We start from the raw sequence: 119,031 nt of genomic DNA on the forward strand, positions 1-119,031 counted from the left end.
CACACTCTTGTGTCTTTGCCAATAAATCTCTTGTGAGGTTTGTTACCTTTCCCCTCAGAGCTGCAACACTTGCATTGTGGAAACCTTTCCCCTCAGTGCTGCAACTCTTAACACCTACAAGTTAAGAGCTGTTTGCTTGCTACAGAAATAAATGTGAAAATTACAGGGTTGTTCCTGCGCTATTTTGAAGATGACAAAACTGAGGCTTAAAGACAGTTGCTTAACCAGCCCAGGGACAAAAGGTGGATTAATGGGTCCACAAGTTTCTCTATACAACCTGTATGTTCTTTACAGCCTCTAAAATAGCTGACTCACACTCACAGGAAGATTTTCCCATATATGCCATGAAAGCTTTTTTCCTGTCAATAAACACACACTTATGTTTTTTCTAATGTCCTTTCCATATTTTCTAAGGATGCCATGGTAATTTACGGTGTGGAAGTTATTTATATGGTGCCTTCCTGGGTTTCTTTGTTTTCCCTAGTTACAGAGAACTCTGTGATGATTGTCTTTGGGTATATGTATTTATCCAGCATTTCTTTGAACACTAATCTATTTCCTCGAGATAAATTCTTGGAAGTTTGCAACTTTGTGTATTATGTGACCACCTGTAAGATGACACTGAGTTGACTGCTGGAGTGGGATGCTTCAGAATCCTCGGAGTCCCACCTCTAGAGCTTGGGCAAATGACTTTGTTTAAAGGCCTTCAATGATTATGTGGTTCCCAAGATTGAGGCCCAGATTCAAGACCCTGTCCAGTCTTGGGTGGAATAAAGTGTGACGGTCTATCCCTGAGTGTTGGGGTACTATGATTCTACCAGGGCTAGGGTGAGGGAGAGGCAACTGGAAAAATGACGTAATGTGCTCACAACGTAAAGAGGGTTGTGGTAGGTAGCGCCGGGAAGCAGTGCATTAACCCTTCTATTCCCGGACTGTCGACGAAGTTGCTCCTGGAGCTGACCCAACGGGAAAGTAGTGGCTCCTTTAAACCAAAGGAAGGCTGGGTCGAGGACTAGGCGGCTACTTTCTGCTAGTGCTTGGAGACCGCGAGGGGCGGAGTCCCTCTATGCAAATCTGAGCTGCTGATCGATGACGCGCCATCACCCCACGAGCCGCTTCACGCGCCGATTGGCTAAGCGGGGCCTGGTCCCATTGACAACAAACATGGAGGCGCGGAGGGTAGGGGCGGGGCCGCAGTGGGCGCGGCCCGGGGCGGGGGAATCCTGCCCCGCCCCTTCCGTGGAGTCGGGGCGCAGCTCAAACATGGCGGCGGCTGGCACGGGCCGGTGAGGCGGTACCAGGTGGGGGCTGTCGGGTGTCATGGGCGGTGGCGGCGGCACCGCCTCCGCGACTCCCTGAGCCGGATCTCACGGGGGACTCTGCGTAAAGCTGGGCGATGGACGAGAGCAGCGAGCTGGGCGGTCTGGAGACCATGGACACCCTCACGGAGCTGGGCGACGAGCTGACTCTGGGGGACATCGATGGTGAGTGGCGCCTGGGTGGGAGTGCGGGGGGGGGGCGCGCGGGGAGGAAGGGGTTACGGCGGCGCTCACGGGTGCGCGTGCGCCCACCCCGCGACCGCCCTGGCTTACGCGGGAAGGAACCTGAGGGCCGGGCTGCCCCGGCGGTTCCCAGTTCTTCCTGCTTCAAAGTCTGAGCCCGGGCCATGGCGCAGGGCTCCCGGAGGCTGAGGAGTCCTGGGCGCCGCGGGGCCTGAAGCGGGGCTGGGGGCGTCGGGAGTGCTGCCAGAAGAGGAAGCCAGGCGGCCGCCTCCCTCGCGCGCCCACACGCGCGCTCTGGCTTGTCCAGTGCTGCGTCGCACCTGTCACTCCCTGCCTGGCCGCTGGAGCGGCTTCGGGATTTCCCGGACTGGCTCCTAGGCTCGGCTCCCCACGCCCCTGCTCTTTTTGCGATTGACTGACAGCCGGGTCTCCAGGCGCTCTGGAAAACTTTGGGCAACAGCTGCTAAAGCAAGTTACTGATGGAGCGGGCAGAGACGGCAGAGTGCGGAGGCCTTGGCTGGAGACCAGGGCGCTCCTGCTGTCGCACCGCAAAGGGAATTGAGCAGCAAGAATTTTGAGTTGTGGCCCATCGGGTACAGACTAGGGAGCGGGTGGCCTTTGTTTCAGCAGCCTTTACAGCGAAGTGGACGGACTGGTAGGAGCCCAGGGATCCTCTCTTGCAATTCTCCCACTTTTCAGCCACGGGAACGAAGGTTTGGAGAGGGTCCCAGACTTGCCTGCGGTCATCATGCTGGTTAACAAAGACCAGTTCTTTCTGTTCCTGAGCCAATATCAGTTTCTTTCCACTCCACCTTTGAGAGTGTGAAGTCCAATGAATAGACTAGTAATTTAGTGATTCTCAGTAGTTGGGCTCTTGATATTCCCAACCCCGAATACTTTGCGTTATTTCATTTATTCCTTGAACAATCTTGTGAAGTAGGTTTCTCTCTCTCTCTCTCTCTCTCTCTCTCTCTCTCTCTCTCTCTCTCTCTTACAAGAGTGTTGTCTAAGGTCACTTTAGTGAGTCCAGGACTCCTAACCAATGACTCAGTTTATGGGAGTGTTATTACATCTAGAATCTACAACATTGCAGGCAAATATGATGGCTGCATCCTCATTTTGCAGATGAAGAAGCCCATAGAAGTTTCTCTCCTGTAGGAAAAAAAAAGTGTTTGCCCCTTTCCTGTTTTGTTTTTTATATCACCACCCCCTCCCTCTTGGTTTGCTCTTTTTATTCTGGTCATCCAGGCAGTGTGACAAGACCTTGTAATCGAAGTGCCACTTTTAACCACAGATTCTTCCACTGTGTATTGCTAAACACAAGGGTGGGTTAACAAATGGGAGGGGCTAGTTCTTGGAACACAAGAGTAGCTAATGTGTTTTGAGCACTCAGGTGCAAAATACAGTGTTAAGCACTCACACACATTCTCTAATAGCCCTCTCAGGTAAAGATGACCATTACACTGGTCATCTCCCCTCCCAGGTGCTGAGACTGAAGTCCAGGACTGTTCATTATCTTACCAAGTGCTCCACAGTCAGTAAGAAGTAGGTATAGAACAGCTTATTATCAGGGACACAAGAAGAAATTCATGTGTTTTTTTTTTAACATATGTTTTATAATGACTTTTGTTTGTCTTAATTTTCAGTATGTTAAATTACATAGTGGTTGATACTATCTTTATAGATTCTTAAATCTACGTATAAATAAAATGTATCCTTGGTCAGTAGTTTTATGGGCCTCTATGCCAAGTTTGGGAAATGTTTTCCTTGCTTCAAGAGCAATAATTCAAGTGCTGGCTTTGGGATCTCATTTGTAAGGAGCTTTGGAAGATAGGAAAGATGGTGTTTTATGGCCACATAGGGTTGAGGTGAGAGCTACAGTGCTGAGGATACAGTAGCTCAAGTTTGCATAGGGCAGTAAGTGAAAGGGTTGAGGAAGCTGGGTGAAGGCTCCTTTACCAGAAAGATCTCACTAAGGAGGCAGCCATTGACCCTTAAAAGACAAGAAGAACCAGTTGGACAGACTAAAGGCCATCGGTCTAGAGACAGAAGTGTCCCTTGAAACAAGTCTATTTGCCATAGCATATTACTATGACCAGGAAAAGGACCTTTCCTTTTCTTCCCACATTTCTCTGCACCTAGAACAGCACTTGGGACAGTGAGAGTGTTCACTGTGGCACTAAGGAATGCCTGTATGAATACCTGGGACAGGGTACTAAATGATTAGGTATACTTTGCAGGATTGGATTAGGTCAGGGTGACAAGCCCATGTGCTTCTAGGATGAGGAAGAAGAGAGGTTATACGGATGTATTTACTTTTGTATAATTTGGGGTAATTTACAATCTAGAGATCTTATGCCTGCCTCAAGGAGGTCCTTTTTGGAACTGTGAGTCTAAGACCAATAGTGTCTCCTCTCTCATAGCTTTAAGTTTTTGTTTCATTTGAGTAAAACTAATGGTCAGTGAGCTGGGAATATAGCTCTGTGGTTGGGTGCTTGCCTGGGATATGCAAAGCCCTGGTGCAGTGCCCAGCACTGCAGAGACAAACGTGAGTGAACAGAGTGGCACACAGTTACAGTCTCATACTCCAGAGGCTGTGGCATAAGGGTTGTCTCAAGTCCCAAGACCGGCCTGAGCAATTAAGGGAAACCCTCATCTCAAAATAAAAAGTAGAAAGAAGGCTGGAGGTCTAGCTCAACAATAGCTATTGCTTACCAGACATGTGGTGCTTGGTTCAATCCCCAATACTGTTGAACAAGTAGAATAAATAATTTTAGCAGTATACTACATAATGAAATGGGCCTATTTTTTATAGAGACTGAGATAACCTAGTTTAAATTAGGTAGCCTTTTTGAAGAATATCAGTGTCATTCTCTTTGATACTGATAAGCATATGAAAGAATAATAACCAAGCTACCTTAGAAATAAAAGGCTGCTAGAGATTTTTTTTGTAATTAATATTATGTATAAGAACATAGTGAATAAAAAAAAGAAAGAAAGAAAAGAAAATAGTGAATGAGATCCAGGAGGTGAGTGGAACTAAGTTGTGCTCTAGATACAGGTTTTTTTGTTTTGTGTGAGCGTGTGTGGAATTTTAAGAAGGTAACTGTTAAGCCTTTCAAAGCAGAGAGAGAACTCTTATCGTGGGTTAAGAAATTTTTAACTCTGTTGGTAAGAAACTTCTAGGTTTAGTAAGGGTGTGAACTCTGTGAAGGGTTGGCCCTGAAGACAGTACATAGGTGGAATTGTGAGATTCCATTGAGGCCTTGAGCACAGCTTTGAGGAAGCTGAGAAGGTAGCTATACTAGGAAACTGGATGGGGATGGTAAAATGTAGTCTTCAGTGGGCTTAAGTGGGGAATAGTCACAGAGTAGGAAATGGGAAATATATTCAAAGGTCACAAACTGGCAATGAAGAATGAGATGCAAGAAGATAATTGGAATAGTCAAAGGAGAAGTGTAATAACAAGAAGATATGAGCTTCGAGAAGAGCAGTCAGTGCAGGATGGACACCATGCTGCAGAGGGCAGCAATGATGGTAAGGCCATAAAAGGAGCCAGGAACTGGGGCAGAGCTGTCAAGTGGAAAGGGAGGGACCCAAAGCCAGATAGCCCAAACAGGAGTCAGAAATGAATGGCAACTGTTCTCTCCAGAGAAGGCTGAAGAACTGGAAACTGCACCTAGGGCAACTACTCTATCACTAAACTATATTCCCAGGCCCATTTCTATGTTTTATTTTGAAACAGGCTCACTCAGTTGCTCAGGCTGACCTGTCTCAGCCTGCAGAATAACTGGGGTTGCAGACCTGTTGCTCCAAGCCCAGCTTTAATTTCCTGTCTTTTTGGTTTTTCGAGACAGGGTTTCTCTGTATTGTTTTTGAGGTTTCTGTAGACCAGGCTGGCCACAAACTCACAGAAATCCACCTGCCTCTGCCTCCCAAGTGCTGGGATCAAAGATGTGTGCCATCCACCGCCCAGCTTATTTTTCTGTCTTTTTGAGTTGTTTGTCCTAAACATTTCATGAAAGAGCCTGTGGTTTCTTTCACTTAGCACATGTTCAGTTTCATTCTTGTTGTAGTATAGTGTTTCAGTACAGCTCATTTTGCTGACTCCCTTGTCAACTGCCAGACCTTTGGGTTCTTTCTCCATTTTGGCTATTAGGAGAGAAGCAACTGAGAATGTGGTTTTCTGTGGACATGTGTGTTCATTTCTGTGGCATAGACTATCAGTATTGTTGTTTGTATATCCACTCACTTAGTTTCCCTGGTCAGTTCTTTTGTTTTTTGGAGCCCTCCCTATTTTGCCCATCTCCTGGGTAAGTCAGCCACCCTTATTCAACCTACAGAGTGATATTGAAGTTCCTGTTCTCTAGTTCTTGGTTTTGTGGTGTTGCTGTTGTTTTCTTCTTTGTTTTTATGCAACACACCCTACTTCTAGAAGCTAATTTGTTGTTGCTTGAATATTGAATTTAATGTAGCCCAGAATGGTCTTGAATTGTATAGCTAAGGTTTGAACTCTGATCTGCTCACTTCTGACTTTGGACCCCTCCCTTTTCATCTGACTGCTCTACAGAAGGTTAATCCAAAGTTCAGGAACCACAGGCATGTCTTGGAGGTAAATTTTTGAGGACTGGCCTGTTTAAACATACATAATCAGATCTCACTCCAACTTAATAGTTTGGTTGGGTTTGGAGTTTTAGGCAGGATTTTATTTTATCTTATTTTTAAATACAAGGTCTTACTGTGCAGCTCTGGGGAGTGCTGGCATTAAGGGTATGTACCACAACTCCCAGCTAAATAGAACATGTTTTGACACTTGGTCTTGCTCCGTAGTCCAGGCTAGGCTTGTGATATTCTTGCCTAGGCCATCAGAGTGCTGGGGTAGCAAATGTATTGTGAAACCTGGTGTGATAGGTAGGACAGAGTTTGTATCAGGATTTTGAAGAGGTTTCTTGTGTTTGAGCTTCTAGTAGTTGAGAATTTTGATCCCAGTGTGTAGCATAAGCTGGCCTAGAACTCACATCCTCCTGCCTTTACTTCCCCTTTATTGAGTGATAGTATTAAAGACATATGCTGCTATCCCCATTTTGCCATTTAGATGTGCAAATTCAGAGCTTTGTGCCCACCAGGCTTCACTAAGCTACAACCCAGCCCCACCATTTTGATCCTTTGTAGTTTTCTTCGTAAAGCTCTTGAAATCTTTGTCCACGGCTTGTTTATTTTCTATACACTTTTAAGTGCTTGGTTTTATCTAGTTATATTTTCTGGGGCTTCTCAGACTACCAGACCAGTGTCCTCTTGAGTGTGTCCTTTCTCTGTTTGACCTTACCCTTGTTAAATATTTTCTGTGTTCACACCCCAGACTTTTGGTCTAATAATGTTCTTGAGCATTGCCTGTCTCTCATTGAAATCTTAAAAAAATTTTTTTTTGAATTTTTTTTAGAGTTCTCATACTTAGCTCAAGATTGTGCTACTGCTTAAAAAGTATGTTTTTGCTTCTATCTCAGGTAGGCCTTAAGTTGGTACTTAAAAAGGAAACTTAAGCAACTTTCTATCAGTTAGAATTTTCTGGGGCTGGGTGTCTAGTTCAGGGGCTCATTCCTCAGCACTACCTAAAGCCACATGTGGTGGGTGGTCTTCTGCTTCCCAGCACTTGGGAGGTGGTGCAGAAGCAGCAGCAGTTGAGGCTAGCTAGGCTACAGAAGATCCTGTCTCAACCAGAAGCAACAACAGAGTAGTCGAGTATCAGATTGTCTGTATCCATTTGCTGTTTCTGTTGGTTTGTTTTTGATGTTTTGGGGCACAGTTTCTCTGTGGAGCCTTGGCTGTCCTAGAGGTCACTCAGTAGACCAGGCAGGTCACAGAGATCTGCCTGCCTCTGAAGTCGTGCACTACCATATCTGGCTAGCCAGAACTTTTTAAAAATACACGCACATACATATTTGTTTTTGTTTTTTTCAAGACAGGGTTTCTTCATGAAACAGCCTTGACTGTCCTGGAACTCTCTCTGAAGAGATCTGCCCACCTCTGCCTCCTGAGTGCTGGACTTCATATTTTCACATACAGATTGCCATATGTTGCAATAGTTGCAGTATAATGGATATATAGTTGAGTCTAATCCAGCCAAATAGACAACTTGTATGTCTTTGCCTCTGTTGAACATTTTCATCATTTGTAATCTCATTAGCAAAGTGCTGTTGCTGTGAACGCTTAGGGAAAGTCACTTTGGATGTGACACGTGGGTGTGTTTCCCAGAGGAGTCTTCAGGTAGAAGCTGGAGTCCACATTGCCAGCTGCAGCTTTTTCACTTTTCAGATTTTTCCATTGCTACAAATTACTATGGTGACTATTTTATTTATCTGGGGTAGGGTGGCATTTATATGGATCAAAATTTTAAACACGTATAAAAACAGAACGTGGAAAGTCTTGTGGTCTACTAATTTTCCTAAATTGCACATCCTTAAAAGTATCACATTTGGGCTGGAGAGTTGGTCTGGTAGTAAAAGCATTGTCTGTTCTTCCTGAGGACCAATGTTCAGTTCCCAGCACCCATGGCTAACAACAATATGTAACTCCAGTTCTAAGAGATCCTCTGAGGTTACTGCACATACATGGTAGACATATGTGAGGACTAGTCATCTATATGAATACAAATAACTCTCTAAAAAATTTTTTTTTAAGTTTTTTTTATCTCCTGCTAAGCTTGTTAGAAAGACAAGCAAAGACAGATGATATGACTGGAGGACCTGAATTCAATCCATAGAACCTCAGGATGAAAGGAGAGAACTGACTCCTGCAAGTTATCCCCTGACCTCCACATTGTGGGCTCCCTGGAACATGCGCACGCACACACACACTCACACACACTAAAAGGAAAATTAAAAAACAGGTATGGTAGCACTCCAGCAGGTCTCTGAGTTCAAGACCAACCTGACCACTTTTACCAGAATGTTCACATAATTTAGGAAATGTCCTTTTGCATTTTTTTCTCATACTTTTAAGGGGAAAAACAAACAAAAAAACAAAACAAAAAAAAAAAAAAAAAAAAACCTCTCTTAAAGGACTAGAGCAGTGGTTCTCAACCTGTGTGTCATGGCCTTTTTTTTGGGGGGGGGTCGAATGACCCTTTCACAGGGGCTGCCTAATACCATACATTACGATTCATAACAGCAGCAAAATTATAGTAATGAAGTAGCATTGAAAGTAATTTTGTGGCCATGTGGTGATGAATCAGGCCTCTTAATCCCAACATTTAGGAAGCAGAGTGAATTCCAGGACAGCCTCCAAAAGCTACAGAGAAACATCTCAATACCCCCCTAAATAATAATAATAATAATGTTATGGTTGGGGGTCATCACAACATGAGGAACTGTTTTAAAGGGTCACGGCATTAGGACGGTTGAGAAGCACTGGGTTTGAGAGTTGGTTCAGCAGTTAAGGACTGTACTGTTCTTACAGAGGACCTGAGTTTGGTTCTTAGTATCCATATCAGGCAGTCCTCAAGTACTGGTAAGTTCAGCTCTGGGAGTTTAGGGGTGACTGGTGCCCTCTTCTAGCTGCTGAGGGAACCTGCTGTATTTACATGCATATATTCATATACAGAATATATATGTATATATATACATATATATTATATTACATACATATAGATATATACAATTAAAGTTTAAAAATGTTTTATTTTGACCAGCCTTGAAATTGGGTTTGCTAGTGCACACCTTTAATCTTAGCACTTGGGAGCCAGAAGCAGGTGGGTCTCTGAGTTCATGGTCAGCCTGGTATCCATATGGGTTCCAGGCCATCCAGGGCTTTCATAGTGAGATTCTGTCTAAAACATAATTGGCTTTGGTAGTTTTTCTGAGCTAGTTAGGGGCAGTCTTGCTCTTTATTTCTTGGGCAGGGTTGGACTGCAACTTGTGATAGATGCTTTCCATGGTTTTGTGTGTGTGTGTGTGTGTGCGTGCACATGTGCACTTGCGCACATGAGTACATATACACATATAAATTACATATAATTGTTTAAAAGATTTCATTTGTTTACTTAGTTGGAGGGGGGATATATATCTTGGGTGTGGGGGGGGGTCAGAGGAGTTGGTTTTCTTCTTCTACATTTGGTTCTCTAGTTCAACAATGTAGGTTCCAAGGTTATCAAACTGAGTTCTTCAGGCTTGGTAACAAGTGCCTTTATCCACTAAGCCATCTTGCTGACCCAGGACCATTTATTTGTTCTTGATTGTAGATATTGACATTGATGTTCTCCAGGTAAATGTGATTTGTTTTATTCCTTACTAGTTATTAGCTGTCTGCCTTAGTTTGGTTTCTGTTGCTGTGATAAAACCCCATAACCAAAAGCAACTTGAAGAGGAAAGGGTTTATTTTGCTTACACACCTGGATCACAGTCAATCACTGAGGGAAGTCAGGGCAGGAATTTAAGGCAGGGATTTGAGGCAGGAACTGAAGTGGAGGTCGTGGAGGAGTACTGCTTACTGGCTTGTTCCCTGTGGTTTGCCTAGTCTGCTTTATTGTACAGTCCAGGCCTCCCTGCCCAGGGTGGTGGCACTCACAGTGGACTGAGTTGTCCCTCATTAATTATTATTATAACCAATGACACTAATCAAGAAAATGCCCACAGATTTGTGTACAGGTAGCCTGACGGAGACATGTTTTTCACGTGAGGTTCCTTTTGCCCAGATGACTATAACTTGTGTCAAGTTGACAAAAACCAACAGCAAATTAACCAGCACACTGTCACTGTAGTCAGGTCAACTTTTTGATCTTTATATTTTAAAATCACATGAAGGCAGCAGCCACCATGTGTTCAGCAATTCATCTATTCAAACCTTTTCCTATCATCCATTTTTCACTGCACCCTGGAGTGTGACACTGTCAGAGGTAAACAGAATGCCTGATACCATGGCATGACTGTGTTGGCCCTGAGTTCTAGGCACCTATTCACTCTTCAAACTATGTTGTCTTCTAATATAGTTTTGTTTTTAATCTTTTCTGTAGTTCTCCAGTAACTTGGGATCTGAGGCCCATGTCACCCTACTAGAAATTGGTGTATTGGCAGCCTTAATCCAACCATGTCCAGTTCTAAAAGCTGTGTACTTTTCCTCTGGTCCTTGCCACATTCCTGTGTGATGTAAGCAGGCTTCTGGGTGGCAGAAGTCGTGTGATGGAATTCAAAATTAGAGAGATGCTAGATTCTGTAAAGTCTCACCTTCAGTGGACATGTGCTTAATCCGTGGGCACTGAAAGGGACTTCCTCTGGTCCCCTGGCTCTTATGTGCATTTCTTTTATGTGTTGGGCGGGGGTTGGGATATCTGTGTCTTGGATACTTGAAGATGAGGTGAATTAAAAGCACATAGTTGGAGGGGCAGGAACTGATATTCTTTTAAAGAAATTGAATGAACTTCAATTTTATTGACTCTAGAACCAAGGGCATTTTTTTAGACCTTTTTTTTTTTCCTTTTGAAAGGGCTTTTGTAAGTATAGTATAGTAGGTGGGACACAGGAACAGAGTGTAGTATGAAGCCTTTTTTCCTCCACAAGACTCATGGGTTAAACTTTTTGACTTGGTGGAATTTTTTAGAGGATAGCTGAATAGCCTAGGCCTCAGGGTCAAGCTCTCTGGGGGAACTCCTGCATAGAAGCTAACCTCAGAGTGCTGAAGGCATAGACAGGAAGACTGCTCTTTCTGCATCTCTCTAGCCTTGGGGGTTATCAGTGATCCTCACAATCTTACTCTCTCATCTGGCCTGGGAACAGGTCTGTTGGGTTCAGGGTCTGATTTGGAATGGTGATGAAATTCTGAGCAGCTGAACCAGATGTGGAGCTACCTTGTTAAACCCTCTGCCTAGCCCTGGCTCTTGCCATCCCACAGCTGCAGGGGAAATAAGCTGTTTTCTAAGTGCTAACATTCCTGTGAAGCCTTACACTTTACAAAAGTCCTCCTGATACCTTTTGTCTGTTTAACAGTGCTGTGAGATTGACCCTTGACTTTTATCCCCATTTTTCATGGGCATTCATAAAGGCTTTGCAAAAGAGAAAGATGATGATTTATCCAGGATTTTCTATGCTGAGCAGAGTGTACCAATTATCCTCTTCCCTGCCCTGTGTGTATGAGGTGGGAAATGTCCTGTTATAGGAAGTCTGCTTGTCTAGGACCCTTTTCTCTAGTCAGAAATTGCAGTGAATGAATACCATATATTCACAGCCCAGTGCTAGAGGGTTTTTGAAATTAATGAAAGGACTTAGGGAAGTCTTCAGAGGAATATTGTTGCCTGGGCTAAGCTGACTTAGGGAAGTCTTCAGAGGAATATTGTTGCCTGGGCTAAGCTGTGAAGGGTGGGTGAGCAGATCCATTCTTAATAACCATTAACCTCCTCAAATAGTTTTGATCAGGTTTTTCTTTGTTTCAGTGTATTCTTTACCTGGCTAGCTTGAACAAAAAATTATTTGGGAATTTATTTGGGGAGGGGTAGGTAGTATGTGTCTTGACCAGAGAAGCTTTAGAAAGCTGGGCTTGGGAAATAGGTTTGAACCCAGAAAAGCTCAGCAGCACCAGAGTCCAGCCAGAGCTAAACTAAACAGCAGGCCTGCTTAGGGACACCCTCCCCCGCCCCCATCTTAATGATCTGTTGTCTACTTTCCTGGGTCATTCCCTAGTAGGAGCATGCCTTAATCAGAGCTGGCTGTTAGGTGCCTTGTCAAGACTTGTCAAGATGGCCATTGTCTAAAGGAAGATCCAGGTGTTCGTGGACTTGATGGGCAAATGAAACAAAAATGGCAACTGTCCTTTATGCAGAATTCTACTCTATGATGATGACATTAGGCCTTTTACATTTTATCTGTAGACAACTCCATCCATCCCTCTTTGTTCTATGATTATTAGCAGCTTGCCCTTCGTTTCCTGGTTCTGTTGTTCTCTTGTTGGTCCCCCCTCCCCAAACTGGTTCCTTTTTCTTGAATATTCCTTCATCCCTTTAACTAATAAAACCCTTTTTATCTTTCAATCTCCCAGAATTGATTGGTCCTTTACTCTCTGACAGCCTTTTTGTTGTTGTTGTTCTCTGATGTTGAATTTTGTGGAAGTGGTTAGGTTTCTGTCCTCATTGAGATTTTCTTGAACAAGCTGGGCAAGCATTCTACCACTAATACCACTAAGCTATAACCCTAGTGTGCTCCCCTCCCCCTCTTTTAGACACTGTCTCACTGAAGCAGACTGGCATCAAATTCACAAGCCTCTTGTTTGAGTCTCCCAAATGCTAGGGATTAAACACAGGGCCTTGCCAGGCAAGCACATCACTGAGCTACACCCCCAGAGCATCTCTGAGATTTAAGGGTGAGACCAGTATTTTTCTTTGTCTTGTTTCTTCTTTTCTCTTTTCTTTAAATCTTTTCTTTCTTATTTCATGGCTTCTAAGATAATAAGGTTTCTCTGTGTGTCCTAGGCTGGTCTTTAGTTATCATCCTGTCTTAGCCCGAGTGTTGAGATTATAGTTGTGAGGCACCATGCACAGCTCAGTACATTTGTCCTTGCTCTATACAGGGTGTCACATAAGGCATTTACATAAGATCCTCCAGGCTATCAACACATAGTAAATATCATAGACAAGTACTAAGTGGATGTTTATATATAATTTAATAACCTACTTTGCATGTATTATTGGCCTTAGTTTTAGGGAGATTTGAGAGTGTGATAGTGAATAGTTTTAGTGTCTTACAGTTTTTCTTAATAGTTTGAGTATTAATAAGGGTTGAGGTCCTTTACCTTGTGGACTCTGCCCCAAAGAAGTGGTTTGCAACTGACTTTTTGACAGCAAGCCATGTCATTTTGAAACACGAGGCCCTCTTAGAGCACAGAATCGTGTAGGATCATTTCCTTGAGCATCTGTTGTTTCAAGAGCATTAAAGAGAGCCATCTAACACCAGGGAGGGGACAGATAATGAGCTAGGAAAGACAGGAAAGACCTGAGATGATGACATGTCCTTTTCTTCCCGAGCTTGGGTGTTCACTCTGCTCACTCATCAATGAGGCACTGAGTGAGGCACTGTCCATCTACTACCAGACTTGGTTTGGATCACACCAAACCATGTAATAATGGACCCAGAGCAGTTGTGCAGGGATTGAACTTGATTTTAAGTCCCAGCTCCACTACCTGCTGGTTGTGTGACAGTGGCCAGGTTATTTAGACTCTGTGCCTTGTTTTCTCATCTGAGAAGTGGGTGATGACAGCACCTGTCTCAAAGGAAATCCATGTGAAGTGTTCAGTGGGGTGCTGTCATATGCTGCTTTTGTTACTACTCTTACCAACCCAGAGCCATTTCTTTTGAATTGTCACACTCGGAGTGCAGACACGTCAAAGAAATTAGTGGAACATCATGAGGACAGCCCTTGAAACATGGGGTGCCAAGAGTCTGGTGTCTCCTAATAGCCTTAGAACTAGAGTGCCTGCATAGGGTTCTTGCATGGGGTAGGAACTCCCATGAAACATTCTAGAATCCAGCTACAGTGAGGTGGGGCAGTCCTGGTGAAGGGGTTCTTCAGGAAAACTAGTGTATATGTTTATGGGGATAACTTCTGCAGTAGAGTACTTGGGGGAAAAGCAAGACTTCCCCAGGAAAGGCTCCCACCCCCATCTTTCTCTCTTCTCATTTATATACCTGATTTTATGCGTAAAACTCTTCTTTAGACTTGTACTTGTTTTCTTAGACACAGTCAACTCCACATTCAAGCCCTTGAGAGCCAGGCAGTACGGAAAATGCCTCACTCGTCAGTACTTGAAAGAGGTACCTTGTGGGGTGATGTTGAAGATTATATAACAGTGTGTGAAAAGTGCCTAACAAGGCTTTACAAGCAAAACAACAGTGGCAATGCAAATGAAGTTGGTTTCCAGTATTAAAAAACAAGCATGTTTATACTTGTCTGATAAACTTATACAAACTCATGTTAAGTGAAATGTAACATCTTTTCAGGCAACTGACCCCTTTTTACAATCCCTATGCTTTGTGCCCAGCCCTAACAGATGTTTACATAGGCTTTCACCACCAGAATCTGCCTCTTGGAGGCATTTATTTTGCAGCTGACATGTAATAGGATTTCAGTTAATGTTTATTCCATTTGTGTCTGTCTTGGTTTGTTGTCTATTAAAGCAGAAAGGACTACAGAGAGAATGCTTTGGAAGGAACAGCTTGTCAAAGCAGATCTCCTCTATAGAGCAGGAATTTGGATAGGAAAGTATACCTGTAAGAAAATTACAAATAAGCAGGCAGAAATATCTCTTCCTATGTCCCTCATGAGTCAGTTAAACACATGCTTACCTAAGGTTGGTGTTCTTCCAGTTAGCATGGTGCGGGTAGTGCTTTTATGATGCTGAAGATGAATCCCAGGGTTTACTGAACTTCATCCCTAGATCTCTTCCATTGACATTTAAATCAATATCGAAAGCAGTGTATGGATTATTTCCTAAGTGCCTTCTAACACACCTTTATTTTGCCTTTATTATCACTTGGGTCTGTATTGCATCTTTCTCCCAAGTTGTGACTCATATAAATGCAAAATATAAGACATATTTGGGAACCAGGTGTGGTAGCACACACCTTTAATCCCAGCACTTGGGAGGAAGAGGCAGGACAGCCTGGTCTACAGAGTGAGTTCCAGGACAGCTAGGGCTACACAGAGAAACCGTGTCTCGAAAAACCTCTTTACTCACTGGGCCATCTTATTAGCAGATATTATATTTTATGTGTGTGATTATTTTGCCTGCATGTAAGTGTACTACATGTATGTGTATGCACCATGTACACATCTGGTAGGTACCCACAGAAGCCATAAGAGGGCATTGAATCCCCTGAGACTGAAGTTGTAGGTTATGAGCCATCATGTAGTACTAAGAGTCAAACCTAGCAAACACCCTTTGGAAACATCCTTTGTATATTGTTTGTTACAGAGTCTTGCCGTGTATCCTAGGCTGTTTTGGAACTCTTGCCTCAGCCTCCTGAGTGTTGGAATTATAAGCATATGTTATCATACCTGGCTTGTAGGTCTTTTGTTTGTCATCATTGCTGGGGTAGAACCTGGAACCTCTCTCTGTTAGCCATCTGCTAGACCAGCAGCTATGTCCCCAGTCTAAATTTTTCTAGAAGAAATCTTGTGTGTTCAAGAGCTAGCAGGTAGCTTGATGTAAGGAGAGTCCTTGATGGAAGCCAGCAAGTAGTTTTGAAATAGAATGGTGAGGTAGAGCTTAGAGGAATAATGAAGGTTATCTCAAGCAGAAATCAGGACACCCAGTCTTACCCTGAGAATGATTGTCTAACCCCAAGCATGTGCAGAAAGGGAAGTGGGTATTTTTCCTGGGTAGATGAGAAACTAGTGAGTACAAAGTGAAATCTTTAAGAATTGGAGAGAGTGGGGCTGGAGAGATGGCTCAGAAGTTAAGAGTACTTACTGCTCTGTAGAGGACCTGAGTTCCTGCACCCACATGGCAGCTCACAACCATTTGTAACTAGTTCCAGGGAATCTGATACCTTCTTCTGACACCAGGACACCAGGCATACCTGTGCAGGAAAAAGAGCCAACCCTTGGCTGTTTTTGTGGAGGACCTGGGTCTGGTTCCCAGCACTGACATGGCACACATAGTTCTTAGCTAAAATTCCAGGAGACCCAGCACCCATTCTTCTCCTTGGTAGGCACCAGGCACACCTGCAGTTCACAGGCATACATTCATTGAAAACAAACACTCAAGCACATAAAATAAAAAATAATTTAAAACTTGTAAATATGATTTGAAAGATGGTTCTACCAATCAGATTCTCAAAGCTGGTTGCTATTGGACAGGAGACTGTTTGAACTCAAAGCAAGGTGAGGTGCCTTCCAAAAACACATAACAATTTCAGGGTGAACTTGTGGCAAAGTAGAAACCATTGAAAGTGGTGTTAAAAATAACTCTTCCAGGTGAGATGATTAGAGCTGACTCAGGTCTTGTGCTGTGGGGACTGGAGAAGCCTGGACTTCTTTTTTCCCCTGCAGAGCTGCAGAGGTACCTGGGAAAGAAGGGAGAGTAGAGAGTAACCAGGAGACCATATTAAGAATTGTTCTAGATTTCTTGTGTGCCTTCTTTTTCTCCTAGGAGAGAGAGAGAAAAGAGAGGGAGGGAGTGTGTGTGTGTGTGTTTTGTGCACATGAATGTACTGTTCTGTGCAAGCTGAAGTAGGGCCATGCATGTATTCCTTCCTGTATTGACCTCTTACTAAACTGGAAGCCAGCTGTGTGGGCCAGGCTGGAAGCCAATGAACTCTGAGATCCCTCTGTCTCTACTTCCTAACTCTAGGGTTATAAGCACACACAGCCATACCTAGATTTTATATGAGTGCTAGGGATTTGAACTCTGGTCTCTGGTCCTTATGCTCAGAGTGAGCACTCTTACACACTGAAGCAGGCCTTTTTTCTTAATTTTTAAAAATTTTAGTGTAATATATTTGTAAAGGAATCCATGATTTTAGCATGTTATGAACTCAAACATTTGAGAACCCTGTTTCCCCCCACCCAATTTCCTTTTGTGGTTTCTTTGCCAATTAAAAAGAATTCCAAATCCAAGACATTTAGCTGGGTACTATAGTGCAGGACTTTAATCTCAGTATTCACGAGACAGAAGCAAGTGGATGTCTGTGAGCTTGAGACCAGCCAGGGCTACCTGGTAGAACCCTTAATCCAACCCATTATGACAAGGACGACCTTAGTTTAACCTTGAACTCCCTCTGCCCCTTTTCAGGTACAAGATTGCAGGTATGTACTACCTGCTTTTCATGTTTTTTAAATCTTGTGACCCTGATTCCTTTTCCCCATAAACCCTATGTTTATAAAGCTATCTTCTTCAAGATTTATTAATATCATTTGTGTGTGTCACATTTGTGTGGGTGCACATGAAGGCCAGAAGAAGGTGTCAGATCATCTGGGGTGCAAGCTGGAGTCACAGGTAGTTGTGAGTTGTTTAGCATAGGTGCTGGGAATCAAACTCAGGTTGTAAGAGTAGCAAGTGATCTTAACTGCTGAGCCATCTCTAGACCCCAGTTTTTGTTGTTGTTGTTTTGTTTTGTTTTATTGTGTGTCTGTGTGTGATTTATTGCATGTCTCTGTGTGAGATTTGTCAGGGAAGCGGGATCATGCCTCTGTATGTGTGTGTGTGTGTGTGTGTGTGTGTGTGTGTGTGTGTGTATGTGTGTGTGTGTGTGTAAATCAGAGGACAACTCTTGGGGCTTGGTTCTTTCCTAGCTTTAAATGGGTTTCAGAAATCAAACTCCAATCTCAGGCTTGCATTTTTGGGTGGAAAGTAACTTTACCTGATGAGCCATCTTGCCAGCCCTTGTTAGTAATGCTGGAGATTTTCTAAATCTAGTACAATAGAACTCCTTTTTGTTGTTTTGCTTTTGTTTATTTTTTGAGACAGGGTTTCTCTGTGTAGTCCTGGCTGTCCTGGAACTCACTCTGTAGACCAAGCTGGCCTCGAACTCAGAGATCCGCCTGCCTCTGCTTCCCCAGTGCTGGGATTATTAAAGACACGAGCCACCACCACCTGGTCTATTTTCTAAATTGTCTATAATGAATACATTCCTTTTGTGATTTAAAACATTGTCTAGGGATGGCAAGATATCTCAGTAGGTAAAGGCATTTGTCACCAAAGCTGATGATGACCTGAATTTCATCACTAGAGCCTACATGATGGGAGAAGAGAAGTGACTCCTAAAGATCACCCTGGTATTTGTAACTGTCCCTTCCCCCCAGGCAAATAAATATAATTTAAAAATAATTAATAAAAATAATGTTACCCTAATACAACATTCATAATAAATATAAAATTATGAATAACATTGTATGAAAGTCTCAAAGAATTAATAAAATATGTATGAAAAAATGATTGGTGGGGTTGGAGAGCTTGCAGAGGACCCATGTCTAGTTCCCAGCATCCACATGCCAACTAATAACCATCTGTAATTCTAGGGGGACCCAATACCCTCTTCTGTCCTCTGTGAGTACTGCATGCACATGGTGCACAGAGTCAGGTAAAATACAATGGAAATAAATAAGTGACCTCTGCTGTATGTGGCCACTCACACTGTAATGTCAGGTCTGAGGAGGGTAAGAGATATGTGAGCCAAGTCATGTGGTAAATTGTGTAGTAAGACCCTGTCTTGACACTTTCTCCTACCCCACCCCCACAAGAAACAAAGAATAATGACCTCTGTAAATCAGCCCTTCCCTCACTTCCCAGAGATAGATAGTAAATACCTAAAGGATTAAGACATTGTTACCCCATCTTGGAGCTTTGGATTTATTCCTGATTAAAATGAATCAGGGACCTAGAGTGATGACTGAGTGGTTGAGGGCCCTAGCTGCCCTTCCAGAGGACCCAGGTTCAGTTCCCAGCCACCCACACACATGGCAGCTCACAACCATCTGTGACTCCAGTTCAGGGCATCTGGCACCCTCTTGTGGCTTCCTTGGGCATGATGCTTACATTTGCTGTACAGACATACACACAGGCCAAACACCTATATGCATAAAATAAAATAATAAAAATTTTATCTGATCATATTTCAAGCTATTTTATGTGCACTAGATGCTGTATGGCTAAGCCAGCCAAGATAATTTATGTTGCCTCTAGGTCATAAGCTCCATAGAGTGAATGTGAACTTGTGACTTTTTGAAGCAAGAAACTACTTGAAATGCACGGGTGCTAAACAGTGTCTCAAGTTTGTTTCTTTGCTTTTAAAGAGACAGAACCCAGATGTAGTTTCTTGGTGCCCCAAGCAACTTGCCTCTAAATTTTAGAGGCAGCTAAAGCTAGGAATGTGGTATAGAAGGAAGTGAGGCAAGCTTAGGTTTGCCGGTCCATTCCTAGGAAGCCTTTTTGCCCCTGTGTTGGTGTGAACACACACTCCATTTTCAAAGCTTCATAAAGCCTTTTTCCCAGGTCTCATGGCTCTCTGTGGAAATGATAGCCTGTGTAATTGCCTGACACAAAGCATGGAGCAGGGAACAGTAAGAGGCATTATGGTGCTCCCACACAGTGGAGCGTGGAGCTAAAGAGCATGACTGTTCGTGGAGCCTATACCTTAGCCCACTGGGATACCCTCTTGGTGTCTCTGCATGGCACTCCTTCCCACACATGTTCATCTTTCCTTACTATTTGATTAGGGCTTGCTGCCCAACTGTCTGGAGATGGTCTCACTGGAGCTTTCATGTGAAAGTTAAAGGGATTTTACTTTAAGAAAAAAAAAAAATCAGGCATTTCAATTCTATCTTCCTATACACTCTTAACCTGCCTTGTCAACTAAAACTTTATGACCTTTTCACACCAGCCTATATGCCCCCCAAGCAAAGGATTTTGGAGAACACTTGTTGAAAAACCCAGTGGGCCCAGATGCCTGTATAGTGGATGCTCAAAGGATGCCACTAATGCAGGGCTTCATAAGGACCTGCCCCTTGCAAGCATTATGCATAAATTACCTTATTAGTCTTCAGAGCAAAAAATCGACTGTGTCTTTCCCAGTCTTCTGTGATGAGGAAACTTTTCTGGCTGCCTTCCTGAGACCCACATAGCACCAAAGCCCATGCCCCTATATTAGATTGTTCTTTTATGTTGGCTTTATGGGAATTGTGAAAGACTCAACATTGTTAGGTTTCTCTATGATTTTCATAAAGTTTTCTATAATAACATGTTATGCTTGGAATGTATGAACATTATTAGATTTGTATTTGGTTCATATTTTATTCTGGGGTTAAGGGTGGCTCTTGGTTATATTGTGTATAAGGAATTGGCCTTAGTTGACAGAGTTGCAATATCTGTGACATCTGCCCCCTTCTCCACCCACATACAACAGTCTAGTGATGGCAGAGGAGAGTTTCTAAGTACTCAACACTCTGTGGGAATTTAGCTTGGCGAAAGTTATGCCCATGGTTAAACTGCCTGCTCTCTTACAGTGTTGCAGTTGAAATGCTAAGCTCTAGTTACTCAATTTGAACCACACTAGGAATCTCCAGGAACAAGCTGCTTGCTCCACATATGACTCAGACATTTCTCCCAAGGCACCTCCCTCCTTTAAAGACTTGGAAAGGACTTGCTGGTAGGGATTTGGGGGAATGAGTGGAGATGGTGCTTTTCTGTTTGGTTGACTGGTTTTGACTTTTTTTTATTCTTATTTTCATTATTGTTTTGTGTGTGGGTACACACTCCATGGCACATGTGTGGAGATCACATGGAAAGACCTGATCTTTCCAACATGTGGATTCTGGGGATCAAAGTCATGCCAGCAGGATGGGGGGGGGGCAAGTATCTTTTCCCACTGAATCATCTTGCCAGGAATGGTGGGTGTTTTGATTGTGATGGTTTGTTTGGTGTCCAAGTCAGAGCACCAGTGGCCAAGAGAATTGGAAAGGGGTTCCTGACCACTTGAAAATCACTACAGTGACCCTAATAATCTCTGATTTCATGGGTACATGTAAGTTATTAGAGAAGGAAAGAAATGAACAGTGAAGTAGAGATCTGAAAGTACTAGAACAAAATGGAAGTTTCAGGCATTTATTGAAGAGCAAGAAGCAGTCATGAGGAACAGATGGGTCATGGAGTAAGTGGAGTTTTTGTAAGCCTTTGCAGGTTGAGACTTGGAGGGCTAGGGATTCAAGATTCAAGGATCGTAGTCATTTGAAGTATGATCTAGAAAGGGGGACATGGATTCCAAGTGCACATGTCTCCTTGGCCCCACAGTCCTCTTTCCCAAAGGGGAAAGGACACAGCCAGAAGTTCAGAAGGGCCTTGAAAAGCATGGAATCTGGTGCAGGGTCAACTGCTGTGCCTTGACCTTCAGGCATGGCTCTGTGATGCCATACATAAATGAAATGGTATGACAGAAAAATGGATCTGAACTTGGCTGTGTCGTGACAGTCCATGTTACCATGTTCTAGTTATTTCCAGGGCTTTCTTTACATAGGATCTTTTCGTCTTTTTGTTCATTCTTCCTCTAGAAATTCCTGGTGATTTCATTGATGAATGTAATGTAGGCTGGCCTCAAACTCATGAGTTGAGCCTTCTGCCTCTGCCTCCTGAGTGTAAGAATTACAAGCACACACCACCAGGCCTTGTGCTCCTGAGGCTACCAGTGATGCCCAGACATGTGCCTTGGTTGAAGCAGATGACCAGAGCTCGTCTATTGAGGATGAAAGAGGTTGAGAAGAAGGAGAGTTCTGGTACCTGGAGGTTGCTTCATGGCCAAGGCTACTGTACCCCAAAGTGTTATGACAGTGATAACAGTGTAGACCCATGCTGATCAATTTCTGCTTCACTCATAGAAAAGTCATTGGAGAGATGGAAATGTGGCTTACACCTGTAATCTCAGCATTTTGGGGGCAGAAGCAGGATTGATGCAAGTTCTAGACCAGCCAAGGCTGTGTAGAAAGATCTTATCTTAGAAAAGACACTGATTTTCTTTTTTGTTTTTTGTTTTTCCAGACAGGATTTCTCTGTGTAGTCCTGGCTATCCTAGAACTCACTCTGTAGTGTATACCAGACTGACCTCAAACTCAGAGATCCGTCTGCCTCTGCCTCCCAAATGCTGGGATTAAAAGCATGCACCACCACAGCCTGGCATTAGATGTTCATTCCCTATATTTTCTTGTTTTGTGTTATGTTGCTTATGGTACCAGGAATGGAGCCCAGAGCTTTGTGCATTTATATAATTGCTGAGTGCCACCCCCAACTTGAATGTATCAACTTCTTAATCAAGTTTAAAAGTTGGTGTTTGGGGAGCTGAGTACGGAGCCCAGTGTTAGAACACATGCCTCACATGTGCCAGGCTCTGAGTTCAGTTTCCCAGCACCTCAAAAGAAATCACTGAGTAATACTCTGAATCACATTAAAAAGAAATTGGCTTTCAGTTCAGCTGGTAGTCAAGGGCTCTAGGCAATAGGATTACTCTACTCTGCCCACAAATTACATACAAATCCATAGGGCCATTTGAAAAAAAAAAAAAAAAAGTACAAAATAAAGCCTACTGTGGTGGCACCTGCCTGTGATCCCAGAGCTTGCTGGGGATGGGGGTGGGGTGGGGGGGGATTACCAGACCACCTGAGTCTATATGGCAAGATCCTGTCTCAAAAGACAGAACCAAAAAAGTTTATATTTAGGGTAGCAATAAAATTACTCCTTTTCTTTTGTTCACAGAAATGCTACAGTTCGTCAGCAATCAAGTGGGAGAGTTCCCTGATTTGTTTTCAGAGCAGCTATGTAGCTCGTTCCCTAGTGGCGGTGGCGGTGGTGGTGGCGGTGGCAGCGGCAGTGGCAGCAGCAGCGGCAGCGGCAGCTGCAGAGGCAATGCAGCCACAGACCCTGGAATACAGCGTCCATTCAGCCAGGTCTCGTTACCTACCTTCTCCCCCTCAGCTGCCTCCCCTCAGGCCCCAGCCCTGCAGGTCAAAGTCTCTCCTACTCCACCGAGGGCAACCCCTGTTCTCCAGCCCAGACCCCAGCCCCAGCCCCAGCCCCAACCCCAGCCTTCAGCTCAGCTTCAGCAACAGACGGTAATGATCACCCCGACATTCAGCACTGCTCCACAGACGAGGATCATCCAGCAGCCTTTGATATACCAGAATGCAGCAACCAGCTTCCAAGGTGACTCAGAAGTCAGTGCAGGGTGTATGTGCAATGTGTAAACACTGCAGATCTTATCTGGCTGGGCATGGTGGAGTATTTCTGTATGATCCTGCCTGGACATGTTTCTGGTCATTGACAGAATGGTACGGGAACATGTCTCCTTCCTCAGAGACCTTAATGTCTATTTAGACCTACTTCAGAGTCCAGCAGGTGTAGTAGATGAGGGCTATTGATGACCAAGTGGAGTCCTGAATGAAAGTAGGTCTGAAACTTAACGTAGTTAGCCATCAGATCTAGGCATCATCCATGGATGAGAACTGTTCCCTCAGTAGATAACTCCTAAACAAACACTGTAGAGATAAATACCATTTTTAAAACAGATGCTCCATTACTAAATATCAGCCCTCAGGGTGGGCATTCAGTATATGTTGAGTGAATGAATGACTGAAGCACTTGTTCTGTCTGGGATGTGCTATATCCAGTGACAATGGGGGGCTCTGGGTAGGCTCAGTATTGCTCCCAGTTTAAAGACAAATGTAGTTTTCTGGTGGGTTTTGAGACTTTGGGGGAGGCAGTATAAAACAGAAAGCTGAGACTGTAATCCCAAAGCAGATTTTCCATCTAGAAAGGATGGGAAGCAACGAGACTCTAGGGGGTTGTTGGTTCTCAACGGCTATTAACTCCATTGCAGGTGCAGCTATTGCCAAGTAGCTTCCCTTACTTTCATTCCAGCACCCAGAGTAATAAAACAGTTTGTACTCATTCTATCAGATATTGATGCAGCCCTTACGGGATATTCCTATTCTCTAAACCAGCTTGTAAATGGCTGTGCACATCTTCTTCAGCAGCAGGTGGGAAGTCGAAGTCATTATGAGACACTCCATCCTCAAGTTATGCTGTAGCTGCAGTGACATTGTACATTCCTTATCCATGTAACTTTTTTCTCCTCTTCCCCAAAGTCCTGCAGCCTCAAGTCCAAAGCCTGGTGACATCCTCACAGGTACAGCCAGTCACGATCCAGCAGCAGGTGCAAACTGTACAGGCCCAGCGGGTGTTGACACAAACAGCCAATGGCACACTGCAGACCCTTGCCCCAGCCACAGTGCAGACAGTTGCTGCACCCCAGGTGCAGCAGGTCCCGGTAGGTGGCTTGAAAAGGATTTAAGGAGGAACGGGGGGGGGGGGGGTCCTGAGCTATTCCTTGGTAGAAACTGGCATGCTAAGATGGGTCATTGAGAGTATACACAGAGCAGCTGGGAGGTCTAAGAAGGGAACCTGGAAAGGATACACCTGTGAGTGCCATTCATCGATCTGACTGAGCCTCAACTGTAGATATACTCTGGCATCCTTAGAAAAGACTGGTATAGTGGCTATATTGTGTTGACACATATGATGGGTATAAAACTGGAAAGAGGGCTAGTGAGTTGGCTCAGTGAATATAGGCACTTATTGTCAAGCCTAAAAACCTGAGTTCAATCTCCAGGACCCACATTGTAGAAGGAAGAACCAACTCTTACAAGTTGCCCTGACTTCTGCACCTGAGTTGTGGCATGCACTTCACCCCCAACCCTCTGTATACATGTGAGACTAGTATATCTCAGATAACTTTCTTTAATTTTGTTTTCCCTATTTTGCGGTGGATACTAAGTGTGTATGGTGGTGGTGGTGTGTATGTGGGTAAATGTACATTATTTTAGTAATTAAAAAAACAAACCTGTTTTAGGGGTCTAAGGAAATGAGTTAGTAGGTAAGATTGCTTGCCTTGTAAACATTAAGACCTGTGTTTAATTTTTGTTTGTTTATTTGGTTTGAGACAAATGCTCTCTTTGTAGCTCTGGCTGTCCTAGAACTCACCTCAAACTCACAGAGATCCACCTACTTCTACCTCCTGAGTGCTGGGATTAAAAGCATGTACCTTCATCCATCAGGACCTGTGTTCGAATCCCCAGTACCCATGTAAAAAGCTGGGCATGGGTGCTTGTGCCTGTAAACCCAGCTTTGGGAAGGGGAGAGAGAGGCTCTCCTGAGAGCTCGCTGGCCTGCCAGGCCACTGAAAAGGTGCTAGCCAAAATGGAAGCTCCTAGTTCACTAAGATCTCACAAAGCAATAAGGCAGAGAGCTGTGTCATGCTCCGGCCTTCATATATTCTCAGATAGATGTGTGTATCTGCATATATATGTCTATTCACAATACAGCATAGGAACTATGTTTTCTTACTAACAAATGAACCTTCTTATTACATTTTAAAATACTTATTTTGTGTATGTGTGTGTGTATGTGGGTGGGTAGGTGCACACGTGGGGGTGATAGAACAACTTGTGGGAATTGGTTCTCTCCTTCCACTTTGTGAGTCTTGGGGATCATAATCAACAAGCTTGGTGACAGGCACCTTAACCGTGGAGCCACCTCAATGACCTCAAATAAAACAAATAAAACCTAGGTTTATCACTTTTACTTTTTGCCCATGTTCCTGACTCTCAGCCATCCATTGTGAGCCATCCTTGCTCTGTTCCTGCCACACAGTAGCATTGCTGGCCTGAAAGCCTGAAGCCTTAAAACTCTGTTTAGCTGTCCCTTTCTTCCTCTTCAACATGGGATGCAAGCACAAAATAACTAACTTTGGGAATTGTCTGTAGGGAATTTCTTTTTTGTTTGTTTTCAGTTTTGTAAAATTATGTTTTATTCTTTTGTGATGAGTCTATGTAACAAGAAACAAATGAAAAAATATGAAAAGTAATGCTACCTTTTGTCCTCCTCCTCCTAGGTCCTGGTTCAGCCTCAGATCATTAAGACAGATTCCCTTGTTTTGACCACACTGAAAACAGATGGCAGCCCTGTTATGGCTGCCGTCCAGAACCCAGCCCTCACTGCCCTCACCACCCCACTCCAGACGGCTGCCCTTCAAGTACCAGTAAGAGTTGCATTCTCCTTCTACTGCACTTCAGAATTGTTCAAGCCTACTGCTAAGTAGACGATGGGAGCTTTTATAGAATATGTTCGTCAGATTGTAAATATCACTCCCCTTTTAGTTTTGCTTTTTCCCTTGAAGAAATGTTGCTGGAGTGTATTATATTAAATCTTGGGATTTTATAAGGGGGTGGAAAAGAACACCAGATAATCCTGCGGCTGGGTAGCAGCTCCACATAGAACCATCATCTTCTAGGTACTATTGTTGCCATGGAGGTATAACTTCTAAGGAATTCTAGGATCACCAGACAGGGAAAGATGTCAAGACAAGGAAAGAATGCATCATCCTGCAGTTATGGAGCCCTAGCCACTTTAAGTAAAAGATTACTTAAGTTTTGGAAGCATTAGCTTTATTCATAAAAACCAAGAATTAGGATTAGAGATGTAACCAGTTGATAGAATACTTGGCTACCATGCATGAGGCTCTGGGTTCATTTCCCAGCAATACATAAAGAGGGTATAAGGGGATATGTGTTCATATGTAAAACTATCAAACTTCTGAAAATGATTATTTGTTATGGGTAAATTATTCTGTTTATTTTTATTTATTTTTTTATATAGGATCTCCCAATATAGCCCAGGCTGGCCTCAAACTCAAAATCTTCCTGCCTGAGCCTCTGAGGGCTGGAGTTAAAGGCATGTGCCACCTTGCACGACTGGCCTTTTTTTGGAGACAGAATGTCACTATGTAACCTTGGATGGTTTGGAACTAACAGATCTGCCTGCCTGTGCCTCCCAAGTACTGGGATTAAAGGCGTGACCAATCACTACTACCACCCAGTGAATTATTTCTAATTCTAATGAAGTAGAGCATAGAGCAGGTTTCTCTCTCTCTCTCTCTCTCTCTCTCTTTGGTCATTTGGATATTGAAGAAAATAAAATAAAATAATAAACATGGGGACAGGGAAGAGTAAAAATGGGGGATTGGAGTCTCTGGATGATCTGATTAGTTAAGAAAACAGCTCTGAATGAAAGTATGAAGTTTACCTTTGTAATCTCTGATGGTTGAACTATAGAAAGAAATGTAGGAATTAGTTTACTTGCCATTTGAGAAGAGAAAAATGCACCATACACTCAGAGGAAGTTTTCTCTTGGTCCAGTTAGTGTAGTTCATACATATATGTTCAGGGGTAGCTGATAGTTTGACAGCAAACCATACAGATTTTTTCTAGCACCCCCAAATCAGAAGTTAAGGCTGAACTAATCTTTTTGTGACTCTGAGAGGTAGATAGGAGCTGATAAGCTCTTGAGGTTTTGGGGGAGGTGGCTTCATTAGTTCAGGAGGTGTGAGACCACACAGAGCACTCCTGGCTGACACCCCATATGCAGGAGCAAGCCACTTTGTGTTGTGAGGTTACTTTATTTAAACTAACAAAGGATAACTCTGCCCTTGTTCCAGACCCTGGTGGGCAGCAATGGAACCATTTTGACCACAATGCCTGTGATGATGGGACAAGAGAAAGTTCCTATTAAGCAAGTACCTGGGGGTGTAAAACAGCTAGAGCCCCCCAAAGAAGGAGAGAGGCGGACAACACATAACATCATTGAAAAGCGATATCGATCCTCTATCAATGACAAAATCATAGAGTTGAAGGACTTGGTCATGGGAACAGATGCCAAGGTAAGTGCAAAGAAGAATGTAGATTCATGCCTTAGTGTCTCCTCTGTCTTTGTCATGGGAATTAAAGAAGATGCAGGCTTAAAGCTGAATGGACATAAAAGTGAGTTAGAGATACATTTTTATTGAAGTATCTTGGTGTTGGATGGGGTTATAAAATATTGCCCAGATATGATGGCATATATTTATAATCCTGGCCCTCAATAGATACTGCAGGAGGATTACAAGTTCTAGGCCAATTAGGGCTAAAAGTCAGTTCCATGAATGAATGAATGAATGAACGAATGAATGAATGAATGAATGAATGAATGAGGACTGGAGAGATGGCTCAGCAGTAAGAGCAAGTACTGCTTGTCCAGAGAACTTGTGATCTGTTCCCAGTCCTGTGCCATTGCTGGGAACAGGCTATAACCTTAGTTCTGGGGATCCAGCACCCTCTTCTGTTCTCTTCAAGCATGGGCGCACATGAAAGTATAAATTATCATCTAACATGAATGAAATGTTGACAGTTGATGATTTGGTGACTTCCTGATACCTTTGACTCCTTCAGCCTGTTGTGACTGTCTGTGACACCTAGGGTAAGAGGTGCTCTACTATGACAGACATTCCAGTGTTAGGGAGCGATACCACTTCTTATCTGGTGGCTAGGTATAGGATGGTGTACCTTGGAGCAACTAAGAACATTTTTTTTTAAGAAAATTCATTTAATTATAAAATGTTTACTTGTGCTGAAATCATTAAAATCATTGGACAGTACTTTAAAAATGAATAAGATTAATTTTAAATACAAATTAATGTTAAAGCCATAGACTCATTTAGAGTACTGCTATTGAGTTAATTTTAAAATACTAGATAAATTTTAAGTAGTTTCACTGAAAATAAATGATAATTATTTGGGGGTATAAATAATAATGTATAGCATATAGCAAACCAGCATTACATAGTACTTCTGAAATACAGTGAGTTTTTTGTTGTTGTTGTTTTCTTATTGTTTACAATTTTAAGAGTTGATCCTCCACATTCAAGTGATAACAGTTATAACCAGGTTTACCAGCCATTTTAATTTTATTTATTATTTTTGTTTTGGTTTGATTTTTAGTTTTTCAAGACAGGGTTGCTCTGTGTAGCTTTCACTGTCCTGGAACTCTCTTTGTAGACAAGTCTGGCATTGAACTCAAAGATTTATCTCTCTCTACCTCTTGAGTCTAAGAACACTCTTGACATATTTTTAGTAGTATTCCCTTTTAGGGGAGAAGAGAGAGTGGAGATTGAGTCTTTGACCAAGAGCAAAGGAGAGGAAATTAATTTTTCATACATATCTACTTTTTTTTTTTAAATGAATTTTTCTCCTGGGAAATGGGAGGGATTGTTTGTTTAACAACAACTTTATTTTAAAAGAAAGTTCATTGTCTGTTTATACATGCTAAGCAAGTACTCGAAACTACATTTCCAGCACAATACTGGTTTTACTCGTTTGTTATTACTAGCCTGGATCTAATTAGCCCTAGCTGACCTGGAACTTTCTATGTAAACTAGACTGGATTCAAACTCAGAGAGGTTCACCTACCTCTGCCTGAATGCTTGAATTAAAGGCATGTATCACTACACCCAGCCTCCAAAGCTATTTTTTGTTGCCATTTGTTTTCCTTAAAGTTTTTCATTGTTGTTTTTTTGTTTGATTGGTTGGATTTTTTGTTTGTTTGGATGTCCTGGAACTCACTCTGTAGACCAGACTGGTCTCGAATTCTGAGATCTTCTTGCCTCTGCCTCCCAAATGCTGGAATTAAAGGCATGCACCACCACCACCCAGCCTTAAAGTCTTTTTGTTTGTTTTGATTTTTTGAGACAGGGTTCCTCTGTGTAGCTTTGGAACCTGTCCTGAACTTGCTTTGTAGACCAGGCTGGTCCTGAACTCGCATAGATCCGCCTGCCTCTGCCTCTGCCTCTGCTCCCTAGTGCTGGGACTAACGGAGTGCGCCACACCACCGCCCAGCTTAAAGTTTGCTTTTATGTTAGAACTATTATAAGGATTATTATAGCCCTTGTTTATTGTATGTCAATACTACCAGTCTATGGTTTACATGCTATCATTATTCACATGTTAAGGATTAAGGAGAGGTTTAGGATTTAGCTCATGATAGAACTAGAATATTTGGGTTCAATCCCTAGTGCTATCTCACCTCATCCCCCACCCCTCAAAAAAAAAAAAAGAAAGAAAAAGAGGTTCTGAGTTAGGGTGAATTTTGTCTCAGCCAGCATTTGAACCAGTGTTTGACACCTTACAGCTGTGCTCCTCACTCATGAACTCTAGGGCCCTGCTCTCTTTGCTCCAGCATACACTGCCTTAACTGTTTCATCTTTCTTCCTTCCCAGATGCACAAGTCTGGTGTACTGAGGAAAGCCATTGATTACATCAAATATTTGCAGCAGGTCAATCACAAGCTCCGTCAGGAGAACATGGTGCTGAAGCTGGCAAATCAGAAAAACAGTAAGTCTGCCTGCTGAGAAAGGCCCAACAAACCTCATAGCTGTTTGGAGAAGTCCTGTGATGGACACAGGGAGGCCTCAGATGTCTATGAGTCCCTGTCCCTGTGAGATTTTGTAAAAAATGGATAGTTTTCTAAAGGAGAGTTTTCTTTGCAGAACTCTTGAAGGGCATTGACTTAGGCAGTCTGGTAGACAGTGATGTGGACTTGAAGATTGAAGACTTTAATCAGAATGTCCTTTTGATGTCTCCCCCGGCCTCTGACTCGGGGTCCCAGGCAGGCTTCTCCCCCTATTCCATTGACTCTGAGCCAGGAAGTCCTCTGCTGGATGATGCAAAGGTATGAGCTTTTGACATTTCTCACCCTCAGAATCTCTTGTTTTCCCTAAGGCAGTAGTGGCCACAGAGAGTGACTGAACCAGTGTTTAACACAATGTGGGGTGGAGAGGACCAGGAATTCTGTGATGTTAGCTGCATTTGAAGGGGTGAAAGTTGCTAAGTGTGGTGGTGCGTGTCTGTAAACCCAGTGGGAGGGTGGCTGAGGCAGGAAGATCTTGAGATGGCACCAAGACCATCTCAAAAGGAAAGAAAAAAAAAAAAAAAAAAAAAAACAATCCAAGAAGGAACAAGCTGCCTCTGGATGGGGACACCGAAAGACCCTCAGCTTTAACACGTCCTCATAGAAAGGCCCCTCAGCGAGGAATGAGTACCAACACAGAGCAGCTGTCAGGCAGTGGGCTCTGGGAGTTGCTGATGTGCTCTGTTAATTCCTCTACCAATAATGGGCCTGGCAAGACCTTTTTCTGAGGCTGCTCTGCTAGTTTCAAGCAAGGCTGTCTCTGGTTGCTCTTTCTGGAAACAACTCCAATTTGCAATCTAACAGATAACATTCCACCAACCCAGGGCTCTTAAATGGTCCCTGAACAAGAAAAGCCCATGGCAATTGAAGTTTTATTGGAGTTAGTTAGATGAGGCCCTAAGCTTAATGACTTTCTAGGAACCTTTGGAGTCAGTGGATCCTATACTGCATCTTGACATTGGCATTTCTCACTCCAAAAGCATATGGTTTCATTCTAGTGTATAAGCATTTTTTTTTTTTTTTTTTTTTAAAGATATGGTCTCACTATGCAGTTCTAGTTAGTTGCCTGGAGCTCTCTATGTAGACCAGGCTGCCCATCATACAGCAAACATTCTTTTGAAACGTTTTTTTGTCAATATGATTTTGATTGATAGTGGTGGTTGATATACAGTTTGGAATGTGTGTATCAGGGCTTGGGGGAAATCTTGGCTCCGGTCCCTTTCCTTATCCCTTTTCAGTTCCCTAGGGCCTCTGCTTCCAGTTCTGTCTACAAAATAAGAGACACAAAAAGTGCATTCTAGTTTCAATAGCAAACGTGACTTCCGCATTCTCTCCCCTTGTCTGAGTTTTTCTCACTACTGAGGTGCTGTTCCTGGTGTGAGGTACTAAAACCTTGGAACCCATGAACAGAAGCAAGCCTCCCTTTTAAAAAGTCACACTCCAGAGTTTGCTTCAGAGCATAGTTTCTGTCCTTATTGAGGTGTGGTATAAACACAATGAAATAGCCAGTAGGATGGTTCAGCAGTGTAGTGCTAGGCATGCAACCTTGAGCACCTAAGATCCAGAACCCACATTACAAAGCCAGATAGAGTGGGTCAAATTTGTAACCCCATCTACAGATTAACTTGTTTTTTAACCATTCTTGCTCATGTACACAGCACAGTGGCAAAAATAACAAGAGACTGTCTCAGAAAACAAAGTTTGGTTTCTCTGTAGTCATGGGAGTGTTCCTTGGTCTCCACATCTCTACCCCAGCATGCTCTCTGTTGTTGTTCAGGTCCATTTTGTAAGAAAGTTGGCCTGGCACTCAGGAGGCAGGACTATGAATTCAAGAAAGAGTATTCCAGTGTCTGAGCAATAGTTTTAGAAGCACAAACTTCTTAAGTCCCTCCTGGTTTTTTTCTTCTCTGACTTAATGGTCTTGAATTTAAACTCCAGTCTGTTTCTTGGTGTATGTATAGAAACAGTGTCTTAGTTACTTTTCTGTTGCTATAACAAAACACCATGACCAAGGCAACTTAAAAAAATAAAAGAAGGTATTTTAATTGGACTTATGAATTCAAAGGGTTAGAGTTCATGATGGCAGAACAAAGAAAGGCATGGTAACAGGAACAGCTGAGAACTCACATCTGGATCTACAAGCAGGAGGCAGAGAGAGCACACTGGGTATGGCATGAGCATTTTGAAATCTTAAGCCCACTCCAAGTGACATATTTCTCCAGCAAGATTTTACCTCCTACTCCTCCTCAGCAGCCACCAACTGGGTACCAAATATCAAATGCCTTCAACTTCTGGGGGATATCACATCAAACCACCCCCACAGAGTTCTGTAAAAACACAAACAGTAATCACACTAACCTTGAGTTACTGTTTTGAAGGTCAAAGATGAACCAGACTCTCCTCCTGTGGCACTGGGCATGGTGGACCGATCTCGAATTTTGCTGTGTGTCCTCACCTTCTTGGGCCTCTCCTTTAACCCCTTGACTTCTTTGCTGCAATGGGGAGGGGCCCACGACACTGACCAACACCCATATTCAGGCTCTGGCCGCAGTGTGCTGTCTCTGGAGTCAGGTAGGTGGGTCCCCTAACATTGCCTGGGTTGGGTGGACTGCTGTGGCAACAGGACCTGTGCAAAACTGCATGGTGTGTCTACCTAGTCCAAACTCAGTATGGGCCTCCCACCTGCTTGCTTCTGACAGGGCCTAGCCTAAGGTATGTATAATAAGACAAACTTGAGTTTAGTTGGGACAAGCAAAGCAAATCTGGAAACTGCTTTGTTACAGTTACCATGTAGGGAGGGGATGGGGAGATGGGGGAAGTGTCTGTTTGAGGGACTATGTGGTATTATGTCAGATATGAGATTTATATCCTAATGTCCTTTAGCTGAGGTTTTTGTGGCACCCAGCTCCATGGTGCCAGGGGAATATAAAGATTCCTGTTTAGGCTATAGAATTGTCTACCGTCTCCTCTGAAATAATATAAAGATTCCTATTTAGGCTATAGAATTGTCTACTGTTTCCTCTGAAATGATGCAGACAGCTCTTTGATCTCACACTCCTGAAGTCCGACAGGTGCCTTGCTGTTCCTCAAGGCCCTGTAGTCTCAGCTGAGATGCCCCTCTTTAGGTTCTGGGGGCTGGTTTGACTGGATGATGCCAACTCTCCTCCTGTGGCTGGTAAATGGTGTGATTGTCTTGAGCGTCTTTGTGAAGCTATTGGTCCATGGGGAGCCAGTGATCCGCCCACACTCACGCTCCTCAGTCACCTTCTGGAGACACCGGAAGCAGGCGGACCTAGACCTTGCCAGAGTGAGTTCTGCCATCCACCTTTGTTTACCTTCCTCTATGCTCAAACAAGAACTCAGTGAGTGTTGTTGAATCCCCAGTGTGTATGAAGTCCTGTGGCAGTTGCTGGAGTGATGGGGAAGACAGGGAGGGACCTGTACCTGTAACAGGTCCAGGGCAGTGGTGGGCAGTGCATCTGTGCCTACATCATGCTGTGGTCACTAGATGATCTTTGTCTGTGAGTCTTGGGGTATAAGAAAGACAGGCAGGCAGCCAGGCAGGCATGGTAGGACCTTTCAAGCTGATAGTGTCATGAGTGATACACTAGTCACTTTTTCCTTGTTGTAACCAAGTACCTAACAAGCAATTTAAGGAAGTTTATTTGAGCTCATAGTTTCAGTCCCTCCTGGGAAGGTCTGGTGGTCATGGAGCAGGAGCTTGTGGCATGGTGTCTTGACATCACAGCAGATCAGGAAGCAGAGAGCTCATACTGGAACTACAAGTAGAGATCACTTGCAAGATCTGCTACTAACAGCCCGCTTCTGTCAGCTAGGCCTTAGTCCTGAAGGTTCCACAACCGTCTGAAGCATTACCACCTGCTGAGGACCAAGGGCTGGAATACATAAGCTGGGTGGGTGGGTGGGGTGTTCACATTTCCACTATGACAAGTAGACAGAGGATATGTGTATCTGAAGTGTCAAAGATGTGGCAGTGAGGGCTGGGGGTATAGTGGTCTGCATTTGCAGAGTTTTGACTTGTAACTGAATTAGGTCTTTTTTTTTTTTTTTAAGATTTGTTTTTATTTATGTTTGTTTGTCTGTGTGAAGGTATATGCACATGAGTGCAGATGCCCACAGAAGCTGGAATAAAAGACATCAGATTGCTGCCTGGAGCTGGAGTTAAAGGTGGTTCTGAGCCTCCTGGCATGGGTGCTGGGAACCAATCTGTGATCCTCTGAAAGAGCATCAAGTGCTCTGAACTAACTCTGCGCAATCTCTTCAGCCCTCTGACTTAGGTTTTTATTTCCAGTTTGCTGGCGAATCAGGCTTTAGCTGAAGGTTTTTATTTAGAATCATTAGAAGGAGAGGTTATGGGGAAGGCTCTGTGGCACCTTATGGCACTGAAGGAGTTAAACACATGCACTTTGGGAGTCTTGTGACTCAGAATGGTCCTGAACAACAGTAAACCCTGTGCCTGCTCTCACTTCAGCAGGCTGACACACCTGAATCTCAGCACACCGTAATCTGCACCCACAGCCCTAAAACACAGATGTGATGGGGGCACTGTTCACCCGAGTGTCGTAGAGGCAGGGTTAAGGGTGTTTGATGATGCCATTCTGCTGGCCGTGTGGAGAATAGGTTGGGGAAAGAAAACAGGAAAGGTACAGAAATAATTTAGGAGGTTCTCAGAATAGGCAGAATAAGAGATAAGAGCCTGGAATTTAACACTTTAAAAGGGTAGAAGTGAATAAATATTTTGAGATACAAAGTAAATAATAATGGTGTTAACTCAAAGGAGGAAGAGGCTGGAAGGTATCAAGGGCTCTTTTTAGGCTGTTGCTTGGATACACTCTTTGTATGTGAGCAGTGACCAGGAGGCAGGACACGGGGCAGAAACAAGTCAGCGCCTGAGCGGAAAACTGCATTCTTGCTAGGAGAGGATGTTTAGGGAGAGTTACATTGGTTGAGGCAAAGGAGCAAAACAAAAGACATCCTGGAAAACAGCAAGCCTTCTAGGGAAAGAGCTTTTCATTGCATTTGATAACTTTCCCCAGTTACCAGTATCAGCAGAGTGCCAAAGACTCCATTAGACCCTCATCTTGGCAGAGATCCCAAACTGAGGTAGTTTAGCAATTTAGCTATGAGTTGGCCTTAAAGCTGTGGTTCTTGGGCTTCTATAGGCCACAGGATCACAGGCCACCACAATTCCAGAGCTATGATTGAGCTTGTCTGAGGTGGGGCTCAACAAATTCCAGAACCTAAGCATGTACTTTGTCTAAAAACTAGTTTCTACCTTATTTATAAAAGCTGCCATGACAGCTGTGCAGTGGTGGCACACACCTTTGGTCCCAGCGCTCAGGAGGCAGGTGGATTTCTGTGAGTTTGAGGCCAGCCTGGTTTACAGAATGAGTTTCAGGACAGTCAGGGCTACACAGAGAAACCCTGTCTCAAAAAAGAAAACAAGAAGCTGGAGAAATGGCTCAGTTGGTTAGGAACACTGTCTGCTCTTCCAGAGGATTCAGGTTCAATTCCCAACACCCACATGGCAGCTCACAACTGTCTATAACTGCAGTCCCAGAGGATCCAACACTCTCAGAGAGACATATGTGCAGGCAAAACACCACTGCACATAATATAAAAATAAATTATTTAAAAAGAAAACAAAACAAGAAGTTGCTGGAAACTAGTAGCATTTGCTCAAAGATAAAACAAAATATAATTTAGCAAAAAGGCCGGGGAGTTCTTCAGAATATCTGTGATGAGTCTTTGTGGGGTTACAGGTGGCTTCTTTATATGTTTTTGTGGTTTTCCAAAGTTTTTTAGATTTTCTTTTATAGAAGTTGTGTTTTATTCTGATAACAAACATGCTTTATTCTGATAACAAGGTGGGTAAAATAGAAGTGTTTTAAAACAAAAAGACCATGGCAAGGCCAATGACCATATTATTAACACTTGCTGCTTTATAGGGCGATTTTGCGGCTGCTGCTGCCAATCTACAAACGTGCTTATCAGTTTTGGGCCGGGCACTGCCCACCTCTCGCCTGGACTTGGCCTGTAGCCTCTCCTGGAATATGATCCGGTACAGTCTACAGAAACTGCGCCTGGTACGCTGGATACTCAAAAAAGTCTTCCAGCGCTGGCGGGCCACCCCAGCCACTGCAGCTGGCTTTGAGGATGAAGCTAAGAGCAGTGCAAGGGATGCAGCCCTGGCCTATCACAGGCTTCACCAGCTGCATATCACAGGTGAGAACATAGCTGCTGCCTGGCTTGCTGCACAGTGCCCCACACATCTTCACCTTGACAGACGGAAGCCACTTTTACATGGCTTTAGTGCAGCCATCAGCCTGCATTATCTACAGCTGTAGTTTACCTTTTTTTCTTCTTTCTTTTTTACTTCCTTCCTTTTCTAATTTATTGATTTTATGTGTGTAGTTGTGCACCACATGTGGGCAATGCCTTGTGGAGGCCAGAAGAGGGCATTAGAGCCCCTGGAACTGGAGGTACAGATGGGTGTGAGCTGCCATGTGGGTGCTGGGAATTGAACCCAGGTCCTCTGGAAGAACAGCCAGTGGTCTTAATCACTGAGCTCCCTCTCTAGTCCTGAGTTTACTGTTTCTAAGATGGATATCATTCACAGTGTCCAAGGAGGCTCAGAAGTTCAAGATCATCCTGGGCCATCCTGAGCTACATGAGACCCTATCTCTAAAAAAAAAAGAAAAGAAAAAAGAAAAGAAAAAAGAAAAAGAAAATGAGGGGCCAGCAAAGTGGCTCAATTGGTAAAGTTACTTGCCACCAAGTAACGTCCTGAATTAAGCCCTAGTGACTCCCATGACAAGAGAAAACTAGTCCCAAGTTGTGCTCTTCTATAGCCCGGATAATGGACCCGGGCCTTCAGAGGAGAGTGAGAATCAAGAGAATCTAGAATATTTCACCAAAGGAGAGATGGAGCAGTGTTGTCAAAACAGGCACTGTGGAGCTGGGCATGGTGGCACTTTCTTTATCCCAGTACTTGGGAGGCAGAGGCAGGTGGGTCTTTGGGAGTTAAGAAGCCAGTCTGGTATACATAAGGTCAGCCCAGGTCAGCCAGGGGCACATGGTGATCGCTAAAAACAACAAACAAAAAAGACACTGCCTAAGAGGGACAGCAGTCAAAGGTCAGGGGAAAATGAAGAGGTGTGTCAGGTAAGAGGGACAAGGTGAGGACAGAGATGGTTAGAGAAGGGAAGTTTGCTGCTTATGTATCCACTAGCAGTAGATGAAGTCTCAGATACCTGTAGGATGTGGTCCTAAGGTATGGAACATTGCTTGTGGGTTTGAAGGGGAACAGGTCTAGTCATCTAGGATGGAGGAGAGACCAGGAGATGAGATGGTGGGGTCAACTTTAACAGGAAGTCCCTATCTGCAAATCTCTCCTGCTGGTTTGTTTTTTTCCTGTCCCTCACAGTGCCCTCAGAAAAGACTCCACATCCTGGGCTCTGATCAGGAGACTAAGCTGCTAGGGTCTAGAGTTCCAGCTAGAACACTTCACCAATAATCTCTACATTCACTGAACAGTCTTGACCCAGTGCCTATGGGGCTCTCTAGGAGTAGGGGTGCCAACAGTATGGTTTTTATGTTGTGCTCTGTCCTCTCTCTGAAGGAAAAAAAACCTTAGAGCTTCGTGGGGAAAACAGATACCTACACTCACACAGAATGACCTCAGGGACTAAGAGCTCCCCATGCTGGTAACAAAAAGGCAGCTAGATAAAAAGAACCCTTAGCTAAGAGGACCTGGTTGCTGCCATCATGGCCCTGACGTGAGGAGATTGCTAGTCCTTTGTCACCTCCCAGCTTCTGTTTGTGGACCAAAGCAGGAAACTAACTATGAAAGCTTCAGGACAGCATGATGGGTCCTTGGGTCTGTGCCAGGGGCACTTGGCCCACTGATCTCATACTGCAAGCCTTCTACCTACTAATCCAATGTGTGTAACTAACTGGCAGCATCGTTCATATGGGAGGAGGATGAAGAAAATAAAATCTACTTGGTTTTTGTGTTGTGTTTTCATTTTCTCCCTTCAAATATTTGGAAACCCAGACCTTTGTCAACAGAATGATGCCATGCTATTGACACTGCCTTGGAAAATGTTGCACCACACACATCTGAGTTTTGTCTAGTGACCAGCAATCCTAACACCCTCACTGTCACAGAACCAGAGCCATGTAAGTCCCCGTCAGTTTCAGAGATAGATGAGCACATAGCTAGTAACTTGCAGAGCCTGCATCCCATCCAGACCTTCCTGATCATAAAGGTTACTCCTTTCCTCTGCACCTCATGTATTAATTTGTTACTGTGCTTATCACTGTGGCAGAGATGAGAGGAGTCCTTTACTCTGGCTCACAGTTTGGAGAAAGGAGCTTTCAACCACAGGTAGGAAGCTGAGTCAGACTGCATCTGGAGGTGTGCTTTAGCCCTGGAAGCCTCTCCCCCCCCCTCCATAGCCTCCACCTCATAAAGGTTCCACAGCCTCCCTTAATAGTGCCACCAGGTGGGGACCAAATGTTGAAACACCTGAGCCTGTAGGTGACAGTTGACTATAAAGCCAAGCATTGTTGATGATTGTGCTAGAGGGGCGAAGAGACTTTTAGTTGGGAGACTGTGTCAACATTAGTGTCTGTTTCTCCTGTCCTAGGGAAGCTTCCTGCAGGATCTACCTGTTCAGACATCCACATGGCTCTGTGTGCTGTGAACCTTGCTGAGTGTGCAGAGGAGAAAATCCCACCAAGCACACTTATTGAGATTCATCTGACAGCTGCCATGGGGCTCAAGACCCGATGTGGAGGCAAGCTGGGCTTCTTGGCTGTGAGTACCCTTCAATTCCTGTATTAATTACTTTCCCCATCACTGTGTGGTAAAGTACCTGGAACAACTTGAAGAAGGGATTTATTTTGGAAAGAGTATGGTCTACCATGGCAGGGAGGAGGAATCGAAGTTAATCAGCCTACAACCCTCAGAGTTACCTCTGTATCCCAAAACAATGCCACCAGCTGGGAACTTAAGTATTCAGATAGCCTGTGGGCGATACTTCACATTCAAACTACGTTTCCACGAGCACTTTCCCAGCCTGAACTAACAGGCAATGTGTGCCCCACCGCTTGGGCATTGGATTTCACTTGCTCTTCCACAAATACTTAGAGCAGTGGAGGAAATACAGAAAGATGCCCCCTTGCTGGGGTTTCCGGACATAAAGCCTTACAGGGACATTCTGGTGCGTTGAAGCAAACATATGGGCTAGGCATTTGTATGTGGGATTCGGGTTTGACTTCGCTTTTAGAATCTTATTACACCTCTGGTCTCTTTTAATTCACCCAAAAGCTGTTTTTGGGGGTATCTTGTATTGGTCTCAGGGCTATAGGTCCAGAAATAAAAGCAAAGAGCTCATATAGATGCAAAGTGGGGACTAAAGTTAGAGGTGTGTCCTGTTTGCCTGGCAAGGTGCCAGCTTAGGTTGTTCACAGCTGGCTGACTCCCAATCCTTGTTATCAGCTAGTCCCTAGCATCTGCTGACCTCAGGCTTTCTCTTTCTCGAGCAGAGGCAGACATAATTTACTCAGTGCCCCAGTTTGCATAGATAACTGAACACATTAGACATGTTGAAAATGGAATTATCTTATCTCAGCTTGTTGCCAGTTGATAATGGAGGTAATATGCTGAGAACAGACCAAGTCCTTGCTATGTGGTAACACAGATCTATTGCATCAAGTGGATCATTGTAGTCTCCAGGAGAGAGAACTCAAGAATACTCTCCACTCTGTCTTTATAAGTGAGATATCCATTGGCTGATTTATTCAGCAGATTCTACCTAACTTTTGTTCTGGACCAGACACTCCTAGAGGAGATAGTACATGTATGCATGAGATCTTGTAGGAGACCCCAGATTGTTCAGGCTTTCAGAAAAACACATGAGTTAGTGCTCACACAGGATCATCTTGTCACCCTGAAGCCCCACTTAGCTTCAGTTGTCATTATTGCTAAAATATAGCTACCTTTTAAAAACACTCAGGCTGCTTGAGTCATGCACATCTATGGCAACTGAGGATTAGGAAAACAGCTCCTTTATAATTGTCTCTAAAAGGTGGGGAATGTGGCATGCTTTGTTGAACTAGTCCAAGGCTAGTCTGGGCAACATAGCAAACCCTCAAAACAAGAAAAAAAGAAAACCACCCTGCCTGTGACTTCTTCTGGAAATCCTATCAGCCTAATCCATAGTCAGCAGTTCAGTATATGGTTCTCAGAAATTTCCTGCACACTTACTTGACATTATAATCCACTGTGTGAGGCTGATTCTACCATAAACCTGGTTTACCTCTTGTTCTTTTAACTTAGTAAGCAGCCTTGGGCATCTCATTCTGCAGAGGTAGTTGGCACTGCTGAAGGATATTTGTAGCTCCTGTGTTTACTGTTGCAAGCTGCTACAGGGAGGAAATTAATTTTTTTTCTATTGTCACTTACCTCTGTGAGCTTCCTCTTACTAAATCACTAGTGGCATCTCTAGTGGCGGTGGGTGCTCTTGGAGCCAAGGGTATAAACACCTGAAACTTTAATGCTGTTGCCCAATTTGCATAGTCAATAAGGTAGGGGAGGAGACAGATGGGTGGCTATTATGACTACCCTTTTCTGTTCGCTCCCTTTTGGAGCAGCTGGATTAAGAGATGCAGGCAGTGGTTAAAGCCTTTAATCCCAGCACTCAGGAGGCAGAGGCAGGCAGATCTCTGAGTTTGAGGCCAGCCTGAGATACAGGCTCCAATGCTACACAGAGAAACCCTGTCTTGAAAAACCAGAGAGAGAAAAAGAGAGAGAGTAGACACTTTGATTTTGGTGAGTTAGATTTAGTTAGCCAGGTGTTAGGAGCAAACAGAAGGCTCACCTCTGAAAATAGTTTAGATTAGAAGTTTCCACGATTTCGGTTTGTGGAACTGTCTAACATTTTTATAGTTAGTAGACAATGGGAGTTTGTTTGTTCAGTTGTTAGTAGTTCCAGGGCCCTGAAAAATACTAATGTCTTAACAGCTTTGAGGGGTCGAATCATGTGCAACTGAAAGAAGAGCTGCTGTGTTTATTTATTTATGGTTTTTTGAGACAGGTTTTTAAGATTTATTTTATGTGTCGGGTGTTTTGTCTCCATATATGTCTGTGCACCATGTACATCCTGTGAGCCACCATGTGGGTCCTTTGAAAGAACATCCAGCGCTCGTAACTACTGAGTCATCTCACCAGTTCCTTGCCTCGGGTCTTTTTTTGTTTTTGTTGTGTGTTTTGTTTTGTTTTTGACACTGAGTCCTTCCACCTACCCCTGGTAGCCCTGGAACACACTACATAGATGAGGCTGACCTCAAACTCACAGAAATCTGACTGCCTCTGCCTCCTGAGTGCTGGGAGTAAAGATGTGAGCCACCATACTCAGCTTGCCTCCACCTCTTTAGTATGGCTGTTATAGACGTGCACTGCCATGTCTTTGATTCAGATTAGACCCATTTTCTGTTCCATACAATATTCACATGCTAATTGCTTTTTAAAACAAGACAAACAAAACCAATAGTTTCCTAAAGCTTGTCTTTGTAAAAAGTATGATGTCATTTAAAGGAAGAGTTAGTAGTGTAGTATAGTTTTTCCAATGCCAAGTACCTTGATCTATTATTTTACATGGTGTCCACATGATATTGAATATTCATATTTTCATCAAAATTTTCAGATATCACTTGGCTCCCTGAGCACTCGATGTGGCACTCGGGGTGCTTGGCACACAATTTGTGAACTATAATTGGTGGGGGTGGGAGGGCACTGGATGGATTGGGCCTGGTCCAGTAATATTGGACAGCTCTAAGCATCCTGGGGCTCCTACCTGGCTTCTCACATCAGGCAATTAGGTGAGTTATAGGAGAGGCTTCTATGCTCCAGCTTGGGAGAGATCTGATGTCTATGAAATTTAGAGGAAAAGTTTTTTGTTGTTGTTGTTTTTTTTTTTTTTTTAAACTGGGAACAGTATAATTGGCCTATAAAACCAAGAAAATTAAAAACAATAACAATTATTTTAACAGTGTCCCTTATAGAAGTCAAGTTGTACTGTCTCCTGGATTTATATTTCTTATTAGTTCAAACCACTAAACTCAGGTCTCCCCCAGAGACTTGTTACTAGCTGATGCTTCTTAAAGATTCAGTCAGTTCACAACTGCCTGTAACTCCAGTTTGGGAACTCTGACACCATCTTCTGGCCTCTGTGGGTACTGCACTCATGTGCACAAACACAAATAAAATCTTTAAAAATTCTTAATGTCAGGCCAGGGATGGTGGTGCATGTCTTTAATCCCAGGACTCAGGAGGCAGAGGCAGATGGATCTCTGAGAGGTCAAGGCCACCTAGAGCTACAAAGTGAGATTCTGTCAAAAAAAAAAAAAAAGTTACTATGTACAGCATGATTTCTATGTTTTTTAAATTCATCTTAAAAAATTATTTTAACTTAATAGTTTCCTAAATGACTTTTGTAGATTCTTCTTGCCATGGCCTTCAGACTCAGAGGCCTAAGAGTCCTCTTTATTTTTCCTTGGGACAACCACCATACCTGCTGACCAGCCTTATGCCCTAGAGAGAGTTGCTCAATTGTTAGAAGGTTCTGGGGTATAAGAGGCCCCAGAGTTACACGCATGTGCGCGCGCACACGCGCGCGCACACACACACACACACACACACACACACACTCAGAGCCTCTGTTCCCACAGTTGTAGTTCAGCTTCATTGAATACTTTGAAGGTCACAAAAGGTCATGGGGTTCTGCTCTATTTGCTCTCGCAATACCTTGTTGTCAAAGTGGACATAAATAAGAAATTGTGTCATTGCCCCTCTGAATTTAAATGAAATGCTGTCCTAGTCCCATAAGCTACTATGAAAATGCCAGTAATTGTCTGTAGATCAGTTTGGCCAGGCAGCTGTCCCCATGTTCCCCTTCAAAGTCTCCCCATTGCATCCTTGAGTGGCTATGCTTTGACTGTGCTATTTCTGACTCTGGCATTCAAGTTTTTTGAAGCTGTTACATTAGCTGATTGCTGCTTAAAGTCTATTAAAGGTCAGAACTATCAGCCTACCAGACCATGGATGCCCTCATTGTGCCGAAGCTGGAAAGGGTTGTTCGCAGACCAGCAGCCCCTGTGGTAGATGCCCTGAGCTCCGTGTATGCTTCTTCCTCCCCTGTCCACCTCTGCTCAGCTCCCTGTTCAGACTGAGTAGTTTTATAGATCAGAAGCAGCTATGTTCTGGGAACCTGTCATCAGGGATCCATGGCCAAGGCACATGCAGCAGGGTTCCTGCTACATCCTGTCCTGCTAAGCCTGCCTAAGCCTTCCAGAGTTTATTTCCTTTTCACCTGCTAGTGTTCAACAGGTATTCTTAGGAAGGGGCCCCAGAAGTCCATAACTTTATCTGTGACCCTGAGAGTGCCTAGACAAGCAGCCCCCTCATTCCTGGGACTTCAGGTAATTTAAACTGCATATCTTTTAGAGTATTTTTAGGCAAACTGTTGTCTGACTAATTTTTCAGCTCTTACTGGAGTGTCAAGAGTTTGTGCACACCCAGTCCAGCTTTCAGTACCACACCAGGCAGCAGGAAGGTTGCCCAGGACCATGGCATGTTTGTGTGTCCATGTATGACCCTGAAAGGAAGCCTCTACAGAAAGTCTCATGCCTTCCTTGCATGAGCCCCAGCCTGAGAGGAAAGACCAGAAATGGACTTCTTTTCCCTTGGGCAAACTTAAAATGGTGATGGATATAAATGACACACCCTGCATGACTCCCTGGAAGCAATGTAAACATTTTTCTATGTGTATGTGCAATACATGTGTTCACTTAACACCAGAAGAGTTGTTGGAACTCCTGAAACTAAAGGTATAGGTGGTTGTGAGCCACTGGGTATGGGTGCTGGGAACCAGAACAGCAAGTACTCTTAGCTGCTGAGCTGTTCCTTCAACCTCTTTTTAAATTAACATATAAAGGATTAGGTTTCCTTATGGCATTTTCAAACAGAATGGGTTGATTCCCTTCCCTTCCTCCTCCCCCAGCCCATACCTGCCACGTGTGGTAGCCTCCTTTCAGTTTTCATGTGTTCTAGAGTTCTCATGCTTTCCTCAACACAGTTTCCACGGTCTCTTGTCTAGTTTCATGCTACCCCCCAACTAGTTTATGAACAAGAATATGGGATTTACCTTTCTGTGGTGGGATCGATTCCGGGGATTCATGAAGGGCCTGTCAGCTGCCGATCCCTTTCCCCAGCATCTCTTTCTGATGGCTCCACATTATCTATAGCTTTCATCTGCTACCTTGGTGTTACTCCTGGTCCTTTTCTTTCACAGAGCTACTTCCTTAATCGTGCCCAGAGTCTGTGTGGCCCAGAGCATAGTGCTGTCCCTGACTCCTTGCGCTGGCTCTGCCACCCCTTGGGCCAGAAGTTTTTCATGGAACGAAGCTGGTCAATCAAGTCAGCAGCCAAGGAGAGTCTGTACTGCGCCCAGAGGAACCCAGGTGAGGGTGCTGTCCCCACTGCTCAGAGCTGGTGACAGGCTAGGTACAAGGGTGACAAGGGACCCAGGTGTCTCCACCTTGGTCAGCATATTTATTTATTTATTTATTTATTTATTTTCTGATTGAGTCTCATAAAAGTTAAGTAACCTTCTTGAGGTCAAGCCTGGTCAGAGCCTGTCTGTAACGTAGCTCAGTTCACAGCTATGCTGTGTCGGGCAGTCTGTGGTCACTACATAAGGGCCATACATGGTAAGCTGTGGTTAAGTACCATTAGTCCCTGTTCTGGACACTCAAGAAATGTAGACGGTGTGGGTTTGCTGCCCCTGGCCTCTGGGCCTTCTGGTCCCACTGGGAAAGCAGATAGACATATATGGGACAGTTGGGAACAATAGGCGGCAGGCAGTCATCATTGCTCAGAATGGTGACAGGGACAGAGCTCCAGGCATCAGAGGGAGAGGCAGGCTTTCTGTCCCTGGCATTTGATAGTGATTGAAGTTGATTGGTCCAGTCTTAGAGGGCAAGATAGGCTCACACAGGGAACCTTGAGTGTGTCCCTCTGTGGTTTCTCCACTGAGTGGAGAGTCTGTAGAATGGATGTCAGACACGGGGGTGGGAGTGGGGTGGGGGGAGGTGTGGGGGGGTAATCTTGTTTTTTTAGTAACTATTATGCAGTATTGAGATTATGTTTGACACCAAAAATTAAAGAATTAAAAAAAAAAAATGAAAGGGGAAGAGACCTCAGTCTTCTGGCAGCTTTGTCCACAGGGTAGACCCGCATACACACACACACACACACACACACACACACACTCTCTCTCTCTCTCTCTCTCTCTCTCTCTCTCTCTCTCTCTCTCTCTCTCACACACACACACACACACACACACACACACACACACACACACATATACACACACAGAGAGACAGACAGACCTGTGCTCCCCAGGCTGAGTTTTGTCATAGAGAAGATCCGGAAACATACCTCCTCCTCTTGACCAAATCAGGGCAGGGAATAAAAGGAGCTGGTGATATTATATGGGTAAAGGGACTTGCCAGCCATTACAAGCTTTGCAGGGCCCCTTATTCAGTCAGCTTAGTCACAGCATGGCTGACCATGGATTCTACAATAGAGGGAAATAGGGTTCTATATCGCCAGGAGTGCTACAGAGCCATCCTTTCCTTCTTGGCTAGCAGTTCTCACAAAGACAAGAGGTCTCTTAAGATGTGGTAGTGTTCGCCTTTTTATTTTTTTATCTCCTGATATGGCCTACAGCCATTACCTTACAGCTCCCACTTGGAATTCCCAAGCCCTGTGCCAAAAGATGTCAGTATAGAGAAGCCCCTGTATGTGGCACACACACCTAGGGGACAAAGGCTTGCACTACTTTGGGGCAGTTTCACAGGGTAATTCTTTTTCTTCCTTCTTTCCTCTTTTCAAACATATTTATTTTGTGTGTTTGGTAGAGGCATGTGCCACAGCACATATGAAATCAGAACAATTTGTAGTAGCCAGTTCTCTCCTACCGTGTGGGTTACAGGTCATCAAGCTAATTGGTGTGCACCTTTGCCCACCGAGCCTTCTTACCAGCCCTTGAAGGGTAATTCTGGGTTTGGTTTAGGAGGATTTGATCCCTGTGACATACACAACTGTTTCTAAGGCTTTTTCTATGCCTTTTTCACCCTTAAAATGACTCTGGCTTATTTGGGGGTTTTGGTTTTTTTTTGTTGTTGTTGTTGTTTGCTCTTACTATACAAAGACCTCACAGGTGCTAAGCGTGTATTCTCTTACTGAGATAACCTTCAAGTTACAAGGAAGTGTTCACAAGTAAGACCCATGTAACCTTTCTTTCTCTTCCAGCTGACCCCATTGCCCAGGTCCACCAGGCATTCTGCAAAAACCTGCTGGAAAGAGCTATAGAGTCCTTGGTAAAACCTCAGTCCAAGAAGAAGGCCGGCGACCAGGAAGATGAGAACTGGTAGATTCCCCAGTCTCCTCAGGCAGCATTCCTAGACCAAAACAGCCAGGGAATGGAAGTTGGGGTTATTTCTCAAAATCAGAGCTCTGACTTAGGTCCCACAATATTCCCTTTTTTACCTTTTACATCCCTTCACCAACTGGGGCAGTTGTCAGAGCAGGTTAGAAATTGGATGAATCTGCTTTGCTTTTGGGGACATTGCAGTTGAGAGAGATGGGAGTGAGATATGGAGAGCTCACCTGGCAGACCCATCTGGCCTAGGGTGCTTGAAAACCCAGCTCTGCAGTTAGTGTGCTTCAGACTAAGACCCAATAAACAGAAGGCTATCAAAATCACTCATACAAGGCCTAAGGAAAGAAAGAGGGAGAGGCAGTTCTACCTAGGCAGTAGGCAATTTCTGGAAGAATGTGACATTAGAATCTAGTCTGAAGGAAAGAGTCAAGGGTGTCCACTGAGGAAAGAAAAGACAACTATTGGCCCTTGGGGTAGACTTCCCCGGTAGAGGGGAGATTATCGTTGCTGTCCCAGAGACACCTGACAAAGTTGGCCTGTCAAGCATGTATATGGTGTGTGTGGGCAAAACTTGGTGAGCTTGGGATGGTGAGGGAAGTCAAAGGACAGTTCAGCTTAGCACTGGGTCTCTAAGCAGCCAAGTTTAGAGGGTTAAATATATACATGAGTATGTAAGACCATATCTAAGTATGGTCTTTCTTTATGTTATACACATGGGACCCTTTCTTTTCTTTTTAGTGAATTTTCCAGTGCCCTAGAGTATTTGAAATTACTTCATTCTTTTGTGGACTCTGTGGGATTTGTGACTCCACCATTCTCCAGTAGCTCTGTGCTCAAGTCAGCCCTTGGTGAGTATATGTGGGTGGTTTCACAGAGTTGAGAGAACTTACTCTGTCCAGCCCACCGCCCCTCCAGTGTGCATCTAGATGAGTTAGGAACATGTCTCAAAGTGTCTTCCCTAGTCCTGGGTTCGGATCTCTGTCCTCCAGGCTGCCCAGCCCACAGTTATCCCTCATGGGCAGCACTCTTTGAACAGAAAGTAATGGAACAGTGAGTGGTCGAGTACCCCACTGAGGCCCTGGCTAGAGTCTGTGTCAGTACCCTTTCCAAATGCACAGGACAGGCAACAAAGAGTCTGAGTACCTGGGGCTGGTGGGTTTTCACCTTAACCACAGAAGGCCGCAGGAGTTGGGTCCTAACACTCCCAGCCCAGAAGACTCTGTCTACACATCTGTACCGCCCAGCCAACCCAGTGCCTCAGGGGCTGTCTTCCCTGCTGGCTACAGAGCTAAGATTGTATTTGCTTCTCCCTCTAAACTGCCATCAGAATGACAGCACATCAGCTGCCACTTCTCAGCTTCTAAAGCACCTGGGGGTAGAAGTTGCCATACTACCCTCTGCCTGCTCTTGCTAGGGAGAGGAGGATCCCAGAAAACCAGCTGTGGTAGCATGGGCTCCATTGACTTCAGGGTTTAGAGAAGAATATGTATTTGTACTCCTTTTCTGTCACTGGCTGTCCCTCACTGGTTTTGTGAGATCTCTGGTAATAGAGTTTTACAGTTGAGAAACCTGAGAAGCTCAAAAGGAAAATTGTAACAATAAAGACATAAAATGGACATACTGCTACATCTATTTAAAGAGACCAGACCCTATGGCTATTAGAACCTTACCTTACATTTACACTTAAGAACAGGCTGCGAGCCTGGCAATGGTGGCGCATGCCTTTAATCCCAGAACTCAGGAGGCAGAGGCAGGTAGGTTTCTGAAATTTTGAGGCCAGCCTGGTCTACAGAGTGAGTTCAAGACAGTCAAAGCTACGTTCAGAGACCTTTTCTCAAACCAAGCAAAGCAAAGAATAACAAGCTGGTTAGGAAGGGAGAGGTGGTCAGTGCTTGCTGCTCTTACAGAAGACCTTAGCTTGGTTCTCCTTACCAGTATTAGGCAGCTCACAACCCCCTGTAACTTCAGCTCCAGGAGACACAGTGCCTGCCTCTAGACTGTGGGTTCCTGCACTCATGGGCATACACCCACATACAGATGATTTAAAGAGAGCAAATACTTATAAACAAACAAAATGCAAGTGCGGTGGCTCGCATCTGTAACCCTGCTCTTGAGACACTGAAGCAGGAGGGTCAACACAAGGTCAGCGAGTACTGAGACTCTGCCTCATAAAAACCAAGCAGGTTAGGCATGGTGGCACACCTTTAATCCTAACACTTGGGAGACATATCTCTGAGCTTGAGGCTACTCTGGTCTACATAGCGAGTACCAAGCCAACTAGGGCTACATAGTGAGACACTGTCATTAATTTTTTCAAAAATCTAATGTTTAGCTGGGCAGTGGTGATGCACACCTTTAATTCTAGTACTTGAGGCAGAGACAGGTGGATCTCTTGAGTTCCAGGCCCAAGGCCAGCCTGTTCTACAGAGAAAGTTCTAGGACAGCCAGGATTACATACAGAAACCCTGTCTCAAAAAATAAACAAAAATCTAACATTAAATTTTTTTAAATTAAATTTCTGTTGAAACCAGTTTCCTAATGATAGACAACCAAATATGAGATTAATGAGTTAATAGGAGTTAACATTTTAAGGTTTTTGATACATATTACCAGATCATATGGGAGGGTAACCCAAAAATCCTTTACCCATCACAACAGAAAGGTGACAATGCCATTGTAGGTGAGGTCCTATAGCCACAGAGTTCCTCAGACTTGGTTCCAATGGGTACTAACGGGTGCTTCCTGCTGCTTCTCCCATCTAGGTCCAGATGTCATCTGTAGGTGGTGGACATCCGCAATCACTATGGCCATCAGCTGGCTCCAGGGAGATGATGCAGCTGTACGCTCTCATTTTACTGAAGTAGAACGGGTCCCCAAGGCCCTGGAAGTGACTGAGTGCGTAAGCTCCTTGATTGTTCATCTATTCCTCTCCAAGGGAATCTTTGTGAGGTAGCAGAAGGGAATAGGTCTGGATAGCCATGTTGATCTGGGGTCAGAACTATACAACAGATGGGAGCTGGAGGAGGGGCAAAGGAACCACGGAAATGTGATCTGGGTCGGCACATCCCTCTGTGTATGCTCTGCATAGCTCTTAAGGGGCCCTAGCAGCTATCACTGATGCTTAGGCCACTTCTTCCCTTCTGCTTCCATGATGCCATATGATAAAGAGGAGATGAAAACAGCATGGCCCCTGGCAAATTCAGAAACAGCAATGTAATGTAGTTTTGGCCACTGCAGGGAAGCCCTGCAGCTTCTATAGACTTCACTTCCAATTTCCTTACTGTTACTCTCTGCTCTGTGTGTGTGTGTACATGTACATCTACTCAAATGTGTGTTTGTCATGGCATACATAGAGATCAGAGGACAGCTTGCAGGAATGGGTTCTTCCCTTCCATCTTATGGGTTCTGGGGACCAAAAAGCCATCAGGCTTGGTGGCAAGCACCTTTACATGTAGAGCTGTCCCTCCAGCCCCCAGCCTTTAAAATAATAATAATTATTATTATTATTACTACTGTTACTAAAGTATCTATAGTATGAGACATAACCAGAGATTTTTGACATTCATTTTGATGCTTGTGTCTAAACCTTGGAGATGTCTACTGGCTAATGTTAAGAACCTACCTGCTGATGCCCTGGCTGTTTCTGATTAGATCAGGGTGCTCATGGTAAAATTATAAAATGCTACAAGGCAAAACATCCACCCAGGGTCCTGTCTGCAAAGCCAAGACACATTTCTTGTCAAGTAGAATTCTACCCAGATCACAGAAGGGCTGAGAAGAGTGGGAGTGAGCAGTTTGAGCTGTCCCAGTTTCATTTAAGTGACCCTATTTTTAAGTCCCCATCCAATAAATACCCAGCCCTGTACCCTCCCTGCAGTAATAGCTCTCCCACCTGAGCGTGTCTGCCTCTGACTCACCTGGAGACTGAGGCTCAACAAGTAGGTTATCACATGGCCACTGAGTCACAGAGTCACAGCAGACAGACAGCAAAGGGGCCTCACAGGCATCCGTACCACTGTTGTTCTCAGTCCTGTGCTCTTGAGAACTGATAAGTGGGAACCCTTGACAACCCAGGGCCACCACTTCTCATTCTCTTCTCTGGCACCAAGTAAAGGAATACTGGACACGTAAAGGCTTGACTTGGCTCAAAACCGGTGTTTCCTATGGCATCATTACAATGACAGCAGCTACCAATCTTAGGCTCATGCTCCTGTTTGTTACCCAGCTAACATGCTCTCTCCCCTGCTCTCAATTTCCTGGTCACTGCTCTAGGAGTCCCTTGGTGAAGGCTGTCTTCTATGCCTGTAGAGCCATGCATGCCTCACTCTCTGGAAAAGGAGATGGGCAACAGAATTCCTTCTGCCATTGTGAGAGGGCCAGTGGCCACCTATGGAGCAGTCTCAATGTCAGTGGAGCTACTTCTGATCCTTCACTTAACCATGTGAGTGGGACCTTAGCCCCTCAAGACAGCACTCAGGTCTGGTCTGTATGAATGCTCCCACCCCAACTTTACCTAGCCTGTTGGGTTGTCTAAGAGACACAGAAGCCAGAATAGTAATTCCCTTCCCCAGAATGGAGTCTACTGGGGCAGGTGTATCTTTTGGTTCCTGGGGCAAACATGTTTGCATCTTCACCTCTCCTTAATCCCAGCTCCTGCTAGTAAGCAGTTTCCCATCAGCCACAGATGAACTGGACAGGGCTCTGCATTTGCTCCCTGTAGTTCATGTTCCTTCCTCAGACTCTACAGTTCCCTCCGGGCTAAGGCAGCCAACACCCCTGGTGCCTCTCTGGTCAGCTGCAAACCTGGTGGGCTGCTGTGGTGCATTGTAGTTGCATTGCATGTTCCTGCAGTACCTGTGCAATGTTCCCACAGTGCATCACAGAGGCCTGCCCTTACTTCCCACTGTACTGTGGCCAGCAGTCTCATCACTAGAGAGGACCCCGGTTTGAGGGTACTGCTAAAGGCTGAATCGTCCTGGGAGAATGAGGATGGACTGTCACAGCTGGGCCCCTAGGAAGTGTGTTGTATAACTCCATAGAGGAGGGGCAGGAAACTTTTTGGAAGGTTAGAACTAACTGTTCTCTGAAGTTTAGTCCCAAGTGGCTGGGCTGGATTTTCAAGGTAGTGGTTGTCAGCAGGTGTGGTGCTTTATTGAAGTCAGGACAGCATGTCAGCCCTATAAGGATAGGCATTGAGTAGATCACAGGCTAGATGGCAAGCCAGTGAGGGGCTTCCTGTGGGTCACTCCTGTGCACATCATCATGAGTAAACCATTGTCAGTCAATTGAGGAACTGGCCATCCTTGGAGCTGTGGTTCCCAGGTAGCAGTTCAAAGTGAGAGAATTGGCCTAGGAGAGCATGGGCAAAGAGCAAGATCTAGTCAAGGCTACTTTCCCACACACAAAGATGCTGTTCCAACACTTACAACTTAGAAATGCCAGCTTTGGTAGGAAGAGAGTTTCTGGTCTGTGTTCCCCTGAGGTTGGCAGCAGCCATAAGATAGCAGCCAAGGGTTAAGGGCTTTGTGCAGGTGTGAGATAGTACAGGTCTGGGCAGCATGGTACCCCCAGTCCAAGGCCTGCAGGAAAAGAGAAACCACCTAGGTGAGATGAAAATGGCCTGCAGGGAATCTGTGTGGTCCACTTAGGGCCACTCTCCTCTCACTGTTGCGCGTGGTGCTGTTGGGCTGTAGCTACAAGCAGAGTGCTGTTTTGTAAGATGCTCATACAGCTGTGTTGCCATCCCATTTTATAGACGAGGAAACTAAGGCTTGCCTTCGTGATGTTGTTCCCCCTATTTCTTTTCTACCTTGTTCCTTCAGGCTCTACTGCTAGAGGGGGAGCCTGGGTTCCTTTGGGTGACCTATCCTCCAAACCAGTTATGGGAAATATATGCCCTGAGACCCACAAGGGTTCTCCTGCCGCTACTACTCATGCCGTGTCCCTTTTAGAGCTTTCCTCTTACTGCAGAGCGATGAGGACAGATCTCCCACCTCCTGGGGCAAGGGTTAGTGTTCTCCACAGCTGTTCTTTCAGTCCCAGCCCCTGGGTTTTGCACTTGGGTTCAGGCCCTGTCAATTCTGAGTGTTGGGCTGAGGTGCTGGGATCCTTGCATTAGGCATAGGCCAATCACCTGTCTCTTCTTTTTGGTTTGTCCTTTAGGTAGTCCAGCTGCTCACCTGTGACCTACTACTGTCCCTGAGGACAGCACTCTGGCAGAAGCAGGCAGGTGCCAGCCAGGGCCTAGGTGAGACCTACCATGCCTCAGGCACTGAGCTGGCTGGCTTCCAGCGGGACCTGGGCAGCCTGCGCAGGCTGGCCCATAGCTTCCGCCCAGCATACCGCAAGGTGAGGTCTAGTAGGCCGGTGGGATGTGCAGATTAGTATATGTAGGTCCTGAGCCCTAGGTCCCTTCATAGTCAGATGTTGTGAAGCTAACTCACTGAAGTCAAGCACCTTCTGGGACCCAACACTAAGCTGAGTGCCATGTGTTCCTTTGCATATTGCTGTGTGCCCAGCCCAGAGCCATGTGTCACCAGTCAGGCACATAAAGAGTGTTCAGAAGGCAGAGGGGCAGCTAAGGAGCTCCCAGTCCTGGTTACAAAGGAGCCTGACAGTCACAACTAGTTGTCAGATAGCAGCCTTACCTTAAAGCCACATTCAAAGTGGAATTCACTATGCTTTACTTTTTAAGCCTCTTGGGAACTGGCGTTGCCGCCTTCTCGCCGCAGCTCTAGCTGCATGATCTGAGATAGTCTCTGGGGATAGTTGCACAACTGCACCGATGCTAGTCTCAAGTCATTCTTCTTTGTTTATGTCGCTCATTAGAATAACGGACTGGGCATTTTGTTTTTGTTTTAAGCAGAGTCAATTTATTGCCTAGGCTGGCCTTGAACTTCTGGGCTCAAGTAATCCTTCTGTCTGTCTGTCTCAGCACACCATGTATATGGATTTACAAGCACGTATGTTCAAGCTTACACTGTATTAAACATTTCAAGTTGCGGGGGGTAAGGAGGTGGCTAGAACTTGCTATGTCAACCAGGCTGGCCTCAAACTCATTGAGAGCCATCCAACTCTGTCTCCCAATTGCTAGGATTAAAGGGTGCACCACTATGCCCAGCTTAAAAACATTTAATTTTTTTATTTGACACATAGTAATTGCACATATTTATAGGTAATATATAATATATATTACAAGTTAATATATAATATGCAATAATCATAATTGGCATATCTTTCACTTCATTTTTGTTATTAGAATATATTAATTATACATAATTCATTTCATTGTGACATTTCCATGTGTGTGTATATGTGGATATAATGTGCTTTACTCCTGTTCACTCCTATTACCCTCTCTTTCCTACTCCTGCAGCTCTCAGTCCTCTTCCCAGCTAGTCTGCTTTCATGGTTTGTTTGTTTGTTTTTAATGACCCAGTGAGTTTCAAGTTTGTTCTTAGGTTCATGGTATCTTGCCTCTGGGGAAGGTATCCCTTATCCTAAGGTCCAGCCTCAGGGTTGTCTTGACCATTGTGTGCAGCAAGCTAAGACAGTTGGCAGAGCAGAAAGTCCTCTGAGCACCACACTAGCTGTGGGGAAGTAGCCAAATTGGTAGTATGCTTGCCTGGAGTACACAGAGCCAGCCCTGCATCAGTTCCCACCCAGCACCACAGCACACACCTGTGATCCTAGCACTTGGGAGAAAGATCAGGAACCCAAAGTCACCAGGGGCCACATAATGAGTTCAGTATGGGCTACAAGAGACCTTATAAAAGCAAAGAGATGTGTGCCCCAAGGTTTAGGCTGCACTTTTATGGAACTTGGGCCTCTGGTCTGCTCACAGACTGGCTGCCATCAAAAGGCCTTCCTTAAAATGCCCTCCCTTCATGCCTGTCCTTTCTCAGAGGCTTCAGTGCCCCCAATTTCCTCCCAGCATCACTGAGTAACATCACTAGCTACTCAAGAGGTTGGAGCAGGAGTATTGCAAACTCAAGGCCAGCCTGTGCAACTTCACAAGACTTTATCTCAGCTTTTAAAATAAGGCTAAGAACACATCTCAGTGTTGAGAACTCTCCATGCATGTATAAGGCCCTGGTTTCTATCTCCACTACTGGAGAAAGAAAAACAAGTTAGAGGCCTAGACCTGGGCCAGTGATTCTGTTTACCTAAAAGCTGCTAGTTTAGACCAGTGAGATGGCTCAGCAGGAAAAGGTATTTGCTATCAAGCTTGATGACCTGAGTTCAGTTCCCCAGCACCTGCATAGTAGACAGGGAGAACCAGCTTCCACAAGTTGTCCTCAGACTTCCACATGCATAATGTGGCTTTACTCTCATGCTCACACACAAAATAAATAATGTTTCTGAGCTGGCACGGTAGCTCATACCTTTAATCCTAGGTCTTGGGTGGCAGAGGCAGATGGATCTCTGAATTTGAAGCCAGCTGGTCTATAATGGGAGTTCTAGACCAACCAGGACTACACAGTAAGACCCTTTCTCAAAAACAAAATACAAGCAAACAAACAAACAAAAAAGCTGTTGACTTATCCCAGGAAACATAGCCCACCTGTGACCAAAGAGAACAATGAGTGGCTCAATACAAAATCATAAACCTAAGAGCCAGGAATAGTGGTGTGTTTAATCCCAGCCCTCAGGAGGCAAAGGCAGGTGAGACTCTGAGTTCTAGACCAGTCTGGTCTACATAGCAAGGCTACAAAGAGAAACCCTGTCCCCCACCCCTCACCCCCCCAAAAAAAAGGAAAGGAGAAAAGAAAAGGAAAAAACCATAAACATAAAATGAGACTCCTTGAGTGTGATCTTTTGCCAAAGGGGAAGGGAGGACTGACTTTATTGGACTGTCTTGAACATGACCCTTGTAGAAGACAGGTTGTGTTGCAGTGTCAAAGGGTCAAACAAGACTGTGAGTCTAGACTCTATTCCTTTCTGAAGAAATAAGATACTGAACTTGATACCAACCTAGCTGTTCCCCCTCATCCCTCTCCCCTCCTTTGTCCTTTTGTGTGACTGGGACACAGCCTTCAAGGAAAAGGCTTCTCCCAAACTACCCTGCAAACCCTAGAGGGTACCTCGGGGCTTTGTTGCCATCAGGTCAAGCTGCCACTTGCCTCCGACTCAATCTAGTATGCTCCTGCCCATTGGGTGGCCTGTGCTCTGTCCCCATTCTTGCTGTTTCTAGCTTGGCTTGAGGACAAGATGCATTGCTTTCTAGGATTGAGAAAGCAGAGTGGTATGAAGAAAAGAGGGATGCATCAGGGAGCAGAGGAGACTGCTGGAGGAGAAGTAGTCACTGGGGTTAGACAGGCCAGAACCCAAGAGTTTGACTGAGGCTCTTGTACCTCACAGGTGTTCCTGCATGAAGCAACTGTGCGCTTAATGGCAGGAGCCAGCCCCACCCGGACACACCAGCTGCTGGAGCATAGCCTACGGCGGCGTACCAGTCAGAACACCAAGCACGGTGAGAATAGTAGCTCCCTTGCTGCAGGCCTGGTATGGCCTTACACTTGAGGGAGCAGGGAGGATGGAGCCCTGGCATCTGGCAGTGTGCTCTACATGCTTGACTAGGTGGGCAGGAATGGTGTTAGCAAGAGCAGGATGGAAGTTGCATGGGTTTGAGTATCTCAGCCCACAGAGTGTCTGGATGGGATGCTTGCCCAGCTCATCTTCTGTCCTGTGTGAGGAGGACTAGGGAGAGAGCAGAACACACCTCTTCGCAGGATGAGGGGGTGTGTTCAACAAATGAGGTCACACGAAGATCTTGGGACAATGCTTACATAAATCTCATTCCCACAGGAGAGGTAGACACCTGGCCTGGCCAACGAGAGCGAGCTACTGCCATCCTGCTGGCCTGCCGCCATCTTCCCCTCTCTTTCCTATCTTCCCCGGGCCAGCGAGCAGTGCTGCTGGCCGAAGCTGCCCGCACCCTGGAGAAGGTGGGTGACCGACGTTCCTGCAATGACTGCCAGCAGATGATTGTCAAGCTGGGCGGTGGAACTGCCATCGCTGCCTCCTGACCACATGTGGGGCTTGGTCCACTTCTTTCCACCTTTGTCTCTTTCTCCCAGATCTTCCCTCTTCCCTCAGATTGTCTCCCCATCTCTTTTTCTCCCTTCTCCAAGAGTTGTGAGGATGAAGGCAGGACTGACTTTCTGAGCTGTCACCTGCCAAGGCTTTGGGATCATTTCAGGCCAGTAGGACTATGGGCAAGGCACCTATAGATGCTATGGTAAATGTCTTGTGGTCTAAGCCCGGGTGGGCTGAGAAGAAAGGTGGCCTGATCAGGAATGGGGTGATCTCCTCACTTGAAAGCAACATAGGGTGCTGCTGAGCCCCTTCCCTAGCCCCCTGGAGACTCTGAGTGTCTTCCTTTCTGCCTCTGGTTTTTTGTTATGTTTTGTTTTTGTTTTTATTAGGCTTTCTTTGGGAACTAGGTCTCTGTGCTCCAGAGAGCATTTTGCATTCTGGACTTACCTGGCATGCCCCTTTTTATACAAATGTTTTTATATGTGTGTGCTTGGGCCTGCCACAATACAGGGCAAAGTTGCTGTGGCATCTTTATTTCTCCCTGGGTCTTTACTCCCTTCCCTGTGCCTGACTAAGCCTGTTCATTGTTTTCTCATCATCACAAGGGACAGCCAGGAAAGGAAGGGAGCCCAGTCCTGGGGAGGTGGGTGGGAGGCAGGGGCAGGTCTAGGATGAAATAATGTTGGCATTGTTTTTTAATTTTTTTAAAAAAATAAATGGTATCTTATTTAATTGTCCTGTTCCTTCCCATTCCTCCACCCCCTGAGATGGCAGCCTGAGCTCAGGGTAGGTCCAAAGGGATGGACAGGATGAAGCCACCACTGGACCTAGGATCCAGGGGTCTTCAGCATGATTTATTTGTTCCTTATTAACCCCCATCCTAACTCCTACCTCCCATAGAGTGTATTTTTATCCCTAATTCTTGTCTGTGAATAGGCCGGGGCAGCAGACACTGGTCCAAGCCCTCCCCAGCAGCAAGCCTCTCCTTTTTCAGCGTAGGTAGCAGGAATCAGGTCTCTTGCCTTGAGATGGGGGAGTGGTCCTCCTTTTCTGGACTGCTTGGTTCAGGGCTTCCTGAGAGACTTGAGAGGAGCCCTCCCTCTTTGTGCTTCTCATCCCTCCAGGCTGGTTGTAGCAGAGAGTAGGCAGAGGTGGGCCCCCACCTGTCCTACCCCGTCTCTCGCCAACTATCACTGTAATTTATGGCCCCTGCTGATGGGGCAGCCCAGCCCTTATGTCTTGTGTATATACTGTGCCTTTTCTCCTTGTTAGGGGCGGGAGGGTGGTTTTTCACTGAACAGGGGATACACCTATGTCTTCCTTGATGTTGAAACATTCACCATGTGCTGGACATAGGTTATTCAATAAACACAGATTGGTACCACCTAACACGAGGTTGTGTGAGTCTGTATCATGACCTTTACAGTGATTTAACCAAATGACTGCATAACTTGGCCAGTAGTGAGCTAGGGACTAAGGACAGCCAGGTAGCTGCAATCTGATGGTCCTACTGTGCCCACAGACCTACCCAACACACTCTAGAGATGGGTGAGGGTCTGGGATAAAAGAGCGGTTATCCAGGTTCTAGCCCCTTGCCTGGCCATTCAGCTGGCTGGCTGGTTGACAGTAGCAGCTCTTTGGAACTTGAGGTGTAAAGTCACTCCTCCATCATGTGGGCCACTTCTTCATTTCCACTTATTGGAGGCAGGGTCCTCCTAAACAGCTCACCATCTGATGGCCACATACAAGTGTAGTTCCTATGTTTCCCAGGCGAGTAACTCTGGTGAACTGACCTCTTGCCTCCACTTGCATGTATGCAGAATGGGATGGCTAACCCCTGCCTTTGACTTAGCACCACGGGCTTACTGTTCAGATCAGAGGGATGTGACAGGCACGAAGCGCCAGCGTATGGCTTTGTGAAGCTGGTGAGGTGGGTGGCAAGACCACATGCAGTATTTGGTAGAGGTAGAGTGGATTATTCCATCTAGAATGAGTCTGAGGCTGAACTGTTTAGTGTATGGCTGAGTCTTTCTCTTCTGGCCAAGGAACAACCCTGAACCACACCCTAAAGTGCACTGACAGCTGATTACATGGCAGAAGATTCATTCAAACAGCCAGGAGGCTCAGGTCAGCATTTCTGTAGTGACCTCTGCCCTTGGCCTTGGGCAGAGGGTCATGCTTGGCACAGCCAAGGCCTGCATCAATGTGGCAGGTGGCCTGAGTGACCCTAGTCAAGGCACTTAGGTCCCAAAACCTTGATTTCGTTATCTGTAGACAGCCCCATTGGTCTCTTAGATATGAGACAGCATAAATGGTACCAGTATGCCATCCCCAGGAGTGCAGGAAGGTCATACACCTCACCTGGCTATAGCTAGGGTATTCCCACACACCAGAACCTGGGACTGAGGAACTTGGGAAAGATGCAGAGAGGCAATGACAGTCCCTGGGCCTCAGCCAAGTACTGGGAGCTTCTGTCAGGAAGGGGGGGAGCTGGCAGTGCTAACCCGGTGCAGCGGGAGCACCCCAAGGGAGGGGCATTGCTAGGCTCTCATTCCAACATCTCCATCCCCCTAACCCCATAGCCGCTCCTGGGAGGAGGCTAGGCTCCTCTATCCTGAGCACCAGATGTCCATGTGGCCCACACCCATTAGGGGGGTGGCCCTGGGCCAATCTGGCCAAGCAGCCTGCTAGCCAGGAGCTGGCCTGGGGCCAGACTATGTCTGTGAGGATGAGCCAGGCTGAGCTAACTCAAACTGTTGAGTGAGAGTTCAGCTGCAGGGTGGAGAGGAGCTAGCTTCTAGTAGAGGACATGGACCCCCACGGGGGTCCAACAAGCCCTCTCCCCTGAACCCAGACCTTAAGATTACTGAGGCATATCTGCTGTCTTCTATGGTGCCCTCTGCTCTGAGCAATGTTTGGCATTCAACCCAGCCATCCTCTCTGACCACTCCTCTCTGGGTGGCACTTCTGTCTCGTTCAGTCAATGACTAATGATCCCCTTGGGGCAGGAACTACATTAGAGGGTTTATTTACACAGGTAAGAATAGTCCTACCCTTTTGGCCCCCTTTGCCATAGGCTCCAAATGTCCCCAGTCCCATCTGGATCGAAAGCCAGCACTTCCGTTCCACAGCCCCAGCCCGAGACCCCGCAGAAGGCTCCAGTGTTTCCACTTCAGACAGTGACTTCAGCTTTGCTGTTGGTGCTCAGGTGTCTGGGCCCTCTGCCCACACTGCTGTAAAAGGTGGCAGGCTGTGCGCTGAAGGCTTCAGGCAGCTTCTCCACACTGAACTGGCGGCGTGGCATGTGGCTGGACCGCCGGGGTGCAGGGGAGACCTGAGCCACCAAGTGGCCACGGGGGACCAGTCGCGTGGGGCGGCCCGCAGTCCAAGCTGCATAGGGGACCGATGAGACGGGGCCAGCAGGAGGTACATAACGTGGAGGGGCCCAGGGACAGGCATCTAGCAGTGCAGGCAAGTCCTCCGGAGGACGCGCGGTCCGCGCAGGGAGGGTTCGTGGGGCCGGCTCGGTAGAGGGAAAACGTTGATAGAAGTCCTGGGGTACAGCCTCTGTGGAGTGGGGGGCGACAGGGCAGAGCTGGTCAGGCGGCGCAGCACCTGCCTTAGGAGACTGGGAGGAGGGAGCTGAAGAGGGAGCCAATTGGCTACTTGGGGACGTCCTGAGCTCAGACTGGCCAAGCCGACTGCCGTTGAGGGCGAGAAGGTAGTATCGCAGTATCTCTGGGGAACTGGCACCAGCAACATGCACCTCACCTGTGGCCTTGAGGGCTGCTGCTTTGAGAGTAGCGAACTTGGTGTAGTCTGGCTGCAACGTCAAGCTGCCACCACCCTGCAGCCGGGGGCCGCGCGGGGTTCCCGGGGTGGCAGATCCCAGAGGCGTATTATTGAGGCGTTTCTTGTCTGGGGGGAGGGGAGTAAAGAAAGCAAGATGACCTTGCCTGCACAACCACCTCTTCTCAACTCCTACCCAACAGCAGCTCCTCGCTTGGCTCACAAAAACATGAATGTGACAGCAAGCGCCCCCTAGGTGCTACCCTAATGGATGGCTCACTAGTTAGCAAGGCACTAAATCCCTGGACCGCTACCTACAGAGGTGGAGGGGCACTGAACTCCATATCCCGACATGTAGAAGGTAGGGGAACCACCACGAAGATCTAGAGGTAGCTTCTAGACCCATGAGCCAGAGCCTTGAACCATACATAGCCCTAGCCAGTATATCCTGAACCTGGAGCCTTTCTCTCAGTTTCCTTGCCCAGGAGACAGGAGGCTACAGGAAGGTTCCTCTCCATCAAGGGCTTGTCCAGACTCCAATCACTCTCCTGCACAGGAGACCCCTCGTTTATATATGGCAGGCAGCAGGTCCACCTCTGCTCCCTAGCCAACAACCCAACTTGCCCCATTCCCACCCCCTCCACTGCCTTGTATGTATGGGATCCAACACCCATCCAAAAGCCTACTCACCTGTGTTGTGCGAGGAACCCCGAAGAACACCATCACCCATTTGTAACTGAACACAGTTACCCAGAGGTGGACCCAGAGGTGGGGGCAGTGGTTCCTGGGGGCTTGGCTGTTTGAGAAGTTCTGTCAGTGTCCTGTGGAGAAAGAAAGATGTTGAAGGGACTTGCAGCCCCCTGCCTCTCCATCAGCCAGATAAGACTGGCATTAGCCACCACTGTCTCACTTTTTTGTTTGGTTTTTAGTTATTTTATTATATGTAGGTGTGTTTTGCCTGCATGCATGTCTGTGTACCACATGCATGCTTGGTGCCCTCAGAGGCCAGAAGAGAACATCATATTTTTGGAACTGGAGTTCCAGATAGTCATGGGACAGTGGTTCTGAACCTTCCTAATGTTTGTGATCCTTGAATACCATAAAATTATATTCATTGCTACTTTATAACTAATTTTGCTACTGTTATGAATCATAATGTAAATAGCTGTGTTTTCTGATAGTCTTAGGCAGCCCCTGCAAAAGGGTCATTCAGTCCACAGGCTGAGAGGCACTTTTATAAGCCACCATGTAGGCATTGAACCTGGGTCTTCTGAAAGAGCAGCAAATGCTCTGTACCATTGAGCCATCTCTCCAGTCCCCCATGGGCTCACTTTGTATCTCTGGGCTATTCTTTGAGCCTCTCTGGGCCTCCCTTCTGTTCTTTCTAGTGACTGACTTTGGATATCTCATTTTCCCTACCAGGAATGAACTGTCAGCCTCACTTGTGGCCCAAAATGGCCATCTCCCAAAGCAGGTCAGGAAAGTAAGGAGGTCATATGGAACTAGGGCCACCTTGTGCTCCTATTGAGCTTCCTGTCCCAACCAAGCTCTCTTCATCAGTATCCTCTTCATCTTCTCCTATATTCTTATTCCGTAAGATGCTACCAGAATCCCTCCTCCAAATTCTCCCTTATCTGCACCCCTGCAGAGTGGGTTTCTGTTGGGCCTGGGACCTAGCTGTCACACAGGCGAGGAAGGCAGACAATGAAGAAAAAAGGAGCCACACGATCCTTCTGTGGCAGCCCTGCACCCAAAGGCTGTGTGACCTTGGGCAGCTGCCTCCCTGGGTACCCAGAATACCCAACCCCCACCCAGCTGTGACAGTGTCTGACTGAGCCTTTCCCATAGGCAGCCCGGCCTTCAACCCAGCTGTCAGCAGTACCCAGAACCCATGATTTTTTCCTATTCTGCTTGACCCTCCTTCAGGGGCTGGGTTATGACTGATTAATGAAGAGGCACACTGGGAGGTACCTGAGGTAGCCAAGGGCTAGCTGTGGGGTGGCAGGGTTTAAAAGGGTCTACATCCTGCCTGAGCTGAGCCTCCCTTTCCCCATGCCTCAGTGGCACATGCCAGTTATCCCATTACAGGGCAAGCACTGATAACTCAGCTCTCCCAAGCAAATGAGGAATTGCCATGTCCCTGGGCCTTTGCACAGACCAAAGCCTGACTCCAATCCCCTCCAAGCCCTCTGAGAAGCCTCCTCTAGCCATCCCTGTCAGCACAGCAGAATTAAAGAGAAACTTGGGCAGGGGTTCAGAACACACTCATCTAGGAGCACAAAGATGGGAGTCCAAGGCACACTGTTAGGGGCACATAACCAAATCTGAACTTGCAGACAGGTGTTGCAAATGAACAAGTCAGCTATGGACTAGCCCCTACAGCAATGGGTCTCATCGCACATTGTTTCTCTGACTTCCCACCACAGCTACCTCTGCCCTGCATGCCCAAAGTCAGAGGCTGAGCTTCTGCCTCCAGCAGCATTCAGAACCCCCTGCTAACCACCCACGCCCGGTAATTCAGTAGCTAGGGGAGAAATACGAGATCCTGGCCTCCTGCCTTCCAGCTGCCTGGAAGAGATGGGCTAAGTGATCTGGTGGCAATGAATCTCATCCTCAGCCCCTGAGACAGCCATAACTGGTCCCAGGCATGGGGGGGGGGGCTTCTTTCTGCTGTCACTCACAGTTGCAGCCTGTTGCATGTGGTGTCAACAGTCTGACCAGGCTGGGATGTGGGTGGGTAGGGAGCGCACAAGCGGAACATGGGACTTGCTGGTAGCAGAAGTGCAGGATGTGGAGTGAGCTCCAGATTAAGGACAGAATCTCAGCAAAACTCAAAACAAGTTTAAAACTTTAGCCAGCACCTGGCAGGTCTCTGAAGCACACAGGTCTCTACTTCATTCGCAGGAGTCCCAGCTGAGCAACTGGAGACTCAGACCTTTGCCTGGGGGCTATTGAAGGGATGCTTCTGAAACTCCAAGGAATGAAGGTCAGGTCTGAGTCACACTGGGTTGAGAAAATGGATGGAGGTGGGAGGAGGGAGGAGAGAAATGGGAGAGCAGCAGAGGAACCCACCAGGCACCACCCTCTCTCTTCTCTCCACCCAGGACCACCCTCAATACTGCCCCAGTCCGCGTCCTGCGTCCTGCCTGGCCGTCGTCCGTGCCCCCTCCCCTGGACGCCGACTTCTCGACTTTTCTTCCGTAGGTAGAGGAGGTTTAGAGAGAACTACAAGGAGAACGACCCAGAGACCAGTATAGGCAGGGAAGGTCAAGGGAGAGGATATCAGGTGTCTCCTGCGGAGGAGGGGGGGGGGGGGTCAAGAGAGACAACCCTAGAAGGAGAAAACAAAAAGGAGAAGGGGGCTGCCGGGAGGCCTAGACTTACTGGGGGGTGGTGGTGGTAGGGGTTGAGAAGTGTGCAGTTGCAGGGTAACTTGGACCCAGCGTGGGACAGTGAGGACCCGGCGGGTCGGAGGATGAGCTCACCTGGTCACCGTGCGCCGAGCGCGCGGACTGTGCGCTCTCTCCAGGCCCAGGCGTGCCCCGATGCCAACCAGCACGAGTAGCGCGGCGACACCACACACCGCGTAGACCGCAGTGTGGCTGCGCTCGCGGCCCGGATCGCGCGGGGCGGCAGTGTCACGGGCGCGGGCGGGCGGCCGGCCAGTCTGCACCCAGGCCGGCGTGTCGTAGTTGGAGCAGCGGCTCTGATCCAGGCGGCGCGGGCCGTCGTGGCAGCAGAAGCGGTAGCCGCACGTGCCGCAGCAGAAGCTGTAGACACCGGAGCTGCAGTTGAAGGGCGGGTCCCACTGGCCCATCACGTCGTAGTAGCCGCGGCAGCGGTCGCCTCCCTCCGGGGCCACGGTGCCGGACGATGCGGGCTCCTGCGCCTCGGGAGCCCCCGCGCGGCCCGACGGCGACCCAGCCAGCAGCAACACCAGCCGGAAAGCGAGCGGGAGCCCATGCAGGCGCCGGGCACCGCGCTGTCCCCGTGCCCCAACACGCTCCATGCAGCCCGCACCTCCTGTTATTTCGCCCGGCGCATGTCTCGGCGCGCGGCCGCTCTGCCCGGCTCCCCAGCGCCCTCCGGGACAGGTCTCCCAGCTGTCCGCGCTGGCTCCGGGCTGTCGCCTCCTGGTAGGTCCGCGGCTCCAGACACAAGTGTGTTCGGTGTGGAGTGCGCGGGGCTGGACCTCCTCCGGTGGGCGCGCCCTCCTCCCGGGCTCACCTCGGACTGCTCACGGTGGAGCCGGGCGGCGGGTGCTCGTCTGCGCGGTCCCCAGCGGCTGCCTCTGGCCCCGGCGGGCGTGCGGGGCCTGTGTCTTTTGGGGACTGAGCCGGGCGGCGGGTCGCCGGACACCGCTGCCTTCCCGCCGCCCGCTCTGCGCTGCCCGCGCTCTGGCGCGGGCTCGGCGCGGGCTCGGCGCGGGCGGGAGAGGGAGCGAGGGGAGGAGGACGGGAGGGAGGCAGAACCGGGGGAGGAGCGCGGCCACTGCGCCCAGGAAGGAGGGGTTCTTTAGGGCCAACGCTGCAGGCGCTTCCCACCGCCAGGGACCCTCTCCATGTCCTCCCTCAAGTTGTCTGAATTGGACCCTAGAGGGGGCTCAGCTAAAAGCTCTGGGGACTCGGGTCTCAGTGGCCTTAGATGAGCGGTTCTTTCTTTCAAAGTAAGGTACAAAGAGAGGAATAAAGATCAAAGCAACCTGGAATAGGCCAGGAAGGGTGACAACCCAGTCCCCCACCACGCCCCAACGTTCCTACCCTCTATCTGTTCTGATCCTGATGGTGACATGAGTGAAGAGGGCGTTTCCCCTTCTACAATAAGGACTCACAGCACTAAAATGGCAAAGAGTGAAGCCTGGATCAACCCCTCTCTGGTCTGCCCCAGAGCATGTGTCCTGATTCCAAATCCTGGACATTTGACTGGGGTCCTGGGATGTCCCAGTTCTAGGCACAGCCTGGCCAGAGCCCACTTGAGCTGGCCACCTCAAGATCACCCTGGGAAGTGGTCTGCTCTCCTCCCCTAAGGCAGAGGCCTTAGAAGACTGGCCAGGCCCTGAGGACCAGGCCAGATGCACACCCTGTATGTCTTTGGTCTCTCTCTCTCTCTCTCTCTCTCTCTCTCTCTCTCTCTCTCTCTCTCACACACACACACACACACACACACACACACACACACACACACTCCTTCACTCCCATGTCCTCTCACAAGCCAAGGGAAAGAATGGCAGGTCATAGCTCAGAGTCCCCACCCCACCTCCAGTTAAGTTGATGCTGGGTCTTGCTTTTTCCTGCCTTCATAGCTACTGTTGAAATCAAAAGGTTTTTCTTGTCCCTGCACTGATGAAGAAGACTTGGGAGCTGAAGTGGGAAGACCACTTGGGCCTACAACTTTGAACAGCCTGGGCTACATATTGAGACCCTGTCTCAAAATGCAAACAGAACAAAATAGTGTCACATCACTAAGGAGGGATGCTTGAGGCTGAATTGGTCTATTTGCCTCAAGAAAAGAAAAAAGGAAAGAAAGCTAGCAATTTGGGTTTGGTGGTGCATACCTGTAAACTGGAGGGTTAGGAGTTCAAGACCAAGCAGGGCACTGGTGGCACACGCCTTTATTCCCAGCATTCAGGAGGCAGAAGCAGGTAGATCTCTGAGTTTGAGGACAGCCTGGTCTATAGATCAAGTTCCAGAACAACCAGAACTACACAGAGAAACCCTGTCTTGAAAACCCAAAATCAAAACCAATTAAAAAGAGCAGCCTGGACCATATGAGACCCTATCTCAAAACCAAAACAAACCAACAAAAACCTCGAAATAACTAAAGACCTTTTCCTGAAGGGCAGATTCATAGTCCATTCCTCCTGGGAGACAGATTAACGGGACACTTACTGCTCCATGTCCATATGGGGACACCAGGAGGGCAAGGACTACGTTTCCAATTCACCCAAGTGTCCCTCTGCTCCCAGCCCGGCTCAGGTGCCTGTCGATATTTGCTGAATGAGTGAAATGATGCTTGCTTCTAACTCCTGTTTGATGAAGAACTTAGACACTCTGGGGCCCTTTCTTCTTCCTTCTCTGCCTTTTCTTTGGAGCCTGGAATCAGCTTATGAAAATGGAGAGTGCAGGGGGATGAAGAGGAAGGATTTACATCTTAAGGAGGATGGAGTCCTTCTGTTGTGTGAGATGTGGGGCTGACAGGCTGTTGGTGGGTTACTGCTGGAATGAGGGCAATTACCCTCCTTGCTAAAAATGACCTGTCTCCTCACCATACACATGCTCACATATGCTTGTGACTCCCAGCCAGTCCTGAAGACCTCCCCCCACCCCCATAAATACTTTCTACATTGTCCTTTGGAAGGTGGGGGAAACAAGATGGGCAGGGACAGGAAGTGCCTTAATCCCATCACCCAAGACAACATGCCACAAAGCATATGACACTTTACCACCTATGTTGGGACTGGTTTCTAGTTCGGGTTTTGTTGCTCTGTTCAGAACTCAGTAGCTGGGCTCTCTGATGCATCCTTTCCTGCTTCTTACCCCAGCTTTCCTAAAGATGGGGTAAGCGCCACCAACTGTGCCTTGTATAACAGGTTCCTATCACTCTGCCAAGCTGACCTTGGACCTGCAGGGGCTCTGAGGATGCTCTCTCCACTCCCGGTTCTGAGCAGCACATTGGAGCCATGTTGTCTGCCTATGTCTGCCCTTGTTGCATACCTTCCAGGGCTTTTTCTTACCCCTGTTGTGTTGGTGTCTGCTCATCACTGACCTCATGCTGACTCCCCAGGACCTGTAAATACCTGTAGTGTCAAGTGATTCCACTGGGCCACCAGCAAAGGCACTGATTCCAGTTCCCCATCCTACACAGGGACTGATGTCCAACCCTCACCCCACCCTTAGCCTGATTCCATGGATTCTGTGGTCAACCGACAACCACAGGTGCCAATAGCTACAGAGTCTGTGCCAAACATTCGAGGCCTGTCTGAATGAGCACGTGGTCTTAGGGTGAGCTCCAAGACACAGCTGGTCTGTGATTTGGGGCCTAACTAGCCATGCAGCTGTTACCCCCACTTCAGGAACATGACATAAGCTGGGCTAGGGGTTCTAAAGAGAATGCAGTCCAGTGAAGGAGAGAAGACCCCTTTACCCTGGACCCCAGGGTCTCTTGTAAGGATTCAGGCATTATGCTAGCCTGCCCCTGTCACCTGGCAGAATGCACTCAGGCAGTACCCTGGTCAGCCCAGGGTTCCGTGGCTAAGTAGTCTGCATACAGGTGAAAAGGACCCCTTTAAAAGAAAGACCCCACCCACGTTCGTTCTCTTTCCCGCTCTTTCCTGCTGTTCCCCTGAGCAGAGAGGACTTTTCCTGTCTCCCTCTTCTCCTTTGTCCTCTCTCTGTCTCTTTACCTCTTTCTCTTTCCTTCCCCCTTCCCTCCCCTTTCTAATAAAACTTCTCACTTGAGCTCTGTCTGCCTGGCATGCCCCACCCCCCTAGGTCACCCTTGCCTGCCATGGAATCTGCCAAGATTCCTGGGGCTTTATCGCAACATCTCTGATCACAGCAAGGCTCTGGGACACCCACCCCCTGTCTCTTCCCCTCCCAAGCCTGTGTCACCAAAACATCGTCCATTGATCCGGGCTTAAAATAACCCCTGGCATCTGCAGTGAGCCCCACGGGGCGGGCAAGAGGCGCTGAGTATCTGCCTGAAGGGCACCCGCCCCGCCCCCAGCTCCCAGGGCTGGCAGCTGAGTGTGAGTGTGTGAATGTGCAGTGTGCTTCTGAATGCGAGCGAGAGTGCATGTTGGGGGCAAGGGTGACTCTCAGGTCTTCCCCTGCACTATGGGCCCACATGGGCATTTCACTGCCTGACTGGCTGTGGGAGCCTGGGGACATTAGCAAAAGTTTATGCTGGGCCTCAGTGTCCCCATCTTAGCTGTTAGGTGACTTGACTTCCACTCTGTACAATTGTGGATAGGAAGGTTTGGAATTTACTAGACAGAAACCTAAGAACAGGAGAGAGGAAGTGACTTGATGTGACTGACACAAAGCCAGGAGGAGCCAGTGCCTGGCTTGGAGCCATACTGCAAGCCTGCCATTGGCCAGTTCAGTATACAGCAGCTGGGAGCCCCCACTGTCCCAGGGAGGCATTTCTTCTCCCTGGCATGCACAGGGAACAGCAGCCAAAGGCTGTTCTTTCTCTCCATTTCCCTGGAATTCCTTCTCCTCCCTTATGATGAGGTCCGTGCTCACTGTGGAACCATACTGACTAGGTTGGACCCATCCATCCATCCATCCATCTGTCCACATCTTAGTTTTCTCATCAGCAAGATGAACAGCTAGCAGTTCTTTCACAGAGCTACAAGGAGATGCTAAAAAGGCTGAAACACCTAGTTAGTATAGGCAGCCACCTGGGAATGCCCCTGCAGAAGATAGTGGTGTGACATCAGCTACCACTCAAGTCAGAAGGCAACACCTAAGTTCTTTCATTTCCTCCAGAGGTTCTAGGGATGTTGGACTTCCTGCTAGTACAGATGTGGGCATCAGGAGGGGGTCTGGAGGGAGGGCCCTGGGCTGCCTTTGTCTCCTGCTCTCAGGAGTCAGCTTATGACTCAGGCTCCAGCTGCCTGTGGGAGGGAGGGAAGGAGGGGGCGACAGGGCTCCTGAGGTCTCAAGGGAACAGCAGGATTGGGGGAGGGGGCTGGGCGCTGAAATTCAGCCTGCCTGCTCCGATATTTATGCACGAAATCCAGGCCTCTGCCTTCCCCTGCCTGAGAGGCTCAGGTAGCCCCCTCCTTCTGCTTGCACCCACCTGATTAGTGGCCTTCAAGAGCCTCCAGAGGCCAGAGCTGGTGAGAACAAGGCTGGATGCGAATTAGACAGCGCCGCCACCGATTCAGGAAAGTCCTTCCAGCCCAGGCTGCCCAAGCATGGGGCAACTCCACCCGAGTCAGCTCATAAACTGTGGAGTGGGGGGTGTCCCGATCCCTCTTATTTGTACAACATACTAAAGTCTGTGATGGCCCACATCCAGGCCCCTCTTGCTCCAGTCGCCATCCTCGGAAGGTGCATGAAGACAGAGACCCCTCGTGAAGAGAGCTAGAAGTAGGGGTTTGTACTCCGCGACAGAGCTCTTGCCTAGTGAGCACAAGGGAATCCATCCTCAGCACCACGAAAAGAAAAAAAAAATGCCTAGAACGGCAGCGAACACCATCATTTGTAAGGGGTTGACCACATCAGGAGTTCAGGGCCATTATCCGCTACACAGCGAGTTCTAGCCCAGCCAGGACTACTTGAGATCATTTCTCAAAACAAAACAAGGTGTCAAAGACACGACCTGTCCTTTATCAGTCTCCGCCCTTGGCCCCACCCCTTGGATTTGCCTCTGGCCACACCCCTTTTCTGTAACCCTGCCACCACCTTAGCCCGGTCTTTCCTTGACCCCTCGCGGGCCCAGCCCTGCCCCGCCCCTCTATTCTGACTCCCTAGGCGGCGGCTGGTGGTTTGGCGCTGACTTCCACTAGCTGTGCAGACAGACTTTCTCCCATCGCGGAGGCGACACACACACAGAACTGGGTCCCAGATTCTCTTAAGCTTAGGGATCCGTTCCACCCCTCCCCTGGCTGTAGCACTCCAGAATCTTGGGAGGACGCGGTGACAACTGGGTGGTCTTCAGGAGTCCTTTCTTTTGTTTTTTTAAAGACAAAGTCTCATGAACTGGATATATGTAGCTGAGGATGGCCTCATCCTGTATCCACCTCCCAAATGCTGAGATTACAGGTACAAGCCATCAATGCCCAATTTTATGCCGTTCTAGGAGTAGAACGAAGAGCCTTAAGAATGTTAGGCAAGCAGTCTACCAATGGACCAATAGAGGCGCGCGCGCGCGCGCGCGCACACACACACACACACACACACACACACACACACACACACACACAGTGTTTGTGTGTTTGTTTTGAAGATAACGAGGCAGTCCTTAGACATACTACCAACTTCTAAGGAAGGTGCTGTGGTCTGTGTGTGTGAGAGGTGGGGTTCAGCGGACCTTTCTATCTGGCTTCATTAGTGGGTCTCCACCTCCACCTTGAGCCCCCAGGCCTGGAGCTGCCAGGCAGGAAGTGAAAATGGTCTGCAGGAAACACCAAGGGGAACTGAGACTTCTGCCCTCTGTCCCCACCTGTTAGTCCCTGGGGACCTTGGGGAAACTAGACCCTCCAGAGGAAACCCCAGACTGAAGCAGGCTTGCGGGGTGGGGGTGGGGTGTCAGACTGCTCCCTCTGTTCCCACTTCATCCAGCTCATCCAGCGTGCTTACTAACCGGACAAGTCTTTGAGTAGTGATGAAAACAAAAGGTGGGTCCAGCATCAGTGACTGAGCCCAAGGACCTAACTAGGAGGTGACCCCTGTTGGGTAGGCAGGCCAGGTAGGACAGGCACTCCGGTAAAACTCAGTCCCATCACTGGTGGTGTATTTGGAACCACATAATTGCTGGGTATGGTGGCACACGCCTTTAGTCCCAGCACTCAGGAGGCAGAGGCAGGCGGATCTCTGTGAGCTCAAGGCCAGCCAGGTCTACAAAGCAAGTACCCTGGACAGGCTCCAAAGCCACAGAGAAACAAACAAACAAACAAAAAACAAAAACAACAACAACAAAAGGAACCACATAATCATCCTTGTAGATAGAAAATCGTCCCTCACTATCAGGAAAGTGGCAGCACCCACAGAGGTCATTAGAAAGGTCAAGACCATTGTCACTACAGTTCTCCTGGAAACAGACCACACAGAGTTTTTAGCAGAAGGAGGAGCTTTCTGTGCCTGTGACACCAGCAGAGCCTGCAAAGGACCAGATGCTCAGATGGAAAACTTGACAACTGTCGAAAAGTCCATTTGGGAGTGTTTAAAGACAGAAACCTACTGTATGTGACAGTCAAGATGGAGGTTAAAGGAAAAAGTGTGTGTGTGTGTGTGGGGGGGTCAGTGCACAGTTGTGGAGGTCAGGGGGCAATCTGTGGGAGGAATCAGTCCTCCCCTCCTACCACATGGGTTCTGGGATCAAACTCAGGTTGTTAGGCTTGGCATTGAGCACCTTTGCCCAGTGAGCTGTCTTGACTCAGGATGGGAAACTTTTAAGATTGCAATGATTATAGCGGTGAGTGAGGAAAGGACCCTGCACACACAGGCTAATGCTTTGGGCCATGGTCAGCTGTCTCCAGCCTCCACTCTGGATTATCACACTGCTCTTTCCAGCTATTGTGCAAAATCTCTTGACACCCCCCCCCAAACAGAGTTTCTCTGTGTAGCCCCCTGGCTGTCTTGGAACTCACTTTGTAGACCAGGCTGGCTTTGAACTCACAGATCCACCTGCCTCTACCTCCCAAATGCCTGGCTTATTTTTAATAATTTTTAAATCAAACATGAGTCCCTTTCCCCTTCCAGGTGTTGTTCTGAAAACAAAGTGCAAAATGGATGGGGAACGCCCCAGAAAGCAACACCCATGGTGACGGCACTGGAGGGTACTGGTGTCACTGCCTGGCAGTGTAGCCCTTGGGGGAGGGACACTGTCCCTGCTCCTTGTCCCCCTCCACTCGCTTTTCCTGGCTTTCCCAAAGAGCTTTTTTCTTGTTTGACTGTGATGCTGATGGCAGGTTCTCTCCCTGTGTACGTCTCACTTTCCTCATCTGTGAAGTGGGGATGTGTGAGACTTCTCTCGGGTTCCTTCAGCCCTTCTCCTTTAATGGACAGAGACCAGGAAGAGGATTTTATATCCATTCCCCACTTTCTTCAAAAGCAACAGGTTGAGGGGAAAGCATGTACCAGCCAGAGGCTTAGATGAACTAAAAGGTATTACAGATATTTGTACCGTGGTCCCACAGGGTTTCCACAGTCCTTTCCCCTCTAGAACCTAGATCCTAGCTATAGCTGATACAGTTGGCCAGGGACAGCTCAGACAGCAGTGGCTTGACTGACACCTGTCACCTACTGCTTGACACCTGACCTCATCCTACTCACCTGGCTTCCTGGAGAGAAGGGCATCTTGGAAATGAATGTCCATGTCCTGGAAGCTCTAAATGACACTGGATACTGTTTTCTAAAATAGGAATGGTGTGGACAGGAGGGGCAAATACTTCTAGGCAGTGGTGGTGGGCTCAGAGAGACTGGCAGGCAGGGACAGAAATCAGGCAAGTACCTACAAAGGGATTCCAGTTCTGACTCCCAGGCCAGTGCTCCTTCCAGCAGAGGCTAAGTGGTAACAAGTTTCAACAAGCTACAAGTTCAGCTTCACCACGAGGAGGGCAGGGCAGGAGACATGATGGCTGCCCGTGAGTGCAGTGTGCCCAGAACTGGAGAGGACTTGCAGCTCCAGAGCAAAGAGCACACTCTCAGGGAACAGATTCCATGGAGTGGGGGTGATGTTGAGCCCAGGGCCAGCATGAGCTTGGCCAAGAAAGCCCAGTTAAAGAGGAGAACTGCCCACAAAGAAGTCTGCTTCAGAGCCACTGGCTGCCCAGGCTCCCCCTATGAAGGAATGTCCTATAGGTCAATGCCCTGCAAGCCACAGAGTAGCCATACTCTGGGGACACTGGGCCCCAGGTACTCTCTGGGGGGAGAATACCACCATGGTGTTCCTTCAGCCTGAGACTACAGACTTCTTCCTATGTCTCTTAAAACTGCCATTGTGGTGAAGATGGCATCTTCTATCCCAGCAGACTGAGCCAAAGAAATCCACAGTTATTCCTGGGTTACTGACACCCAAGGCAGCACAGCCCAGCCCAATTGTCTCCCCCTACTCCCAGCTGATTTCTAAAAATTTACCTTACAGTTAGGTGTAGCTCAGTGTAGACAACTTATTTAGGTCTGGTCCACAATGCTATGAAAACTAAAATTATAGAGACTCTTGTAGTAAATACCAAAGTCAAACCGTCAGTCCATTGCTGTCACTTGCAACAGCATCAAAGCAGGAGAGCTCTGAAAGCAAGAATTAAAGAAATCCAACACCCAGATACAGATTAAGTATCTTCCCACTAGCCTTTATTCAGATTAATTTTGGTATAATGGCACCTTTCCCTGTTAAAAGGAAAATCTCTTATTCATACTGCCTTTGTTTGTCGGTTTTTATAGTACTGTAACAAAACGCCTAAGGCTAAGTAACTTTACAATGAAATAAGACTGATTTAGCTTACAGTTCTGAAGGCTCAAGAGTGACCTCTGATGATAGCCCTTTTTCTGGTAGAGCCCAGAGTTGGCACAGTACATCACATGGCCAGAGACAGGGAGTAGTCATTGTTGCTTATTGCTCTGTCCTGATGACTTTACCTGACCTTCCAAGCATACCACTTCTAAACACCAGAATGAGATTAATTTTCTAAAAATAATAAGAGAAAAAATAAAAATTAAAAAAAGATTTTATTACTATTATTTTGAGGCTTGGTCTCACTATATAGCTCTGGCTATCCTGAAACTCACTCTGTAGACCAAGCTGGCCTCAAACTCACAGAGATCCACCTGCCTCTGCCTTCCAACACTGGGATCAAAAGCCTGTGCTACCATGGCCAGCTTGAATTTTATAATTTGTAAGTGTGTGTGTGTGTGTAGGGTTGTATATGTGAATGAAGATGTCTGAGGAGTTCAGAGGCATGAGATCCCCTAAAGTAAGAGTTAAAGTCAGTAATGAGTCACATGAAGTACATGCTGGGTATCAAACCTAGGTCCTCTGGAAAAGCAGTAAGCACTCTTTACCATTGAGCCATCTTCCCAGCCCCTGTTTTTAACATTTTAAAGTGTGTGTGTGTGTGTGTGTGTGTGTGTGTGTGTGTGTGTGTACATATGTGAGCAATTGTAAACTTGGAGGCAAATGGTTTTGGATCTCCCTGGGACTGGAGTCACAGGTGGTTGTGAGCTGCCAGACACAGATGCTGGGAAACCGAACAACTACAGTCCTCTGCAAGAATAGCACATGCACTTAACTGCTGAGTCATTTCTCCAGTCCACCACCCAAATTTTGTAGAAAGAGGTTAAGTGTCCAGTCTCTAAGTCTTCAAAAACACTAATATACAACACTCAAGCCTACCCAACCATTTGAAGGCATAAAAACTTAAAAACAATCTCAAAAATGCAAAGTTCCCAAACCAAAAGCTAACATAAGAGTGGTCTCGCACTGGTGGCAGTCTGTGGCCTGTAGTGTCTGTGTTTCTTGGGTTCCCTCCTGCAATGGGCTCCATCCCTGAAGAGCTGAATTCTTCCAAGCCCTTGGGTGAGAGTCCACAAACCCCCATAGGGCTCCCTGGGTTCCCTCCACAGTGGCTATTCCTCAGGGCCAGCTGTCTTGGTGGTCACCAGCTCAGTGGAGCCCAGTTCGGTGGCCGGCACTGGGATGCTGTGGCCCGGCAGGGTGGTGTCTGCATCTTCTTTGGGCATAGGCCAGATGGGAGCAGTGGCATGAAGGGTTTCCGATGAGGACACGAAGACATTGTCCAGGGACTCTGGGGTAGGTAAGACAGTTCAGGATTGAATCATAGCCTCCCAAAAAATGCCTGTTCTAGAAGCCTCCTCTGGGACAGCCTTCAGTAGAGGAAGTGAGACAGCATATGACCAGTCTTCAGGACAGGAAGTGCTGAGTCTGGAGACTTGATAAGATGAGGAGGTGAGGGACACTGTATGGCCGGTCCACTGGGCATAAAGGCCCCTCGCACTCCCCAAGGGCAGAGTAGATACTATCATCTCCAAACATCTCTTCCTAGGCTATAGGGTCTCCTTGCTTGGATACAGACTTGGGCTGTGCTGTGTCCCCTGAGCACTTGGTAGCCTCAGAGCTAACTTTTCAGGACCCCCTCAGTCCTGGGTCCTGGTTCCTGACCCCCCCATCACCGAATTGTGCCCCACTCCCCACCCCCAATCACCCTTGCACTCCCCCAGACACAGTTCTTACCTTCCTGGACTCCGTCTGGGGTGCCAGGGGAAGCTATCCTGCGCTGCCGCCACCACCTCCAGATCACCAGGGCCACCAGGGCCAGCGCCAGCATCAGTCCCAGGAGCGCGGGGGCACCGAAGAGCAGTCCCGGCAGCGGCAGCGTAGAGTCAGGCCCTGGCCCGGTGCCCACCGACTCCTGCAGTTGCAGCGCCCGCGTCCCAGGCACCTGGCTGCTTGCTGATGGCGAAGGGGATGCAGATGGAGGGCCGGGGACCAAAACGGAAGGTTGGGCGAGGTAGGGACAGAGACAGGAGACACAGAGAAGGCAGTGAGGGCCACGAGGGACCGCTAGCTCCAGGACCAGCAAAGGGGCATCAGTCCCAGGAGCTAGCAGGGGTGGGGGAGTGACGGAGGGGAGGGCTGGGGACCTTGGGGCAGGTCCTGTCAGTCCCCATGCCATGGCCTTGCTTACCGTGTAGAGGGTCTGGCGTGCGGAGGAGGTTACAGGCCACGCAGTGTCGCACCAGAGGGTCGAAGCACAGTGTCTGAACGCATGGTGTGGGCATCGGGCTGTCCCGGCTTCTCTGACTTCTGACCTCTCTCTTCCTGGTGCCCATATCCCACCGCACGCAGGTGGGACAGAGTTCTGAGTCTGGCTCTGTGCCCCTTAGTCTGGAATGAAACTCGACGCAGCAGCATCCTCTGCCCCGCCCTTGCCTGCTGGGGTGGGACCACTGGGGTGGAGCTGCAACCTAGCCTGGAAACCCAGACCTCTTTCACCTGTGGTTCCTGCATTAAACCACTCAACTGTCACTGCAGACAACAGCTGTGCATTGCTAGCGCTGGTGTGTGTGTGTGTGTGTGTGTGTGTGTGTGTGTGTGTGTGTGTGTGTAACTAGAGCCTGCTCTTGGACAGCAGAGGGGATGGACCCAGTAGGCACTTACTTCCCCCAGTCTCTTGCAGTCTCTCTGCCATGCCTCACCAAAGCCATCTGTCCCCAGTCCCTCCCATTTCCTGCTCTGCCCTTCCCAGAGTCAAGACATCAAACTCTCGAGTGGCCAATCTTAATGCCCACAGTGCGCTGATGGAGGGACATGGACAGCCTAAAAGACTCCCTAGTCTCACCACCCTCTAGTCCTCCATATCCTTGTCCTTTGCCCAGCTGTCCCCTTTGAGGGGACAGACAGCCAGTCACCCTGAACTCCATGGGAATGCGTAGATACAGGGCATGGCCTGAGGGCACCAGTACAGGGCACCACCAAAAATGACAGGAAGACTTGAGAAAATGACATGGGGTTGGTAGAGAGCCAAAGTCTAGGAGCCAGTGGTGGGGTGGGGTATGAGTAAGCCTGGTAGTACCAGGCAGTGGTGGCACTTGCTCTAGTCCTAGCACTAGGGAGCAGAGGCAGAGGCAGGTGGATCTCTGTGAGTTCGAGGCCAGCCAGGTCTACAGATCAAGTTCCAGGACAGGCTCCAAAGCTACATGGAGAAACTCTCAAAACAAACAAACAAACAAAGCCTGGTAGCACAAATGGGAAGGCCAAGGAATGCTGGGACTTGGGGGCCTGGGGATGACAGGCTAGAACAACAGGAAACTTGGACTCTGGCAGCAGGGTGCTAGGGAGCTTAAAGCAAGCAGAGCTAGGGGGCCTCGCAGATCAGCAAGGAACCTGTTTCTCTGCAGTCCCCCCACACTCCACCAGCCCCACGACCCTGCTTGGTTGTGCTTGTGCCTTGTCCGGGCCCCTGTTATATCAGGTCCTCAGTGTTAGTCTTCCATTTGTCCCTCATCAGCATCTCTCAAACCCTGACGTCATACAAACAAGCTCTCTTCGTCTTGGGATATATGCAGCCCTCTTCCCAGGGGCCATGGGCTGCAAAGGGCCTGAGGGAGCTCCCAGGTAGGAGCTCAGGCCTGGAATCCCCTGGTGGGCCTCATGGTGGGCCATACAGACCTTAAGCCCTCAGGGCTAGAGGCTGAGATATCTTTAGCAGCTTCAAGGGGAGATGGCATAGGAAAGGCCTGTGATAGTGAAGGGCTGTATGTACATGCTGGGGACAGACATGCCACTGTTGTGGGGTGCTGTGATAAAGGAGAACACCATTGCAGATGGACAGAGACCAGCTAGAGAACGGAGCCTGGCAGTGACGAGACATGGAATGTTTGAGTGTGCATCTCACTGCCTTGGTTCACAAGGGCCTTTTGGCTGCATCCAGAGGCTGGATGGAGAGGCAAGGAGGCTGGTGCTTTGGCCCAGGGTAGGGGAAGATGCAGAGCTGACCATGGAGTAAAGGAATCAAAGCAGGTCACAGGAGATGCTGGGGACCCAACACAGAACCCTAATCAGCCAATCTCTCAGGGTTCTGGCCCATTGCCTCTCCATCCCCTTGCCTATGGGCCAGTAACTCGATAGCAGGAAGGTGTAGGCGTCAGGGTAGTTACAAAGGAGAAGTGTGTCTGGGGAGGTGGGTGTGGGTGTGAGTGTGGGTGTATGGGGAGGTGGGGGGAGGAAAGGAGCATGGAGAGGAGCCAGGGCACTGACAGCCCTTCTTACAGTTGAGAGGCATGAAGGTTAAGACCAGAAGGCCTGGCTGCAAGCCTCTGCTCACACCCCCTCTATCACTACATGGTTGCTGTTACTCATCATTGTTAGGGCTGTGGAATCCTGCCTATGCACCAGGCATCTTAGCTGTTGCTGCAGCTGAAGAGCCTGGGTCTCATGGGAATCCAGGGCCAGCAATCTAGCCCTGGGAGAGAACAGCCCAGTAGGGTCCAGTTTGGGAAAATTCCCATGTGCCACATCAAGGAAGCCACCCTGCAAGGAGATGCTACTTCACAACAGGATGAGAATTACTAGCTGCTCCATCTCCTGCAGTAGACAGGTCATCTCGGGGTATGAAGCAAGAGGGCTGTAATTCACAGTCACAATGACAGAGCCCTTCACTTCAGCCAGAGAGGGACATTTGAAGTCTGGAAGGACAGAAGCAAAATTACTCATTTGACACAGATGTTTATTGGGCATTTCCTATGGGCCCATTGAGACAAGAGCCAGACTGAGCCAATGACAGCAAAGGTTTGTGGGATTCATGTCTGGTGTGTAAGGTGCCCGACCTCAGCCAGGTATTTTCACTTGTCTCTGTAGGGCTGAGGTGGAGGCTGTGGCAGTCCTTGAATCTCTGCTTGAATGATTTAATGGTTAAGAGCATGCAGAAAGCAGCTCTGGGTTCCATCCAGATGGCATGGTATAAATTGGGCATAATGGAATACACTTGTAATCTCAGCATAGCACTAGGAAGGCAGAGGCAGACTAGGCCCTAAAGTTCAAGGCTAGCCTTGGGCTACATAGTAGGTTTGAGGAGTCTATCCTGGGCTACATGAGACCCAGCAAGTGAGAGGGAAAAGGAGAAGGGAATGAGAGAGAGAGAGAGAGAGAGGAGGGGGAAGGAGGGAGAGAGGGAGAGAGCAGGCTCACCAATACAGGCAATGTTAGGCTATACTTCAATGATTTGTTTTTTTCATAGCTGTTAAATCAAGTTTATTTATTTACTTATTTTTTGAGATAGGGTTTCTCTGTGTATTCCTCATTGTCCTGGAACTCACAGAGATCTGCTTGCCTCTGCCACCTGAGTGCTGGGATTAAAGGCTTGCACTACCAACTGCTGGCATCCAGGCCAGTCTTGAACTCAGAGCTCTGCCTGCCTTTGCATCTGGAGTGCTGGGACTAAAGGCGTGCATCACACACCCAGTTAGCTTATTACTTCTTAATATTTACTTTATGTGTGTCTAAGTGTATGTCTGTCCACCATGTGTGTGCAAGAACCCTCAGAGGCCAGAAAAGGGCTTAAGATTCCCAGGAGCTGGAGTTACAGGCAAATGTAAGCCATCAATCATGTGGATGCTGGGAACTGAACCCAGGCCCTCTACCTCTAGAGCAATCAGTGCTCTTAACCACTGAGCCATCTCTCCAGCCCCAAGTTCACTAATTCCTAAATCCATCCTTCCACATAACCTTTTTAGCTTACTCAGGAAGAAGTGATGGAGAGCCACAAAGGGCAGTCTGGAGGAGGTGGGCTTCTGTGCCTCCCCTGGGCTAGCAGACCCCCCAGTACCACCGTCTCTAGCTAGAAGTTCTTCTGTGTCACTTTTGACTATGAAATCACCAACAAGTTAGTTTTAAATTCACTGTAGTATTTGCACATTTCCCTTCTAACAGATTTTTGCTTTTTATTTTTTTATTTATAAATCTCTTTGGATACTGCCATGTTGTCCAGGCTGACTTCGAACTTCAGGAATCAAGCAAGTTTCTTGCCTCTGCCCCTTGAGTAGCTGGGCCTAAGGACACATCCCACCAGTTCAACTTCTCAGCCCTTAAAAAAGAAAAACAACAATTTTTTCTTTTAACAAATAGCTATGACTTCAATGCATTCTTCTCTTTATCCACAGTGCTGAGGATTTCACCTATAGTGCTAGCACTTGGGGTGGAATGGAGCAGGAGGATCGGGAGTTCAAGGCAAGAATGGTCTACACAAGACTCTTGCTTCAAAAACAAACAAACAAACAAACAAAAACCCCAGCAAATTTTTATTTTATTATGTGTGTATGATGCATGCCTTAGGGTTTCTACTGCTGTGAAGAGACAACATGACCACAGCTACTCTTATAAAAGAAAACATTTAATTGGGGTGGCTTAGTTTCAGAGGTTTAGTCTGTTGTCACGGCAGGAAGCATGGCAGTGTGCAGGCAGACATGGTGCTAGAGAAGGAGCTGAGAGTAGAGGAGCTACATCTTAACCCCACAGGCAACAGGAAGTAGGCTGAGATACTGGGTGTGACTTGAGCATATGAGACCACACCTTCTGGGGCCATTTTCTTTCACACCACCACAAGTGTGTGAGTGGAGGCACATATGTGCTGCAGTGCACCTGATGTCAGAGAACAACTCCCAGGAGTTCTGGGAGGCACATTCAGGTGTCAGGCTCAGGAAGCAAGCACCTCTTGCCAGCTTGTACACACACACACACACACACAAACACACACACACACACAAACACACACTCTTGACTATAAAATGAGGGACTTTGTCGCTGAAACTTTCTTCTATTCAAATTTTTGTCTTATTGACCTCAACCTTTCATTTGCTAAATGCTGACTTCAAACTCACTACACTGCTAATGGCCTTGAACTACTGATCTTTCCACCAAGTGCTAGGGTTGTGGGCATACCACTAGGCCCAGATCAGATGCCTCTAACTCAGAGATCTGCCTGCTTCTGCTTCTCTGCCTCCTGAGCCTGAGTACTGAGATTAAAGTTCCTGACACCATGCCCAGCTGCTCCTTAAAAAAAAAAAAAAGTGATTCATTTGGGGTGGGGGCGGGGCAAGAAGTTCTTGCTCTGAAAATTTCCCCAAACAGCATGAGATGAAGAACCAGGCTTTGTGGGGATGAGGGCTTTCAGAGGATGAGCCAGCAGGAATGAAGGCCTGGATGGGGTTGGTACACCTGACTATGAAGCATGGCCCAAGTTCTTCATACTTCAGAGACAGGGTCTGTGTCTATGGGACAAGCCCAGTAATGGGGGTGGGAGGCAGCCACTGGGGACAGAGAGGCCCAGCCCCCAGATCTGGATGTGAAACTGTTCTAAGACTTGGGATGCTCTCAAACATCAATATTCGTTTTAGTTATAATCAGGTCAGGGCACCCACATTAAAAGCCCTTCAAGACTGTAATTTCTGAGTTGGAGGTGGTGGCCAGGCCATCTCAGTCCCCTTGCTCTGGAGACTGCTCACCCACAGCCTCAGGTCCACACATGCAAAAGCTTTGTTCTTTTGAAACATGACTCATAAGATGGATTGCCCTCGGGCCTTCCCGGTCACCCTAATTTGGCTCCGGAACTTCATGTCTCTCCCTCAACCCCCTTGTGTCTAGTTCTGAGAAACAAGGATGCTGTTGGAAAGTCCCCTTCAGTGGGGACAGAGGGAAGGACAATGTCAGGTTTTCTGTTCACTTAAGAGGGCAGGAATGGTGAGCCAGTCTGTAGAAACTGCAGGCCTGAGCGGCAGGCGCCCCAGACAGAAGTGGTCAGAGTGGTCCCTGGCCTCTCTCCTCAGAATGGAGCCTGCAATGGCAGGCCACACCCTTCCATGAAGCAGTATTTCACCCACTCCAAAGCCCAGGCTACTCCCTGCCCCCTCTCCCTACAAACTCACTGTGCAGGCACCTGTGCATTGTCAGGACAGGGTTCCTGCTGTCATTCTTTACGCAGGCCTTGGTGTGAGGACACAGGGTTTCTGTATGAGACAAGAGACCACAGAACTTCAGCCTCTCCATGCAGGAGTGGAGTCCTGCCTGGGGGCTGGGGGCTGTGAGGCTGTGAGGAGGTTGAAGAATGGGAATTTCCCAGCTTCATTCAGGGCACCACAGTGGCTGGGCTCTGGGCCTCCTGCAGACCCCAAGCAAGGCTATTTCACCATCCAGCAAGCAGCAACAGGAGCCGGAATTCCAGTAAGGAACCAATCTAGTGGGTGAAGGGCTGGGGAGAAAAACTCAAGGAGGGCAGCAGAGAATGAGGGATATCCTTTTGTTTTAAAATTTTACTTGGGGTGCTAGAGAGATGGCACAGTGGTTAAGAGCACTGACTGCTCTTCCAGAGGACCTGGGTTTTATTCCCAGCACCCACATGGCAGCTCCCCTGTAACTCCAGTTCCAGGGGATCTGTTATCCTTACACCAATGCACATAAAATAAAGTTAAATAAAGTATTAAAAATTTTACTTGGGGTTCTGTGAGAGACGCTGACTCAAAATCAATATGGGGAATGGTAGAGGAAGACATCTGACGCTGACCTCCACCCTGGCAAGCAAAGTCATGTGCTGGTTCAGGAGGGCAGAGCAGGATCAGGCTTTTGTTTCCAGCCATGAGAACCCAAAGAGGCAGAGCAGTGGGGCTCAACGCAGGAAAGCGTGCTGCTCCGAGTCACAGGCCTGATAGTGAGACTTGAGGGCCTGGGCCCTTCTCACTTCACTACTTCCGCTGTGGCCAAGCAGCCCAGGCCTCTGTTCTATTGGGTTGAAGCGTTTTGTTTCGCTTTAAATGACATTGGGGGGGGGGGGGGAAGCATGGACACACATATTGACGTCAAAGGACAAGTTTCAGGAATGAGTTCTGGAGATGAAATTCAGGTCACAAGGGTTGGCACCAGGCTCTTACCAGCTGAACCATCTTGCCTCGCTGGCCCTGGTTTGGACAGGGTCTCATGTAGCCCAGACTGGCACCAAATGTACTGTGTAGCTGAAGATGACCTTGAACTTCCACCCCTGAGTGCTGGGATTACTGGTTTGAGTCATTATGCCTCCACGGGGTGCTATGGATTGAACTAGGTTTTCACACAGGCCAGGCAAGCACTCTACCAACTGAACTACACCCCTGCCCCTTGTAAAATGTATTAATATTGCATAATGTGTGTGAGGCCAGAGGACAAGTTTCAGTGTGTTCTCTCTTACCTTTACACAGAAGTCAAGCAAATGCAATTTTACCCCACAGACTGCCTCATCTGCTTCACCCCTTGCACTGTAGCCAAGGCTGGCCTGAAAAAACATCACTGTTCCTCCCACCTCTGCTAGCTAAGCCACACCCAGCTGGGTGGAGGGTCCTTGGTGCCATTCTGCAGCTTCCTCCCCTCTATAGGAATGGCTGGTCAGTCACCACCAATTAGGCAGGGACAACTATGGCAGATCACTGCCACAACACTTGGGTGGGCACCCTCCTGCAGAGAACTGAGCTCCTGGAGGGGTATAAGAACCGCCCATGCCAGGTAGCCTAGGGACAAATGTGTGATGTAAAGAAGACTCTCCTTGAGGCTCTTAGTCCTGACTCAGGTTGCAGGCATCTGACAGCTCCCCCATTCAAGAGTCCTGAGCCACCCGACTACTCCACCTCAGCACCAAGCTCAGCTCTCAGGTCCTTAGTCACACACACTGCCAGGAGCAACCGCTCCCTGCTGTCTTCAGTAAGGTCTGAGGCACCTGACTGCCATTTAAGTGTCGCTCAGTCCTGCTGTGCAGCAGGGGAAGGCCAGCCCAAACCCCAGAGAGGCGCCTCTAGTTCCAGGGTCCCTGCCAAGCTTGGCAGGGAGCTGGCAGTAGTGACAGCCTCCAGCTCCCCCAGCACTTGGAAGGCTCCCAGGCCTTCACTGGGGAATGTGATGCCACTTCTCTTGTTAAATGGCACCAGGTGGCAAAGAAAATGTGGCATAGGGACCTGAGGGAGAGATGGGCACATTGTGCTAGTGAGGCTAGGAGTAAGGGGCGAAGCTTCCGATTTTCAGCAAGAGGTGACAGGTGAATAAACAGAGGAGGTGTGCCCATGCTGCCTTCCCTGGCTTAGGTGCCATTCCATCAGCCTTCCCACCCCACTTTAGGGCCCTGGGGACTATGCCCCAAAGACTGCTGCTTTCTCAGGCTCAAAACCTTGTGTTCCTATCTCAGGCCTTCCCAGGGGACATGACACACCTTTCTTGAGCCACACACAACTGGGGAACACGCAGGCCTGCCATCTACTGGCTATGACTTTGGACACACATCCAGTGAAGTCTGTCTCATGAGTCCTGAAACGGGGAATCAGCAATGCTGCAGGCATGATGAGGGGTTGACAGAAGCTGCTGCTTGAGCTAGACTCTGAAGCATGAAGCGCTCTGCTAGTTATCAGATGACATGTATGGCCTCACAGGGATCTACACAGCTAAGGTCCCTATTGGGACCAAAGGGACTGCCATAAAGTCAGAAAGGTATGTCTAGCTGGGTGTGGTGGCTTGCATCTTTAATCCCAGCACTTGGGATGCAGAGGCAGGTGGATCTCTGAGTTCAAGGCCACCCTGGGCTACTCAGTTTAATACATACAGAAACCCTGTCTCAAAAACAAACAAAAAACCCAACACACACACACACACACACAAACCAAACAACAACAAACCAGACAAGAATGTCTAGTTCTTCATACTAGGGCAGGTCATTGGGCTGTTTTGAAAGGTAGCTACAGCCTGTGACATCCAAGCAGAGGCTGTCCCTGCCAACTATTGATGAAGGCCTTCTATGCTGTCACAGAACCCCCAGGTCCCCAGGTCCCCTCCTGCAGTACTGGAAACCTTGACTGGGGCTAACAGAACTTCCCCAGTCCCTGGCCTTTCTACAAACTTCCCTCTGGATCTGAGGGTAAGCGTGCAATGGCTCCCAGCTGGCTACTCACTTTTCACACTCTGACCTTGCTGGTGTCCTGATGTGTGATAGTTTTAAGAATCAGCGTGGGGGTGGGGGGACTGCAGAGATAGCTCAGTGATTGAGAGCACTGGCTCTCTTCCACAGTCCTGTTGCGATCAATCTGTAATGAGAATGGATGCCCTCTTCTGGCCTGCAGGGATACATGCAGGCAGAACACTATTCACAGTAAATAAATAAATCTTTAAAAAAAGAAAAAAGAATCCTCTTAGTCTGGTTTTGCATGATTGTGACTGTTGAGTGCCTTGTTGCAGCTGTACTGGGCATGATGCTGTGTCTGATGTACCAGACAGACAGACAAGTCATAGGGAGTAATGTGGTTTCAGGCAGCATGCCACTTCATTTCATTCAATCTTCTCAACATGACAAGAGTGGAACCATTTCCATTTACATCAGGGAAACAGGTCTCGGGAGCAACCGCCAGGCTATCAGAGAAGCAGGGGCTAGCATGTGACATTTCACTGGGTTCCTGGAGGCCACCATCTGCCCCCTTAATTGTACTGATTCAGTTTCTTCATTTACAAAGTCAAATACTAGGTGAGATAGAGTTTCAGTTTTTTTTTTTTTTGTTTGTTTTTTTTTTTTGGTCATGGCTCTTTGTCCCAAAGAAATCTGAGGTGGATATATCCTATCAGACAGTAAAGACATGGGTGGAGCCTCTGTGGGGTGAGCCGGATAGCATGGGGTTCCAATGGATGGCCTCCTTCCCACTCCTGCCTAGCTCTGCCTGGTGGAGCAGAACTCAGTCCTGTAGTGTGCAGGCTGCCTCCAGGGCATGTCAGGCCCTGACCGGTCTTCACCAATACTGACTGCTCATAGAGCCAGAGCCAAATGTGGGGAGGGCAGCAGTGCTCACAGCTCCTTGGATGGGGGGCTGTCGGAGCGCCTCAGCAAGGACAGCAGGTTCACTGCAGAGATACCTGGCACGTGGCCAGCACAGATCTGCAGCATGCGTACCAGGCGCTGTGCCACGATGGCTCGAAAGCTTTCCACCTTCAGGGAAGAGCAAAGAACAACGGTGAGGGGGTGGCTGGCCCTATGGCCAAGTGCAATGCAGTTGCCAAGGCAAAACTCAGGGCTGAGACGCAGGGGTACTCCATGATTTTGCCACACCTTACTAGGTAGCTTTCTATCTTGTTTTCAAAACCTAGAGACACCCAGAGACTGTGAGCCCTGATCAAGGGGAAATAAGAAGACAAGGCTGGTAAGGTCTGGTCAGGCGATGGTGGCTCAGGCTTTTAACCCCATCATTCAGGAGGCAGAGGCAGGCTGATCTCTGATTTTGAGGTCAGCCCAGTCTACAGAGTGAGTTCAGGATGGCCAGGGCTACTCAGAGAAACCCTGTCATGACCAACCAACCAATCAAACAAACAAACAAAAAGACTGGTAAGGTTAAGTACAAAGTTCAGGGTCACACAAGGGTGACTGCAAAACTGGGATCTCAACTAAGGCTAGTCCCAGCTACTGACAGGCACCCCAGGAAGACACAGAACAAAACAGTCACAGAACAGTCAACACAGATAAGGACATGTCACCCACATCCACATGTCCTTTATTGGGATGGAGGGCCCAGGGCAACCAGTGGTTAAGGAGCTGTACTGGACCTGGACCAGTGAGTTCTGGACAAGTAAGTGACACAAACATCTGCCTTGCTGAAGAGCAAACGATGTCAGCCTGTCACTGACTCTGCTCCTGGAACTCTGCCTCATTTCTACCAGCTGTCATGCCAGAAGACTCAGTTGTCCCTGACTTGTCTTGCTGTCACCTCACATCTAGCTACCAGCATTCTGTTGACTGTCCAGGAAACAAGGACTTCAGACCATTCCATGTCACTCTTCTCTAGACACCACCGACTCCAGCTCATTCAACCCCTCAAGAAAAATCTCTAAACCTTCCTCATGTCTGCCCTCCTCTCTTTTCATTTATTCTCACAGCCTGAGAAAAGCCACGTGCCCCCTGGGCCCCAAACTTCCAGCAACTCCAGTTTTATTTGGAGTAAAGCTACTTACTGCGTTTACTGACTCTATGACCTAACCCCACCATTACTAACATTTTCATTTGCTCTGCTCTCCAGGTTTCAGCTACTCCTGCCCAGGCCTCCCTGGGGGACTTCACCACAACAGGCAGTCTCTAGCCTTCTGCACTTTCCATTTTCTTATCTGGCACTGTTCTGCCAGATAACATGATGGCTGTTGCCGAGACACAAGATATCCCTCTCAGTATCCATTCTACCCATAAAGCTACATCCAGGTTCCCATTCATTATCACTCTCTCTCTCTCTCTTACTTCAGATAAGGTTTTCTCTGTATAGCCCTGGCTGTCCTGGCACTCGCTCTGTAGACCAGGCTGGCCTCAAACTCACCTGCCTCTGCCTCCCAGGAGCTAGGATTAAGGGTGTGAGCTATCATCTCCCAGCTCTAGTCATTCTTTTTCACATTGAAAACAAACAAGCACAAGCAGCCTGTCTGTGTTCCTGACTAGAGTACAGCCAGGGTATATATATAAATTTTACTATTTTGTTCTGTGTGGTTGTCTCTAATGCCTACAACAGTGCTTGGCACACTGTGTTCATGTGAGAGGTATTTTGAATCCCCTTCTTTCAAATTCTCTATCTCCAATCTATTGCTGCTCTAGTCTGAGTGCTATAGCTGTCTCTAGCCACGAATGCACCACACCATTCTGACCACAGTTATGACTCTGTCCACGTCATGTGGGAAGACATGCTCTGCTAGGCTGCCAACCACCTCACTAATTTCTAAAATGGCAGGGCCAGTGTTTGCTTTACTTGTATTTCCAAGCACCAACACAGGCCATGCTGGTAGACAACTGGCACTGGGTGAATGGCACACCTCCTAGACCAGTGCTCTCAACTCTCCTATGCTGAGACCCTTTAATACAGTTCCTCAGGGTGTGGTGACCTGACCATAAAGTTATTTTGTTGCTACTTCGTAACTATAATTTTGCTATGGTTATGAATCATGTTAAAAAAGGAGAAATTAATTATAATGTAAATATCTGATATGCAGGGTATCTGATAGGTGGCCCCCAAAGGGGTCTCATCCCACAGGTTGAGAAAGGTGTTTCCCAGTCTATTAAAGAGAGAACTAGCAACTCTTGTCACACAACGGCCTCCAAATATGTTGAGGTTCCAACTTGGTAAGACAAAAATGATGCTCTAAGAAGTACAACTAAGACAGGCGTGTGTGTGTGTGTGTGAGAGAGAGAGAGTGAGAGAGAGAGAGAGAGAGAGAGAGAGAGAGAGGGAGAGACCAATAGTGCAGAGATGGGGCTCTTCATCTGACGGACCTAGGCATGTTATGGGCAGGTATTTGTAACCCTGCTGCCAGCTGGAAACAGATGGCAGCCTATGCTTTCCTACATAGTTGGCCCTACGACTTTACTTTCTTTTTAAAACTACATTTAGAGAGAGAGAATACACGTGTGTACACATATGCATGAAAGTCAGAGGTCAGTTTGCAAGGAATCATTCTCTCCTTCTTACTTGTGGGGCTCAGGGACAGCATTCAGGCTGACAGCAAGTACCTTCACTTGCTGAGCCTCATCACTGACTGCCCTATTATTCCAGGCCTCAGCATGGAAACTCAAAAACTGGTGTGGCCTGCCACCACATGGCCACATAGGAAACTGCAACAGGGCCTGTCACAGGGTTAGCAGGCACCACAGCCACTACCTGCACCTGAGTTGTGAAGCAAAGAGGATTCTTCAGTAAGGTGACTTGCTCAAAGCCAACTAGTCAGGAGGCCACAATTGGGGAAACAGCTGCACACTAAGTGGCTGGCCATAACTTACTGTGCAACTGAGCAAGATGACTCTTTTTGGAGTGCTTTCTCAGAGGTTTGCTGTGAGGAAAGCCTGGAGGGTGAGACACTTCAGGTGTGCCAGGGGCACAGGGTGTTGTCACCTATCAGAGCCTGGATCTAGTCAAGGATTCTGAAAACAAATGTTCAGGCGTTGGGGTCATATGCCTTTAATCCCAGCACTCGGGAGGCAGAGGCAGGCAGATGTCTGTTGAGTCTAGCCTGGTCTACAGAGCTAGTTCCAGGACAGGCTCCAGAGAAACACTGTCTCAAAAAAAAAAAAAAAAAAAAAAAAAAGGAAAAAAGAAAAGACGGATGTGCAGATGTGCAATGAATATATGTATACCCCCACCAATGCTTTGGTCTAGGGTGACCTTGGGGGCAGTTTAGCAGCCAGAACACAGTAGTCATGAGTTACATTGCCCTAACATGTAAATGAAAACATCAGTACCTCTATGTGTACGGGTGTTCTGTCTGCATGTATGTCTGTGTACCGTGTGTGTGCCTGGTGCCCAAGGAGGTCAGGGGTATGAGAACTGGAGTTATAGAGAGTTGTGAGCTGTTATGTAGATGCTGAGAATCAAACTCAGGTTCTCTGTAAGAACAGCAAATGCTCGTATCCAATAAGCCAGGACTCCAGTCTATGCTATGTCTGTTAGTAACTGCTAGTTTGGCTATTCCCACTGACATTCTTGGCTAATCTAACTCATGAGCTCAATTCCAGCTAGAGGCTAGTATAGTGCTGTGGGGGAGGAGTAAGTACTACTTCTCATTCAATTTATAGATCACCTAAATTCTGCCGTCACGGGCATAATCCACAGACCATATAACAGGAAACCCAGGGCACAGGATGTGTGGGATCTTTGTCCTGCCTTGGTTCTTATGGAGTCACTATGTCTTAGGGAAAAGGCACCAGACCCAGGACACAAGTGTTCAAATGAACCTGGAAACTAACAAAAAGACCCCTAGATCAACTGAGTAGGTTAAGTGAGGGGGTAGGGCAGCTTGGACTCAGAGAACCTTCAGTAATTCATCCTGGGAGCATATATTAACTCCTGCTGAACAACACCACATATCAATGCAAATGCAATTCCTCTGGGGCTCCAGAGCTGGCTCAGTGGTTAAGTGTGCTTGTTATACAAGCATGCATCCTGATCCTAGCAGCCACATCAAAAGCTGTATATGGCTGTGTGTGCCAGGAACTCTAGTGTTGTAGGGGGAAGGAAGGGGCAGATGCAGGAGGATTGCTGGGGCTATATAGGCACCAATCTAACTCTAGATTCAGCAAAGACCCTGTTCAAGGGAATTAGGCAGGGTGTGATAGAGGACACCTGACACCCTTCTCTGGCTTTGGGGCACATACAGGCACATGATCCCCCCTACATGTGCACACAACACCTACAGAAGCTAATTAGGACAGCTATGTACCTGTCCATCTAATAAACACCCACAGTATTTGCTGTGTGTCCTGCCCTGTGATGACACTACAGACAAGGTCTGCAGCCCATGGAAGTTAGGATGACATCAGTCACTATGACTGTCAGAAAGACATGAGGAAACATTGGTCAATTAGACAGAAAGGACATTTTTTGGAAGTCAGTTGCTTGTACTTCCTGTTTACTCAGTAAATAATATTATTCCCTTCTTGGGTTTCTGAGGGAGTTAAGACTAGATAGTTATAGTTTTCATTGTTTACGAGACTCAGAAAAGAAACTCACTAAACATGCATAAAGTGTGAAAGGTTTAGAGACATTAAAAGATAATTTGATAATGAAATTAGAATAGAAAGTAAATTAGGTACAAGACTTTGAACTCACCAAGATAGGATAGATAATGGAGTATTTTCTCTGCATTTATCAAATGCAAATGGACTAGACATTGCTGATGTACTTTTTGCCTGTACATATTGTATAGTTACTGTACTTACTGTATATAATTTTTCTTATGTTATAACTTTTTATTTTTAGACAAAAAAGGGGATATGTGGTGTCTGAAGACACAAAGACACTTCATAAGTACTTATCCCCCAGTAGGATGAGCATTGTTAACCAAGACTTTCAAATATGCACGTAGGACTTAAAAGCTAAGCCTTAACCAGAATTACCTGCCTCCCTCCATACCCAGGCCACCTCACCTGGATACTTGGTGATCCTTCAACATGCATTCCCAATGTGTTCACTGTGTTCTCACTGCCCTTTCCTTGTACTGAATTATAATACTGCCACAATGACCAGGGTTCTCACCTCTAAGTCACAGAAGAGCAAGGGGCTTCGGTAGGTGTGGGCCAGTTTTATAACTGTGTTCTGGTGAATGCTGCAGTGGTTCTCCTGTCCAGCTGCAAAGAAGCCAGACACAGTTCAGACTACATCTGCTAGAGACCTGCCTGCCTCTGCCTCTACCTCCCAAGAGCTGGGATTAAGGCGTGCACCACCATGCCTGGTCATTCTTTTCTGAGCAGTCAAGACCATCACATTAGACTACAAGGCTGAAACGGCTTAAAATGTTTCTTTACTTTTTTTTTCTTTTGGTTTTTTTTTCAAGACTGGTTTCCTCTGTGTAACAGTCTTGATTGTCCTGGAACTCACTCTGTAGACCAGATTTGCCTTGAACTCACTGAGATCCACCTACCTCTGCCTCCCAAGTGCTGGAACTAAAGGCATGCACCACCACCACCTGGCTGAGTTTCTTCACTTTTGAAATAAGGATAAGAGCACCCTCTACACAGAGCTGCTCAGTCAGTGAGTTGATACTGAGGAATTCCAGGCATTCACCTGTTTATCAGTATTCACCATCACTATCACCACCATCATCAGCATCAAGGAGAGACTCTCCCTCTCCAGGGACTCAGTGTGATCAGACAGACATCAACACTGAACAGTGTTTTGGAGTTCCTGAAGGAGTTAGCAAGACAAAGAGGAGAAATAGTACCTGACAGGAGCCCCACAGAAATCACTCAGAGGATAGTCTTGATGCCAGGCATGGTGACACTTGGAGTTTGAAGATAGCCTGAGCTACATAGAGTCCTTGTCTCAAAATGCAAAGAAACAAAATGAAACAAAGCAAAAACCCAAACAAAAGAAGGTGATGGATGGCCCAGTTGCAGGACTATGAAGCTTGGCTTGTTGAGCTGTAGGGCCCTGGGCAAGCCACTTAACCTTACAACCAGTTTCCTCAGCTGTGAACCTGAGGTAATGCCTACCTCAAAGACTATAATAAAAACCCAGAGTGTCTGGTGTAGAGAGAGCCAGCGATTACCAGTAATAATACTGCCTCATCTCAGGGCCTACAGGGCCTTTTTCAGAGAACTGAGGCTGACCCAAAGAATGAGAAAGAAAGGAGTGGAGGCTAAGGCTAGACACAAAGGCAGAGACCAATTGTAAAATCCTTGAGACACGATCTCACCAGGTTGTCAAGCTGGCCTTGAACTTTCAGTAATTCCCCTGCATGCTGTACCTTAGTATTATCCAGTGTGCTGAGATTGTAGGTGTGTGCCACTTCCAGGGTTACTTTGTGTCTCTAGAGGATTGATTTTAATTTCACTCTGGAAGCCACAGGAGTCAGCAAGGAACCCCAAGCAAGAGCAGAATTACCTACAGGGTCAAGTTAGAAAGTAGTAGTGCCTGGTTTAGTGGCACACACCTTTAATCCCAGCACTCAGGAGGCAAAGGCAGGTGGATCTCTGGGAGTTTGAGGCCAGCCTCATGTACATAGTGAGTTCTAGAACAGACAGGGATACACAGTGAGATCCTGTCTCAACACAAAAACAAAAGTACATTCTTAAATGGGCCTGGAGAGATGGCTCAGTAGTTAAGGGCACAAACTGCTCTTCTAGAAGACCTGGGTTCAACTCCCAGCACTCATGGTGACTCACAACCATCTATAACTGTAATTCCAGTTCTAGAAGGTCCCATGCCCTCTTATGACCTCCTCAGGCAAAAGATAAAGTCAGTAGCTGGGTAAGGAAAACTTCTCTGCATGCCACCTCAACAAGGTCATAACTGCCATTGCTCAAGCTGAAGTAGGAGTGCAGCAGAAAGGTGCCATACTCACCCCCTGTGGCGAGAAAACATACTTTTCCCAGGAAGAAGCTGCTGTCCACGTGGCTCAGACACTCCTCCACATTCCGGAGGCTGGGATACAAGACCAAGTGAGAAAACGACAGAAAGCAGAATTTTACAACACAGCCCTGCTTGTGGCATAGAGGCAGAGGTGGGCAAATCTCTAACTTGAAGCCAGCCTGGTCTACATATCAAGTTCCAGGACATTCTGGGCTACTTAAAGAAACCCTGTCTCAAGAACAACCCCTCCCCCATGTTTTTTTTTTTTTGAGATAGGATGCTTGTTAGCATCCAGGCAAATGCAAACCTGGCCCCACCCCTTGGGAACCTGGCAGGGGCAGGCAGTACCCTGGCTCTGTTTGCAGTTGCAAAGGTCCCTCTACCAGGCAAGCACCACCCACTTCTGCTCTCTTTCCTGGCTTTTCTCTGAAGAGGCAGATAGGTCTCTGTCTCTCTCCTCTTTTCCCTTCCCTTACTCCCTTCCCCCAATAAAATTTTCGCACAAGTCCTGCCTGATTGCATATTTGTCTCTCTGAGGAATCCACCAAAGGTCACACCTCACACCATATTCATAACAATATCACTGTGTAGCTCAAGCTGGCCTCTGTCTCCTGATCATCCTGTCTCAGCATTTTGATTGCTGGGATTATGACATACACCAATATGCCTAGCTACAATCTGGGTGATTCTTTAAAAATATTTATCGTGTGTGTACACACATTCATGGAATGTGCCGTGAGGTACTTGTGTGGGTCAGAGGATCATACTGAGTCCTGGGGTCTGAACTCAGGTTTAAACTAAGCCATTTTGCTGCCTACCTTCCCCCTTCTGAGTCAAGATCTCATGTAGTTCATGCTGCCCTAAAGATGACCTTGAACTTCTGATCTTCCTGTCTCCATATTCCAAATGCCATATCCTCCCATCTGTTTCATTTTATTAACTATGTTTTGATCAGTGCTTGTATGTGTTTTGGTATACACCATTGCTGGTGTCTATGGAGACCAGAAACATTGAATTCCACCAGAGCTGGAGTAATAGTAGATTCTGAAATTCCTGTTGTGGGTGCTGGTAACCAAACTTTTATAACCACCAAGCCGTGTGTGTGTGTGTGTGTGTGTGTGTGTGTGTGTGTGTGTGTGTGTACGCGCGTGCGTTTTAAAGAATCCTCTTTGAGGGCTTTTCGCTGCCAACTCTCCAGAAGAAACTGTTGCCAACAGTGTGGGGTACAAATACAGTGGTGTGCTTAAACACCTGTGCTTTTCTCAAATACTGTCCTATACTATCCGACTCTTGACTGCTAAGTGCTCTTAGCAGTGCTAAGAGGTCATGTTCTGAAATTTGACCCCTAGTGTGGAAAACCTCAGCAGAATACTGGCCCACAATGCTACAAACAAGATAAATAAAACAAGGGCAGGAATTTGGGCTGGAGAGAGGGCTCAAAGGTTAAGCACACTCACTGTTCTTCCAGAGGATCGGAGTTTGCATCCCAGAACAGCCACCCTCAACTGTCTGTAACTGCAATTGCAGAGGGATAACCATGCTCTTTTCTGGCCCCCTTACGCACTAGACATGCATGTGCTAAATGAACGGGTGACACTGTCATGATTTGTCTTTCAAGCCCTGCCAGCCCTCCCTCCTCACCCCGGGGCAGCCTCTCACTGCCTCCTGCTTTCCCATCTTAAGGTTAAGGTTACTGTTCCAGCACATGGCCAAGCTAGGCCCTCCCAAGTCCAGTCTTGGCTCTCACCTGTATTTGCTGTGAAGGTTAATTACAAATACAATCAGGTCAATTCGGGGCCGATTCACAGTGGAGGGCAAAGGGAGGGAGTTGGCCAAGTGGCTGAAAAACAAGAAAGTGCAGGACTAAAGACACATATCCACCTCACAGTGACTGTCACAGTTTGTCCTTTAGAGGAAAAGGAGCTGCCTCAGAGGGAATTCAGCACTACCCAGTTGGTGGGACACAGCCAGCTCTACCCACACCTCTCTGGGAGGGGTGCTGGGCTGAGTTGGTTAAGGGATAAGATTGAATCCCTTTGGTAGAGGCAGGCTTGACACAGTTTTGTCATTTGCTAGCTTTAGTTGCCAAACACCCAACCTGAAGGCCTTTATTGAATTCTCTGCCCATTCTTTGTATACATCGAACTCTTTCTTTTTTCTTTTCTTTCTTCTTTTTTTCTGAGACAGGATCTCTCTATGTAATTCTGGCTGTCATGGAACTTGCTATGTAGACTAGGTTGGCCTTGAACTCATAGAAACCCTCTTGCCTCTGCCTCCCAATCTCTGGGGTTAAAGGCCAACACCACCATGCCTGGCCCATCACTCTTTCTTAGATTATAATTCAAGGAATACCAACAAAAGTATAACATTTACTTTTAAAATTGTCATATTGTTTTCCTAAAACATGGTCTTATGTAGCCCAAGTGTGGCATTTAACTTTCTGTGTAGTTGAGGCTAACCTTTGAACTCCTGATCCTTCTTGCCTCTATTTCGGATGCTGGGATTAGTCTTGTGCCATCAGGCCCAGCTGAAAGTACATAAGACACATCTCCCTCTTCTGATTTATTTAGTAGCTGGGATTACAAGCTCACTGTTCAAGGGCAAACAAATTTCTAAAACTCCTTTTCTAGGGCTTGGAGAGATGGCTCAGTGGTTAAGAGCACTGACTGCTCTTCCAGAGGACCTGGGTTCAATTCCCAGTATTCATATGGCAGCTCACACCTGTCCGTAACTCCAAGATCTCACATCCTCACACAGACATATATGCAGGCAAGACACTGATTCAACATAAAATAAAGATAAGAATAAATCCTTTTCTATTTCTGAGTTATGAGATTGGTGTGGTGTTAATGTGTTTCCCATCCCCAAGCCTAGTAAGGTTAGAAAAGTAAAGGGAAAACATAGTAATTACTATTCCTCCCAAAACTGGGGGCAATAAAGAATTCTCAGAATTTGTTGCAGGTAAAACACACCAGAACCTTTCCCCCCCCAACCATCGAAGCTTTAAAATTCTTGCTATTTTCTAATTAATCTCCCTGGACTAGCTTGCTTTCATTTCACCATTCTACCCTTAGAAATCCCTGCTTTACAGTTCTACATTTCTTGGATCATGAATTAACCAGATTAACTCAATAGTTATTAACTGAGCTACTCTGTGTTAGTTTCTGCTTAAGTCCTGGGGGGGAATCACCCATGAATGTGAGTCTCTATCCTTAGGGACTGGTGTGTGTGTGTGTGTGTGTGTGTGTGTGTGTGTGTTTGGAGGGGAGGGCCAGAAACAAGTAAACAGGTGGGGAAATGACTTCTCTGTGTTTTGGTTTGTTGAGTCAGGGTCTGAAACTGCATATGTAACAGTGTAACAGAATGACCTTATAAATGCCTCTCATGTTTGGCTCTAAATGGTGTTTATTTTCCACTCTCCAGGGGTTTTGGTCACCCTCTGTCATGGTTACTTTTTCTTTTAAAGATTTGTTTGTTTATTATACAGTGTTCTGTCTGCATGTATCCCTGCAGGTCAGAAGGGGGCACCAGATCTCATTACATATGATTGTGAGCCATCATGTAACTGCTGGGAATTAAACTCAGGACCTCTGGAAGAACAGCTAGTGTTTTTAATCACTGAGCTATCTCTCCAGCCCCATATTTTTGTTATGTTGACACAATCTGGAGTCACCTGGGGAGTCTCAGTGAGAAACTGTCTAGATTAAGTTTGCCTGTGGGCATGCCTTATGAGGGATTTCTTTTCTTTTTAATTTCTTAATTGGGCTAAGGCAGATGAGCACGCATTCCTTCCTTCCTTTTGACTGTGGATATAATGTGACTGATTGCTCCTGCAGCAGGGACTTCTCCGGCAACGAGCAATAGTAGGTCTTTTCGTCCTTAAGCTGCTTTTGTCAGGGTATTTTATCTTTTGTCTCAGCAAAAGGAAATGAAATCAAGACACATACCTCCGCTTTGTTTTTAGGCGCCGATGACCAAACACAGAACGTCAACGAGTAAGTGGGTTTTTGGCATTTGTATGAATAATGAACATTTGTAGAGACTTGTAAAGGAGTCAGCTCCGCAAGAGTGAGCAGAACCAGGGTGGCAACTGGGAGGAGTTGGGCCCTCTCTCGCAGGCTCCCTTCCCTTCCCCTCAGGCCAGCTCAGAGAGTTCAGGCTACACCTCAGCAACTTACACCCTCAGCTCAGATGCACAGTGGTCTTGGAGCATGGACTCTGCCAGCTTCTGCAGAAGCGAATCCTCCGTGCCCACCAGCTGCGAAGGGAGAGAACCAGACAGATGAAGACCCGAGCAGGGCGGCTCCTCTGGACTTTGAGTCCCTCCTGGGGGATACACACCCAGCCAGAGGCGGCTTGGAGAGCTCCATTTCCCGAGAAGGGGACCCCGAGGAGCCACACTCCGAGAGAGATCGTCCAGCGAGCGACCCTCTTAGAAAGCGGGAAACCCAAGTTCAAACTGGAACGCCCACGCAAGCGTGTTGTAGAGCCAGCCGTGCGCCTATTGGTGAAGGCGTCAGTCAGAATCGCGGGCCGCCGCTCCTATTGGTTCAGAGTAGTACGCCCGCCCACCTCGCCTGTCCGAGAGTGCTGAGGCCCAGGAAGCACACAGGCCTGGGCTTGCGGGAAGCCCAGGAAGCACACAGGCCCGCACCTACCAAGATTGTGGCCGCGTTCAGGTCAGGCAGCTTGTCCATCGGCCTCAGAACCGACATTTCAGCCGTAGTCGAGCCACCCAGCTGAGCGCGCGGACCTTTCAAACCGCCCGAGTCCCGCCTCCAGTGGGCGGAGCGGGGCTTGCAGTCTGGGCGGGGCTTTCTGCCAGCCCGCACTCTTAAAGAAACCGATACCTCTTTGCCTTCTCTTTCCCCCCCCCCAAAGATTTCTTTTATTTTTAATTTTGTGTATATGTGTGTGTGTGTGTGTGTGTGTGTGTGTGTGTGTGCGCGCGCGCGCGCGCCAGCGTTCATGTGAATAGAGGTGGCTTCAGAATGCAGAGAGGGAGTTGGAGTCCTTGGAACTGATTTTACAAGCAGTTCTGAGCCACCTGAAAAGGGTTATGGGAACCTCAGGTCGCAAGGGTGGTATGTATTCCTTTAACTGCTGAGCCATCTCTCCAGCCCCTACCATCCTCTTAAAAAATTATTTCTTTATAAAGTTTTGAATTTAATGTTTTTATGTGTATGAGTGTTCTCTCTACATGTGTATATGTGTTCCACGTGCACTGGGCCCGGAAGAGGGAGGGCATCAGATACTTTGAACTTACAGATTGTTATGAGCTGCCATATGGGTATTCCGAATCCAAACCTGGGTCTTCTGGAAGAAGCGGTGCTCTTAATGGTTGAGCCATCTCTTCAAATAAGCACAGCTCAACTGTCCTCACCTGCCTATTCCTGAGGGTGTGATTTCTCCCTCCCCTAGTCTTGGGACTTCTCCCCTCCCCCACCTACCAGTGGAAATTCCAAATTTGTGACTTTTGTTTAGGTTCATAAACTTTAACTTCTCTCCTTAGTCTATACCTGTCTCAGCACATTTCCTCCTGGCTGGCACACACCATCCAGGAATCAGCTGTGGCCTACAAACTGTTCCAATTGGCTTTGAGCCCTGGACTGGATGAAACTGTGAAGTGAACCAGTCCGGTGGATGTGATTGCTCCCTGTCTCTACAGCTGGGTGGGCGAACCAGATGCTTCTGATGCCTACCCATTGCCTGAATCCCCTTCTGGCCCTCCATTTCAGCAGGAGGTAGTTACAGAAGATAGTACATTACCCCTTCACAAACGGCTGGAATACTAGGTCAATAGGAAACTCCTTGGCCCAGGGGACAAAGTGGCTACCTATAATGCCTATTGAAGTACAAGGGAAGGTATCTATTAAAACCAAATAGATCCAAATCTATCAACAGACAAATTCACTAGCTGAAATAGTTCTACAAATGATAGGGCACTCATCTGCTTTTTGCAGGACAAGAAGGTTATTGTATGGCATAGAAACTCTTGTTTCTATGCAAACCACTTGAAAACCATTAAAGAAAACTGGAAAATATTAGAGCTACTAACAGTGGAGAAAAGTGGCCTTTGCCTCTTCCTCAAGAAGGGATGTCGCTTCTGTGTCAATCACTCAGGTATAAAAAAAAAGACAAGATCTGACAACTCTAGACAGATCTCGAAGAACATACGGAACAGCTCAGGGCCTCTAGCCAGTAGATTGTTCACAGTCCAATATGGCACTGGACTTTGCCTTTTTTGTTTTGTTTTATTTTTTTGTTTTTCAAGATAAGGTTTCTCTATGTAGTCCTGGCTGTCCTGGAACTCACACTGTGAACCAGGTTGGCCTTGAACTCACAGAGATCTGTCTGCCTCTGCCTCCTGAGTGCTGGGATTAAAAGTGTGAGCCACCATTGCTGGGCTAGAATGGTTTTCTCTTTTTAGAATCTTACTAGTATTGGAACCCAGGATCTGGTGAATGCTAAGTAAGCATTTTACCACTAAGTTATAGCCCCAGCCCACATATTGCCCTTTTTAACTCCCCTTCTCCTCCTTTTTCTAATCCTACTAATTGCATCCTGTCTCATAAACTGGTCTAGATTTCTTCAACAGCAGATTCAAAAGATTTCTAACCAGACATTTAATCACTTCTTATTACAGGATTATCAGCCCTAGTGGCTACAACCCCCATTACACCCAGATGATGAAGACTGAGCTTGCCTCAATAACTCAATACCCCCAAACAACAGGAAGTAGTTTAGCTATTAACCCCTTATGTTTTGTTTTGTTTTTTAATTTTGTGTTTTTAGCCCTGGCTGTCCTGGAACTCACATTGTAGACCAGGCTGACTTCAAACTCAGAGATCTGCTGTCTCTGCCTCCTGAGAGCTAGGATTAGAGGCATAGGCTACCCTCCCCCTTGTTTCAATAGTTAAAAAAAGCCATTTCCCCAAGCCCTCCCCTTTTTCTAAGGGGCCATTTTAGCTCTGGCTCCAGACATATAAGGTGCTAGATGGGTCTTTAGGTTAGCTGCCTCTTCATTAATGGTACTTCTGTCCCAAAGCTAGCTCTATCCTTAAGTTTGTTCAGAATAAAAATGTGAGGTGACCTTTTTCCCTTTTGTTTTTTGAGACAGCGTTTCTCTGTGTAGCTTTGGAACCTGTCCCGGAACTAGCTCTGTAGACCAGGCTGGCCTTGAACTCACAAAGATCTGTGTGCCTCTGCCTCCCAACTGCTGGGATTAAAGTCATGCACCACCACACCCAGCCCTGTTCTACTTTAGGGATACATCCCACCACTTTAGTATCAGCTAGGACTGCCACTGCCATATGTCACCTAGACCTCCTCTGTGCTCTCACTAAGGTTCCCGGGACAGCCAGCTATTCTCCGCATAGCATCTAGGTCCTTTTGAGACAGAAATTAGAGCATGAAACTTCCTTGGTCCAAACCAGCCTATGTATCCCTGCAAACACCTGGCATGATCCCCAGGTGTCCTGGCTCCCGACAATTTCCCTGAGCTCATCTTCTACTCTTTGCCCAGCAATAAAGAGCCCCACCGGCACACCAGTGCCTGGCCGTCCTTGTTCAGGACCTTGTTTGCTCACTTCATCCATGCCTCTGCTCCAGTTCCAACTTATCACAGGGGCTCCCTCTTTTGTGTGGCTTTTGTTTTGTTTTTGAGACAGGGTTTTACTCTGACACAACAGCTGGCCTCCAACTCTGGGCAATCCTTCATGCCTCAGCCTCTCCAGGTGCTGGGATTATACGCAGGAGCCACTATGACCAGTTAGAGGGGGGATTTCTTTTTTATTTCTTTTACATTTTGTTTTCTGATCTTATGTGTATATAGGGCACAGGTGCCATGGTGTGTGAGTGGAGATCAGAGGACAACCTCTGGTATTTGTTTTTTTCCCCTCTACTGTGTAGCTCCTGTATAATAAACTCAGATTCTCAAAGTTGGCAGCAAGCACCTTTACCCATGAGGCCATCTCACTGGCCCATTTTTACTTTTTCTTATTATAAATTTTTATTTAAATTAGAAACAATCTTATTTTACATATCAATCCCACTTCCCTCTCCCTCCTGTCCTCCGTGCCCCCTCCATCCACTCCCCAGGGAGGGTGAGACCTTCCATGGGGGATCCTCAAAATCTGTCACATCATTTGGGGCAGGGCCTAGGCCCTCTCCCATGTCTCTAGGGGGAATGGGCTCCCAAAGTGTGCTAGGATATGTCAGAGGTCCCATAGACTGCCCAGGCCTCCTAACTGACACCCATGTTCAGGGGGCCTGGTTTGGTCCTATATTGGTTTCCCAGCTGTCAGACTGGGGTTCATGAGCTCCCCCTGGTTTAGGTCAGCTATTTCTGTGGGTTTCTCCAGCCTGGTCTTAACTACTCCCTGTCTGCAACTGGATTCCAGGAGTTCAGCTCAGTGTTTAGCTGTGGGTGTCTACTTCTGCTTCCATCAGCTACTGGATGAAGGTTCCAGGAGTCATCAGTCTCATTATTGGGGAAGGGCATTTAAGGAAGCCTTTCCATTATTGCTTAGACTGTTAGTTGGGGTCATCCTTGTGGATCTCTGGATGTTTCCCTAGTGCCACATTTCTCATTGAACCTATAATGGTTCCCTCTATTAAGGTATCGCTTTTTCTTGTTCTCCTCTATTCTTTCCTGACTCGATCTTCCTGGTCCTTCATGTCCTCCTCCCTCCTACTCTTCTCCTCTCCTCTTTCTCCTACCTTTTTCCTCCACTCCCCCCTGTGCTCCCAATTTGTTCAGGAGATCTGGTCCCTTTTCCCTTCTCTGGGGGACCATGCATGTCTCTCTTAGCGTCCTCCTTGTTTCCTAGCTTCTCTGGGATTGTGAATTATAGACTGGTAATCCTTTGTTCCTGGCCCATTAAAAAAAAATTAAGGCTATGTTTGGTATTTTTATTTTATGTGTATAGATGTGTTTCACATAAATGTTTGTCTGTGTGCTATATGTATGCAGTGGCCATGGAGGCCAGAGAAATGTACCAGATTCCCTGGGGCTGAAGTAACATGTTGTGAGCCACCATGTGGTTACTGGGAGTTGAACCCAGGTTCTCTGGATGAGCAGTCAGTGCTCTTAACTACTGAGACACCTCTCCAGTACCTATTTTTTTAAAAGCACATATTAGTTATGTGTAATGATGATTTCATCATGAAATGTATGTAAATATTTTAGTCCCCTCCACTCCCAGAAATTTTCCTCTTCATAAGTAGTTCCTAGAGGGGCCTTTCTTTCTTTCTTTCTTTTTTTTCTTTGTTTATTTTCGAGGCAGGGTTGGACAGGATGGAGCCTGTCCTGAAACTTGATTTGTAGATCAGGCTGGTCTGGAATTCACAAGAGTTCTACCTGCTTCTGCCTCCCGAGTGCTTGGATTACAGGCATGCACCACCACTGCCTGGCCTAGTGGGTAGCTGTGTAGTGGTTTAGTGGTTTGTAAACATGTCTATTCTTTGCTCAGGAAGGGATATGACCTTATCCCTTCTGATTCTTTTCTGAAAATACAATTCTGAGCAAAGGCTTGGATACAAAACTTCCAGGATCTTGTTTCCTTTGCCTATCCAGCAAGAAACATCCTGAAATGTTCAGGGTATACAGTAGATTGCTTTCTTTTTTGCATTGAAGTTGTGCCTGCCTGTATGTTTGTATGAGAACATCAGATCCCCTGGAACCAGAGTTACAGATAGTTGTGAGCTGCCATGCAGATGCTGGGAATTGAGCCTGGGTCTTTTGGAAGAGCAGCCAGTGCTCTTAAGAACTAAGACATCTCTCCAGTCCTCCCCCTTTTCTTTTAAAAATATTTTTATTTCTTTTTTATATGTATGAGTGTTTTGCCTGTTAGTGCACCACATGTATGCAATACCTGGGATGGCCAGAAGAGGGCATCATACTCCTTTGGAACTGAAGTTATGGATGGTTGTGAGCTGCTATGTAGGTGCTGGAACTGAACCTGTGTCCTTTGCAAGATCAGCTGGTACTCTTAACCACTAAGCCATCTTTCCAACCCATAGGTTGCTTTTTGTTTTGTTTTGTTTTTCTTGAGACAGGGTCTCACTATGAGGTTTCAGCTATCCTAGAACTTTCTTTCTAGGTCAGGCTGGCCTTGAACTCACAGAAATCACCTGCCTCTGCCTCCCAGTACTAGGATTAAGGGTGTGCACCACTATACCTAGCTATAGATTGTTTCCTTAACAATATGGTTATTTGTCTATTGTCTGTCTTTCCAACTAAAGATGTATGAGTTCAGAGACTTTGTCACTTTGTATGTCTAACACCTTCTAAAAGTGGGTTCATAGAGCTGCTGTCCCCCACTCAGATGGCATAGTGTTTCTAGATGCTCCCTGAAAATCAGACATTAACAGGTACCTTGAAGATAGAAGTAAAGCAGGCAAGGGAGTGATGCATGAGAGGAAGTTACTTTGGGCCAAGGAAGGCCTCTCTAGGAAGATGCTGGGGCCCATCCCTGCCTCTTAGAGGGAGGAGCCTGCAGAGAGACAGGAAATGTAGAGATCCCAGTGGGGAGCACCACTGAGAACCTGAGGTCAAAGAGGCTGTGGCTGGAGCAGGCGGAGGAGGGGGAGGGGAGGGGTAATTTGGGTTTTGGTCTGGGCTTTCCAACAGGGTCCAGGCTGAGATCTAGTCAATTAGCAGGTGCCTGCCCCAGCAAGGCCAAAGCTGGGCATAGGGCTCTCAGTCTCAGGGGGTCATCAGCCAAAACAGCAGCAGTACTGACAGAGTCATTAGGGATCCCCAGGTGAAGGTGCAAGATAATGAGGCATTAGGTGTCCCGGGGGACCCATGTGCACCACATGCACCAAACTTCATCAGAGAGATGATTGCTGGCTGAGGTGCCAAAGGAGAGCTGTCGCCTGTCAATGTGGCCAGTGGCATAGTAGATGGTTGTATGTAGGCTCTGTACTGTGATGGAGGGTCAGGGCTGACAGGAAGGCTAGGCCAGGACCTCAGGGGTGTTTTACCTCATGAATACTTACAGAGAGACAGAGTCAACATTCCTTCCTTCCTTCCTTTCTTCCTTCCTCCCTCCCTCCCTCCCTCCCTCCCTCCCTCCCTCCCTCCCTCCCTTCCTTCCTTCCTTCCTTTGAGACAGGGTTTTTCTGTGAATCTCTGGCTGTCCTGGAACTAGTTCTATAGACCAGGTTGGCCTTGAACTCACAGAGATCTGCCTGCTTCTGCCTCTTGAGTGTTGGGATTAAAGGTCTGTGCTATCATTGCCCAGCTAACTGGCTTCTATGAGGCCCTGGCAGGGATGCCTATAAAAAATGGGGGAATCTGAGTGTTGAGGTCCAGAGCTCTTACCCTTTAACAGAAGCCACCCTGACCTCTGTTACACACCGAGGTCCCCATGAGGCTTTTCTATGACTAAGAGATTCAGTTCTGTGATGGTCTGAACAGGTGTGGCCCCCAAGACGCATGTGTTTGAGTGCTTGGTGCATACAGAGTGGCACTATTAGGAGGTGTGGTCTTGTTTGGAGTAGGTGTGGCCTTGTTAGAGGAAGTGTGTTACTGTGGGGGTGGGCTTTGAGGCTTCATTTACTCAAGCTATGTTCAATGTGGTATACAGTTTCTCCTGCTACCCATGGATCAAAATGTAGAATTCTCAGCTCCTTCTCCAGAACATGTCTGCCAGCATGCTGCCATGCTTGCCACTGTGACAATAATGGACTAAACCTCTGAAAGTTTTCCTTTATAAGAGTTGCTGTGGTCATGATGTCTTTTCACAGCAATAGACACCCTGACTAAGACAGTGGCTAAAACAACCCCTACAGAGCATTTATCACACATTTTACATTTTGTACTATACATGCTGAGGATGGGTGGTTCAAGCCTTTAGTCCCAGCACTTGAGAGGCAGAGTCAGGGAGATCAAGGCTGGACGGTCTATGTAATGAGTTCCAAGATAGGCAGAGCTACATAGTGAAGGTCTCAAAAAAAAGTTATTATACAAGTCAGGTTTGGTGAGGCAGAGCTCATATTTAACGCATGAGAGGTTATGGGTTTCAGATATAGAACTAAAGGAAGAAAAAAATGGGTCAGTGAGTTGGCTCAGCTGGTAAAGGTGCTTACTGCTTCAAACCTAATGACCTGAGTTCAATCCTGGAACCTACATGGTGCAAGAGAATTGATTCATGCAAGTTGTCCTCTGAACTCCATATACAACCTACAGCAGGACACACAGACAAAATAAAAGCATGCCATACAATTAATGCAATAATTAAAAAAAATCTCTGGGTATAACAGGTACATTTTACCCAAAAGTCTACTTGTCCTAGTATATTTGAAGTTTAAAAATCCCTTGGAATTTCAACTCAATCCTCCTTAACCCACAAGCATTGGGAAGGACCGGCTATACTTGCAGAGCTCCCAGGTGGCATGGTGTCATGTTAGGGGACTGAAGGCCCCAAATCCACCTCACCCAGAACCTTCTTCCACCTCTACATGGCCTCAGGTTTCTGGGAACAGAATCTGGGGACCCTCTGTGCCCTTGGGGCTCTTTTAGCCTTTTGAGGCAACGGTCATTGCTGTTCATAGAATGAACACTGGATGAGACATCTTGCAGACTACAGACTCTATCTGGAGCCCCCAGGGAGACAATCTAGGCTTAGAGATGGGTCTCATTCCCCAAACACTCTCTCACAACTTCAAATCCAGCAGCTTCACTTCAACGTGCCTGGGCTGACTCATGGCCAAGTAGGCCAACACCCAGCCAGCAGGAGAGTGGAGTGGGAATGCTAGTGTCTGGTGAGCTGGAGATGATAAGGTGTGCATGTGGTGTGTGTGTGTGTGTGTGTGTGTGTGAGAGCTGTCAGAGGGTCCCTGAAAGCAGGCTAGTGTGCCTACTTTGGCATCACCCTTGTCTAGCCTCATAACCTGGGGTGAATATCAAATGGCTTCATGGGAATGAAGAACTGAAAACAGTGTTTAGCCAGGAGCAAGAGACCACTAAGCCAGCCCACACTGACCCTCAGTCTCAGTTCTGGGTCATCCCTTTATAACATGGAAGCCTCACTAGTTCTGCTTGTTACTGTTGGTGTGTCCCTGTCCACCTGACAGAGACCCTAGTCAGTCCAGGGTTCCCTCCTCCACCTGTCATCCTTGGGACCTCATCCCTGCTAGGTGACTCTTATCCCTCTCCGAATTCTACCCTCACTGTCATCTGCTGAACCACGCATACAGGAGAGGGATCCAGAAAAGAAAGCTGGTTGCCAGGGCAACTGAGGATAAAGCCCTTGCACTGTCTGGGTGCTGCTGATTGGCTGAGACAGGCCCCACCTCCTGCCATTCTGAATGTGGGGGTGTAGAGGGAAGGGTCTTTGATGGCAAGGAAGAGGTACCAGGTGCCAAGCCGGCTCAGGACTCTTGCCTTTTGGCGGATTCAGAGGCCTTCAAGTCAGAGAAGCTCCATCTCCCCGTGGGAGTATTGGCCTGTCACTCTCTGCCTCTAGCTCCCACAGCGGCCACAGATGGCAGTGTCTTTGGGGACAGCAGCTGCGACTTAGTCTACTGGCCAACAGAGCCGTTCATGCTGAGGCAGTGCGCTCTGTGCAGAGACCGCAGAACAGGCATCCTCGGGTATGAGGTGAGTCCGCAGGCATGTTGGGCATACTGAGTGTTGCCAGTGGATTGGGAGACAGGGATTGGGGCTCTGTAACCTTCACACCATCCCAGGTAGAACCTGGCTGAAATAAGCTTGGCAATTTTCTCAGAGATCGTCTGGCAACCTCCATCCCCACCCTGCCATTGTGCACAGGGAACACTGCAGCCTGTAGAGGCTGAGGAGTGGTCCAAGGTCACAGAGATAGACTGTGAATGTTTTCTTCATTTATGTCAGTCCTCTAAGAAATCAGGAAAAGGTCTAGAAGTCCACTGTTGCCCCAGAATGCTTGGATTTTTGTCTAGAGCATTGGAAAAGCAGGGGGACCCCAAGCCCTGAAAGTGAAATAGATAGATACTGCTTTGTCACAGACTCATCTCACACTTAAGTTTTGTTCCGTCCTGGAGCCCCTTTTTTCTCCCTCCCACCACAGCATCACCACCCAGCAATTCTGAACGCTTTATTTGGCTCTCCAGAAAGGATGGCGTGTAGGAGGGTGCTGAACACTGTCCCCATCTCTGCTGCTCTAGTCCTGACTCAAGACAGTGACTGCCCTTTAATATGTCCCTCCAGAAATAGGGCACCTTTAGTTGTTGGCTGTATTTCGGGACAGCCAATGGAAAATCTGAGAAAGCAGAGATCCAGATAGACACAGGACCAGGAAGCAGCATCTTTCCCTCTTCTGAGGTTCCAGGCCACCTGGGAAGAGGGGAGACAGGAGGAGCTGGAGTGTAGAGGTCAGGAAAATGGCATTCCTCTTTAACCTGCTCTGGGGTGATTCTTTCCAGTCTCCTGCCTCCAGAAGCCAAGGTGGCTCATTTCCTCATGCTAGGGAATTTTTTTTCCCTATTACAGAGGGCTCAAGCCTCATGCCATCACTGGGGGTGAGCTCTACCTCTTCTCAGTTGGGTAATCTTTGCAAAGTAGCTTGCTTGTCTAGGCTCTGTTTGTCCTTGGTTTACAGACAGAGACACCCAGCCAATATGCCCTAGTTAAGCCTATGAAAATGCTGTCACTGCCAGGTATGCAGAAGGGGCTTCCTCAGACCATGTTTTCCTAGACCTAAGGAAGGGGTGGGGTAAACAGACCTTGCATCTTTTCATCCCTTAAGAAGGAGATCGGTGATTGGACTTTTGAAGAATATTTGGAAGTTTACCCAATAATCAAAATGCAAAAAACTAAGGAAGATCAAAGCAAACATAAAGGCAGGGACAGCATGGAAGTAGGTGATTGACATTTAGTTCCAAGATTGCACAGAGTGTGGGACATGAGGTAGGGAGGCTGGCAGAGGGCAGATGGTGGCTGTATTTGTTACTTTTCTATTGCTGTGACAAAATACTACAAGCAAAGAAACTTGGGGAGTAAGTTGTGCTTATGGTTTCATGACGATAGAACAAGGGCATGAAGGCAGAACAGCTGAGGGCTCACATTTTTATCTGAAAGTAGGAGGCAGCAAGACAGACAGCTAACGGAGATTAGTGTGAGTTTTTATCGTTAGTTAGTTTGCTTTTTCGAGATAGAGTTTCTCTGTGTAACAGGTCTGGCTGTCCTGGAACTAGCTCTGTAGACCATGTTGGTCTCAAACTCACAGAGATCCTTCTGCCTCCCGAGTGCTGGGATTAAAGGTGTGCACCACCAGCACCCAGGGTAGTGTGGGTTTTTGAAAACTCAAAGCCCATCCCTAATGACACACCTTCTCCAACAAGGCCATACTTCCTAATCCTTCCAACTGGGGACCAAGTGTTCAAACATATGAGCCTGTGGGGACCATTCTTTCTCATCCAGGGCACTACTGTGACAGGGTCTAAGGAGTCTGGGTTCACAAGCCTTTTGTGAAGCACTTTCCATGTTCTTGCTTTCTCCTTTTGTGGTTCACTCAAAGTAACAGTTGCTAACACTTGTGACTGGCTGGGGTATATTTAGTAGAGTGCTTGCTTGGCTGCACAAAGCCTGGGTTTGATTCCCAGTGCTGCATAAACCAAACATAGTGTCACACTCCAGCACGAGGGCAGAGAAGGCAGGAGGATCAGAAGTTCATGGTTTTGCCAATTGCAGAGTGAATTTGAAGCCAGTCTGGACTATATGAGATCCTGACTCAAAGCCTTTTGAGGCAGAATTTCTCCATATAGACTTGGCTGTTGTGAATCTTCCTCTGTAGATCAGGCTTTCCTCAGACTCAGAGATCTGCCTGCTTTTGGCTCTGGAGTGCTGGGATTATAGGCTTACGCCACTTTGCCTTGCTAAAACCATTTTTCTTTCTTTCTTTTTTTTTTTTTAAATATGGGATTGGTGAGATGCAGTTGGAATCACTTCCTGCCTTGCCTGGCAACCTGAGTTTAATCTCCCTGGCCTGTACATATGAGTCAACAGCTGAGAGTTATCCTCTTACCACCACACTCATGCTATGACATTCGTGCACATGCATGTACACACGCTTGAATGCACGCATGCATAGGCAGGTGCGTACATGCATGCACAGGTACACACACACACACACACACACACACACACACACGATAAATGTACTAAAAGTGCTTAAGTTTAATTTACAATGTACTTAGTAAGTGAGTCCTATTTTGAGTTCTTTTTTCAGATATGGAAGCTGAAGGTCAGAACATAAGAACATTATAGCACCTATCACATGGCAGGCATTGGCATGGGAAATCTTACACATACCAACCAACTCAGCAGCCCAGAGCCCTACCTCTCAGGAACTGTTATTTCCATTTATACCCAAAGAAGCTCTAATCTTATCCAAGTTATATGGGGCTAGCAATGGTGGCCTCATAATTACAAAACTGGGCTGTGTAGACAGTACTGATACCAGGCCAGTTGCCCTGGGGATGGGTGTTTGAACACCATGTTATCACCAGACCCACACCTTGCCTGATTTGCTGTGGCCCCAGTCATCCTTGCACGTGTGAGTGGGTGGACGAGTTGCCAGCTGCAGAAAACAGGGTTCAGGCAGGCCTCAGGGTGTGGGGAGATCAGAGGAGGCTCCTCCCCACCTTGTCCTGATTAGTCACTCAGTGAACCTGTCACCATGATCTGTTCCAGGGTTGTGCTAGTTTCGCCTTCCATTCAAGGAACCCGAGGCTCAGACTTAGGCAACTTGTGCAAAGACTCAGATTCTGGAGCCAGCACAGCTCTCCGCTGTAAATCTCTTTCTTGAAGGATGAATCGGAGCTGAGTGTCCTCATGTGAAGGGGCAGCATGGTGCATGGGGAAGGCTGCTAAGTCAGTCACTGTCTTGCCCCATTCCTCCTCTAGACAGTCTCCCCATCTGTAATATAATGCTAGAAAGCACTGGGGGGAGGGTCTATCTGGGTGGGTACTACCGAGGAGCCATCTTATGTCCTCATGACTGTGTCTTAGCAGCCAAAGCCGCCGTGATGCCGCATTTTCTGGACTGGTTCGTGCCTGTGTACTTGGTCATCTCCATCCTCATCCTGGTGGGCTTTGGAGCGTGTATCTACTACTTCGAGCCTGGCCTGCAGGAGGCACACAAGTGGCGCATGCAGCGCCCCCTGGTGGACCGTGATCTCCGCAAGACGCTGATGATGCGGGACAACCTGGCTTTTGGAGGCCCAGAAGTCTGAGGCAGAGGACAACTCCTTGATCTTTCCAGCCATGCATCTGTAGCCCAGTAGAGGTCCCTTGTGTAGAAACCAGGCACTTGAATATCTATCTTATTTGCTGCTCCGGGCTCAAAATCTCGGTGTCAAGCCTGCTCACCCCATTCCTTCCCTTCCTAGCTCTGGGGACATCTACGCTGGGCCTTAGTGCCTTTAAGTGCTGTGCAACCCTCTGCCCCTCCATCTGGAGTCAGGTATGACTGTCCCACTTCCCAATAGCTTTCAGTTCCCATCTCTGCCTCGCAGCTGTGCTGCCGGATGGGCCTCAAAGCTCACCCAGGAAAAGCATTTCATTAGAAGGATGCCAACTTGATTCAGAGAAGCCCTGCCCACCTCGGTGGGCTCAGGCTTAGAATGAATGAGTGTATGGTGGGGGTGTGCAGAAGGGCAAGGCTTTGGGAAGGGTGTAGGGGGGGGAGTGGGCAGTGGTGGGCTCTGTGGGGTAGTGTGAGGACTGTCCACAGCAGGTTCCAGCCCCTTCCTTCTGCTGTGCTCTTCTACCCTTACCCCTAGACTGAGGTGGCCGACGGGAGCCCCTGCCCATCCTCCCTCAGTCCCACACTGCACTTCCAGGGCTGAGCCTAGCCTTGCCTGCCCACCCTGGAAGCACCTCCTGTGTGGGGACTTCATTACTTGATTTTGCAGTAAAATGGGCAGGCTTCATCTCTTTCTTCTGCTGAGGTGGGGCCTCCATCTTCATTTATTGAAATATAATAAAGGTTTCATGGCTGCCTTTGCAGGACTGTTTTTTCTCAAAAGCAGGATTGCGCCTATCTGGGTCCTTGTGAAAAATGCAACAGCTTGGTGGTTCCCACATCAGTGATGGTAACACCAAATCTCAGCAACAGTGAGCAGAGATTCTTAGTTGACAGCATGGACCATTGTTGGCTGGAGATAGGGGACTGTCCTGCGACTATAGGAAGATGTATAGCAGCTAGAATTCTACTCATGAGAAGCCAGCAGCATTAGCTGTTTTTCCTACCAAGACAATCAAAATGTTTTATTTTACACCCTCAAACTCTTCTTGTTTTGTTTTAGAGGCACAGAAACCCTGTCTTGAAAAACCAAAGGAAGGAAATTTTAATTTACTTTTATTCTATGTGTAGAAGTGTGCAGGGCGCAGGGCCTGAAGAAGGCAGGAGAGGGTGTCCCATCCCCTGGAACTGGAATTACAGAGATTGTGAACTATCAAGTGGGTGCTTGGAACCAAACCCATGTCCTCTGCAAGAGCAGCAAATGGTCTTAACCACTGAACCATCTCTCCCACCCAACACCTTGATTTCAAGGAACAGGTCTCAGTAAGCAACATTCTAGTGATTCTCCAAGCCATCACTTCCTTGCAGTGTATTAAATAACGAATCTTCTTTAAAAAAAAAAAAAAAGAGGAGGAACATGAAGAGGTCACTTAAAGGTGAGAAGATGCAGAAGATAGACTTTTATTGTCCCCCAAAACCTGTGAGCTCTGGTTTAGATACTCTGATTGGCCAGACAGCTCTGAACTGATCCTATAGTTGGAAGGTGAGCATGACTAAGGAAGGGGGAAGGATGTTGAATGAATGAAGGAGAGGAAGGATATTATTACTTTACAGAGAGGAAACAAGCTTGCAGAATGGAAGGACCATTTAGGGTCACCCCTGGTTATTGCCACTTGGGCTAGGGTCTGGAAGCCTGAGGGTGGGATGTGTGAGTAGCAATCCCTAGAGTTTGGTGAACATGAGAGGAGTCTGAATATGTGCTGTTGGCAGGCAAGATGTGGCAGAGAGCTCAGCAGGGGAGTGGGTTCTATGAGGGTCCCCCCTAGAGGGCAGAGCTCTTCCTGTGTTTTTTCAGATCACCTCACAAAATCATTGGGGCCAGTCCACTCACTGGGTACACAGCCTGTGTCCTCAGTTTCTTCTGCAATGCCAGACCCTTGTGTATTAGGAGACCCCTTTCCTACAGGTTAAACTTACATTTGAGGTGTCAGGTTTCACAAATCACTTGAAACATTTTTCTTTTCCTGCTAATCTAAATGGCAAGAGGTGAGAAGCCAAGACCAGAAATTCAGTGTTGTCATTATCGGAAAACTTCACCAGCCATATTCTGAGGCAGGGCTGCAAAGGGCCCAAGCAGGGGTCACCTGCACAAGTTAGGAGTGACGGCCTGGAGCAGCTTGGGCAGGAAAGGGAAGGTACCAGAAGGTGAGCTCTGTACCTTTACTGGAACGCTAACAAGGACTCGGGTTTCTTTTTCCTTCCTTAGAACCTAGGGCCTTGTGCATCTTAGGAAAGTTCTCTACTCTTGAACCACACTCTGGTCCTCACTGACCACATTCTATTCTTGCTTCTGTACCTCTTGTTTGTTTTTCAAGACAGGGTTTCTCTGTGTTAGCAGTCCTGGCTGTCCTGGAACTCTGTAGACCAGGCTGGCCTGGAGCTCACAGAGATCTACCTGCCTCTGCCTCCTGGGATTAAAGGCGTGCACCACCACTGCCCAGCTTTCTGTGTGCCTTTTATTCCACTTTTAACTTCATCTCTCCCCTATGAGAACAACAGATAGCTGCTGACAGCTTTTCTAGTCCCCTTCCTTCCTTCCCTACATCAACTTATCAGGTTCTCATACAGCCAGGGTTGACTTAGACTGACTCTGTAGCTTGACGTTGGCCTTGAACTTCCAATTTTCCTGCCTCCACCCCTCAGGTGCTGGGATTTCAAGCATATACCCCTCAGACCAGCACTACTTCTGTCCTGTGCTGCAGCCTCCTTGGACAGGCTCACTTTGAAGAGCCAGTAGCTCAGAAAAGGGACTCACCCCTCATCCTACGCCAAGTACCCACTTTGAAATGATCATTCTAACATGGGACAGGGCCCTACACATGGTCTAGCTTGGGTGGGGGGGCCCACTTGTACTGACAACATGCTCTGGGCTTGAGTTATCTCAGAACAAGGCAGCTCTCTTAGACTCTCTTGGGGAAAGAATACTACAACTCACCCACTGTCTACCCAGCCATACCAAACAGGTTCATTGGGAGTAGCCTGGGCTTGACCAGTTGAGCTGGGGAGGGCCCGGAGCTCCTATGTGGCCTGCAGCCAAGTCTGGTATACTCATACAGTGTTTTGAAAAGATGCAGTTGGTTGCTAGCCTTTGTAAATCAGGAGGTTTCACGTTAAAACATCATTCTGACTCCTCTAAAAATAGAATTTGAACCACTCTGGGTCTGAAGTGTGAAATTCATGGCTATGAGTATGATTTGTGACAAGGAGTGCATTGACTGGGCTCCAACCAGAGTCCCTGAAGTAGCCAGACACCCAGGACAACTGCCTCTGTCCAGTGTCCACCATCAAGTGTTCTGTAGTCCAGGCAGAGGTAGGGGATGGCTGGGGATTCATCAAGTCTGCTGGTCTCAGACCGGGATCTCTTTCCAATCTCATTGTAGGTCTTGTTAAATAAATGTTTTCTTACATCTACTTTTTCCAGGAAGAGTTGCCTCATTCTAGACTCTGCATCTGAGAAAGCCTGCCTATGGCTGCCCCTCTCTCCAGGAGATGTCCAGGAGACCACATTTACTGGCTAAGACCCAGCCAGGCACATGTCGTCCCCCCCCCCCTGCCCCAGTTCTGTCCCCTGCCTTCCTGAGGGCCACTAGGGAGTGCTCTGCTTGACATTGCCCTGTTTATTAAATCTGGGATTTATAAGTTCTGTATGATTTGACTTATTGCATCTGTGGTAGAGGAATTTAGCAACCTGGGATCCAATACTTATCACAAACAAGACAAAGAAAAAAACAGAACCTCAGTATATAGTCAGTAGAAAGCATACTTTGAATTTTTCTTGCTGTTATTGTTTTGGTTTTTAGAGACAAGGTCTTATTGTGTAGACTTAGCTAGCCTGGAACTTACTTTGTAGGCCAAGATGGTCTCTGACTCATACACTTACTTGCCTCTGTTTCCTGAGTGCTGGGATCAAAGGTGTGCTCACCATGCCCAGATAAACTCTTTCCCTTGGTGGGGGGCTCTTCTCTAGGTTTTATTTATTGATTGATATTTTTGTTTGTTTTTGGAGAAAGGGTTTCTCTGTATAACAGTGCTGGCTGTCCTGGAACTCACTTTATAGACCAGGTTGGCCTTGAACTCACTGAGATCTGCCTGTCTCTGCCTCCTAAGTACTTGGATTAAAGGCACGTGACACCACTCTAGGCCCTCTCCAGGTTTTAAATAGAGGCCTCTCTATCTTTAAGGCCTGCCATGTTGCATCTGCCTCGATGCACTGTCCCTCTTAAGGCTCTCCTACTTCAAGGCCTGGTCTTTCAGCCCCCAAGATGATGAGGATCTCTCCTAATGTCTCAGTTCCTTTCTCAACAAACCCAAATTTCCTTTGTTATCACAAGGTGAATGACATTACTACATCTTATGATAGACTCATTGTGATGTCATCTTGTCATACATCATGAAGCATTTGTCATTTAAGCATATCCCTACTGTGATAGTTACTATTGTTCTTGAGTTTCCTGACATCCAGAGGGGAAAAGAATACAAGGAAGTTCTGTTATTTTTATTATTTTATATGAGGGGGGGGGGGTGACTCTTTACAGAAGGTATGTTTTATGCCTCTAAAGGTGGAAATCCTGCTCCTGATGGGATGGAAAGAGCAACAGAAACAACTGTACCCTCCACATTTCTTAAGGGATGGGGAGGTGTGGTGACCTATAGCCACAGGCCAGTAATGGCAGAAGCAAAGATTTTCCATTCACTGGGCATGACAAGACAGGGCAGAGAGTAACCCCAAGCCAGGCCTGATAACAGGAAACTCTCAACAAAACTGGAGATTGAAATGGCATATTCTCAGACACGTTTCCAGAATCCACAGGGTGTTTCTGTGTGCCAGGCACTGACATCACTTATGAGTCAGGCCCTCAACTCAGCTCATGCCATGCTCTCTGTGGAACCTGTTTATTTATTATTTTTGTTGTTTTTAGAGACAGGGTTCTATGTGTAGTCCTGGCTGTTCTGGAACTAGCTCTGTAGATCAGGTTGACCTCAAATTTATAGAGATCCATCTGCCTCTGCCTCCCCACTCCTGGAATTAAAAGGCATGTACCACCACCACCCAGCCAGAGGGTAGCTTTTCAAATACAGCTTCGACCCAGGGAAAAAAAATCCTGATAATCCCACCAGCAACTTATTTCTACCCCAGTATGTATGTAATTTATTAAGTGTTTTGTCATGGTGGCCAGTAGGTGGCAGAGGCTTGTCAAGGGCTGTTGTCTGCTTAGAGAACAAGATTACAGGGCATTTTCAACCCCTTTAGGAGAGGAGTCCCAGGAGCTGGCAGGGCACAGCAGGGAGGGTGTTCTGGGCTCTGCCCAGTTGGAGAGGACAGGGAATGAGAGTGGGAATGGATGCAATGTTCAGATTCCAGCTGGGAGGGCACGACAGGCCTCTCTTTGTTCCTCCCCCACTGTTCGCCGCTGTGCCTGAGCTCAAGGGCTGCAAGAAGCCACAAGCCCAGCTTAGAGAGAAGAGCAGAGGCTGTCAGGTCCTCAGAAGATGACAACAGGAGTCAGACATAGTGGCATACACCTTTAAGCCTAGCATCCAGGAGGCAAAGTTTGAGGCCAGCCTGGTCTAGGAGAACAGCCAAGGGCTACACAGAGAAACCCTGTCTTGAAAAACAAAAACAACCAACCAACCAATCAAACAAGAGACAGCTACAGGGCTGGGGAAAGACTCCATTTGTGGAAATGCTTACTGTTGGCTTCCCAGTACCCACATCAAAATCAGGTGTACCTGTAATCCCAGCACCAGGGAAGCAGAAACAGGAGGCTCCTGGGAGTTATCAGGGCAGGTACTCCAGCTATATCAGTGAGCTGCAAGTTCATTGAGACTCTGTCTCAGAAAATAAGATGGAGGGTGATTGAGGGAGACATCCGATATTGACCTCTGACCTCTATATGCAGGTATACATCAGTGCAAGCACAGTCTGTCCATATGTACACACAAGTGAACAGGGCCCATACACAGTGGCCACAGTGTCAGTTAACAATCTTTCCAGAGGACCCAGGCAGGCAGACCTCCTCCCTCTCATCCCATAAAGTGGGAGCATCAGAACTCGCAGTGTGTCGATCTGAGTGATTCACCAATAATTCATCACTGTATGGCCATGGCAAGTCCATTTCCCCTTTTGGTTTTGTGGCTTTGAACAGCTTTTCACAGCTCCGTAGAAGTCAAAAGAAATTACAGGGGCCAATAGACAAGAAAATAGGAACTCCACGACTGTGTGTGTATATGGCTGAATTCAGGGTTTCATACATGCTAGGTAAACATACAATCCACCGCCAACTCAACTGTGGCTCCAAAGACATCAATTTTCATGGCTCATGTGGAGTGGGATGTACGCTATTCTTATAGCAACCTGAAAATGGGTTCACACCACTGCTTACCAAATATCATGGCTCCCTAGCTCTCAGTATGCGGTAGGATTTTACTTTATTACCTTGGTCTAATGGGTGGGTCGGTCATTCAGCTAGTTCTAACCAATGAGCTAGAATTAGGTCAAAGCTGGCAAGGGGTTCACTAGTTCTCAGTTTGTCACAATCACTGGCAATGTTCTAGAAGAGACTATCAGGTCCTAGAGTGAAGATGACATGTTAGAAGCCCTGGGGATTTGGAAATGGTTTGTTACCCACACTGTCTACCATAATTCAGCCCATATTACAAAACAAAATGGAGCTTAGAGAGACAAATTTCAAAATAACATGGCTGCAGAATCACATGTTTGAGAGATTTCACAGCATGTGCCTCTTGTCATGGAGGCCAACTATAATGACTGGAGTGGAGGTCTCTCTCTGTCCTTGGAGGACATGTCAGTGTCTCAGCCTTGAGGGGAAAGTGCCAATGTAAAGGAGGACATTGTTACTTTTGACCGCTAGAGGGCAGCTAGACCCAAGTTTGTTGGACAGGCAGTAAACTCTAAGTCCCAGATTCTAAAAACTGTGGGTGGTCACCAGTAACTGAATGCGGGGGTGGTGAAAATTGGGCAACAGTAAAAGGTTTCTGAATGCACAACAACCAAAAATTAATACAAAACTCAAACTTGAAATGAATCTGTGGTGTTCCTATCAACTCCCGTGTTGGCTGGGGCACTCTCACTGTCTCCTTGGTATTGAACATTCAATGTGCACACTTTGACCCCCACATGCCAGAACTCCATATACCACCAATGAATGCTGCCTAAAACCTCACAGAGAAACATAATGGCTTAATGGTGGAAAGAAAAGTCAGTATTTTCCTACTGTCATCTTTTGTTTGAACATTAGTTCAGTCCATAGTGGTACATAAACCAGGTATGGGACTGCTCATCCACAATCTCATCCTCAATCAGTGGAGAAGTTCAATGTCATTCTTGGAAGTTTAAGGCCAACTTGGTATATGTGAGACCCTGTCTAAAACAAAAACTCTGCTGTTTCTGCTGCTGTCTAGAGTTTTGTAAGTCATTAAGGGAAATTTGACTTGGGCGTAGGGAAAAATTTCTAGCAGTTCCTGAACACATTCCTGCCATTATTTTGATTTATGCAAAGTGGCATTCTCAGTATTGTCAATTATAAAATCAAGATCTCCTCTTGGTGTGTGACACAGTCCTTCCTCTTGGTGTGGATGCACTCCTTTAGTCCCAGCACTCAGGAGGCAGAGGCAGGCAGATCTCTGTGAGTTCCAGGACAGCTTGGTCTACATGGAGAAATCCTGTCTTGAAACAAAACAAAACAAAAATAGCCATCAATTCTAAAAAACACAAGGTGCTTTACATCCCCTCTTCTCCCCTCCCCTCCCCTCCCCTCCCTTCTCTTCTTCTTCTCTCTTTATTGAGACAGGATTCCTCTATGTATCCCTGGCTGTCCTGGAACTCACGCTATAGACCAGGCTGGCCTCAGACTCAGAGATCTGCCTGCCTCTGCCTCCCAAGTGCTGGAATTAAAGGTGTGTGCCACCACTGCCCAGTCTATCAGACAGGAGTCTTATAGTGAGAGTCAGGCGAGTAGAACCTAGGACCCCTGACTTTCTTTGATCACCAGGGGGTAATGTAATGGAGCAGGAGTGAGCCCTACAGAGCTTGCTCCCCAGGCTGCCCAGGCAGATTTTGTGTCCTCCTCCAGACACTTCCTCCTTTCCCCAGGCTCTCAAAACATGTGGGGAGGGGGAGAGAACTCAGACAGTGCCCCTCCCCCCCACTGTGGTTTCTTACAGGTTGTCCTGGTAACCAGAGTATAGCCAGCTTTGGAAACCTAAAGCTTGAAGGGAAGAGAATGGATAAGAGGGGAGGATCCCAGGCCCACATAGTCACCATGTAGACGCTGAACAGAGACATAACTGAGTGATCCGTGGGCCCAGGGAAGAGTAAGAGCCAGGCCTTTCAGAACTGTGATGTCCAATACAGTAGACCCACATTCAAATGAAATCAAATAAAATATTCAGGTCCTTGGTCTCTATAGAATAATGGTGAGTGCTCAGGAGCCACCTGAGGCTAGTGGCTATTTTATTGGACAGTGGAGATATAGAACATTTCCATTATCACAGAAAGTTCTATTGGCCAGGCCAGAAGCTCACTCACCAAGGAGAGCAACACATAGGAAAGTAGGCCAGACCTCACAGTGTTGTGGGGTAGAGCACCATTGTCCCTCATTGGCAAAAAGCAAGTGGCAAGGTGATAATTACAGGACATGCCAGGAGGATGTTTAGCTTAGCTCCTAATTCAGAGTGGGTGTCTGGGCGATGTCCATGTCATGTGCTCTGTGGCTGATGCTGTGAGGATCTGCTTACACATCTCTTCCTGAACAGACTCAGAGCTCCCCAAGCCTGGCTCAGTGCCTGGCACATAGTAAGTACCCAGTCAATGGTGGCTCTTTCCACCACCTCTCCTTTTTATACCATTGTGTGGCAGAGGCAGTTCAGTGCTGGGTACCTATCCCAGTTCAGTGGCCAGGGGCTGCTGAGAACCTGCCTCACCAGAGCCAGCTTGGGCGGATTTGTGGCTTTCTTTGAGGTCAGGCCTGGGGCCAGCTATTTTCATACTCTGAGTCTTAGCTTAGGATCTGT

The 119,031-nt window shown here is 47.2% G+C and overlaps 4 protein-coding genes across 6 annotated transcripts; 1 reads left to right on the forward strand and 3 right to left on the reverse strand.

Moving 5' to 3' along the window:
- The first annotated feature begins 1,211 nt into the window (after positions 1-1,211).
- On the forward strand, positions 1,212-58,256 carry Srebf2 (sterol regulatory element binding transcription factor 2). 2 transcript variants are annotated; one of them, XM_051189469.1, is made up of 19 exons: positions 1,212-1,484; positions 22,720-23,166; positions 24,108-24,289; positions 25,913-26,059; positions 27,515-27,736; positions 30,107-30,221; positions 30,377-30,558; positions 32,676-32,868; positions 33,423-33,604; positions 36,267-36,543; positions 38,970-39,139; positions 44,676-44,844; positions 46,700-46,817; positions 47,568-47,677; positions 49,592-49,724; positions 51,102-51,270; positions 52,992-53,177; positions 56,190-56,301; positions 56,637-58,256. In XM_051189469.1, the coding sequence occupies exons 1-19, from the start codon at positions 1,397-1,399 to the stop codon at positions 56,855-56,857; spliced, it is 3,423 nt and encodes a 1,140-aa protein (XP_051045426.1). In that variant the 5' UTR covers positions 1,212-1,396; the 3' UTR covers positions 56,858-58,256. The 2 variants fall into 2 exon arrangements, with proteins under 2 accessions (XP_051045426.1, XP_051045427.1); XM_051189470.1 differs by lacking the exon at positions 1,212-1,484 and adding an exon at positions 1,620-2,157.
- Positions 58,257-59,903: 1,647 nt separating this feature from the next.
- Shisa8 (shisa family member 8) lies at positions 59,904-65,736 on the reverse strand. The gene is made up of 4 exons (XM_051189471.1): positions 64,142-65,736; positions 61,347-61,477; positions 60,639-60,785; positions 59,904-60,434 (listed from the first exon to the last, which is right to left on the reverse strand). The coding sequence occupies exons 1-4, from the start codon at positions 64,663-64,665 to the stop codon at positions 60,040-60,042; spliced, it is 1,197 nt and encodes a 398-aa protein (XP_051045428.1). The 5' UTR covers positions 64,666-65,736; the 3' UTR covers positions 59,904-60,039.
- Positions 65,737-73,659: 7,923 nt separating this feature from the next.
- Positions 73,660-76,260, reverse strand: Tnfrsf13c (TNF receptor superfamily member 13C). The gene is made up of 3 exons (XM_051189065.1): positions 76,033-76,260; positions 75,579-75,797; positions 73,660-75,132 (listed from the first exon to the last, which is right to left on the reverse strand). The coding sequence occupies exons 1-3, from the start codon at positions 76,175-76,177 to the stop codon at positions 74,954-74,956; spliced, it is 543 nt and encodes a 180-aa protein (XP_051045022.1). The 5' UTR covers positions 76,178-76,260; the 3' UTR covers positions 73,660-74,953.
- An 8,874-nt stretch (positions 76,261-85,134) lies between these two features.
- Cenpm (centromere protein M) lies at positions 85,135-97,501 on the reverse strand. 2 transcript variants are annotated; one of them, XM_051189066.1, is made up of 6 exons: positions 97,363-97,501; positions 96,883-96,962; positions 94,452-94,544; positions 92,697-92,776; positions 90,890-90,981; positions 85,135-85,821 (listed from the first exon to the last, which is right to left on the reverse strand). In XM_051189066.1, exons 1-6 carry the CDS (start codon positions 97,417-97,419, stop codon positions 85,681-85,683), a joined length of 543 nt encoding a protein of 180 aa, XP_051045023.1. In that variant the 5' UTR covers positions 97,420-97,501; the 3' UTR covers positions 85,135-85,680. The 2 variants fall into 2 exon arrangements, with proteins under 2 accessions (XP_051045023.1, XP_051045024.1); XM_051189067.1 differs by lacking the exon at positions 97,363-97,501 and adding an exon at positions 97,046-97,101.
- Between the last annotated feature and the right edge of the window lie 21,530 nt (positions 97,502-119,031).

Source organism: Phodopus roborovskii, unplaced genomic scaffold (genome assembly GCF_943737965.1).
Source record: "Phodopus roborovskii unplaced genomic scaffold, PHOROB, whole genome shotgun sequence".
Lineage (NCBI taxonomy): Eukaryota > Metazoa > Chordata > Mammalia > Rodentia > Cricetidae > Phodopus > Phodopus roborovskii.

Excerpts from the sequence above, each read along its gene's own strand:
- Srebf2 (XM_051189469.1), top strand. The coding sequence starts at position 1,397 with ATGGACGAGAGCAGCGAGCTGGGCGGTCTGGAGACCATGGACACCCTC. Across the intron at positions 47,678-49,591 it reads TGTGCTCAAGTCAGCCCTTG|GTCCAGATGTCATCTGTAGG; the intron begins GTGAGTATATGT and ends TCTCCCATCTAG. Across the intron at positions 49,725-51,101 it reads AAGGCCCTGGAAGTGACTGA|GAGTCCCTTGGTGAAGGCTG; the intron begins GTGCGTAAGCTC and ends TCACTGCTCTAG.
- Shisa8 (XM_051189471.1), bottom strand. The coding sequence starts at position 64,665 with ATGGAGCGTGTTGGGGCACGGGGACAGCGCGGTGCCCGGCGCCTGCAT. Across the intron at positions 61,478-64,141 it reads GCTCGGCGCACGGTGACCAG|GACACTGACAGAACTTCTCA; the intron begins GTGAGCTCATCC and ends CTTTCTCCACAG. Across the intron at positions 60,786-61,346 it reads GGGTTCCTCGCACAACACAG|ACAAGAAACGCCTCAATAAT; the intron begins GTGAGTAGGCTT and ends CCCTCCCCCCAG.
- Tnfrsf13c (XM_051189065.1), bottom strand. The coding sequence starts at position 76,177 with ATGGGCACCAGGAAGAGAGAGGTCAGAAGTCAGAGAAGCCGGGACAGC. Across the intron at positions 75,798-76,032 it reads CACGCCAGACCCTCTACACG|CAAGCAGCCAGGTGCCTGGG; the intron begins GTAAGCAAGGCC and ends CTTCGCCATCAG. Across the intron at positions 75,133-75,578 it reads CCCAGACGGAGTCCAGGAAG|AGTCCCTGGACAATGTCTTC; the intron begins GTAAGAACTGTG and ends TACCTACCCCAG.
- Cenpm (XM_051189066.1), bottom strand. The coding sequence starts at position 97,419 with ATGTCGGTTCTGAGGCCGATGGACAAGCTGCCTGACCTGAACGCGGCC. Across the intron at positions 92,777-94,451 it reads AACCTTCACAGCAAATACAG|CCTCCGGAATGTGGAGGAGT; the intron begins GTGAGAGCCAAG and ends CTTGTATCCCAG. Across the intron at positions 90,982-92,696 it reads ATGTTTTCTCGCCACAGGGG|CTGGACAGGAGAACCACTGC; the intron begins GTGAGTATGGCA and ends GCTTCTTTGCAG.